The sequence below is a fragment of the Furipterus horrens genome, unplaced genomic scaffold (genome assembly GCF_987537825.1).
Source record: "Furipterus horrens unplaced genomic scaffold, mFurHor1.1.pri manual_scaffold_10, whole genome shotgun sequence".
NCBI lineage: Eukaryota > Metazoa > Chordata > Mammalia > Chiroptera > Furipteridae > Furipterus > Furipterus horrens.
In genome coordinates this window covers 57,522,491-57,662,778 of record NW_028327180.1, presented here as the reverse complement: position 1 = coordinate 57,662,778, position 140,288 = coordinate 57,522,491, and the positions used below count along the sequence as shown (strand labels likewise).

Below are 140,288 nucleotides of genomic sequence, written 5' to 3'. Positions count from 1 at the left end.
CTATTTATCAGATATATACCTAAAATGTAAGCATATAAAAAAGTTCAAAGAAAAAGAACAGGAAAATACAGAAATGGCAAAAGAAAGTTACTGGCAGCTATATTGCCAGTAAACAAAATTGGCTTTGTGGGAAGTTACAACAAAGTTCAGAGGAACAGTGTTAAAACTCCTCAAAAAAAAAAAAAAAAAAGGACAAGCTCCATTCATTTGGACATCAGCTCTGAATAACTCAAGGGCTAGAGAGAGAAAAAAATCACAATGGAAATTTTAAAATACTTAAAACTAAAATGTAACAAAAACACACTGGTCAAACCCATGGGTCCAGCTGAGAGAGAAGTCATGTTAGCAGCTGAGAGGAGAGATCAAAATATACACTATTCATCCAATTTTAGAAGCTAGAGAAACATCAAACCAACACAAAGAAAATATAAGAAATGAAATAAGAACAGAAGTTAGGGAAGTGACGAGTCAACACACACCAGAGAAGACAAATAAATCACGTGTCACTTCCCTGACAAACTGGTGTCCAGACTGACCAAGAGAAAAAGGAGACAGTGCAAACAGTCGTCTTAGGAATTGAAGGCTGCACTGATTAAAGAGGTAAGAGGATTCAACTACATCCCAAGCCTATAGTCAGCAAAGCAGTGTACAACTGGCATTGATGTCCAGATCAATGAGATGGGATCGAGAGCCTGGAGATGAGCACTTACTGCCATGAGCAGCTGTCAGAAGGATGCAGACACCTGCAGGGAAGATGAGGCTCTGCAGCAAGCAGCACTGGGCAACTGGACAGACACATGCCCAAGAATGACACTAGATCACCTTCTGATACTACACACACAATAACTCAGAATGGATGAAAGACTTAAATGTAAGACCTGAAACTATAAAAATTCTCAAAGAAAGCACAGGCAGTAAACCCTGACATGGCTCTAAGTAATACTTCTTTCTTATATATCTCCTTGAACAAGAAAAAATAAACAAATGGGACTACATCAAACTAAAAAGGTTTTGCTCAGCAAAATAAGCCATCAACAAAATGAGAAGACAACCCACTGAATGGGAGAAGATATTCGCCAGTGGAACACCAGGTAATGGGTCAATATCCAAAACTTAGAACTCTTACACTCAACACCAAAAATACCAAACAGATGGATTAAAAATAGTCGAAGGACCCAAAGACATTTATTAAAAAATATATTTTTCAAGTACAGTTGGCATACAATATTATATTCATTTCAGATGTACAACACAGTGATTAGACATTAAACTTAAGTTATTCCCCTAGCACCAACATAGTTATTACAATATTATTGACTCTATTCCCTATGCTGTATTTTACATCCCCATGACTATTCTATAACTTCTAATCTGTACTTCTTAATCCCTTCACTCTTTTCAGTCTTCTCCCCAACCCCCCTCCCATCTGGCAGCCATAAGTCTGTTCTCTGTAGCTGTGAGCCTGTTTCGAAAAGAAAATATACAAATGGCTAACAGGTACCTGAAAAAGATGTTCAACATCACTAATCATCAGGGAACTGCAAAACTACCTCATGCCTGTAGAATGACTATCATTAAAAAGGCAAGAAATAACAAATGCTGGTGAGGATGTGAAGAAAAGGGACTCCTTGTGCGCTGTTGGTGGAAATGTAAATTGGTGCAGCCACTGTGGAAAACAGTATGGAGATCCCTCAAAAAATTAAAAATAAAACGACCCTATGACCCAGGATTTTTCACTTCTAGTTATTTATCCAAAGGATACAAAAACACTAATTTGAAAAATTATCTGCACCCTCATCTTCATTGTAGCATTATTTACAATAGCCAATATATAGAAATAACCTAAGTGTCCATAAACTGATAAGTGAATAAAGAAGATGTGGTGCATATATACAATGGAATACTATTTGGCCATTAAAAAGAAGGAAACCCTGCCTTTTGTGACAAATGGATGGACCCAGAGGGCATGATTCTAGATAAGCCAGACAGAGAAAGACAAATACATAATGCACATTGTCACTCGCATGGGGCTGAGGGGGAAGGGAAGAAAAGGGGAGACACTGGTTAAAGGATATAAACTTCCAGTTATAAGATGAAAAAATTCTGAGGATCTAATGTACAGCATGGTTAAAAAAAATAAGAGGATATGTGCCAAAACTCTTTGGATTATATTGGATTATATACTTTAAATGGATGCAGTTTATAGATTATTTTTAATATTATATTATGAACGATATTATTACAACAAATTTTTGACTTACATATATGGAGAAATTCTTGGAAAACATAATCATCATTTTAGTTCATACCACAAAGAAAGAAAGAAATTTGTCCTGACTGGGTAGCTCATTTGGTTAAAGTGTCATCCCAATATGCCAGGATTGTGGGTTCAATTCCTGGTCAGGGCACCTAGAGGAGGCAACCCATGAATGCATAAATAAGTGGAACAATTAAGTAATGTTTCTCTCCCTCCCAATGTCTCTCTCTCTCTCTAAAAATCAATTTTTAAAAAAGAAAGAAATCAATAAATTTTAACAACTCATGATTTTTTTAAAAGACAACAAAATAGGAACTCCCAATTATGTGAACTTTCTCAACCTGAGAAAGGATATCTACCCAAAAATTACAACAATTGTCAGACCAAGTTGGGAAATTGCCATCAATAGCATCTGCTCCAGGATCAAGAACAGGGCGAGAGAGCCCATCCCTATTTAACTCCACCCACCACAGGAAGGCACAGGGAAAGACAAAGGTCTATGGACTGCAGGAAAGAAACAGAATTGCCCTTCTCTCAGATCTGTGATTACCTACAGTAAAAGCCCCAAGCCACCTACAGAAAGGAATCATTAAGAATTATTTACAGACTTCTGGCCAAGATGGAGGCCTAGATTGACACACTCTGTCTCCCTCCACAACTAAGAAGAAATACAACTACTGAAAAACCAGGAATAACCAGAAGTTCCAGAATGTAAATGGAAGTCCAACGAATGAAGTTATAAAGAAGTGGTGCTCGTCCAGATGGATAGGAGCTGTGAAGCCGGGACAGAGAGGTCAAGCTGTGCTGATGGCAGCAGCTGCGGTGGCAGCAGCAGTATGGCAGTGAGCACAGACAGCTGTATTTAAGGGGAGGCAAGAAGCACCTGGGGAGCATCCCCAGCTGTGGGCCATTGCTTTGGACTGTGAGGCCCGGAGAGCATGGGGATGGAGGAGGAGGCTCCCAGTCTCTCAGTGGACAGTGAACGGCGGGAATCCATCTTGGACCCCCACCCCCATAGAAAACACCAAAGCATGGTGAGGCGGGACGCCAGGCTGTGGCAAGAACACAGGGCTCCTCCCCCTATAGCATAGGAGGTGTGACAGCCCCACCCAGGAAGCAAAGGTAAACACAAAACACTCAGGATGGCACAGATCATGATAGAGATCCCAGTGACGCAGCTGACCAGACAGCAAATATCTAATCTAAAGAAGCAGCAGATAGAAACTCTTTCTGAGGCACAGTTCAGAGCTTTGGTTATAAGAATACTTACATGCCTGACAGCAGATCTTAAACAAGACAGGGAAGGAATGAAAGCTAGTCCTGCTGAAATTAATGAAAACACATATGAAACTAGTGGTGAGGGAAAAAAAATCAGGGATCAGATCAACAAGTCAGAACATAGGAAAGGAACAAACAGTCAACCAGTGCAGAAAGAGGAAACAAAAAGTGAGGAAAATGAGGAGAGGCTCAGAAACCTATGAGACAGTTATAAGCAGGCCAACATCTGAATTATAATGTTGCCAGAAGGTGAAGAAGGAGAACTAGAAATTGAAAAATTATGTGAAAAAATAATGAAGCAGAACTTCTCAAACTTGGGGAAGGAAATAGACTTACATGTCCAGGAAGCACAGAGAGTTCCAGAAAAACTGGACCCAGGGAGAACCACACCAAGACACATTATAATCAAAATGTCAAAAGTTAAGGATAAAAAGAGAATCTTAAAAGCAGTAAGAGAGAAGAAAAAGAATTATGTACAAAGGAGTCCCAATAAGACTATCAGCTGATTTCTCAAAAAAAAAAAACCCTGCAGGCAAGAAGGAACTGGCAAGAAATATTCAAAGTAATGAAAAGCAAAAACCTACAGCCACAATTACTCTATCCAGCAAAGCTGACATTCAGAATAGAAGGGCAGAGAAGGTGCTTCCAGGACAAAGTAAAACTGAAGAGTTCATCAGATCCAAACCACTGTTATATGAAATGTTAAAGGGACTTGTTTGGGAGAAAGAGGATTAAAACTATGAACATTAAAGTGAAAACTGTATCACCACAACGAACAACAGAAGCTAGGGAACCAAAACAAAGGCAAACTAAGTAGGCAACGAGAGTGGGAAAAGAATTATAGGTATGGGGAACATTATGGGGGGAGGTCATCAGGGAGGGGTAAAGGGGGAAAGGTCGGGAGATGGTACAGGAATTAAGAAGCATAGTAGGAGGGAGTGGAGTAGATAGGAAGATGTTGAGGAGAACTATATGCACGACCAATGGGCATGGACTAAGGGGGGGACAATTGAAGGGAGGGGGGTCACTGGGTGGAAGGGAACAAAGGGAAAAGAAATTGGGATAACTGTAACAGCATAATCAATAAAGCATATTATATAAATAAATAAAGCCTAAAACAAAAACATTTTTAAAAAAAGAATTATTTACAGAAGATGAAAGCATAGGTAAACATGGCTTGCTTCCTCACACAACCACAGCAAAAATTACAACTAGACTGCAAAACAACTATCACCCAGAACTGTCAGAAAATCAGGCTGTATGGAAGTCCAACAACCAAGGAATTAAAGAAATCACATTTATCCAGGCAGGTGAAGATGCATGGAGAGGCAAGGAGAGGTATGGAGATGCAAAGTCACTGAAGGGGCAGTCCCACACCCACATGTAGTGGATAAAAATTGGGAGGGGGCCCTGGCTGGTGTGGATCAGCCTGCAAACTGAATGGTCATCAGTTCAATCCACATGCCTGGGTTGCAGGCCAGGTACCCAGTTGGGGTATGCAAGAGGCACCCAACCAATGTTTCCCTCCTTCTCTTTCTCCCTCCCTTCCCCCCTGTCTCAAAATAAATAAATGAAGTCTTTTTAAAATTCGAGAGAAATACCTTTGGAGCGAGGAATCCAAGCTCCACATCAGACCACCCAGCCCAGGATTTCAGTGCCAAGAAAATAAGTCCCCATAACTTCTGGCTGTAAAAACCAGTGGGGGGGGGGTGGAGAAGTGAAAGAAACTGCAGGACTCTCAGGAGTCTCCTCTTAAAGGGCCCATAAGAGACTTAGGACATACATGGACTTACTCCCTCTGGGTTCCAACACAGGGCAACAGCTGAGGTGCACTAGTGGCATAGGGGGAGAAATTGAAGTGTCTGGCATCAGGGTGAGTGCCAAGGGACAGTTTCCCCCTGGACAAAACTCCAGAGGCCAGGTGACAGCACTGCCCCTTTTCTGAGCCCTCTCCCACAGAGAGCCACAGAACGGCAACTCTATATAATATTACCTCACTTATCATGGGTATTATGTTCTAGACCCCCGCGATAGGTGAAAATCTGCAAAGTAGGAACCTTACATTTATTTTAGTATTTATATATTTTTAAGGCTTTATAAATCCTTCCCATACACTTACAAACCATTCCCAGTTCTTTATTAACCTTTCCCACTCCCTTATTAACCTTTTACACACTTTTATAAACACTACTTATGTTCTTAAACATATTCTATGCTCTTAAACCTACGTAACTGTAATTGCATACATACACAGTACTGTAAAATCCCACATATAGCAAAAAATCTGCGATAGATAATTAAATATAATATTTTTAAAAATCCCACAATATAGTGAGGCCACGATAAGTGAACTGAGATATAGAGAGGAACTACTGTATTGGAGACACTCTCCACCTGGTTTACATGGGTTGCCCTGCCCAGGCAGTTGCCTAATGCTCTGACCCATCTAACTTACCAATGTACTTTTCTACAATAGGCTATGCTACTAAGACAGGGAGTCAAAGCAGCCCTACCTAACACACAGAAACAAATGCAAGGAGCCTGCCAAAATTAGAAAAAGAAATATTCAGCAAATGAAAGAATAAATCACAACTCCAGAAAAAGAACTAAACAAAATGAAGATAAGAAATCTATCAGATGCAGAGTTCAAAACGTTGGTTATAAGAATGCTCAAAGAACTTAGTGAGGACCTCAACAGCATAAAAAAAAAAAAAAAAGATACAGTCAGAAACAAAGCATACACTAATTGAAATAAAAAACAATTTACAGGGAAACAACAGTAGCGTGGATAAAACTGAGAATCAAATCAATGATTTGGAAAATAAGGAAGCAAAAAAATAACAATCAGAACAACAAGGAGAAAAAAGAATCCAAAAACACAAGGATGGCTAAGGAGCCTGTGGGAAAACTTCAAACATACCAACATTCAAATCATAGGGGTGCCAGAAAGAGAAGAGGGAGAGCAAGAAATTGAAAACGTATGTGAAAAAATAATGAAAGACAATTTCCCTAATTTGGTAAAGAAAATAGACATACAAGTCCAGGAAGCAAAGAGGGTACCAAACAAGATGGACGCAAAGAGGACCACACCAAGACACCTGATAATTAAAATGACAAAGGTTATTAAAGATAAAGACAGAATCTTAAAAGCAGCAAGAGAAAAGCAGAGAGTTACCTACAAAGAAGTTCCCATAAGACTGTCAGCTGATTTCTCAAAAGAAACTTTGCAAGCAAGAGGGGACTGGCAAGAAGTATTCAAAGTAATGAAAAGCAGGATCCTACAACCAAGATTACTCTATCCAACAAAGCTATGATATAGAATGGAAGGCAGATAAAGTGCTTCCCAGACAAGGTTTAGCTAAAGGAGTTCATCATTGCCAAACCCTTATTATACAAAATGTTAGAGGAACTTATTTAAGAAAGAGAAGATCAAAACTATGAACATTAAAATGGCAATAAGTTCACAACTATCAACAGTTGACTCTAAAAAACAAACTAAGCCCTGGCTGGTGTGACTCAGTGGATTCAATGTCAGCCTGAGAGCCAAAAGATCACCGGTTCAATTCCTGGTTGGGGTACGTGCCTGGGTTGTGGACCAGGTCCCCAAATGGGGATGTGCAAGAGGCAACTGATCAATGTGTCTCTCACACATCAATGTTTCTCTCCCTCTCTTTCTTCCTCCCTTCCCTTATCTCTAAAAATAAACAACAAAAATCTTTTTAAAATTTTTGTCTAAATGAAATGAAAAACAAACTAAGCAAACAAGAAGAACAGGGATAAAATCATAGGTATTAAGATCATTTGGAGGGTTATCAGTTGGGAGGGGAAAGGGGAAGAATGGAAGAAAAGCTCCAGGGATTAAGAAACACAAATTGGTAGGTACAAAATAGACAAGGGAATGTCAAAAATAGTATGGGAAATGGAGAAACCAAAGAATTATGTGCATGACCCATGGACATGAACTAATGGGGGATTGCCAGAGGAAATGGTGGATACTGGATAGAAGGAAGCAAAGGGGGGAAAATTGGGACAACTGTAATGCATTATCAATAAAATATATTTTAAAAAAGAACCACTTACAATTTCACGAATTTTTCTTCTATACAATTGTGGAAAAAAATTAGATAAATGCAATTTCACAAGGGTGCCATTTTCAATAGTATCAAAATTATTTTTTAAGAACACATAGATAAATTTAACAAGTGATGTATAAGCACTTTAGAAAAAGTATGCGCCTGTTGTGAAAAATATTAAAGTCAGATTAAATAAATGGACAGATACATGAAGGTCATAGATTTGAAAATTCAATAACACTAAGATGGCCATTCTCCTAACTGCAAATTCAACCCAATGCTGATCAAAATACTGTTGTGCATGTGCACAGGAGTGCATGTGAACAGATCAGAAACAAGCTGGTTCTGAAATTCACACACATAAGCAAAGTGCCAGGAATAACCAAGATGTTATCTCAAGACCTTGGCTTGCTATAGAGCCATACCAGTTCCTGAGATTGTCCTTGGGAGGTAGTGATCAAGACAATGTGGCACCAGCACAGGGAAGTGCAGATAGGTCACATGCAGTGGAACACAGAGTCCAGAGACAGGCCCACTGAGTGAGTGGGTGAGCTGGCATTGTATGTCCATGGGAAAATATGGATTGTTCGGTGAGCAGAGTTAAAGCAATCAGTTAACAATCAGCATTATCCCCTACCTCACACCATACTTCACCATTAATCCCGGATAGACTAACACCTACATATGAAAAGCTCTGCCCTGAACAGCATGGCTCAGTGGGTTGGGCATCATAATGCAAAATGAAAGGCCACAGGTCTGATTCCCAGTCAGGGCACATGCCTGGATTGCAGGCCAGGTTCCTGGTTGGGGGCATGTGAGAAAGCAACCAATCAGTGTTTCCCTCGCACATCAATGTTTCTCTTCCTCTCTTTCTCCCTCCCTTCCCCTCTCTAAAATTAAATAATAAAATCTTTTTTAAAAAGTTCAACCACAGAAGTTTTAGAAATCAGTGCAGGACAACAGCTCCATGATCTCAGGATGGTGAGGATTTTTAAAACAACATGCCTTAAGAAAAAAAATCTATAAAAGTTAACTGTGTTGAAATTTAACACGTCTATTCTAAAAGACTCTATGAAAGAAAGTGAGAATGTTCTTTCTAGGTCTGTTAGGTCCATCTTGTCTATGGCTCAGTTTAAATCCAGCATTTCCCCATTGGGTTTCTGTCTGGTTGATACCGCATTGCTAACACCCACTGTTATTGTATGTTGTCTGTTTCTCCCTTCAGATGTTAGTATTTGCTTAATATATTTAGGTGCTCTGATGTTGGGTGTATATGTATGTATTTACAACTGCTATAGCCTCTTAATAAACTGACTCCCTTACATTATATAATGATCTCCTAGGCTCCTGGTACAGCTTTTTGGTGTAAAGTCTATTTTGCCTGACACAAGTATAACTACCTTTGCTCTCTATTGATTTCCATTTGCATGGAATATTCTTCTTCCATCCTTCACTTTTCTTCTATCTGTATCCTTAAAGGTGATATGCGTGTCTTGTAGGCAACACATAGTTGGGTTTTGTTTTTATAATACATTCAGCCACTCTGTTCCTTACGACTGTAGAACTCAATCCATTTACATTTAAAGCAATGATTGATGGGTAAGGACTTACTGATGCCATCTTATTGTTTTCCGGCTGTTTTGTAGCTCCTTTCCTCCTCTTTTGCTCTCTTCCTTTGTGAAATGATGACTTTCCCATAATATATGCTTTGATTCCCTTCTTTATCTTTTGTGAATTTGTTGCTGGGTTTTGCTCTGTGCATATGACATCTCAAAGCTAAGTCTACTTTAAGCTGATAACAACTTAACTTCACTCACATACAAAATCTCTTCCCATTACTCTCCCAACACATTTTTTTGTTTTTTTTTATGTCACAGTTTACATCTTTTTATGTGTATCCATTAACAAATTATTCACCTTATAGCTATTTTAATACTCCTGTCCTTTAACCTTTATACTAGAGTTAAGTAGTTAACATACCACATTACAGTATTGTGGTATTCTTAATTTGACTATAAATTTACCTTCACTAGTGTATTCATATTTGCATATGTGTTCATGTTACTAATTAAGAAAGAAAATGAGAGACAAGTTCAGACTGGGAGAAAATATCTATAGATGCATAGCTAAGAATGAACTGTTTGAAATTCACAAATAACTCCTACAAAATCCACAGAAAGATAAAGGCCCCTTGGGAGGGTAAACAAAGGACTTGAGGCACTGGACAGAAAAGAAGCTGGTGACCCACAGGCAGAGTGTACTGCAGATTAAATTAAACCCAGGAAACCAGCTATAGACCCACCAGACCCCTATTCCCTCATGATGGGATGTGCCCACCCCGCCATGAGCTGAAGGAGCAAGAGCTTACATTTTCTCTCACTAAGCAGTTTCTAAACTGCTCCTTACACACACTGCAGACAGACATAGATCAGTACGTGTGTCAGGTCCTCCAGAGCTGATCATTTTCACCTTTCCTGTGGGGGTGATGCTGTGTGGGATTACTTGAAAACCAAATTCCTATTTTGCACACCAGAGCCCATAGCAGCATTAGTCACAACAGCCAAGAAGAGAAAGCAACCCACACAGCCATGGAGTGTGACTGAACACAATGTGGTCCATCCACATGATTAAATAATATTTGGTGTTCAAACGGAAGGAAATTCTGACATACACTACAACATGGATAAACCTTGAGAACATTATATTGAGTAAAATAAGCTAGACAGACACCAAAGAACAAACACTGCATGATTCCACTTATAGGAGTGAGGTCCCTAGAGCTGTCAAACTCCTAGAGAAGAAGGTAGAAGGGTGGGTGGCAGGGGCTGGTGGATGTAGGTAGGAGATAGTTTTAACGGGGACAGAGTTTCAGGTGGTGAAGTTCTGGAGATAGCTGGTGGTGAAGTTTATACAATGTAAATGTTGTGGACCAAAAAGGTGGCCACAAACTAAACCTGAAAGCTCAGGGGAGACCTGAATAGTGGGCCTTACAAACTCAGAAACCACACAGGATGGTCTGAACATAAAAATTCCTAACTAAAAGCAGGTCAAGGCAGGTAGTCACATCCTAGGCCTGTAGCTTCCTTGACAAAGGTCAGTCTTTACCCTAAGCAACCCCGTCTATTGTCATGCTGTATCTAACATAGCACACCTTTGGGATGTCTGAGGAATCTTTTTTAACCACAAGCACAGCTTACCTTGTTACATTGTTGCCCACACACCTTCGCTATGTGCTTTAACTGTTAACTGTCCTATACTCATCGATGTCAAAGAAGTAAAAGTCTCTCCATTTTGCTATTTATTCAATCCGAAAGATCCCTCCTGCTATGCTTTCTCCCACCTCCCTCATCTACCACCAATGGATTTCACGTAACACTCCTTACCTCTTCTCCTTTGATTCTAACAGGACAGCTCCTAGGAAGGATATTGGGATATCACACTACGAGTTCCTATATGGACTCCCTTCCCTAGGAAAGGAGACCAAAGATCAGTTCTTAAAGAAACATATATTGGCTATTTCATCTACCCTTGTCTCTCAAAGTGAAAGGTCTCGTTGTCCAGATACCACCGCTCGAGTTCATGGTTCACCGCTTCCAGCTGGCGACGAGGTCCTGATCAAGTCCTGGAGAGAAGAGAAACATCAGCCCACGTGGGAAGGACCATTCCAGGTGCTCCTGATCACCGAGACTGCCGTGAGAACTGCTGAAAAGGGGTGGACTCATTACACTAGGGTAAAGGAACCCCTAGAAGAAAAGGCAGAGGCTAAGTGGGAAGTAACCTCGGAGCAGGGGAGGGACCCTCTGAAGTTAACTCTCAGGAAAAAGTTATGTCCCCTAGGTGGGGGTGTGGGCCCTTTATAATGCTCTGCTGGATAACAGTCTTCTTCCAGGGCACTCTGGGCTGGGTCAGGCCAATAACCCTAATTATTAATGTAACTGAAAGTACAAATCCCCAAACTCTGAAGTTTGATGCATGCCAAGTTTTGTCTTGTGGGGACCTTACTTATCAACGCTGGCTGTCGTCTCAGGAAAAATATCTCTGTCCCTATCCAGAAAATAATGGAATTCTTACATTTTTAGGGAACAGCCCTTGTCCTACCTGGAAAGATACCTGGTGGACAACAAAACCCAGTGGGCAAACGGCCACGCCCCCTGAGCAAGTAAAACTGCTCCTGCCTAAATAACTTTAAGCAAAGGAGCTCCTCCCCCAAACTGCCAGCCTCTCCAGTGCAACCCTCTTCTTCTAACACTTAACCAGCCACAGGCCTTAAGTCAGGAACCCCATGTGGCCACCAGAGTTTATGACTTAGGAGCTAATGTATCTGGCATAGATCCAGTAGGGTGGCTAGGTCTTTACTTAGTGACAACTACTCCTTCCATAGAAAATCTAACTTCACCCAGCCGGACCCCAGAAACACCTCAGAAAAGACCCCATAATAACCCAGTCAAGGTAAAAGTTTTTGAGGTATTAAATCTCAGACAGACCTTAAAGATAGAGACTGGGTACGGAGACGCAAATGCTTGGGTAGAATGGGTCAAATTTACAGTTAAATCCCTGAATAAAAGCAACTGTTATGCTTGTACCCAGACACAAGTCATACCATTTCCACTAGGCCGGGACTCTGACCCCTCGGGAATGGCCTGTATGCTCGCTCTCTACCAGGATGAGAATGCATGGGGCAATGAGACTTGCAGAAGCTTGTCTCTCCTCTTTCCCTCTAAGGAGTAATGGGACTCAATCCCTCCTTCATACTCAATGGAGCCCATGAATTACTTTTCTTGCCTCACTAGGTGGGAAGCAAATTCTGGTACCCCTGTGGGAGAACTCCTAACATGCACTCATAGCAGAAATGTGAGCCACCTTCACAGTGGGCCAGGCAACTATATTCCCCTCTGAATCCCCAGAGCAGATGTCTGGTGGTATTGTGGGCAGAGGAATCTCTGGAAAATCCTATCTGACAGGTGGAGTGGAACCTGTGCCCTGGTTTAATTGGCTATCCCATTTTCCCTAGCATTTCCAAAACCAGTCCAGACTGCCCCTGCTAGGAAAAAGAGGTCAATGGCGCCTAGTGGATCCTTCGATCCTTGTTATCTATATTGACACCATTGGGGTCCCTAGAGGAGTTCCAAATGAATTTAAAGCTAGAAATCAGATAGTAGCAGGGTTCGAGTCAGTGTTCTTCTGGTGGTCGACCATTAATAAAAATGTTGATTGAATAAATTATATTTATTATAACCAGCAGAGCTTTATCAATTATACTAGGAATGCTATAGAAGAAATTGCTCAACAATTAGATGCCACCAGTCGAGTGGCTTGGGAGAACAGGATGGCACTGGATATGATGTTGGCAGAAAAGGGAGGTGTATGTGTAATGCTCGGGGGCAGTGTTGCACCTTTATCCCTAATAACACAGCCCCTGGTGGATCTATCACTAAGGCTCTGCAGGGACTAACTATCTTAGCAAATGAACTAGCGGAAAATTCATGTATTGACAATCCCATAACAGGATGGTTAGAAAATTGGTTTGGAAACTGGAAGGAATGATCTCATCAGCTCTCATATCCCTTGTAGCGGTAGCAGGCGTCCTCACAGTTTTAGGTTGCTATATTATTCCACGCCTCAGAGGTTTAGTTCAGAGACTAATTGAGACTGCATTAACTAAACAAATGCCAGCAACTTTTCATAATCTCCTCCTCCTAGAGGCCAAAGGGAATCCTAACTATGAGGAAGAAAGTCGAGAAATCCTCCTTAGATTTGAAGGGATAAATAGAATGGTTTGAGTAGTCAATTTCCCAAGAGAAGACAGGGGGAGAATTGTAAGAAACAAGGAAATAGTGACTCCCAAACCAGTAGAAAATCATTAGTAACAAAGGGCAAATGTGATTAGAGGGTCTTAAGGGCTAAAGTAATTAGAGGGTCTCAAGGGCAGTTGACAGCATTAGCATATTTACAAATCACAAAAGGGGCATCCTGTAAGGGGAAAGATAGTCATCACCAGACAAAGGGAAAATGGGAAAAGGTAGTTGACAGTATTAGCATATTTACAAATCACAAAAGGGGCATTTAGATAATCACGTTAGATTGTAACTCTGGAGTATCCAGCATGGAGAAATGGGGAAGGAAAGGGAGAGGGAGGGGGACTTTAGATGCGTTAAGGATAAAAGCAGCCAGCTCCCTCTCTTTGGGCACACATTCTCCTGGCTGAGGGTATGCCAGAATCTGCAGACTCATGAATAAACGCCTCGCTTTGCTGCTCAAGCCCTGTGTCCCGGTTTTTATTGCGAGCATTTCTCACAATTCCCATTCGAAGTTCACATGGGAGGCAACCAATTGATGTTTCTCACATTGATGTCTCTCTCTCTCTCTTCCTCTCTCTCAAATCAATAAATACATGCTGAGGCGAGGATTTAAAAAAAAAAAAAAAGAAAGAACGAAGAACCACGGGCTGGAGCATGAAGATGAATGAGATGGTGTTTGAAACAGGACTCCACCTTTCTTCCAGGTCACATCACCTGAATAAACCTTTTTCCTTTTGCACCAGCACCTGTCTCATGAGTGTGGCTTTTGTTGAGGCCCGCAGCCAAACCTGTGTTTTGATTACAATGAAACAAGCAACAGACTGGGAGAAAACAGTCACAAATCCCAGTGGAACCTCATTACTCGTGGATTCTGTATTTTTAATTCAACTACCACAGTAGTCCTTCCTTGTCCGAGGTTTCACTTTGTGAGGTTTCAGGCATCTGATGGGAATCTTGGATAAGAAGGGATGACTGTATGCTTTGCATCATCTATGGTTTGCAGGCAGTCAGTAATTTGTTGAATGAATGGAGAAAGGAAGGGCAGACCAGAACATGGCACTCTTAAGTTTTCATCAACAGGATACTTGCTATCATTATTTTCCCAAATAAATTTCTCATTTTAAGAGATATCTGACATAAACAAAATTTATTCAGAAATAATTCATTTTTTCATGATCAAATAAAATTTTTAATGCAAATTTAATGGATAAAGTATCAAGATAAACCGAAGCATTTCAATGTTTCTCAATTTCCTGAAGTTCACCAAGGCAATAATGATAAACACATTACAAGAAGTTTTTGCCAATGTGCAAGATATATATTAGAGATAAAGAGGGGGGAAGGAGTAAGCAGCATTTATATTGAAATTCCGTTTATATTTTAAAGAAAAAGTCCATCACTTTTAAAAAATTTGAAGAGCCCTGGCTCAGTGGATTGAGCGTCGGCCTGAGAGCCAAGTGTCGCTGGTTCGATTCCCAGTCAGGGCACATTACTAGGTTGCATGTCAAGTCCCCAGTTGGGGGCGCGAGTGAGAGGCAACCACACAATGACGTTTCTCTCCCTCTCTTTCTCCTTTCCCCTCTCTCTAAAAATAAAAAAATAAAATAAACAAACCAACAAATATATAAATTATTTTTAAAAAATTTGAACACTACTTATCTGTTTTAAGTGTTGGAAGTATGCCTGGCTAGGACACTCGGTTTAGGTAATATTTTTCCTTATGACTACTGAAATTGTATTATTGGATGTCCTAGTTTATAGACTTTCAAATATAAAATACCCAACAACAGGCCTCTAGACTCAAATGAAATAGTTTGCTATTCACTGGACTAGTTTATCTCTAGGTGAAGGGAGAAGTGGGAAATTCAAGGAAAGTTAATCAGAGTATATAGGAATCGGAGGGGAAAGAGAAAAAAATCCAAACAACAAGTGCTGGCAAGGATGAGGAGAAAAGAGAATGCTTGTGCACTATTGGTAGGAATGCAGACTGGTGCAGCCACTGCAGAACACAGTATGGAGATGCCTCAAAAAATTAAAATGGATCTGCCTTTTGACTCAGTGATCCCACTTTTGGGAAAATAGCCAAAGAAACCCAAAACACTAATTCAAAAGAACATAAGCACCGTTATGTTCATTGCAGTGTAATTTGCAATCACCAAGGTATGGAAGCAGCCCACGTGTCCATCAGTAGATGAGTGGGTAAAACAACTATGGGACATTTACATAATGGAATACTAATTGGCTGTAAAAAAGAAAAAAATTTTACCCTTTGCTACAGTATGGATGGACATGAAGAACATTATGTTAAGTGAAATAAGCCAGTCAGAGAAAGACAAATACCATATAATTTCACTAACATGTGAAATTTAATGAACAAACTGAACTAACAAGCAAAACAGAGACAGACTCATAGATGGAGAGCAGATGACAGCTATGGGGGGCAGGTTAGGGGGTGGAGGGACCAAGTGAAAAGAAAAGAGGATTCATGGACATGGACAACAGTATGGTGATTGCTGGGGGGAGGGGGTATAAGGGGACTAAATGGTAATGGGAAAAAATACAATAAAATAATAGTCCTTATATTAAAAAGAAATAAAAAATTTCATTTTTCCTACACACCCTGAAGTGATCAAAGAGAATCAACCTCATTTGAAAAGAAACTGAATATACAGACTTTGAGTAGGTTGAGTGCCCAGACCACAGACTCTTCCAGGGCCACCCCCTCTCCTTCACACACAGCCCGACACCTGCCCAAGGCATTCCAAACGTGGACACCAAGTCTCCACGTGGCAATTAGAACAACTGACAGCACCAAATGCTGGCAAAGCGTGCCATTGGTGGGAGTGTCACTGTGGGAGGACACGGCCGCTCCCCTCTACCTGTGTTGCAGGTCCACCCCCGGGTGTTGACCTGACCTCAAGGAAAGCACGCGTGCGCAAAGGTCTCTTTCCAGGGTGGACACTCAGAGCTTGCTGCAGCAAGGGAGCCAGCCGCTGCGGCACAGAGCCCCTTGGAGCCCAGGGCTCCGGGTGTGCCCTGGTGGGCTGCGGGCGGGCAGCGGGGGCTGACGGAAAGGGGCATCTTGGATGGTCCAGAGACAGCAAGCAGCCTGGCATCCTGCAAGGCTGCCTCACAGAACGTTTGCATGCCGAGTGCTGCTTCCCTCCTAACAGCCCAAACTGCAAACATTTGGGGCCCCAGAAGAGAAGCTGCTAGTTGGGGTCCACCCTTCAACAGCACCACTGGGCAGTCGAGGGCCACAGCGGGGACACACAGTACCAGCAAAGGTCAAAACTGCTGAATGGGCAGCACACGAAGGGCGCAGCCCGACTGCACCCGCACAGAGCTTCGGGGCGGGGTCAGAGCACCTGTGGTGGCTGGAGCACAGCGACCGATGGCGCAGGGACAGGAGAGAACTGCCCTAGATGACATGGAACGTCCCAGACCTTTCTGGGGTTACACAGCTATATGCATTTCTTAGAATCCATCAAACAGCAGGATCTCTGCACTTCACTGTATGGAAGTTTTACTTCCAAGAGGATAAAAAGAATCAAATGATGCTGATGGAAGCGTAAAAGGAGACCAAAGTCTCCACTGGCTTGGTTGGAAATGCATCAAAAAATAAGAAGGGCCAAAGAGGACTAGAGGATGGGGGCACTGACACCTGAGGGAGCCGGGGCAGCAGCTGCAGCTCAGCGTGAATCAGGCATCGTCCACCAGGTGTTCACTGCAGAACTCGCCCTTCCTCTGTTATGTTTTCATAACAAAATGTTGGGGGAAAGTAGCTATAATCAAGCAGCACAGCGAGGGCTCCTACAGCAGGAATTGAGACTCCCACACCCCGTGCTCACCCGCCCCTCAGCCTCCACTCAGCCCTCCATACCTGCCTGGAAATGGGGTCTCCATCCTGCCCAGTTTCCCCAGTTTCAGCCTTCCCCCTTTGTAATTTTTCTCAATCCTATTTATAAATGCCTCTCACACCAGTGCCAAGTAAAGAATGCAACACAAATGGCCAAGTGCCACCTGCTAGGGGCCAGCCTCCTGCTGACCAAGTCCCCTGAAATGTGGGCAGAGTCCTGAGGAAACCACCCCACACGATCTAACTGGAAGGCTTATATCAAAGCAGGATGTAGCTAAAAACAGGGAAGAGAACCATGAAAACCCACCAAATGTCCCTGGCAGCCCAGGTGAGTGCATGGAGCGATAACCAGATACTGGACATCACCAAAAGTATTCCTGGTGAGGACAGAGAGAAAAGCCATCATGTGGGGGGGAAATACAGGACCTGGAACAGTGAGTTGTTACACACAGTATGATCTCAGCTACACAGAGAACAACGCACAAACCTGGAAGAAAATGGGATAAACTGTATTTTTAAATGAGCAAGCAGTTCTGAAAGGTATTCAATGGCTGCGGTGTGGAGAGAACGCAGCAGGCAGGCAAGATGAGAGGCCCCAGGAAAGCCAGTTCGTGTGAGGGCCAGAGCCTCAGCCACCGCCCTGGGCTCCTGCGCCCCTTCCCACATCCATCACCCTACAGATTTCAAAATATTTGGTTTTGTTGCTCCTCTGGGTTTTTCTTTTCTTTTATTCTTTTCTTTTTTTTTAACTTTCTTTCACTCTATTCTGTTATTTTGTTAACTCCTTAAAGGCAAAGCTGATTTTCAGTCTTTTTATACAATGTGACTAAACCTATAGTTACTCTTAATAAATTTACATCAACAACCAAATTTTGTTTTATTTTCATTGTCATTATATCTCTAAGGAGCTTATAATTTGTTAAGGTGTTTTGTTTTGTTTGACTCATGAGGTATTTAGAAACAAGTCTCTTTACTTTCAAGTGTATGAAAGATTTTTTTTCTTTGTTCACATTATATTTTTGTTACAAGAATAAATCTTTTCTTTCTCTTTTTTTTTTTTGGTAGTCATGAATGGTATAAAATAGAGTGCCCTTTGCTGGAGAAAACTCTTTATAGTGTTACTTCAAATTCCCCACTTATATGGGGTCTGTCTGGAAAAAGTCCAGCCATTGTTAATATAAGAGAACAGTTTGCATGACATCAGTGTAAACTGGCAGCCAAGGAGAGTGGACTGGAAAGTACATGTGTGAATAATGATGACTTCACTGTACTGGTCAGTGGGGGTGGTAGACACCACTGAGTGAGCACATGTACTGTGTGACCATCGCATTCAAAATGACTGAGCAAGTAGAGCAACAAATCTGCATCAGATTTTGCGTTAAGCTTGAACATTCCTCCACGGAAACTGTTCCCATGATTCAGAAGGCCGCAGCTATGGGCAACTGGTGATTGGCAGCTTTATCTCAACGCACCTGCTCATGCAACACATCTCGTGCAGTTTTTGGCAAAACATCAAATCACCCAGGTGACTCAGCACCCCTTACAGTCCAGATTTGGCACCCTGTGACCTCTGGCTTTTCCTAAAACTAAAATCACCTTTGAAAGAGAAGAGATTTCAGACTGTCCCGATGAGATTCAGGAAAATACAACAGAGCAGCTCGTGGCAATTGGGAGAACTGTGTGAGGTCCCCAGGTACCTGCTTTGATGGAGACTGAGGTGTCATTGTCCTGTGTACAATGTTTCTTGTGTCTTGTATCTTCTTCAATAAATTTCTATTTTTTAAATATCTTTTATTAATTACACTGTTACAGTTGTTGCAATTTCTTTTCCCTCTGCTCCCCTCCACCCAGTGACCCCCCTCTCTCCAGTTGTCCCCCCCTTTTAGTCCATGTCCATTGGTTGTGCATATAGTTCCTCTCAACATCTCCCTGTCTACTCCACTCCCTCCTACTATGCTTCCTAATTCCTGCATCGTCTCCCTCGCTTTTCCCCTTCCCCTCCCTGCTGACCTCCCCCCAATATGTTCCCCATACCTATAATTCTTTTCCTCCCCTCGTTGCCTATTTAGTTTGTCTTTGTTTCGATTCCCTAGCTTCGGTTGTCCGAAGCAGTTGTGATGCAGTTTTCATTTTAATGTTCATAATTTTGATCCTCCTTCTTCTAAACCAGTCCCTTTAACATCTCATATAACAGTGGTTTGGATCTAATGAACACTTTCAGTTTTACTTTGTCCTGGAAGCACTTTCTCTGCCCTTCTATTCTGAATGATAGCTTCGCTGGATAGAGTATTCGTGGCTGTAGGTTTTTGCTTTTCATTACTTTGAATATTTCTTGCCAGTCCCTTCTTGCCTGCAGGGTCTCCTTTGAGAAATCAGCTGATAGTCTAATTGGGGCCCCTTTGTACATAATTCTTTTTCTTCTTTGTTGCTGCTTTTAAGATTCTCTCTTTATCTTTAACTTTTGACATTTTGATTATAATGTGTCTTGGTGTGGTTCTCCCTGGGTCCAGTTTTTCTGGAACTCTCTGTGCTTCCTGGACCTGTAAGTCTATTTCCTTCCCCAAGTTTGGGAAGTTATGCTTCATTTTTTTTTCACATAGTTTTTCTATTTCTAGTTCTTCTTCTTCGCCCTCTGGCAATCCTATTATTCGAATGTTCGTTGGCTTATTAGCTGTCCCAGGGGTTTCTGAGCCTCTCCTTGTGTTTCTCCCTTTTTGTTTCCTCTTTCTGCACTGGTTGACTGTTCGTTTCTTCCCTATGTTCTGGTTTGTTGATTTGATCTCTGGTTTTCATTTCCTCACCACTTGTATCTGTTTTCATTTGTTTCAGTGTGACTAGCTTTCATTTCTTCCCTGTCTTGTTCCAAATCTTTTGCTAATTCTGTAAGCCACCTTATGACTATAGCTCTGAACTGAGCCTCAGAAAGATTTATTTGTTCATCAGTCAGGTCCCTCATCTGCTGCCTGGTGAGCTGTGCCACCGGGATTTCAATCATGGTCTGTTTCATCCTGTCAGCTTTTCTGTTTACCTTTGTTTCCTGAGCGGGCTGTAGGGGACGGCGCCCTGTGCACTCATCACTACCCTGCGACTGGTGACCTTTTTCACCACTCTGTGGTGCTTTGTGTGGGGGCAGGGGTCCAAGATGGATTCCTGCCATTACTCTCCACTGAGAGACCGGGAGGCTCCTTCCCCACGGCCTCACCATCCAAGGCAATGGGGGGTTCTGCCTTCCCCAGCATTGGAATCGCGAGCTGTCAGGTCGCGACTGCAGCCGGGATTGCTCCTCTGGTGTTTCTCACAGTCCCGTCACTATCCCCGCTGCTACCATGGACAGCCCAGCCTGATCTTTCTGTCCTGATTCTGATTTCGCCCCTCCTACCCATTCAAACGAGCACTGCTGGTTTGTAACTTCATATGTTGGGCTTCCATGTAGTTTTATTTTCTGGAGTTTCTGGTTATCTTTAGTTTTGAGGTAGTTGTATTCCTACTTAGTTGTAGAGGGAGACTGAGCGTGTCAGTCTAAGCGTCCATCTTGGCCGGAATTCATCCATCTCTATTTTTCATATTACATGGCTGGATGCCTTCTGGACAGACTTCATATAATTAATAATTGTTTATCATTATACTTAGTAATTATTATTGAACAATATTAATAATGAGTTGTGTGTTTGTTGTGTTCACTATGTACATATAATGTTTACATTTCTTATATTTCTTATATTAGAAATATGTTTATATTTCTAAGGGTTTTATAAATCTAAGTACACTTAATACTCTCAACAATTGTTTTAAGATTTTATTTACTTTTACAGATGGGGGAAGTGAGGGAGAAAGAAGGAGAAAAACATCAATCCACTGTCTCTCATATGTGCCCAGATGGGAGCCAAACCACAACCCAGGCATGTGCCCTGACCGGGAATTGAACCGGTGACCTGTTTGCTTTCTGGGACAACACCCACCCACTGAGCCACACAGGTCAGGCCCCTCAATAACTTTGTTTGTGGGAATTATTACATCAATTTTACAGAGGAGGAAACTGAAGCCTCAGGAGGTTAAGAAACTCTGCTAGGGTAAATGGGGACTAAATGATGACAAAAGGAAATTAGACTATGGCTGGTCAACACTCAATACAACATACAGATAATGTACTATACAGTTGTACACCTGAAACATTTAATTAACCAATACAATCAATTAAAAATCTCACCTAAGGTCATCATACAGGTAGCCATTTGGGCAGCCCAGATTCAGTTCTAGATCCACCTGACTTCAGTCCATGTTCAAGTATATGAAGGATTTTTAGTCAGCTTTTTGTTATTGTGGTCAATAAGACAGTTGTAGTCAAAGGATATGGTCTCTATGAAACCAATTCTTTGAAATTCATGGAAACTTTAATTTTAATACATATTCCATGTGTTTAAATATTTTTATTTTTCAATTACTGTTGATGTATATATTAGTTTTGAGTGCACAACCCAGTGATTAGACATTTATATAACTTACTAAGTGATCACCCTGATAAGTCTAGTACCCACCTGACACCATACAGTCATTACTATTTTATTGACTATGTTCCCTGTCTGTACCCATGTGTTTTTGATAGGAACACACTTTCCAATGGCTGAATGCAACAATTGATAGCTACCTTAGATCAAAGTTGTCAGTTCTGTTATCATCTTATCTTTACTGACTCTTGTTGACTTGATTTGCCAACTAATGAGATGGGTATCTGTGAGTTTCTTTTCTCTGACACCAAATATGTGGTGTCTTGTCCGACATCAACCAACTCCTCAATTCTCTGACAATGTCCAACAATTCAATTCCAGCACTGAGTTCCTGAGTTAATGTCACACTCCACGAGGTTGAGGACTCAGCCCACAAACTGCCCCCACTTCAGACACAGTCCCAATGGGATGCCCAAGACCACCAACAGTTCTGTCCCACTTGGTTACAAATTCAGGGGATCCCATGACCCCCTCTTCAGATTCTATAATTTACTAGTGAGGCTTACAGAACTCAGAAACATTTTACTCACTAGGTCACTAGTTCACTATAAAAGAATGTACCCAGGAACAGCCAGATGGAAGAGATGCACAGGGCCAGGAATGGGGAAAGGTGAGGGGCTTCCTTCCATGCCCTCAGAGCCCACCACCCTCCCTGCATCCACCAACCTGTCCACACTCCAGGACGGGTGGGGGCGGGACTGGAGCTTTAACCCTCTAATCACAGGGTTGGTTTTCCTGGATTTCCAAAATCACCACATTCACATCAGCTCAGGGGTGGTTGACAGGGGCCTGTTAGGAATAACAAGACACCTTTATGGCTTTCATCACAGAAAATCCCAAGTACTTTAGGAGTTCTGTACCAGAAAGGAGGACCAAGAGCAAATACACATTTCATTACACATCACAATATCACAGACAAAAATATCTTATTTTGCCTCATTCTTTAATAGTACTGCACATATTTTTAATTTTATTTTTCAATTACATTTACGTTCAATATTGTTTCATATTAGTTTCAGGTGCCTGCATAGCAGTTAAGACAATCATATACTTTACAACTGTTCCCCTGGTATTTCCCCCTAGAATCACACATAGTTATTATAATATTATTGACTATATTCCCTATGCTGCACTTTATATCCCTGTGACTATTTTGTAACTGCCATTGTGTACATCTTAATCTTTATCAACCAGCCCTCAACGCCCATCCCTGTCAACCATGTCTGTTTTCTGCATCCATGAGTCTGTTTCTGTTTTGTTTTTTCATTTATTTGGTTTAGATTCCATATATAAGTAAAATCATATGGCATTTGTCTTTCTCTGTCTTATTTCACTGAGTGTAATACCCTCTAGGTCCATCCATGTTGTTGCAAATGGTGATTTCATTATTTTTTTGGCAGTTTTGCTGGGCTGATAGTTGTTCTTCATTGAAGATATTAATTTCCCGTCTTTTGATAAACCAAGATTTTTAAACGATTTTTCTTTCTACCTGTGTTTAAGATTGTCCCTGTCTTTGGGACTCTGCATATTCACTAAGGCATGAGTAGGGAGAGCATTTTCTTTATACTGCTGATGACCTACTGGGCTTCCAGAATCTAAGAATGACTTCCATCAATTCTGGAGAATTCTCAGCCACCACTTCCGTGAACCCTGCCCCACCTGTGTCCTTTCCTCTCTAACACATGCCATCCTGGATCACCACGTTATACTTTCTCTCTCTGTCTACCGCTTCACCTCATCCACATTTCCACCCCTCTGTCTTTCTCTGCTCATTCTTGCACCATGTCTTCATTGTAAGGTCACTTTTTTAAACTGACCATTTTCCAATTCTTTGAAAAATATATCCATGGATTTAAAAAAATATTTTTATTTCTAGAAATTCTCAATTCTTTTTTAATCTCTTGCTTCTTACTAATATTAAATTCCTTATTTTATTTATTTAAATATATTAAATATATATTTTTCATGCTATGTGTCTCGTTATTTTCATATCTGAAAATTTGTGGATTTGTTTTTCCACTGACCTTGTTTCTTTGGAGATTAAATGAGTGTTCCTGGGTTTTCCGGTTTTTCAACAATGAAGATTTACTTTGTTCCTTAGAATCTTCTCTGTGTGAGGCCTGAGGTGGACAAGGGTTTCCACAGGAAGGCTCACACCTACACTTCCAGGCTCCTAGAAACACTACCACCCAGGGCTACTTTTTTTTTTTTAACTATGACCACCTATTTTTCAGAACTTGACACTTTTTATAAAACAATCTAAAGCAGATGTGAAAACTAGCAAAGAGCCTTCTGGGCACCTGCACCAATTCTCCCGGATCAGGGTTCATGAAGTTGGAGACTTGACCCAACTGACCCTGGGCGGCTGCCCCAGAATCACTGGAGGCCAAGTCTTCTGCCAAGTTTCTGTGAAAGCTGGTACAGTTTGCCCATGTGACAGCCTCCTTCTAATAACCAATGAGACTGAATGTGGAGCACATATCTGGATCTGAACCGAATACTGTAAGGCCCCTGTTACCTGGAGAACCCTAAAGACGGTTACAGGAATCCCCCATGCTGAAAACCCTACGGCCAGCCCCTCTCCCCTTTCCTCACTGCTCAGGCTCCTGCCAATGGCTCTGATGTGCCACAAACACTGCTGCCTAGTGAGAAGCCTGGGTGTCTTCAGTACATAGCACAGATATCGGCTGTGGGAGCATACCCAAGAGGGATGACCTGGCCTGCAAGGCTGGGCTCCAGGCTCTGGTCACCAAGGCACAAAGGGACCTGGACTCCTGAGCCAAGTCCTCAGTGTCACTGCTAAGATGAGCCAGCAGGCTAAATTTTCACTAGAAGAAAACAGATGCAAAGAGGGTGTCAGAAGCACAGCTGGGATGGGTGACTGCTCTGGCCATCAGCACAGGGGCTCAAGTCCTTTATTTGTATGTTGTAAGGACCATGCCATTCCTGTCCAGGAGCTGGCACGCCTTAATCTCCTTCGCCTCAGGAGATGTAGGTCAGATGGTCCAGCCCAGTCTGACCACCTGCTCTCATTACTGGGAGGAAGTACTGCCTAAGGAGCAGCCTTCCCTAGGGGGCTGGCTGGGCCCTCATCCCCATCTCCCTCACCTTCAATGTCCCAGTGCCGCTCTGGGGCCCCTTCCCTTCTGGTGCACCCTACCACCCGCACACCCACCATCTCCTCCTGGGGCTACTCCAAAGCTACATTTGGCTGCAAGTTGTCCGCAGGGTCCTTCTAATCTGCCCGCATCAGGCTGCCTCCTTCCCCACTTGGCCCTCCTCCTGGGGCGGGTCTGGCTATCTCCTCACCTGGGCCTCAGACCATAGCTCAGAGCTCACAGAGCTCCTGCCTCTGACCTTCTTGTCAGTCCAGCCAACCAGGAACTCTGCTAAAATGTTTTTCCTGGTGTGCTTGGCTGTTTGAGGGAGACCTTCTCAACACATCTACTTTGCCTAAAACCAAGTCCCAGTGCCTTCCCCCAAAATGAAACCAGAAGTCCACATGAGCCTCTTGTGGGTCAAACTTTAATATTCACTCTGGTGCATCAGCCAGTCACCCGTAGCTACATTCACACTGCTGTGGAGGGATGAACATCAGTGGTTTAAGGGAGAAAAAGAGGGTCCTCTTACCACAAAGGCATGGCTGTATCAGAAAACAGTGGCAATATACCAAGCAGAAACTCCTCTCTGCACATGGGCTCTTGGAGAAGGGGCTTCCCAGGCCACTTAGCACAGAGGTGCACTTGGAGAACCTTTCATGGTGCTGGTGGGCAGCACATACCTCCATCTGAGGACACCACCTCATCACTCGCCCCACGATTTCTGCCCTGAGACATGCCCTAAGCCCACATGGAAGACAATTCCCAGAGCCTCCTGCCCCTTGCCATCCCAAGGCTGCAATGCCTCAGTGCCAGGCCCGCCCTGGAGCAGGCTGAGTGGCGCGGACAGCAGGGGAAGGCCCACAAGCGCAATTCCTCACTCCTGTCCTCAGCTGACAGACAAATGGTCTCTGGACAGACATGGTGTGGAACCTCCTCTGGGGCCTGGTAGAAAATGGGGCTCAGCTCAGCAGAGGCAGGCGTAGGGCTTGCCCCCGCTGCCCCAGCACAGAGCTGCCAGGAGAGACCAATGTCTCTGTGGGAAGCGCACTGGGCCAACAGCCCTGGGAGCCCCATGGATACTCAGGGACCTTCTGAGAAGGTGTGCCTTTCACAGGGCCCACCTGCAGGTGTGCAATGGGACAGAGGCACTCTGTGGGAGCACAGGGACGTCTGGCTACTTGGTGGCTGTGGGCCACCAGTCTGGCACAGAGGCAGCCAGGGCCACCTGGACACTCCCTGCAGTTCTGATGTGGAGAGGGCTCTTGACTTTGTCTGAGTGCAGCAGAGACAGCCCCACATCCCCCTGTCCTGCCCTGTACTTGCCAGCGACCTGTCCAGACTCGGTGAGCACCGTGGCACCAGGGGTGATGCCACCCGCAGGGAGAGGGCCCAAGAGCTGCACCGGGAAGAGGCGCTTGCGGATCACGCCCATGTGGTGGCTGCGGGCTGTGAGCTCCTGGCCAACATAGCAGCCTTTGGTGAAGCTGATGCCATTCATGAAAGCCAGGTTGGATTCCAGGGGCAGGGCCACTCCTGGGGGCAGATCGTGGACCCCCTCAGGAACACCTGTGGAAAGGGAGACTCAGTAAGGGCTGAGGTATCCTCCAGAGCCAGGGCTCAGCCAAGGGAGACCAGGCATAGCTGTCCACATTCTGTAGTACCCCATCCTCTGCCTGCCACCCCCTCTTCCCTGTCCCCTGGTGAGTGACCGTCTGGCCCTCAATCCCAGTGGCTAGAGGACAGGGCTCCTTGCCTGGCTCCAGCCATGCTATCCACTGGCTCCACCTGCCTCCCACTGCTGTCTCTGGCTGGGCCCCCTGGACCGCCCATCCCGCACCCCCATACCTTGCTTGTACCGGTGCTGGTGATAATCCCAGACATCCCCGAGCCGGCCCCTGGGCACCAGGGCAAAGCCCTCATCCTGAGCGAGGAGCCGCCAGCCCATGCAGGCAGTGCGGGGGTCTTGGGTGAGGATGGCGGCACTCTGGGGCTCTGGCAGCGGCGTGGCCTCACCCACCTCCTCAGGGGTGCAGGGCAACACGGCCCAAACATGCAACTCAGGGTGTGGCTCCACCGTGACCTTCCGCCGAATCCTGTGCAGCATCAGGTGCTGCTGCAGCACACCCAGCACTGAACTGTCACACTCCAGGAAGAAGGCGGGCGCTCGGTCAGTGCGCTCCAGGAGCCTGCAGAAAGAGACAGCGGCACGTGCTAGGGTGGTGGTCCGCGGGGCGTTACAATGCAGACAGAGCACACTGAGCCGGGCCACGGCCTCCCCAATTCTCCAGTCCCACTGCACAGTGCGGTGCCCACCAGAGACCCCTCCGCACCTTCCCACCCAGGCCACGGGTCTAGGAACCCTGGCGGTGTCTGCCGTTCAAGGCGAGGCGGAAAAGTGCCGAGGCCCACCCCGAGGCCAAGAGCTGCCTCCTCCACCCCCAAAAGCCTCCAAGAAGCCGGGGTCCTGAAGCTGGGATAGTCCACAGATTTCCAGAGGGGAGGGGCACTCCGGAGTGGTGAGGCCACGCCCACCTCCCACCCAGACTAGCCGGAGAACAGCCCTACGCCACACTCCAGGCAACCCACGTGCACGCAAGTGCCCCCCAAATTCCAATGTGCTGACCAGGTGGACGGCGGGCTCCTTCAGCAACGTAAGCACAGAGAGGCTGGTGCAGCGTTAGACTCAGGTAGGGTGGCCAGGGGCCTAGGCAGAGATGTCCAGGCACATCTGGGGTCTGGGTTGCCTATATGGATCGAACAAGGTCCCATAGCAGTGGCGGCTGAGATAGGGAGTGAGTCAGAACTTCCGGGATCGGGGAGAAGAAATAAAGGCCACCAGCTGCTGTGCCAGGTCCCGGGGACTCACCCTGAGCACGCCCTGCTGTGTCCATGCACTCGTCTCACCTAACCAGGGACCATGGGCCCACTAAGGACGAGTAGCAGTGTGGGGAGGGTAGGAAATGGCAGCTGCCACAACAAGTCAGGCTGGCCCCTCACCTCCTAAATGTCCTCACTGAACATCAAAATGAGAGCAGCCAGAAGAAACAGAAGAGTCCAGAGAAGCAATCCCAAACAAGCAGAGGACAAGAGGTTCCGCATCATTCTTCAGGATGCGATCACAAATCAAAATCAGCAGAGACAGTACTGGAAGACTAAACGAACCCGCGGTTCTCCCCTTATGGAACACCACTCAGCAAGGAATAGGGACTGACCACTGATACCAGATGGATGGAGCTGAAGGGCATGATAGGCCATGACATTTCAGCAAGGCCACACAGTAATGGAGGAGGACAGGCAAGGGGCTGTGGGATGGGGGGGATGGCAAGGGAAAGGGTGCCTACAGAGGACAGAAGGGAGTCAGGGATGATGTTGTAACTCGGCCTCGAGGTCACATGGGTGCACATTTGTGGTCAGATGGCAGACACCCGCATTCGCACATGCTGGAACACACGGAACCTGATCTCTCCATAGGTGGCCCACGTCCACCCCACACACAAGCACAGAGGATGTTGCCACGTGGGGAACTGGGTTCAAGGAATGGGACCTCCCTGCAAAATTTTTTTTCTTTTTTGCAGCTTCTGTGAATCTTTAATTATGTCAGAATAATTATAGATTCACAGAACTTTTTCTTTCTTTTTTTTATTTATTTTTTTTTTAATTTTTTCCAGATTTAATGTGTTTTATTGATTAAAATATTACATTTGTGCCACTTTCCCTTCCCTCTGCTCCCCTCCACCCGGTGGCCCCCTCCTTCCAGTTGTCCCCCCCTTTTAGATTATGTCCATTAGTTGTGCATACAGTTCCTCCCAACCTCTCTCCGTCTATTCCATTCCCTCCTACCATGATCCCCAATTCCTATATCATCTCCCTCCCTCTCCCCACTCCCCCTCCCTGTTGACCTCCCCCCACTATGCTTCCCTTACCCACAGTTCCTTTTCCACTCTCGTTGCCTGTTTCGTTTGCCTTTGTTTCATCTCCCTAGCTTCTGTTTTTTAAACCAGTCCCTTTAACTTCTCATATAACAGTGGTTTGGATCTAATGAACTCTTTCAGTTTTATTTTGTCCTGGAAACACTTTCTCTGTCCTTCTATTCTGAATGACAATTTCGCTGGATAGAATATTCGTGGTTGTAGGTTTTGGATTTTCATTACTTTGAATATTTCTTGCCAGTCCCTTCTTGCTTGTAGGGTTTCCCTTGAGAAGTCAGCTGATAGTCTAATTGGGACCCCTTTGTACATAATTCTTTTCTTCTCTCTTGCTGCTTTTAAGATTCTCTCTTTATCTTTAATTTTTGACATTTTGATTATAATGTGTCTTGGGGTGGTTCTCCCTGGGTCCAGTTTTTTTGGAACTCTCTGTGCTTCCTGGATCTGTAAGTCTATTTCCTTCCCCAAGTCTGGGAAGTTCTCCTTTATTATATTTTCACTCAATTTTTCAAGTTCTAGTTCATCTTCCTCATTCTCTGGCAAACCAATGATTCTTATGTTGGGCCTTTTATAGCTGTCCCAGAGGTTTCTGATCCTCTCATTGTTGCTTCCTATTTCCTCTCGCTGCATTGGTTGACTGCTTGTTCCTTCTCCATATTCCAGTTTGTTGAAATGAACTCTGGATTCCTCACCATCTGTCTCGTACGTGGTTTTGTTCCTTTCGTTATGAAAGTTTTTCGCTTCTTTCATATGTTTTTCCAGATCTTTTGTGAATTCTGTAAGCCACCTGATAACAATGGCCCAGAACTGAGCCTCTGACAGGTTTCTTATCTGTTCATCTGTCAGGTTCTCTATCTGCTGCCTGGTGAGCTGCACCACCGGGATCTCTATATTTGTCTGCCACATTTTGACAGATGCGTTTTGTTTTCCTGGGCTGGCTGTCGGGGGCGGTGCCTGTGTAAGCGTCACAAATCAGCGACCGGCCGGCGCCTGCCTGTCCGCGACCTATTTCGCAGCCCTGTGGTGCTTTCTGTGGGGGCGGGGGTCCAAGATGGATTCACACAGTTATTCAGCTAGGAGACCGGGATCCGTCCTCCCGCCCCCCTGGGCCTCACTGTTCAAGGCGATGCTGCGGCTGCTCCCCAGCGCCGGAGTCGCGCACGCCAGGGGCTTGATTGGAGTCGCGCCAGGGGCTTGATTGCCTCCGGGCTTTTTCGCCGCCCCGCCCCGCCGCTCCGCAAACAACTTTGCCTTCTTTAACTCTTACCTGCCCAAATGGCACCGCTGGTTTATAACTTCATATGTTGGGCTTCCGTGTAGCTTTATTTTCTGGAATTTCTAGTTATCCTTTGTTTTGAAGTAGTTGTATTCCTCTCTGGTTGTAGAGGGAGACCTAGCGTGTCCGTCTAAGCCTCCATCTTGGCCGGAAGTCACAGAACTTTTTCTTAAGGAGCTGCCTCTGGAGAGGGTAGATCCACGTGGGTGAGAAGGGAGGCAGCAGACAGTCATTTTCCACGATATGCCTTTTAACCATGTGCAGGTATATTTTTATTTTTAAAGTTTTGGGTTGAGGTAGAGACAGCATGACTGGAAACAAGGGAAAGGAGGACCATCTGAACCCCAAGAGCATCCCAGGCAAAGCAGCCCCCAGAGACTGGCACACACACATGAGAGCATCCCACCAAAGCCAGCGCAGCCGGAACCAGAACCAGGAGCATGTCCTCAGCAGCCAGCACGTGAGAAGGCCTCCATGAGGAGGTTTGAGGCAGAGGAAACACACACATGGTTGGAATCAGAAAAGACAAAGACCTTCAAAAACTACAGCCTAGTCATAGGAAAGGAGGAGACAGGCCATAAACTGGGAGAAAAGGTTTAAAAAGTCTCCTCTGACAAAGGGCTCCCATCCAAAACACAAAGGCCAGTTAAAATCCAACAATAAGAACACAAACAACTGGCCCTGACTGGTGTGGTTCAGTGGGTTGGGCTTCATCCTGTGAACCAAAAGGTCACCGGTTCGATTCCTGGTCAGGGCACATGCCTGGGTTGCAGGCCAGGTCCCCAGATGGGAACATGCAAGAGGCAACCAATGGATGTTTCTCTCACACATCGATGTCTCTCTTCCCTTTCTCCCTTCCTTGCCCTTTCTCTAAAAATAAATAAAAAGAAAAACCCTGATTAAAAAATGGGCCAAAGAAGATGTACACAGAAGGCAAACGATCCATGAAAAGATGCTCCACATCACAGCTCCTCAGGGGAATGCAAATCAAAGTAACACCTACGGGAACAGCCAACATCAGGAATGCCCACATGAAATGTGGGTGAGGATGGGGGGGCAACAGGAGCTGCTGGGAATGCAAAATGGTGTAGCCCTTTTGGAAGACAGTTTAGCGGTTCCTTACAAAACTGTAAGCAATCATGCTCCTCAGTGTTACGGCTACATAGGCGAGATTGAACACTCTGAAGCGGTGTATAAAGTTAAGCAAAGGATTTTTAATATTGGCCAGGAGTTGGGCAGACCCTGAGCAGGTCTCTAACATGCTCCAACCTACAATGGAGTCTAAACACTGGGTTTTTATACTGGTGCAGTCTCTTTGTTTCTTCTTTGGCGGGAAACAGCCTTAGGAAGAGGGGGCTGGGCAGGACTGCAGGAATGTCTTGGCAGTAACAGGAACAGAAATTCGCAAGGCTAAAGGTTATCTTCGACGGCAGCATAGCTCTTCAGCCAGGGACGAACTCCCTGTGAGGCAATTTATTTTCAAAGGGCTAGACATTCTGCAAAGCACAACCTTCACAAATGCTATAAACCAGACACAAGCAAGCAAATGGGAGGTGATAGAGGCTGAAGTCCTTTTAGCTTGTAAATCACTAATTGCTATAACACTCCTTCTTACATTCCTTTTTCCAAGGCCTTTTAGCAAGTCCTTGCTACTTCTTACAAAGAACATTTAAAGCCCTTACGTACTTACATATTGAAACTTTTTACAGGGACTATTTGGTGCCCCTACATAATCCCCCCTCTAGTCCCTGGACTAAACCTATTAGGGACGTCTAGGGACTATAAGTAGGGTTTTTAAACCCTGGTTTTCAGGAGGGGCTTAGTAGCAAGGATAAGGAGTTGGGTATTTATAATGCTAGCTTTCAGGAGCTGCAAGGAAGAAATTAAGTTTTCAGAAACAAATGACAATGAGTATACAACATCCCAAAACTAAAAGGGACACAGCAAAAGCAGTTTTGAGAGGAAAGTCCATAGCAATACAGGCCTACCCAAAGAGGATAGAAGAACTCCACACAAAAATTTAACCCCACAGCTACAAAAACTAGAAAAACAATAATAAACAAAGCCCAGAGCAAGCAGAAGGAAGGAAATTATTAAGGTTAGAGCAGAATTAAATGACACTGAGACTAAACAAACAACTTAAAAGATTAACAAAAGCAGGGGCTGGTTCTAGGCTTATAAAGAAAAAAAAGAATCCAAATAAACAAAATTAGAAACAAAAGAGGAGATATTATGACCGATAACACAGAAATACAAAAAATTGTAAGAAATTACTATAAACAACTATATGGCAAGAAACTTGACAGCCTAGATGAAATGGACAAATTTCTAGAAACATATAATTTTCCAAAACAGAATTAAGAAGTAGAAAGTCTTAACAGACCAATAACAAAGAAGGAAATTGAAACAGTAATCAAAAATTTCCTGGCACACAAAAGCCCTGGACCGGATGGCTTTACAGGCGAATTTTACAAAATATTTAGGGAAGAACTAACTTCTACCCTTCCCAAACCACTCCAAAAATTCAAGAAAAGGGAAAAATTCCAAACTCCCTCCATGAAGCCAGCACTACCCCAATCCCAAAACCAGGTCAAGACACAACAAAGAAAGAAAACCACAGGCCAATATCTCTAATGAACACAGATGCTAAAATTCTGAACAAAATATTGGCAAACAGGATCCAGCAACACATCAAAAAGATTATACACTACGATCAAGTGGGACTCACCCCAGGGACACAAGGATGGTTCAATATTCGCAAATCAACAAATATAATACATCACCCATCTATGATGAAAACCCCCAGCAAAATGGGAATAGAGGGAGCATACCTCAACACAACCAAGGCTATATATGAGAAACCTGAAGCCAACATTCCACTCAATGGACAAAAACTGAAAACATTCCCCCGAGACCAGGAACAAGACAAGGATGTCCACTTTTTTCCTTTTTTTTTAAACCGTGTTGGAAGTTCTAACTACAGCAATCAGACAGGAAGAAATTAAAGACATTCAAATTGGTAAGGAAGACAAAATTGTTACCACCTGCAGAAGACACGATAGTATACATAGAAAACCTTACAGACTTTACGAAAAAACTACTTGACCTAATAAACGAATTTGACAAAACAGCAGGGTACAAAGTTAATATTCAGAAATTAAAAGCGTTTCTATATACCAACAAAACATTAGAGATAGAAACCAGAAAAAAATTCCATTTACTATAGCAACAAGAAAAACAACAGTATTCAGGGATAAACTTAACCAAAGAGGCAAAAGACCTGCACTCGGAAAGCTACACAACCCTGAAGAAAGAAATCAAGAAAGACACAAATAAATGGAAGCATACACCACATCCACGGATGGGAAGAATTAACATTTCCAAAATGTCCACATTATTCAAAGCAATTCACAGATTCAATGCAATCCCCATTAAAATACCAGCAACATATCTCACAAACCCAAAGCAAACACTTACAATTTAATTTAGCAGACATTTGTTAAGCACTTGCTATGTGCCATGCATTGTAGATTCAATGATTAATAAGAAAAGCAAATGGAATGTTAGCAAGATGATGGAAAACAAATTTCCAGACCCTTATGGAAACATTAAATTAACAACTAGGAACTGACTAAAATAAGTTTTAACAGCTTTGAAAACTAGTCAAAGATTAATAGCAATTAAGGAAATGACCAACAAAGAAAGCACTACATTCAAAATGATAGAAAATTTTATGGCACTGTACTTATTTTTGCCTTACCCTTTTTTTCAATATAGTGCAGTATACTTGGGAGGAATTAGCCTAATTCCCATTTTTTTTTCTTTTCTTATAAGGAATGTCTGAAGCCCCTGTATAATTCCCCTCCTTAGACTTAAGACCTTTTATTTTATAAGAGGACAATGGGCGAAGGTCTCGTGCTCTTCTAGCTGCTTCAAGCTGAACATGGTCGTCGTCCTACCTACCCTTGGGTCTAGGAATTTCTAATAAGAGTGGGGGTGGAGGGGAATGCGGCCCTCCCTTATGGGGAAGGATTTTGCAGAGTCCAGGTCAGTTGGCTGTCCCCGGGCAGCGGCATTCTTGGTTTCCAAGGGCTGGCACTGTTGGACAAATTGACATCCTTGTCATATTCTGGAGGCAACAGATTTGGCAACAGGGTTAAAAGGCATCATTTAATCCACAACCACTAGATGACAAAAGACAGAGATTAATTTTTCAATGTCCTACATTAGGAAAAGAAATGGCTTCTTTGGAGGAAGGTGTGCAGGGCATGTCACACCTGTCCAAAATTCTTTTGCTCACTATACTTAGCTAGGGCTGAGAGAAATATTTTAGGTTTTTCCCCCCTCTCAGACCTTTAGGCCCTTTTTGTCCAAGTCATTAGGATAGATAAGAGAAATAAGTTTTTAAAGTGAAGCTCATAGACTACCCCATACTTTACCAACCCAACCACTTAGTTCAGCCAAACCGTCGAGTCTTAGGAGGCGGCACTGCAGATGGGCTTCTTAAGTGAGGCCTATAAGTACAATTACTCAGGTAATGAGATCATAAGCTTATGCCCTATGAAAACAGAAAGAACACACATGTTAATTCACACAACACAATTCACAAACCAGTCTCCAAATCGGAGAGACTGTCTTATTGGGAAGACATCCAGTTGCAAGGCACTTGACATTCTTCTTGCCTGTAAATTAAGCATCCTTGATAATGTCACAGACCTGGTTTAACTTTTAAGTGAAGACAAACTTTATAGACAGTTAGCTGCACTGAGCATTGCGATTTTCCTTGAGTCACGATTTTTCTCCTTAAGATTACCCTCCTTGTTATTAAAGGAACTGCATTAAATACAGTTTTAATTTAGCCTGTTCATTTGCATAAACACAACAAGAGCAGTGATTGACCACATATGATTTTTAAGTCTACTTTGCTGGAACTTATACAAGGAACCTTCATGCTGACTATTAGTCTGCCCACTAGGGCACAGAAGCTGAGCCACACACCTGCCATTCAGCCTTGCCTGTAAACACCTGCTTTTCCCAAGTCCTTTGGATTTTTCATTGTGCCTTGAGGTTCCTTCTAGCCATTTTTCAGGAAAGCAACCTTCGTTCCTTCCCTGGAAAGACTGCCATGAACCGCACAACCAACCAAGGTGTCAGGCCTTTTTTCTCATGGGCTTTTCTTAGCTTCAAAAGTTAAATCCAGTTCCTTAGGGCTTCCTGGTAACAACCAGAGCCTAAGCATGCCTCTTTCAGGCATATTATTCCAGTCAAAGTCTTGGTTAACAATACCTTTATTAACAACTGGTCTTTTTAGTTTTATGCAAAGAAACCTAATGTCATTACTTACTTCTTTAAATTGCCAAATTCTGGAGGGATCAGGTAGGGAGAAAAATATACAGTGTGAAGGAAAATCCTTGTCCTTCTAATATTTACTAAAACTGCATTTCCATGCCTTATAGTTTCTTTTGTTCACTTTCCTACATGTGAAGTTTTCTTTTTTTTTTTTTTTTCTTCTTAACTCTCTCTGGGAAACCTCAATTTTCCTTTCAGATTATATGGCTAATACCAATACAGAGAATTCTAGACCTTTTCTATGTCCCCAATGGCTAATGTCAATTCCAACACTGGGAATTCCAAATGACCTTTCATAGGTCCCAAGGCTAAATGCCAATACAGAGGTACAGTAACCATACAATTAGACCACAAGTAGTTGAGGTTTCCTTTCCCCAGGTTTAAAAACTTTCACAACCTTTTTATACATTTTTATGACTTTCCACAGACCTTCTGCAACATTCACAAACTTTCCATATATTTACCCATTCAGATTTAACCATAATCCATTTCCAATTCTTGTTCTTTTCCACACTGTAAAGGACTCTACTCAAACTCAGTATTTAGCAGCTAAAATTTCCCTAGATTTGTAGATATTCTGCAGTTTTCTGAAGCTTCCTGCTTCTTCTTCTTCTTCTTTTCTAACATACACTTTTGAGCTTTCCTGAGAAGTTTTTCAATTGTTTTATTTGGCCTATTACTATTCTATTTAGGATTTTATTGGGAACCTTTTGTTTGGCCAGGACAATTCCCTGACCAGGAGGATGCTTGCATTTTTTTATATTCTTATAGCAGCCCACCTGATTATTCCTCTTTCTTTCCTATTGAAGAGGATGTCTAGAATGGACATTAGTTTTATTCATGTGTAACAACACTTTTCCTTAAGATACAGGCACATTCCCCCTGCTGAAGCAGTGAGGAGACTGAAGGCCCTTTAGTTACAGCTTTAGAGGTGTTGCTGATTGGCACCCAAGCAGCTTGCACCAGTTTGAAGAGCGGCCTGAGTTTTAAAAGTGTCACTTTTTTTTTCCTCCATGTTGGAGAGACAGACATTCTGCTGTTTCTGTAACCTGTAGCAAGGGGATTATAGACTTCCGCTTTGCTAGCAAATTTAACATTGCCCCTCCTTGCAGTTCTAGCAGGGAGTATTCAGATGCAAACTGAATTGCTAGAAGTTACCTGGGGTGGAAAGAAATGCTGCAAGCAATTTCTCTGGGGAAATTTTTTAGGAGCCTGATTCCTTTGGCCAGGGCTCCAAGGCAGCAGGAGACAGCACAGAGGGTCCTAGGTTTTTTTCTGTGACACTGTCCATATTGATAGCCTTGGTTTTCCTGTTCCCCACCCCCCTCTCCTTTCTGCTTGTTGCATTTTTGCTTCCCGAGAGACACCATTTTACACTTATAATATTTAGATTTAAAGTACTCCCAAGGGGGGGTGGGGCTATCCGACCCCAAAAGCAGGCCACTCTGACCTACAGAATGTTTCCAGGGTGCCAGAGTTTATGAAGGGATTTTGTCCCCGGAACTTGGGGAAATTCTGGAGCACACAGTCAAGAACTGAGGGTGCAGACTTAGACTGGCGTCCCCTTATGTTGGCTAAGGTGACTGCTACAAACATGCACTTAATTTGGATTACAATTAGGAGCTGGAACACAAGGCACAGGAGCAATTCCCCCCTCACGGCGCAGACAAACACGGGCTGGGAGCTCCCAAAGGAAGCCAAACAAATGCCCGCTTGGCCTCTCCTCCTGCGAGGCTAGAGCCCACTCAGACTCCATACACCGAAGTTTGTGGAGGCACACAAAAAGGAGGAAATAACTTTTTTTTTACTTTAACCTTAACATTCACTCACACATTCACTCAGAGGTTAAACAATCCCACCAAACCCCGCCTAGGCTTCTGAGATTAGATGAACAGCATCGGCTACAGGCAGCAGAACCCCAAAACCAAAAGAGCTCTATACAATCCAAATGAAGCTAGCCAAGCCGGCTTCAACAAATTCCCTGTTCAGGAATATGTACCTCTGCGTCCAGAGGACAAAAGAGACCAAGTCTCAGTGGCAGTGGCCCAAGTCCGCTGCCCAAATGGGTTGCCACTCACCTGTCGCCGAGGCTGTCCTCTGTCCTTTGCTTACTCTAAACTGGGCCGTCAGGGCTTCTAGCAGCTCCCGAGTGTCTCCTGAAGGTGCAGGGAATTGCTCCCAACCGGAGCTTGCGGCCGCTGTCCTGCCACACGTCAGCTAGACACACGGGACCGCACGAAGCCCCGGGGGCTCACCGAAGGCGGCACCGCTTTACAGAGGCATCTCGCTGGGGCCTCCAAAATGTTACGGCTACATAGGCGAGATTGAACACTCTGAAGCGGTGTATAAAGTTAAGCAAAGGATTTTTAATATTGGCCAGGAGTTGGGCAGACCCTGAGCAGGTCTCTAACATGCTCCAACCTACAATGGAGTCTAAACACTGGGTTTTTATACTGGTGCAGTCTCTTTGTTTCTTCTTTGGCGGGAAACAGCCTTAGGAAGAGGGGGCTGGGCAGGACTGCAGGAATGTCTTGGCAGTAACAGGAACAGAAATTCGCAAGGCTAAAGGTTATCTTCGACGGCAGCATAGCTCTTCAGCCAGGGACGAACTCCCTGTGAGGCAATTTATTTTCAAAGGGCTAGACATTCTGCAAAGCACAACCTTCACAAATGCTATAAACCAGACACAAGCAAGCAAATGGGAGGTGATAGAGGCTGAAGTCCTTTTAGCTTGTAAATCACTAATTGCTATAACACTCCTTCTTACATTCCTTTTTCCAAGGCCTTTTAGCAAGTCCTTGCTACTTCTTACAAAGAACATTTAAAGCCCTTACGTACTTACATATTGAAACTTTTTACAGGGACTATTTGGTGCCCCTACATCAGTATTAATTCAAAGGAGTTGCACATTTACAGCTGCTTCATTCATAATTGCCAAAACTTCAGTAGGTGTATGGATAAACTGTGCTACAACCACACGATGGAATATTATTCAGCACTAAAGTCAGCTATCAAGCCATGAAAAGACACGGAGGAACTGAAATGTGTATCACTAAGTGAAAGGAACCAACTGGATGTGACTGCCTACTGTACAATCCAATTATCGGACATTCTGGAAAAGGCAAACTCTACAGAGGCAGTAAAAAGATCAGTGGTTGCCAGGGGTTGGGGGGAGGGGAGAGATGAACTGGTGGAACACAGACCATTTCCTGGGCAGTGAAGGCACTCTGTATGATCCTGCAATGGTGGACGCCACGTCGTTATCCATTTGTGCAAACCCACAGAATCCACAACACCAACGGTGAACCCGGTGTAGACTATGGACTCTGGGTGATAATGTGTCCATGTAGGTTCATCGGCTGCACAGTCTCGGTGGGGGTGCTGATAGTGGGAATTCCCCATTACGATGTATGTATGGGAAATCTCTGTACCTTCCCCTCAATTTTGCTAAAACTTCCCGAAAAGTATGAAAGTGAATAAAGAAAAACCTCACTAAAATCAGGTTGGGAAGCCCTTGAAGGTGGAGTTCTCATGTACTCCACTCACCTCCCTTTGCAGACTCCAGCAGGAAGAAACTTACTTGCTCCCAGAGGGAAGATTTCCTCTTCGCCCAGCAACAACCACCCCAGCTACCTACCACCACCCCAAACTCTCACTCTCCTCCAATGAATCTCTTTTCAAAACAACCCCTCCAGCCCTGGCTGGTGTGGCTCAGTGGATTGAGTGCCAGCCTACAAACCAAAAGGTTGTGGGTTCAATTTCTGATCAGGGCACATGCCTGAGTTGCAAGCCAGGTCACTTGCAGAAGGCAACTAACTGATCGATGTTTCCTTCTCTTTCTCCCTCCCTTCACCTTTCTCTATAAAATGAAATCTTTAAAAACAAAAAAACAAAAAAAACCCCAAAACCCTTCCAACTCCCTCCATTCCTCTATAAACACAGCTCCTCTCTCCGGACTTGCCTCTGATTTCACCATGGTTTACATGTCCCCAGTTGCAATTCCTCTGACATTCCCAAGTACCACTAGCTATTGTATTTGTAAGGTTGGCATAAGTCTACTTCACAAAGAAAAGACTACACCTGAGAGAAGGTGCTGCATCCAGAACACAAGAACAGCAGCAAGGCAATGACATTGCGGACCAGAGGGAAAGTATAAAGAGAAAAACCAAGAACCTACTTTACACGGTAGAGTGACTTAAAAGATCCTACAAAGGCAAAATGATGTAAAGGCAGACTGCAGACATAGCAAGGAAATTTGGGTGTCAAAACAACACCGTTACAACGCTGATAACTTAAAAACACTAATGCCCAAAATAGATGCTACAGAAAATTACTGAGAGGGCTCAAAATAATCAAAGAATACAGGCTCTAAGAAATTTTTTAAAAACTACAAGAATGTAATGAAATGTGTGACAAAGACCATGGCATCTTTTTGTTTTGCTTTGAATTTAACTTTTATTGTATTTTTTTCCATTACTGTTTAGTCCCCTTATGTATCCACCTCCCCTTGTGAGAAATGCTCACAATAAAAACACCGGAACACAGGACTTCAGCAGTAACCGAGGCAGTTGTTTATTCACAGATCTGCAGCTCTGGGTGCAGCCAAATCAAAGATGTGTGCCGACAAACGGAGCAATCTGGTTTTATCCTAACGCCAGTAAACCCCCCTTTCCCTCTCCTCCTCCCTCCTGTTTTTCCATGCTGGATACTCTGGAGTTACAATCTAACGCAATTAACTAAATTAACTGAGGTTGGTAATTAACTCAGGGTGATCTGGTTATAGGTCTGTCTCCAGCTATGCTTTGAAATTTCCCTAACTTGTTTGCTGGACTGTCCAGCTACATTTCCGTGTTTTGGTAATGAATACCTTCTCCATTTGATCTCAGAGACATTTGTGCTGAGCTGCAGAATGTCCCTTCCTGACTTGTAAGTGTGCTGATACCGTTAACTCTGGCTTGGAGACCCCCTAATTCAAAATTACATTTATCCTTTGCTGCTAATTATTTCCTACTGGTTAGAGAGTCACCAGTCTCTTTGCCCCTCACACCCTGACGATGGCATCTCTGAAAGGGAAAAAAGCAGAGATTGCAAATGTTTTGTGTAGAGGGCCAGATAGTAGACAATTTGGGCTTGGGCCACAACCCGTGGATCATAAATTTGCTTTGGGACCAGAGGACACAGCTGCCCTAGGCAGTATGCAAACACGGGGTTGGGCAGCGAAAACAGGTGGCAACAGCCTGAAGGTCGTTAGTTACTGACCTGTTTCACTGCCTCAGCACCCACCAAGCTTCCAGCAACACAGCAAGAAAAAAAGACCCAAAATATAATCAGATGAAGTGCCCCTACGAGCTTTCAGCGCCCAAAAACAAAAAAGCACATTCTCAACAGAAGTACCAGCACAGGAAGACAGGTCATGGCTTCACAATCCCCAGTGACCACCTGGAATTTTATTCCAACCAAGGTATCAGGCAATACCATTTGCAGAGCGATAATGAGTCCGAGTTCCCCTGAAGTGCCCACCTCTCCACAAGCCACTCAAGAGCGGGGTCCTCTGGCTCTGCGAGAGTTCAACGAGAAAGCTGCGGACGCCTCCACACGGGAGAGGGGCGTGGGAGGCCCAGGGCATGACTCCCGACCCCTGGCCCGGAACCGCATTAGAGGGCGGGCCCCGTGACCTTCGCGTAGGTTACGTTAACGTCAACAGACTGAGGTACAACGCCAAAAACGAGTATCACTGGATGGATAAAGGGAGATCTGGGAGGGAAACGCGGGGAAAACCGCAGAGCTCGTCAAGTCGTGGCCCAAGCTGGTCACGCAGAAGCCGCTCCCTGCAGTCGTTCCTCCCTTTTCCGTGCAACGAAGACAGGGCGATCGGGGCGAGACAGAGTGGGAGCGAAGGCCAGGTGCAGCGACGCCCAGCAACACCGCCATCACCAGCACGGAACCGAGTCACTGGCCGGTACCTGAGTGCCCCTCACGCCCACCTACGGAAGCCCTGCCCAGGTGCTCCCGGGTACCCCCATCCTTGGTGCCCTCCCCCGGGGAACCTTTCCCCTCGGTGCCCCCTCCCACGTTCCCACCTGTCCCTTGGTGCCCCGCTCTCGCTGACTCCCCACCTTCCCCCTAGGCGCCCCCTTCCCTGGCTCCCCTTCTAGTATGCGCTCACCCATAGAGGATGACGTCATACAGCGTGCGTCCCTGGACGTTGAGGAAGTGAGCGTAGCCCGCACGTGCTGTTGACAAGGCCACTCCGTCCGCAGGACCCGGAAGCGGCAGGTCATTGGTCAGCAGCCCCAGGAGGAAGGGGGCCGAGTCTGGCCCACGCACGCGCAGCAGGGCGCGCTCGCGTAACGGGAAACAGACCCAGGCCGCGCCGCTAGCGGGGTCGCTTCCGTGACCGCCCGAGCCGTGGGCCAGGCGGTACCGTGAAACCGCGCATAGCCGCCAGCGCCAGTCAGGGCTGCCAGAGCCCAGAGCCGCGCCCCGGAACAGCACTGCGGCCGCCATCTTGGGCACAAGTGAGGCGACAGGGAAGAGCGGCCCGGCGAGGGGGGCGGGACGCGGGCGCGCGCCATAGCGTCCCCTGGCGTCGGGAGGGACACGCGCGGGGGCGTAGTAGAGCCTTGCCTCTTGATCCGTCAGCCCCGCGCCCCATCCCGCCCATCTCGCTCCCTGGGCTGTATCCTGTTTCAGGTTCTGGGCGCACCTGTCCTGGGCTGTCCGTGGGTTTTCAGAACAGAGTTCCTGCTTGCTTACTGCGGTCTCAGGACTTTTGAGATGCACGGTTCAGGAGCACTACGCGTATCCCCACTGTCGTGCAGCTATACCCACCGTCCAGCGCTTGATCATCTTCTCAAATTGAAACATCACACCCATCGAACTGGAGCCCCATCCTCTTCTCAGCCCCTGGCTCACCCCCCCACCCCACTCCACTCCGTATCTGCGAACCTGACTCCTCTGGGGACTCCTGTGAGAGGAGTAGTGTGGTATTATCCTTTTGTGATTGCTGATACCCTGCCAACGCTGTCCTCCAGGCTCTTCCACGGTAGGTCAGTATTTCCTTCCTTTTTCAGGCTAACATCTCCTTACATTTTGTTTATCTGCTCATTCATTGATGGAAACATGGGTTGCTTCCACCCCTTGGCTACTGTGAATGTGCCGCTATAGACACTATGCTGATATCTCTTCAAGACCCTGCTTTGGCATTGTGTAAGGAAACCCAATCCTTGTGGGGGCGGTGCACACACCAAGCAACTGTGACGCAGGCTGGCTATCCCAAAATTTAAGTCAGTTGTGACCCTACCTAACCAGAGATAGCATAGATCCCACAGGTGAAGGGCCTGTGCTTCTGACTGGAGGGTCCCACAATCCTTTCCTCAGTTTCCATTAATTTGCCAGAGCAGCTCACAGAATTCAGAGAAACATTTACTTACTACATCGCCAACTTACTATAAAGAATATAACTCGGGAACATTCATATGGAAGAGACGCACAGGGCCAGGTGTGGGGAAGGGCAAGGTCCATCCACGCTCTCTGAGCCCACTACCCTCCCTGCGTCTCCACCGTCCACCAACCCAGAAGCTCTCCAAACCCCATCCAAGGATGTTAGTGGTGGCTTCATCACACAGGTGCAACGGATTAAATCAGGGGCCATAGGTGATAGATTAAACCTCCAGCACCTCTCCCCTCCCCAAGGTCGGGAGGTGGGGCTTAAAGTTTCAACATTCTTATCACTGATTGGTTCCCCTGGCAACCAGCCCCAAAAGTCACTCCATTAATAGAATGAAAGACACCTTTATGGTTCTCATCACAAGAAGAGTACAAAACCAAATATGTGTTTCTTATTATAAATCACAGTATCACAGGTATATACCCAACGTGGAGTTGCTAGGTCATACGGTAATTCTATATTTAATTTTTCCAGAAATCACCATACTATTTTCCAAACTCTCCTTCAGTTCAGGCTGCATAACAGTCCTCATGGGCTGGGTAGCTTAAGCAACAGGTATTCATTCTCTCACGGCGGGAAAGGAGGCTGGACATCCAAGATCAGGGTGCTGTCAGGGCAGGTTTCTGGTGGGGCCTTTCCATAGTGTGCAGACAGCCCTCTCTCACTGATGGTGGCACTTCTCTTAAGGATGAGAGTCCTGTGGGATCAGGGCCCCACCCATATCACCTCATTGAACCTTAATCACTTCCTAAAAGCCCACCTCCAAGTACAGTCACACTGCGGCTGGGACTCCACACGTGGATATCAGGAAACACAGTTCAGCCCTCTTCCCCCATTAGCTATCATCCCCAGTTGCTTGCTCCCCTTTCAGGAAACTCAGAGCCTGTGTGTTTTCCCTTACCCACTCTCCCTGACACCCACCCCTGGTCTCCCCAGGAAACTGCAGCATGGCAGATGGAAACCAGCCATAATGCCCATAATCCCTCCTGTGCGGCATCCATCTGCTTCCTGCCCTTCCCCCATCCCCCTTGGCTTGCCTGGTCTCTTGTCACTTGCTGTCAATTCCACCCAAGTCCACTGGTCAGAGCCCTTCAGAGCAGTACTGTGCTAACCTGCAGTGGGAAGTTGGGGTGGCCTTGGAGGTCCCTCTGCCTCCTTTCAACCTCACCCACCACCTAATCTAGTGATGTGATTTCATCACGTCCACAAGCCTATGGCTTCCTGCAGTCCAGGTGTTTCCTCCCAAATTCCAGACACCATTGCCTGTTTGGCACTCCCCTAGCACGTCTAATATTCGAACTGTGCGTGTACAGCCTGACCTCCACATCTCCCTAGACTGCCACCACTCCAGCACTCAGCAGCCCACCCTTGCATCCATGAGGTCGCCATGTGGTTCACAGCCCCACATTCCCCTCCAGGTTTGTCAGAGTCAGCTCTGTCCCCTCTCCGGCCTCCCACCCCTGTTCTCTCTCCCAGCAGACCTCCCAAGAGTACATACTTGCCCTCATCTCAAAATTGGGACCAGATACCACCTCCCAACAAAGCTGCTCTAACTATCTATGGATGCATTTCTCTAATTTTCTATTTGAAATATGTAACTTACAGAAATTGTGAAAGAGTAATAAAATAAATTGCTAGTGTTGGTAGCTAGATATTAATTGTAGAGCAATGGGAATCAGACTTTTTTTTTTAAGTGTAATCAACTAGGGAACTGAATCAAACAATAGGACTGCTTCATTAGGAAGCTACAGCTTCAAACATTTCCCAGTGGACCAGTGCATCCTCTGCTCTCAGGACCTAATCCCCTGGCAGGCAGGAAGGTTATTACAGGTCATTACCAAGGCAAAGATAAAATAGCAGAACTGCCTCTGCTGGGTGCATGCCCAGTAGAAGTCAAGATGGCGCAGTAGGAACTAAGATGAAGCCTACAAGGGGCAGAGCCTGGCCTGGGAAAAGACTCCAATTGAATAAGTGACACAGAACCCTGGAAGATCTAGGAAATGGATTGATTATGGAAAGGACCTTCAGAAGCCCATGAAGGATTAGAAGTTGATTGTTTTGAAAGGGTCCCTGGTCCTTTCCAAGCCTAACAAAGCTATCTCTCTCCTCTCTCTCTGTCTCTTTCTCTTGTTCAGTAACATGCACTCACCCCATTCATTCTTGCATTCTCCATAGCAGCCACGCGGTCCAGCAGCTGCATGGGTTCCAAGTGCAGGCTGCAAGCACGAGCCTGGATATGGCGATGCAGCGCCAGCCTGAGAGCAGCCAGGAACACGGACTATGCTAGATGGATTAGGCTTTGGCGTGGCACAGAACTTTGGACACTAGTCTTTGTTCTGGGCTTGATGAAGACAAGGCTGGACTTTTTCCACAGCAGGGTGGAGCTGAACCCAGGACAGCCTTTTGTGTTTACTTCAACCCCAATAAATGTGACCACCATACCTCAATCTCTCATACATAGGTCGCCAGAAATGCTTTTTCTTGTGACTCTGTGAAAGGACCCATTTCTACTGGCAACATATCCATCAATTGTCGACATTTTGCCCTGTCTGTCTTCTTGCTGGTCCTCTGCTTATGCAGCTCCCACGAGCTCCTCCTCCTCAGGGCCATGCTGCCAAAACCCTGCAAGTCTTGATTTCCCAGCTGGGCCAGCTGCATGGTGAGGGGCATGAGCAGCCTGCACGAAGTTCCTTGGTCTCCTAGGCCCTCGGTCCTCCACCCAGCTGTATGTGACTCCCCTGGCTGCTGGCCCTCATGGAGGAGGTCTTCCTTTGCCGGCTGGGCATTCCAAAGGTGATCGACCCAGCACCTCCCTGCCAGCTCCTGAGGACAACACAATGGGGGGCATGTTCCTTCAGCCTCACATCAGCCTGTACCCCAGCCAGCAGAGAAACCAGCTTCCCACTGGCCCTAACACAGGAAGGGACAGCAGGCAACCTGGAGCCACCTGAAACCTTCCTGACCTCCCAATGGAGCCAAGCCCAGCCTGTTTCACCACCATACTATTTAAATGCAAATAAACTCAGATGATGTCAAATGAACCTTCCAGCTCCTCCCCACGTAATGTTGATGTGCCCAGAGACACATGGGGCTAGTGGTTGCCTCAGTGGATGGAGCAGTATGCACCTCCCACCATTCAGGAGTCTGCTGGCCTGCACTACTCCAGGGCCTCTCTCCAGGAAGCCTTCCTGGGTCTCTGTAACAGCCTGGTCAGCCTGACACTAGGGACCCTGGCACATAAGCACCATGCAACTGCTGCCACTTCTCAGTACCTACTGCTGCTTTTCATGCCACAGCTCTTGGGGGAGCTGTGGCCTGGCTTCGGGAGGTTTCCAGGGAACAGCTGGATACAAATATGTGTTCTCTACCCTCTGAGGCCACAGGACTGGAGTCTTGAAGAGTGGGAGCTGAGAGCTGGAAAGTGGTGGGTGCAGGGGCTCAGACCCTGCTTCCCAGATGCTGCTGAGCCGGGAGTGGTTTCCTGTTATTCTCTCCTCCTGGCCTCCTCCCTTTCCAAAGGCAGGATAAGGAAGCTGTCCTGTTCTGGGGGTGTCAGCGCATCCCCTCCCTGAAGGCCTCTGCAGTCTCCCTGGGCAGCCGGGGAGCTGGCTCTGGTCATGGAGACAGATGAGAATGAGATAAGAAGGCCATTACAGTACATGTGATCCTGCCCCAGCCACTCCCTGGGCTGCCCCTGTCCCAGTTTGGACCCAAGCGGGCCCCACACAGCCCAGAGAGCCCACCAGACACCGCGGCTGATCCCACTGGCCTGCTGTGAGCCAGGCCAGAGGACAAGGATGGGCAGGGAGAACGGTTCTGTGCCCAGGTTCAGCCCTTCATCTCCATGGATCTCAGATTGGCAGGAAAACTGAAAGGGTCTTTTTGGCGTTTGGGGTTTTTTTTGTTTGTTTTTTAAGTAGCCAAGTGAGCACAAGGCACAATTCTGAATGGTTGGTCGAACAGACTGGGGCACCTTAGATACCATGTCTGAGTGGGAGCTGGCCACTCATGTTAAGGTCAGCTCAGGCATGAGACGGTTGTATCACAGCGTTAAGGAAGTGGTCTTAGAGATGAGACCATGGATGGCACAGAGGTTGGCTTCCCAGGCTGGGGCAGCCAGTGACAACAGAACCTAAGACACCCCATCCAATGCTCACAGAACTGACAGGCTCCAGGTGGTACATGCAGGCCCTCAATTCCCCGAGACAGGAGGCCTGTGCCTTCTCCCATGCTGAGCGCAGGTGCAGCTGGGCACATACCTCAGGGTGAGGCTCTAATGCCTGGGACTCTGATGGGGCTGTGTTTGGGGATGGAGACTTTAAAAAGGTAACTCGAGTGAAATGAGGCCACAGGGTGGGCCGTCATATTATAAGACTCATGTCCTTATAAGAGGAGGACATCAGGACACAGATGCACACAGAGGAACAAACATGAGGACGCAGGGAGGAGACAGCCAAGGAGAGAGGTCACAAGAGAACCAGCCCTTCCCCCACCTGGATCCTGTATTTTCAGTCTCCAGGACTGTGAGAAATAAATGTCTGTTTAAGCTCCAGCCTGTGGTATTTGTTAACTAACGCAGCCTGAGCTGATGGAGAAACCTCCCAGAATAGATCCTGCATTTGCAGCTTCCCTCTCAGCCAGGATGCACTTTGACCAGCTCTGGCTGATAGGGTGTATATTAGTTAGGGCTCTCCAGAAAAACAGAACCAACTTGTTATATATAAAGGAAGACTTATTATAAGGAATTGGCTCATGCAGTTGTGAGAAAACCAATGTCTGGACATCCTGTTTAGACTGGTTGACTCCAGAATGTTCTTCCCCAAGCACAAATCTGCCCAGCGCCTCTCTCGTCCACTGGGCTTCATGGCTCATTTTCAGATGCATGCAGGGGGGCCCATGCCCCACTTCTCAACCCTCCCACCCCTTGTGGACCCTTCCACCATCAGATATGGGAAACTGACCTTCAGGATACAGACCAGTCTCCAGGCCCTGCTGAGAGTGGATGCCTGCCTTTCTCACTGGCCCTCTCCAGCCACTAGAGCTCTTAGGAGCCTCAGGTCCCACTGTTCCCCACCCAGATGCCCACCCACTTCCCTGAGGTCCTGAGGTTCTCCAGGGCCACTACGGAGAGGAAAGCTGGCTGCAGGAGGCTGATCTTGGGGCATGGAGGAACCACGGACACAGGTGGTCTTTGCAGGTGTCCCTTACTACCAGCTCCACCACTCACTGTGCCCATTCACACCCGTGGGGGCTAGGCATGGCTGGACAGCAGAGCCCACACCCCAGGGACCTAGCCTCCCTGGTGACGATATGGCTGGCAGCACATCCCCCAAGCCCAGGACTGCTGGTTTCGTGCACCTCCACCTCTTGGAGAGGCCAGCTGTATGCCCCTGCTCTGGATCCAGATTGGCATCTCCATCCAGGACTTCCTGAGGCGAGGCTACCCTGGGAGTGGGGCTCGTGTGGGGCAGGGTTCTCCTGGGAGCAGGTCTTCCCTGGAAGTGTGGCTCACTTAGAGGTGAGGTTCCTCTGGGGGCTGGGCTTGCAGGGCTCACCTAGAGGCTCAGCCGGTCTGAGCCCAGACAGAAGAGGACCTCAGCTTGCAGGTAACATCTGACCACAGGTAGGCTGAGGTTGGTGTCAGGATTCAGCCCCAACTTGGGGCAACAAAGAGAGGGTTTGCAGCCAGGAGAGGCTGTCAGGACCTGCCCTGGGCCTGAGGGAGGCTATGAGACAGCTGGGGTCACTGAAATCTAAGCCCTCTCCCTCTTCCACCCCCTATTCCCTCCCCAGCTCTCTCGCTTACTTCTGCCCCTCACCAGAGCCACCACTGCAGGCTCTGGTTGCCATCCAGATCATGCTGGGGCTTCAAACAGCAGAGCCCTTTTGTCCCCTGAGCCACAGGCTGACCTTGGCTCTTGAGTGTTAGGGCCTGGACTGCCCTTTGTTCTTACCATCTGCAAACTTGAAGGTCCCCGCCCAGCCTGCTGCCTGACACCAAGCTGCACCCGCGTCTGAGGAGCCGCTCTCCCGGCTAGCCTGGAGCTTAGTCGTGTCCCTGGAGGCCAGTGATGGACATGTGTGCACACACCACACAAATACCTGTGCTTGCATGTAGTGCATGTACACAGTGTCACGTGTACATTGTGTGTGCATGCGCACACTTCACGCATGCACACATACAGTTGTTAAACGTTAGTTTTTTATTTTACACCTTTTGTTTGGGAGGCTGTGTTTGAATTAGGAGACCAGGACCCCCTTCTCCCACCCTGGCCACCACCCTGCTGGTCTCAGCAGCAAGGCAGACTGACGTCTTTGCAAAACTTCAAGTCTGTCCCAGAGGAAGGGCCCTTGCCAGGCAGCTGCAAAGTTCAAAGGGTGTGACCCCGTCCACCCCCAGCCTTCCAGGGCCTCAGCCCAGATGTCTGGGCGGGGACCCCAGGCAGGACATAAGCCTGCCCCATACTCTCTCTCAGGAGGAGAGTGATCAGCTCATTTGCCCAGGCAGGAGGAGGCACAGCCCAGGGCTGCCTCGGTTTCCCCTACTGTCAGAAGAAGACTGAGAATTGCTTCTGGCTCTGCAGGAAGCAGCACATAGGCTGGGGTCAGGGTGCTGGCAAAGCCCCATTGGCTGCTGCAGAGAGTGGGGATAGCAACTGTACCCCCAATACCCAGGCCAGGCACCCCTGGGCGTCACACCTGGGCTGCTGCAGGGGAGCAAAGAAGAGGCCAGCCAGCACTCTGTCCAGGGCCTTTGTTCTGAGCCGCTGGCTCGGTCCCAAGGGGGCTCTGAGGGAAGGACTGGGCACCCAAGCCAGAGCAGCTCAAGGTGCTTCTGTATGGAGCAGGGGCAGGGCAGTGCCCAAGCCACAGTCCAGCCCACGCGTCGGGGGTTTAGGATCAGAGCTGGGGACCCTTCTTGGTTGCCAGGCCCAATCCGGATAGAGTTCTCAGGTAGAAAGGGGCAGTGATACCGAGCAGAGGACGCCCTTCCCCTTCCCGCCTCTCATGAGGAGGAGGTCTGCCAGCCCAGGAGGAGGAGGAGGGAGAGAAGGAGGAGGAAGGAGAGGGGCAGTAAGAGAGCGGGAGGAGGTGGAAGAGGTGTTCTGCTTCCAGCACGTCCAGTCCCCAGACTTATCCCCGAGTCCCCGCCCAGGGCCTGGCGTGGAGGGAGGACTAAGAGCATTGGCTGCGGGACCTCAGATCCACACGGTGGTCTTTCCCTCCCTGCTGCTGGCACTGCCCTTCTCGGAGTCCACCCTGGGCTTGGCCCCCTGCCGGCTCTGGCCCCCACAGGTGCCCCCCGACGTTGCACTGCCTGACCCGGAAGCGGATGCGTTGGCCCTCGGGGGCCCCCGGGTGGCCTCGGGGAGGCCGGGGCAGGGTGGGTGGTCACGGTCCTCGAGCGCATGTTGGTCCTGCAGGGCCCGCAGCGCCAGGCTGGCCAGATCTTTGTCGTGGGCGTGTGCTGCCGCGCGCACCACAAGGCTGTAGTCGGGCGGGCAGGCCAGGCCGGCGGGCGCGGCAGGGAGCAGGCAGGGTGGCGGACAATGAGCTGGGATGTGAGCCGTGGCCGGGGGACGACGGGCTCGCACAGCGTCCTGCGCACTGCCCAGGCCCAGGTGCGCCATCTCACAGAGGTTGAGGAGCAGGCAGAGGCAGCTGACCACGTACATGATCAGCAGGAAGACCGTCTTCTCCGTGGGCCGCGACACGAAGCAGTCGACCACGTGTGGGCAGGGCTGGCGGCTGCAAGGGAAGAAGGGCGGCACCTCAAAGCCGTACAGGAGATACTGGCCCACCAGGAAGGCCACCTCGAAGGCCGCCCGCGCCACCAGCTGGGCCACATACACGCGCATCAGGCCCTCGCGCTGGATGCGCCGCCGCCCGTCGTGCGGCCCGTTGGGGCCTGGGGTCCCCGCCGCCTTGGCGTCCCCGCCGGCGCCCTTGGCCGCACTCGCATTCTCCGCCTCGTTCTCCTCGCCCAGGCCCTCTGCCGCACCCGGCTCCTCATCTTCCTCTCCCAGGCCCAGCATGGGCTCTTCTTCGCCCAGGTCGACGGGCTGGGACCAACCAGGGTGGGACTGCGGAGACAGTGGTAGGGGTGCGCGGGGCCTGGAGCTGCGGCAGGGAGCGCGGCGGCGCTCATACTGCGTGGCGCGGGCTAGGCGGTGAACTGCGTAGCCAAGGTACATGACGGAAGGTGTGGAGATGACCACGATCTGGAAGACCCAGAAACGCACGTGGGACAGGGGCGCGAAGGCGTCGTAGCAGACGTTGTCGCAGCCTGGCTGCCTGGTGTTACATGTGAACTTAGTCTGCTCGTCGGAGTAGATGGACTCGCCTCCTACAGCCGTGAGCACAATCCGGAAGACCACCAGCACCGTGAGCCACACCTTGCCCACGAACGTGGAGTGGTGGTGGATCTCCTCCAGCAACCGCGTCAGGAAGCTCCAGCTCATGTTGGTCATAGGGGCAGGGTGGGGCGGGAACCTGTGGGTCATAGTAGAGCTCAGCTGGTGGGGAGGAGGGTGGGAGGGGGGTGTGGGGGTCAGAGGATGTGGGGTGATACAGGAGTCCTAACCTTCCTTGGGATGCATGCACAGTGAGCAGAGCCACGCAGGCAGACAGTAGGCTGCCTTGCTCCAGCTGACCACTCACCCCCACAGCCCTCAGACCCAACTCCAGGTCCCAGTGGCCTGGAGCGGAGTCAGCCCGTCCTATCCTCCCCTAGCCCCCAAGGAAAGCCTGGCCCTGTGCAAGCTTCACCCATCCCCCACCTCTGGGGACCCCATCCTAGGCCCTGAGAGCCACAGGGAGTCAACTTCATGGAGTAGACACGAAATTAGAGGCCAGCCCCAGTCAGAGTTGGGCTGCACAGCCTCAGCCCAAGGCACCCCACACACACCCCAGGGGCACCCAGGCAAATAGAGCCCTGTTCCCAGCATGGGAGGGGAGCTCCAGCTTGTCCAGCCCCCAGTGCCTCACCACACCCAGTTGCTCACCTCCCACATGTCCTACAGCCTCATGAGCCTTTAGGCTCCAGTAGTACACCCCTCCCAACTCCACAACCTGCACAAGGGCTCTGGTACCTCTGCCTCTCTGCAAAGGACCCCCAAGCTCCTTCATGCCCTCTGGTCCAGCTGCCACCCAACTCTGGGCTGCTTCTCCCTGTCATGGGCACCCTCATGTCCTCTGCAGTCACAGCCAGGTAGTCCCAGCTGGGGGCAGTGAGGCCAGGCATCTGTCCAGGGTGGAGCCATGTCCACCGAGGCACAGTGACCATAAGGGATCTGGGACCCTCAGAGACAGTCATGGGCCACACACCTCATCCCAAACCAGCTGATCCTTGAGTGGGCCTTTGCCCAAGAGAAGGGGCTGTTCAGGCAGAGCCAAGCAATTCCAGCCCTGTGCCTCCAGAGCTTCACCTCCCAGCACTCACCTTTCCTACTCCACAGCGAAGGCCAGTACCTTCTCCAGGGTAGTTTGGGAAAGGAGATCCTGGGGTGCCTTACTCTTCTGGCTCCCTCCCTCCTGGAGCAGGTCTGGGAGGCAGGGTGGGCAGGTGTGGGATGGAGAAGCAGAGAGGCACACTCATGTTCACTCACATACAGATGTATACCCACTCACACACATGCACCCTTGTGTACACACATATGTACATGCAGTTACCTCAGACATGCATACAGGTGTACAATGAACTCAGACACATGCACATTCAAGTATGCACACACTGGTAAAAACATGCACATGCTCAGATACATTTATAGAGACATGCACAGTCACATGTACACACACACACAGGTACAGACTAGCTCAGGCCCAGTCCTCCAGGGCCGCTCTCTCCCTCACTCAGCCCCAGGCAGGAATCACAGAGGACCCCTCAGGTCTGAGACCTGCTGCTCTCCCTGGGTGCCAGACTCCACTCTTCCAGAACCTTTTCCACCCTGATCGGACACATCACAAGAGGCTGAGGCCCACGCTGCCCCCACAGGAACCCAGAAAGGGGATGGCAGACTAGCCCCCAATTCTTCCCTCTCTCCCAAGACATGGGGGGTTGTCTCAGGGTGCAGGCAGACCTCACTTGTGTCTTGGGGGTATTAACAACCAGTTCTCTGGGGAAATTGTGCCATGTTTGGAAGTTGTGGTGGAACTGCACCACTTACGCCCACGAGATGTGGCTGGGGCTTTTGAGACCAGATCTAGCTTGACACAGACCCTGCCCTGGGGATGAGGGGTGGTGCTCTGCCATGGGGGGCTCATGCACGTGCCATCAGGGTCACCAAGACCAGATGTATGGGGAAGATGGCAGATGAGTGGTCAGCTGGGGAGCCATGCTGGGCAGCAGGCGGGTGTCTGTCTGTTCCCTCAGCACCATGAGCAGAGGCAGGAGCTCTGGCTCTTCAGACCAGGTGCATGTGCTTGTCCACATGTGTGCAGGCTGTGTCCTGCGTGCAGTCAAGGTGCAGTCACCCCACAGTCGGGGGCTGGCACTGCTCCGCTCTGCCTGGAAGACTCCTGCCCTGGGCTGATGTGCACAGAGGCCTCAAATCTACACTTTCAGCTGTGCTGCCTCCTGACCTGGCACACAGGTCCAGAGGCCCAGTCCCAGTACTCCAGGAAATGCTAGCACGAGCCCCCCACCCCCACTCCCCACACACACACTGCCAGGGGCAGGGCAAAGCCATGCCGGAGCTCATGTATGTCTGAAGCTGGATCGAATTGGGCAATAGTGACTATAGAGTGAATAAGGTAGTACTATAGATTGGGTTCTAGATTATTAAGGTATAAAATAAACAAGTCCCCACTCATACAAATACTTGACTAAATAGTACATTCTAAATAGTTTTTGCTGCCACTGTGTCCTCCAGGAGGGGAGTCTGACTCCTCATCCCTCAGCATGGGAGTGTAGAATCTGCAAATGCCCCTTAGGCAGGGCCAGGTGTAGAGCAGGGGCTTGGCTATGATGTGAGGAGGGGCCTGCCCCTGCCACCTTGCTCCCAAAGCCTCAGCCCAGGTGACCGTGAGACAGCAGAGACAAGTTCCAGGAGGGGCTCCTACAACACACCCAACCATCAGCACAGCCAAGAGCAACGGGCACAGGCTCTGAGGGTTCATAGGATCAGAGATATGCATGCCACGTGGGGCCCCAGGGGGACCCGGGAGAAGTGAGGACCACATGCCTCATGGGGGGACCTTGAGCAGCAAAGGTCATTGGGAAACTCAGGAGTCTGAGGGCAAGGTGGGCTCCGTAGGTGACAGCGTTGCCTGTGACAAGCATGCCATGGGGAACGAGCAGGGGCCTACACAGGAGTTCTTCGGGTCTCCACAACGTCTCTGTAATTCAATGTAAAATAAAGCCTCAACAGAAACAGTTCCCGTGCCATCACTCCGAGCTCATCTCCCCATCTTTCCCCCACACCTGCATGTATTTGTCTGTCTGGAGGCTGGAGTAGGGACTGTGGTGGATGGCCTGTCCTCGGCTGCAGGGACCATCAGTGCTGCTGGGTGGCTGCCTCCAGCAAAGGCCCCGCTGGCCCAGCTGGAAGGGGCTGCTGGCCTTTCAGGGATCCAGGCCCTGGGGGTCTGCAGTGAACTTTGTTCACAGGGACTCACCCAGAGTGAAGGAACAGTGCAAGTGTAGGTGAGAGCTGCTCAGGGACCCTGGATAAGGTTTGGGAGGGGACCTTGGTGCCTGGGTCTCGGAGGAGGCAGGCCTCAGATGGTCAGCAAGGGTGTTGGGAGGGAGGGATGACTGCTGGGCCAGTGTGGGCACAAACAGGGGCCCCTGTGACAGTCAGTCCTCCCCACCAAGCACCTGGAGAAAGATGCCTGGCTGGGCTTCAGTGGGCATCAGGATGGCCTGTCCTAGGGAGAGCTGGCCTGCTACCTCCAGTCCAGATCAAGGGGAGTGGCCTCTGCAGGGGTGGGCAGCTGGGCTCTCCTGCCTCAAGTGCCCCCACACCCAGGTCTGAACAAAGGTCCTGCGGGGACAGGCAAGGCTGAGGGCCAGGGGCGGCCCAGAGCAGACCATGACCTAGCAGCCATTTTCTTCCTATCTCTGGCCAGACTTCCTCCCAGTGCCCCTGAGGACCGTGGTGGGTGGGACTTCCTCTGCCGCTGTGCAGCAGGGGACCTGGCCCTGGGAACTGTTGGTCCTGAGAAAGTGGCACATCAGGAAGCTTCTTCCCCTCCCTGAGAACACAAAGACCCTGCAAGTGCCTGGCACTGCAGCCCTCACTCACAGGTGAATGCCTGTGAGCCCATCAAGGCAGCTCTCACCCACAAGGCCAAGGCCTCAGCTGGAGCCCAGAGCCTGTCCCACCCACGCACCTGCTGGGGCCCCTGACCACTCATCCCAGGTCTCCCTTGTCAGCTGTCTTGCCAAGTCCCTCCCTGGAACATGACTCCCGTCCTGGAGGTCCCAGTTGACTAGACTCCCTGGGTGGCCAGGACCCAAACCCCAGGCTGGGACCGTCTGTTGCTTTGGCATTGCAGCCCCTATGCACACCGCAGTTCCCCCATCTCCGCGCCCCAGCAACCCAAGGATTACAAGCCTTCCGACAGGGCCCCAGGGGGCCCAGGTTCTCAGTCAAATCTCTCACCCTCACAGTGCCCTCAGGGCCAGCCTTGTTCATGCTACGAGTGCGCTTAGCAAATGTGGGTGTACACACCACCTCAGCAAATGCAGGGGAGGATGGGTACACCTAAGGTCAAGCCCTGTTTCCTCCCAGGGCTGCGAAGTGAAGGTAGCTGGGTTATGAGAGACCCCAAGGGGGCAGAGAACCCATTGAGGGTCCCGGGGCCCCTCTCCATTGCAGCTGGCACTGGGAAGGGAGTAGAGTTCCTCCTGCAAGGGTGCAGACTGGCCTGGGGAGAGTCGCGGTGACAAGTCCAGACAGCTCCAGCTGCTGGGCCATGGCCCCTCCAGACCTTCCCAGGTACTGCTGGCCTAGGGCAGGATGCAGAGCCCACCACCCAGCCCTGCAGGGTGCCCATGCACTCCACTCTTTATTCCTCCTCCAAAATTGCTCTGGGTAAAGCCACTGCAGCCAGCATGCTGCCATCTCTCAGCAGAACAGAGCACAGCTCACTCCTTTTTCTTTGCATTCCTCCACCCCAGCCATGTCCACCTGGTCCACCACAGCCCAGCACACCACAGGCCCCAGGCAGGTGGAGCTCTGTCCACTCCTGGACCAGTCACTGCCCTGTGCCAAACTCTCCACCCACTCCTGCTCACCATCCTCACCCCGGCAACCGTTAACTCCCTCACCATGTCTGTGACATTGGGGCCCCTCCTGGGTCTGTTCTGCTTTCTGTTGACCTGTGGGACTCAGACCTTAAGACCTGGAACCCACAAAGACTGAAGTAAAGTCCCAGGCTGTGCATAGCTGGCTGACACTGGGTCAGCAGTGCACAGGGCAGAGAAGTGCACCTGCCTGCCTTCACTGCCGTGTGTGGGGTGAAGCTCCCAGATGTCCCCCGCAGCAGCTGCCTGACGTGGGCTGGCCAGTCCTGCACAGTAAGAGGGGTCCCAGCTGCTGGGTGCACACCCCTTCCCTCCCCACTCACCAGCTGGCCTGAGGAGCCCCTAAAGGTCCACCTCTCCCCACCATTGGGTCTTGTGGTCCCAGAAGACCCTACTGGCCAGGACCTACCCACATGGTTGAGACAGACCCTGAGAATGGAGGGACACCTAGTCAGGCCAAGCACATGTTATCTCCCAGGGACAACAATTTCAGGAGACCAGGCCCCAAGGGGAGAGCGACACTGCTCACCCCCAAAGGGAACCCCACACTTGGCCCCCTTGACAGCACCCTACCTTTCTCAGGCCAGAAAATGTAAGTCTCTCTGAGCTCTTCCACCTGCCAGCCGGTCAGACACTGGCTTCCAAGGGTGTGCACCCGGCAGTCCCGTGCCCGACCCAGGGCCACCTCTCACCACCAAGCACAATGCAAGGGGAGGGCCTTCAAGGGCCCCATTGTTCCCCTTGAGGACTGGGGTCTGAATCCCCGATTGTCCCCAGAGCTGCACAGGCCAAGGGAAGGAAGGGGCCTCCCCCAGCTGCACAGTGGGCTGCAGGGAAGCCGGTCTCACCTCCCCTGCCCTAGGCTGCCCAGCACACCTGCCTGCCATCATGGGTCCAGGCCTCCTCTGTGCACCTGGGTGTATGGACAACGCCCAGCCATCCCAATGATTCCCGCCTGTCGTGGTCTCACAAGAGCACAGTATGGGCACAGACTGCCATACCCCAGGCCACCACAACTGCTCTGGCCTGAGACAAGTGGCAAGAGAGGTGTCTTCTCAGACTCCAAGGAGCCTGGAACCCCAACAGAGGCCCCAAGGCTCCCAAGCTGACCTCTCCCAGACCATCAGGACAGCTGGGCTCAGAGGGCTATGTGTAAGGCTGAGGGAGTATGTGGCGCATGCAGGCGTCCAGCTCCGGCAGTCTCAGCCATTCACACAAGTCAGCAGCATGTCCCTCACCAACCCCTCACCTGGCTCAGGGGCCAGGAGGAGCCCCCAAGGCCTTCTCCACCCATCCTCAAGGCACTTTGAAGAGCTAGTGGGAAAGGAGTGTGCTTCCTGGCAGTCCCACCCACCCCATGCTCCCCACTGCACCTCAGGGCAGGAAGCAGCCCGGCCTTGGGAGCCCCCCACTCTGAGTACAGCTCATCAGTCTCTTAGACATGGAGCTGGGAGGGCATCCCTGCTGATCGCTGAGCTGTGGAGCCTGGGCATGCTGGGAAGCAGTGTGCTCCTGGGGAGCATCCCCACTGGCCAGCAGCCCAGAGCAGCAGACATGGGGGAAACCTGCTGCCTGCAGCCGTCCTGGGGCTGGCAATTTAGGAGGGGGCTGCCAGGAGTGGGTGCAGCATGAGGAATGCAGGGCTAGAGCAGCAGTCCATGGGCTCGAAGCCACTCTCACCAGCAGCTCTTTATTAGGACCCTAACCCGGCTCCCACAGGAGAGTGGGCTTGATCAGGGGGCTCCCAGAAATGGGCATTGGGAGCACAGTGAGAGGCAGGCAAAGCCACCTTGCCAGGGACACCCTGGCTGCCTGGGTGGGTGCAGGGTCCTATCCAGGGAGGACACAGCCGTTGACATCCTCAGGAGCAGCCAGTCCCTTGGGCCTTCTTGATTTCCTGCAGGAGAGAGGAAGAAGGGTTTGCCCTGGACTCCAAGCCCTCCATCCCACGTGCTGTCCCAGGCAGAGCCCACCTCTGAGAGTGCCTCTTTCAGGGCCCAGTAGGCCTTGTCCAGGTTGTCGTTGACGATGATCAGGTCAAACAGGCCGGGCTCCTTGCCTGGGGTGGGGAGGGGACCCCCGCAAGGTCAGTGGAGGCTCAGTGAGGGGTGGAGAGCTGTAGCTGACAGTCCCTGCCTCTGTCCTCCCACCTCTGGCAGGGAGCCATCTGCTGTGGGGGGGGGGGGGGGGTCAGGGTCACTGGCTGCCCCATACACTCACTGCTTTCAATGTCTGCCTGGGCAGCGGTCAGTCGCCTGGCCAGGCTCTCTTCTGTCTCCGTGTTCCGCTGTCGCAACCTCTGTTCCTAAGATGACCAGAAGGTCAGAGCCTGCAGGACAGCCCTGGTGCCTCCCCCCTCCCACCCCTGCTGAGATCCCCGCCCCCACCAGGACTTCCAGCGAAGGTGGCTGTACAGAGATGCAAATGGGCCTCAGGTCAGTCTTCTTTATGCTGCGAACACCTTGGAGATCCACGTCCAGCACGCATATTCGGTTCATGGCCTGTACCATGTGCACAGCCGCCTTGCTGAGGAGGCAGGACACGGAGGGCACTCAGCCAGGGCTCCTTGGGCGTTGGCACTCCCACCACCTCCACTGCTGGCTGCTGGGCTCCTGCATTCCCAGGCCCTGCAGGGGTCCCCCCTGACCTCAGCATCTGCTCCCCGTTTCTGGAAGCATTCCCTCAGTAACCCTAGCATACTGGGCTGTCAGCTAGCTTGGGGCAGCAGTACTGAGGACAGGACAGTCTTGGTTGTCACCGCTGGGCCCCGGGCCCCTGGGCACCCACCAGCTGCCCCTGGGTGGAGCACGACAGTCCTGTGGGGTTCAGGTATGAGGCAGCACACAGCAAACCTGGGCCTGCCTGTGCGGTGATGCTGCTCCTGGGTGTGTGTACTGGTGGCAGCGGTGGGTAGCTGTTGCTGGCCCGGGACCCTTCCCAGCTGCCCTACTGGTTCAAGGGAAGGGGAGGGGGACTGCAATACAGCCTGCAGACTTCTGAGACACAGGTCCTCCAAGTCTTCACTGCACACTAGCCCAGTAGACAGCACTCTGTTCCCATGGCAGCCTGGAAAACCCAAACTGCCACCCAGACTCTTGGCCCCTCACCCTGACAGCCAGTAGAGAAGCCCTGGTTTGGGCTGCGTACTCTAGGTCCCTGGGGGTTTCGAGGAAGAGGGTGTGGCCCACCTCGTCCCGTAAAGGTTCCCTGAGAACTCAGCATGCTCGATGAAGTCCCCGGCGGCAATGTCCCGCTGCATCACTTCCCTGGACACAAAGTAGTAATCTGCAAAGAGTAGGAGCTGTGGAAGCTGTCCATAGCTAGGCTACAAGGGTCCGTGCAGTCACATGTGGGCAGCACCAGCTTCTGTCCTGGGCCTGTTCGCCCGTCTGTCAATCCACACAGCCATTCCAGCCACTGGGCAGGGAGATGTCTGAGAAGGAGTCAGATACCACTTCTCACACTGTCCTCACTGAAGAGGGCCTGGAGACTGCCAGTTTCAGTGGGGAGACTGGGGGGACTTTAATGCTCTGTCTTAGGAAGCTATAAACACCCTACGGTTTCAAGATGCTTGTGATATCAGAGCGCCTTCCATGGTGTGCCCAGCGCTGACCCCATCAGCACTGCCGCGCAGTGCAGCACTCACGCCAGGAGCAGTGCCCCAGGCTGCCTGCGCTGGGATCAGAACCCCCACCAGCCGCTCACATGGACAAGTGGTGTCTGCACAAGACCTGATGCCTGTTACCTAACGAGGCCTGGTGGCCCACCAACCCGGGAGGACAGCCCCCATCGGATGGGAAAACGGTAACCTGACAGTTGTGGGGTGGAGGAACTCCAGGCTTGACTGGGGCCCTGAGTGGCAGGGCCAGCTCACCTTTGCCATTCTCTTCTCCGGGCCTTGGGTCCCTCGTGGTGTCTAGGAACAAGCACCTGTGACCCGTCTGGGACACCCAGAGCCCACCCATCCCATCCCCAGGGCCTTCCCGAAGAACCCAGCTCAGCCTGTGTAGGGGCTCCAAGGGGGCCCGCAGTATGGGCATGTCCCATGTGTGAGGGAGGGTTCCTGGCGGCAGGGGGGCAGGTTTAGCAGCGTGGGCATGCCCCTATGTATGTGGGGATATGGGACTCTAGGGGGTAACCAGGGCCCCTGAAACCCCTAGGACCTCACGAGACACGCTGAATCCGAAGACACTGCTGTGCTCCTGCAGGAGTCTCTTGAGCAGGGTGCTCTTCCCGGCCCCAGAAGGTCCGCTCAGGACAATAGGCCTCAGTCCTGACATCCCTGTAGGCAAATGGGAGCAGATGTTGGCAGGCCCACAGGAACTCCGTGTGTGGAGTGGCTGCAGCTGCACCCTCAACTCTCACCAGGAACCAAACAGCTGAGGGCCATACTCAAACCCTGGCTGCACCTCCCCGAGGTGGGGACTGCCTGGTACCACAAACACACGGCCTCCCCAGCTGTGCACTCCCACCTCACCTATGGAGGCTGGACTTCTGCTCCTGGGAGAGGCACATCTGGGTCCCCACTCCTGCAACTCCTGGCACAATGCCCCAGAAGTGGCCAAGGTCAAGGTCAGTGGAGCCCAAGCCCTATTCTGGGAACTTTCATTAGGAAGTGAGGGATCAACAGAGGGACCATAGTTTCCTGATGCCACTCATCCCCATTCATGCTGAGAAGCCAGCAGGAGGGCAGCAGTGGTCCCCTCCCAGCCAACAGCACAGGACTCAGACATCTGCCACAAGTGAGAACAGGTGAGGGGGCGGTTTAGGGAGTCATCAGCCCAGCCAGCTCTGTGCCTGCCTGATACTGCCAACCCCCTCACCAGGACAGGACCTACCTCCTAGGTGGGGTTCAGCCACTTCAGTCAGCCTAGGATATTCAGGAGCAGGGAGGAGCGGGTAATCCCAGCTTGCTCATGCCTCTAAGCACTCACACCCTCCCAGGACAGTCAGTCCCGCCCATTCAGGGCCTTGGAGAAGAGAAGGCTGCCTCTGGTCCTTTAGGAGTGGTCTGCCCACCCATCACCTGAACTTGATGGCCGGAAGGCCAGGTGAAGGTGCCACCTGCCTCAGAAGGAAACCCCCAATGGGTGTCTGGGAGCTGGAGCAGCTCCCTATGCAGGCCTGGTCCTGTAAGCTGTCTGGGGAACCCCCCTAAGGTGCAGTTCAGTAGCCAGCACACTGGCAATGAGGCCCAGGAGGGACTGGCCACTTGGCTCAGGGACGCCCTGTCGTCCATCTCCAGCAGGGCCCCTAATGGGCACAGCTTTCCTAATCTCCACAATGTAGGCCACCTGCTTAATCTTGTGAAAGCACTGCTATTCTGGGGCTATCACACCACCCACACACTCCCTGCAGAGGAAGGTGGGAAACAGGCCCGGGGGAGGGACCCCCAGGGACCTAGCAACCCTTGAGTATCATCTCTGAGGGATTGTCTCTCAGCTCCTGGTCCTCCTGCGAGTCACCCATTGCAAACAAACCTTGTTTCTATGCAGAGATCGTCCCAGGGGACTCCCAGCTACTCGCTGGCACTAGGCTTTCCTACCCAAATACACGTGCTACTTACACACCTGCATGCACATGTATGTGCACGTGGCTCTAAGCCCAAGGCAACTGCCCTCTTGCACGGTGCAGTCCTGTCCCTCCTCCACCCACCGTGAGGCCTGGTGCCTGAGGTTTCTGCCTCCCCCTCACTGGCACCCCTCACCAAGCCCCATTCTCTGCAGGAAGGATGTCATGCGGGCGCCCCAGCCTCCTCTGGGTGACAGGGAAGGAAGTGAAGGAAGAGACCCAGCAGGGTGGAGAGGCTGGTCACCACCAGGTCCTGAGAGGGGCTGAGGCAGCCAGGGTCCAGCCCCCACACTGCCCAGCCTCTGGACAGTGCCGAGTCTCTGCCCCTCGGGCCGGGCAGCCATGGCCACCCACTGACCTAGTTCTCCCAGACCTGGTGGTGTGTTAGGCATCACAGGAACAGTAGTACTTCCAGGGCAGGAGCAGCCCCATGCGGACATACGGTGATGACCACAGTGATGGACCAGGAGTCCTGTCGATTCTGGATCATGGTGGCAAACCCTCAACCAGTGGGCACTCAACCCCAGCACCCAACTTGGGGCATATATCTCCAGGGAGGGGAGAACCCAAAGGCTCCTCTACCTTCCTGTCAGGGACATTGGGAGGTACCCTCCAGGGTGCTGGGGGCACTGAGAAGGGAGGCGATCCATCCCCCTCAGGGATGCTCTGCTTTGTTGTGTGCCTGCCATGGGCAGGCACCCCATCCTCGCACCCTCACATCCCTGTGGGTACCCCCCAGCTGCCAACTGTAACCTGCTCAGCAGGACCCAGTGCTCCTTCTCCAACATGCCTCCCCAGCAGTTCCGGCCACTCCCCACACCTGCAGTCAGGCCACACTTCCTGGCTATGAGATATGACACCTGGAGACTGCAAACCTGCAGAAAGGATCAAACACCACACACAAAGTTCCAGTGCGGAACCCTCATGGGGCATGCGGCATAGGCCCTGCTTGTCATTCACATCCAAATGCTGGTTTCTATCCTGTGCCCTCTACCCTGTGCTGGGAAATGGGGCAGGCAAGCACATCCCACCAAGCTACACCCCCAGCCCCATGCACTGCCTGTACCAGGCCAGTGGTGAACAAGGGGTGCATCTGCACAGGACTGGCTGGCAGCCACAAAACTCCCTCCCTGCCTGGCTACAAATCATTGCCACACCACCCCCAGCCCCTCCACACAGGGTGTCCTTCTGATGAGTCCAAGCTCCAGGCCCCCTGTGCAAGGCCCAGCCTGCTCAGCCTGGCTAAGGGCATGTGTGCTGAGTCTTACCCAGTGGGGCCCACCGAGCCAAGTCCCACTTGGAGGCTGGCTCCTAGGGCACAAGAGCCACACAGGGATGGCCCAGCCCTGCAGAAGTGCCTGGGGAGCCGCTGGGGACAGGGCTGTGTCCAACTACCACACAACAGAGAACTCAACTGTAGCAACCATCCACAGCACACCTAGCATGGGATAGTGCTTTGGCCTCAAGGCCTCAACAACCCAGTACTCAGAGACTGACTTTGGCCCCAGCACCTGCAGAACGAACCGGGGCGTTGTGTTCTCCACTCTGTGACTATACCACAATCCCCAACCCTAGTGGCCTGGCAAGACGTAGAAAAGCTCCCAGTACTGCAATAAAAACCAGGATGCAAGCCCATGCATTCCAGAATGCTCTCCGCTGAAACCCTGCCCGAGGAGCACCCAATGCAGCCACGTAGCCTTCTTCCAGAGCACAAGGAGGAACCTCCTCTTCCCACTCTCATCCTGCTCTGACTCAAGCGCCAGGCCCTATCACCACCACACCTCCCTCCCATGCCTCCACAAGACCCCCAAGATAAAGCATGACCTCTGAGATCTGAGAACATGGAGAGGAAAGGTCAAGTCCTGCCAGCTATCTTGTCAGCCAGGACACCCCCAAACAGGCACGTGGGGCAGGGCTCTGTATAGGGGATATGTCCTGGCCAAGCAGTCTCGACAAACCACTTAGTCTTTGGGAAACTGGCTTGCACTGGGACATACACAAAGCAGCCAGCCATTTCCTTCTCACTTGCCTCACAGTGGCCTAAGGACTATTCCTTCCACAAGAGGAAGCCAGCCCCGCAAAAGCACTGGCCAGAGCCACACCATGCAGAACTTGGGCCTGTCTCAGTGCGGTATGGCAGGTATGTGTCTCTTTCTAGCACCGAATCCCAGTTCTGTACCATGGACAGAGGGCAGAGGAGGCACCCAATGGAAGGGTTCCGGCAAGCAAGTTATGAAGCAGGAGGAGCACAGGCGCTACAGGGAATCAGCTTCACTCTCAAAGGGGAAAACAAGACCCGCAAATGCAGGGTCAGCAGGAACCAGGGGAGACAAAACCAGGGAGACTGAAGGCCAGCATATGTAGTCAGCAGGGACTGGGGGAGACTGAGGGCTGGCAGACACTCAGTCAGCAGGGACCTGGGGAGACCCAGGCTCAGCCCACGAAGGGTCCGCAGACATCTGGAGCCAACGACAGAAGTGCCTGCCTCCATTCCAGTGCTCCCAGTGGCTCACCCCCATTACTGACCTACCCTCCAGGTGGGTTGGAGTCACCTCTTTCCACCCCAAACCACATCACAATACCCCTTCATTTCTGCTCCTCAGATTAACTGATTGTTTTTTTCCGGCTACACTGAATATGCCACAAAAAAGTGAAGTTTACAGTTTAGGAGGGAAAAAAAAAAAGAGAATGTTGTGGCAGAATAGAAAAGTAGTGAGTGTACCACTCTAACTCCCAGAATCTGCTACTCAAGCAAACTGCTGATATCACCAGTCCCAGCCAAAGACCAAAGGCCAGGTCTTTGGGAACCCAGAACTGAAACAAAGCCCAGGCACACTGCACCTGTCACAGCTGTGGCCCCGACCTGGGTATGAGTGAGCCTGGTGTCACAGGCAGCTGTATGGCATTCTATGAGCAGGCACCAGTGGAGACTCATCTGGCAGGAAGTTAAGCTCATCAGTGTAAGACAGGAAACCCCACCCATCCCAGATCCCTCCTGGGAAAGAAGGGGAAGGCTTTCCTGCATCTGTCACAAGTCATGGTCTGAAAGGTGTAAGAGTGATAGCAAAGTCCAGAAAAGCCCACATGTAGACAAGCAAGTTGCCTGGGAAACTCACAAGAGGCTGACCACAGGGGCAAGCATGGTTCCCCTCTTCCTGTCCCTGTGGGCCCCACCCTACGCTGGCCAGCTGGCAGCCCGCTGACAGCTTCCTTCTTCTCCCGTGAAAGATGGCAGTGATGACAGGTGAGGCTCCACTGCTCCTCCCCAAAACAGCAGCTGGATGCCCTGGGCTCATTCCCTCTCGGTGCCCAAAAGAATGTTTGAGAAAAGGAGAGGGGCTCTGGGCCTGAGAGAAGCTGAACGTCTAATTATCACAGCCACAGATCAGGAAGGCCTGCCCACGGCCCTGCTCTTCGGCATCGGCACCTGCCACCTGCCACAAGGAGCCCGGGCAGTCCTGGGCCCAGGGCTGGCGGGGGCTGTAGGGGCCTCTGCTCTTCCAGGGTTTAGGCTCTGCGGTGCGGCCCACCTTGGGGAGGAGCCTCAGGCTGCGCCCCTTCCGAGTCCACAATGGCATCCAGCGTAGTAGGTCCTTAGACTGCAGGGGTTTTAAAAGCTGTATGGAGCTTTCCAAGCCAGAAGAATTTTCTCCAAAGTTTTGAGAACTGGCACAGAGGAACCAGCTTTTAATGTGCCTAAGAAAGAAAAACGGCCACCGAAAGGAACTTGAACACTCACATACAGAGGACCCAACTTCAGAACGAAGTGGAGTCAATTCACCGCCATGGAAAACCGCGCCGCACTGTCCTCGCGTCCCCGCTCCGCTCGCTGAGCCTCTGCAGCAAGCTAGCCCTAGAAACCACCTAGGACTGCGGGGGCTGCCTCACGAGGCCTCCGCGCACGCCGAGGCGCGACGGAAGCGGCGTCCCGGGCGCACGGAGAGCTGAACGCGAACGGCTAGAACACGCGAGGCCGCGGCAGCGCCCAACCAAGTCCTTGGGCCGTGCGCGCCCTGGGGCCACTCACCGTCCGACGGGGCGCGGCCTACGGCGGACGCCGCCAGCCCCGCCAGCGGGCGCCACAACACCCGAAGCCTGGCCGCCACCCTCCGAGACCTACGCCACCGCGCCGCGCACGGCACTTCCGCCCACGGGCCTACGTCACGCCACCTGCCCCGCCCCGTTCCCGAAGGCCGTACGTAAGCAGCGCGCGCCGGGGTAGGCCACGCGGTGACGGCGTGCGCGGCCCCGCCATTCCCAGTCCTAGTCCCGCCTGGCCCATGGCTGCCGGGCCGCGAGTCCTCGAGGCCACCCGAGCTTAGTGGGGGTGACAAGTTGAAGCTGCGGCGTGCGGGCCGGCAGGGCTTCCCCGAGGGAGGGAGGGGCCGGGCCCAGCCGGCACCTGCGCAGGCGGCTAACAGCGTTTCCCTCGCCCGCTGGGTGGCTCCTAAGGAGGAAGGAGGCCTGCAGGCGGCCTGCCCTGACAGGTAGGGGACAGCGGAAGAAGGCCGCCTTTCCGGCCTGGAGGGCTTGGTTCCGTTTCTAGGGGTCGGAATGCGGAGACCGCAGGCGTTTGAAACTTCTGGCTGGTCGCCGCGGGCACCAGCACAGTCCAAGACGCGTCCTTGGGAGTCAGGACTCACCAAGAGTGACCCTGAGCTCGCTGGGTTTCGTGAGAACGCAATGACCTTGGTAAACAAGGAGTGAACCAGCCTCCGTTTCTGTTGCGCTCCGCGCTCAGAGCAACCTCCTGACTCTCAAGTCATCCGAATGGGCCCAGCCTGGGCACCGGCTGTCACAGACCTTCGGCAGGTGATTCTAATGCCAGGTCAGGGCCGAGAGCCTGATAGGTTACTGGGAGAGACTGGCAGCGACTGTCTGCAGATGTGCCTGAGTCTGTGGCTCTTCACCTGGCTAGGATTTGGCGAGGACCAGTTATGTGGAAAAACCGGCCTGTTAAAAAGCCTTATTTTGCTCAGCAGGTCACACACTGGGCCAGTGACTGACCCTCGCCCCCACAGGCCACAGGGGCGCTCAGGAGGAATGGCAGTTGCTGGCAGCATGCTGAGGTAAGCACAAACTTCAGGCTCCTTGGAATTTCTGTCATGGGGCCACCCAAAGGAATGTCAGCGCTGGAGCCTCAGGTCGTGTTGCCTTGGGGAAGCCTCCTGAGCCGGTGTGTTTATCTGGATAATACATACAAGCACACATGCACAGATGCCTTGGCAGGGTGTTGAGGGAGGAATAGAAGCAACATGTGACTTTAGCACCAAACAGTGATGGCCGTCACCTTCCTATTCAAAACCTGCAACCTGCCCTGCTCTGGGTTCCTGGAGACTGCAATGGCCTTCCTGCTTTTCCCACTGGAGCTGCCTCTATTTGCCTGTTCCCTTTGCCCCATTGCCTCCCAATATGGGAAGCATGGCGTGGTTCGTGTTGCCAGGGGAGGATATGAGGGCAGGTTTCTTATTTCTGTGGAATCTGGGGAGACGGATGTCGCACTTGAAGTCTGAGTCAGTGTGAACATGGGAAAGGGATTCTGGCTGCAGCGTTCCCTAGCGGGCCCTTGTCCTGGGAAAGGTTCATGTGGGAACCAATCCTGTAGTGAGAGAATACCTATGTTATCCTCAAGGGTTGGTTCCATCCCCTTCCAGAAGCTTCCTCAACCCACAGACGTCAGGTTCTCAGGAATGGCTGTGACTGGGCTCCCTGATGCTGTGCAGGCATGGGCCTGACCTGACCACAGGCTCCTCTGGTGTTGGATCTCCCCCCCCAGTTTCCTTTTGCCTGCCCTTCACTTCTGAAGGCAGGGGCAGGCTTCCTTGGTGGTCTGGGATTTAGCAGTAAGTTGTGCTTCTTGCAACCAGACTATCAGAGTCTAGCAGAAGAGATGGGCCCTCAGCCCTGGGTGTCAGCTGCGAAGTGTAGGGATGGTTCTGAATCCAAATTTGTATGAACCTCAGGCTGGAGGGGACTTTGGGGGTCACAAGACAAGGCCCCAAGTGGATGAGAGATGGGGCTGGGCAGGGACTTGTTTCCTGTCACCTTGGAACACGTGCTCTGCCCGGTGCAGGAGGTCTTGAGTGTCTGCCACGTCCAGAAGTGAGTGGCCTTCACAGGTCTTTGTGTGATCACGCCCCAGCAGAATGCCATAGACTAGGCACCTTATTTCCCATGGTTCTGGAGATGTTCCTCTTCCTGGTTTATAGATGGCCACCTTCTCCATGTCCTCCCAGGGCAGGGAGAGAGCGAATTTCCACCTTCTCTTACGGGGACACTGTTCCCACTGTAGGGGCCCCACCTGGGTGATGATATGTGACCCTAATTACCTCCCAAAGGCCCTGATCCTAATGCCATCTTATTGGGGGTTAGTGCTTCAACATGTAAATTTGGGGATATAAACATTCAGTTCACAGCATCAGGTCTGTGTTCCCCTAAAAGGCAGCTTGCTGCTCTGTGCTCATGTTCAAGGCTCCAGACACCTAGAGACTGCTTTCCTAAGCCATCTGTCCTTAGCAGTCTGGAAGCCTCATGTGCTCAGCCCCCTTGGCTTCTTCCCAGACGTGGGGTAGGAGCTGCTCTGATCACATTCCAAACCTAGCAGGTTTCTGTGGGCACCCACAGGAGCTGGCCGACCTGGGTGCAGTGGGACTCTGGTCTCAGTGCCTGCCGCTGACCAGCCTGTACCTCTGCAGACTGCTGTGGCAGCATGTGGTGATGGGGGCCGCCCCTGTGGGCCGCGGCCTGCACATGTCCTCCCGTCGGCCTGACAGCAGCAGAGCCTCGCTCACGCGTGTGCACAGACAAGCCTATGCACGCCTCTACCCAGTGCTCCTGGTCAAGCAGGATGGCTCCACCATCCACATCCGCTACCAGGAGCCCAGACAAATGCTAGTGGTAAGCTTCCCTCCCTGGGGTGCATGCAGGTCTGGGCTAGATGGGGAAGGAGGGTGGGCAAGTCATGGAACTCACTTCACGCACCCAGCTGAGACAGCAGCAGTGGGCTGTGTGAAAAAAACACAAAAACAAAACATGGGTAAACAAGCAGAAGAAAGAGAAACAGTGAGAACACCCTTATCCTGTTCGTTGAGCAGGTGCATGCCCTCCCTTCCTCCACAGATGCCCATGGACCTGGATGCCCTGTCACCAGAGGAGAGGCGGGCACGGTTCCGCAAACGTGAGGCCCAGCTCCGAGAAAAGAAGAAGGATCCAGAGCTCCTTGACAACTTTGACTGGGAGCGGTACAAGCAGTTTTGGACCAAGAAGTGACCGTGCCCACAAGCTGCCCTGGCTCAGGATGCTGTAGAGGAGGAGGAACATTCATCTTTAAATTGAGCCTCGGGATTTTAAATCCACCTTTCTTTCTTTCTTTCTCAAACATGTGCTGGAGGGAGCTTTCTGAAACTGAGCCCATTGGAGTTGGGTCAGGCTATCGTTTTAGAAGGAGGCTCAGGGGCCCATGAGCTGTCACAGGTGCTCCTCCCACTGCAGGAGGCGCCTACTGCCGTCTAGCCGCCACTCTGGGCTCTGGAGCCCCTGCTGCAAGCACTGCCTTTGCCTCAGTGCCAGGGGCTCTCCCAGCCAGCACACAGCATGAAGAGTAGGTGGGATCCAAAGATGCTGGCACCTAGTCTGCAGCTGCCCGGGGCTCCCCCAGCCCTTCCTGTCAGCAGTGGGAAGGTGCTTCCTGACAGGGAACAAGGGGAGCAGTCCCATTGCTAACTTTCAGGTCCTAGCTACAAGCTAGGGTGGGCTGCCACCTTCTGGCCAAGGGGTAGGTTTCACACTGATGGGCTTCCTGCAAGACCTAAGGGGGCAATCATTGATCTTTACCCAAGCAGCTGACCCAGCCTTGGCCTGGGGCTGCACCTTGGCCTGGCCCAGGGTTGATCACATGAGATGGTGGGGAGGGCATTCCAGGCATGACCAGGGAGACAGAAGCCTGTGGGATGTGACCCTGCCTCTTGACGGTGGCTCACAGGGAAGGATGCTGGGCAGAATACCCACCTTGGGCTCCTAGCTTACAGCCCCCCCCCACCCTTGGTCTGCTGAGCATGCAGCCAGCCATGTGCAGCTACTATGGACGACAACCTTCCAGGGTCTGCCAGCTCTCTGGCCTGCTCAGGGACATTCCCACCTGGGCAGCCTCTCTGGGTCCCTCATCTCTCCAGCGGCCGCCCAGCTCACTCACCTCTGGAGACACTCAGCATTAGTGTCTGCACTCACTGTTCAGGGCCAAGTTATTCATGACGCCTGTTGAAGATTGCAAGGCAGACCTTACTCAAGGTAGGGCTGTGGCGACGGATGCACTTGAGGCAAGAGGCTGGGTACTGCATGGGAAAGTGGGGATTTGTGCCAGGAGCAGGGTGGGGTCAGTGATGGGAAGTTATTAAGTACTGGTTGGGGGGTGTGTGGGATCTGTCGAAACCCACCTAACAGGATTGCTGCTGAAGGCAGGCAGGCGATCAAACTTCTTTTGGGCATGAGGAGCCTGACTAGATGGGGGAGGGGGCAGGGTGGGGGCAGAGTTCTTCCAAGTACTGGCAGCACAGAGATGGACCTAGAGGCTCAAGGTCTGGCTGGAGAGCTCTGGGCAGCCTGAGAGTAGTCAAGCAGAGTTGTGCCTCCACTCCCTCCATAAGGGGGGGGGGGGGGCGGGCCGAGTTCCCTTGCTTCTGTCCTTCCTTCCCAGTCACCTCGCCCTAAAATGCCATTAACACCGATTACCTCCAGTATCCAGACTACAGTTGGGCCTTGCCCAGGTGATGATGGGGGTTTGGGGGAGCAGGCTGAGCTGACCCTGCTGCTCCCCAGTGCTCCCTCCATACCCCTCTGGATTCATGCCTCCCCACCATGACACGATTCCCTCTGCAGCAAAGCTGGGACCCTGCAGAGGGCGCCCCATGGCTTTGGACTTGCTGTCCCCCCATTGGAGGCCCCTGAGCAGATGTAGGGGCAGATCTGAAGCTCCTGTGTGAGAACTGAGGCTCAAACTTGACTTAGAGGTTGGGGCTCAAACCCTGTTGACTCCAGAGGCAGATTTAACAGCAGGCACACCAGGAGCGCGCCATGGGCCCAAACTTCTGAAGGGCCCTGCAAAACCCCGACTTTACACTTTTTTCTAATGACACCAAGTTTGGTTTCATTATTACGCTGCATAAAATATGGTTAACAAGTATTTTTATTTTCCCTTTTTTTTAAGGGGCCCAATATTTTCTGTGCCTGGGGCCTCAACCAACCTTTATCTGCCTCTGGTTGACTACCACTGTGGAAGCCCCCAAAAAGGTTAGTGAGGGAGTCAGTGGAGCCGAGTCACAAGAACAGGTGGAGGCCTCTTCATTGTCATCCCCGCTGAATACCTACAGGCCATGTAAACGGGGTATGCGCTAGAGCGGTGTCCCGCAAAAGAACCCACAAGTCCTAGGTCTGCAGCCACCCTAGGGGAGTGGGTCCTGCATTCATTAGAGCACTGCCACCGAATCAGGTCTGTGAACCGCGGTGGCAACAGGCAGGGTGCACTTGTCGGACAAGAACGCCGAGCCATCAGCAGTGAGCACCATGTGCCCATGTGAAGCCTCCGCCAGCACCTGGACAGACGTTCTTCGGGGTGTTGCTGCGGACCAGGCATGGTACTGTGTGCATCCACGCCTTTTGCGGGGCCCTTCAGAAGTCGGGGCCCGGGGCGCATGCCCGCCGTTAAATCCGCCTCTGAGCAGGGTCCCAGCGCCGTGGCCGCCACCTGGCTCCCACAGCTGCGGCCATGATGGTGGGAACCTCGGTGCTGCAGGAGAGTCATCTCCCCAGTTGTGCCTGGGGAGCGCCTGTCTGCGGGCCCTCGCCCACAGCACTCATCGGGAAACGGTGACTTTCGGGCGCCGCCCCTGGACCCTGACGTCACCTCATAATGGCTGTCGTGCCAGTCGGGCATTCGAGTTCAGTACCCGCCCTTTTTGAGGCCAGCTTGGGGAGCGACAGTGCTCGAACGCAAGGGGTCAATACCAGAGCCAAGCGGGGCGGACGTGCGCATGGCGACACGGAGTTGGCGCAGGCATGATGTCACTGAGCGCGACGCGGAAGCGAGATGACCCAGGCCACCTGGAAGCGACTGGCGGTACCGCACGCTGTCCGGCTACGCTACTGCGGATGTGGCGTGCGCACAGGGCAGAGTGCAAGAGCAGTTAAGCTGGGAGGACACGAAGACCAACCAGTAGAGGGAGAATGCCCCGGTATCTCAAGGGGAAGGGGGCAGTCTTGGGCGTCGCTTCCCGTTGATAGGGTATGGGGCCGTCTTCCCTCGGAGACCCTCCCAGCTTCCTGGCCCAGGAAACCGGGGCTGGTTCTCCTCAGGCAGGGCACCTTGCACTCCCCTCAAGATTGGCTCCTCGACAGCACTGCGCATGGAGCATCTGGCCACAGGCCTCCCCGCGCGGATGCCAAGGCTGGAGCAAAGGCGGAGTCCGGGCAGGGTTGGCTGAGGGTTCTGGATCCAGGGGCCACAGGACTCAGGAATCTCAGCAGGCCTGCTCTACCTCTTGGGTCAGTAATGTTCCTGGCTTCAGACCTCTTTCTTCTTGGGAGCCTCCCTAGGTTGTGAGCCCAGGGCCATCCCAGAGCTGCCCACTGGAGCTCAGAGGTCAGGTAGCCCCGTGGTGTGATTTAACAGCTACATGGAGCCATCTGTGTGAGGTGCGCGCGCGCGCGCACACACACGCACACCTCCCCCGCCCCACTCCCCGCTCTAGGGGCCTCAGAGGAGCAGTAGCCACTCTGGAGGCCAAGTGAGGGGGGTTGGGGTGCAGGAGAGAGCAATACCTGGCAGCGAGTGTGCTGAAAGGGGCCTTGAGAAGATCCCGTGAATTTTTTGCCTAGATGGGAAGGCCCCTATCTGAGCCATCTGCAGTGCTAGCAGCTGGCCATGTGTGGTACTGAGGAACTTCACCCAGTGAAATAACCATGTTGGTCACTGGCTACTGGGGTAACCCCTGGCACTCTGTGTACCTGCAACTCACAGCCCAGAGGCACAAGAGCAGAAAAAATAAGCAGTAGCACAAAGAGCGAGAAAAGCAGCACAGGACCTGGGCAGCCTCCTTGCTGTCCCTGGCACCTGCCAGGTAAGTGTGGCAAGTCTTCTCTGGGGGGGGGGGGGGGGGTAGGCAAGGTGGTATGTGGCCCCTCATACTGGGCATCCCCTGGTCTCCTCCAGAGTCCCCCACCACAGCGCCAACTCCAATGCCTCCTCACCCTGCTCCAAGAGGAGGCAAGGGCATGACAGTGAAGCCTGGCCCAGCCCACCTCAGGCAGGCCCCATCCTTAGGGAAGCCTTGGAGCATGTGCCATGGCAGGGCCTTGGCAGGCAGGCTTGTGGGGGCCCGACCAAGCCCCTGTGTAAGCAGGAAAGACATCTTAGGTGAGGCCTCAGCCCCAGCTGGCCCCAGGCCCACCAGGGGAGAATCCATGTGACCAGGAGTTCCACCTGCCTTAGGCTCCTAATACTATTTCTGTTTTTCTTTGTGTTCACTCATCCTTTGTACTTAAATCTTAATTTGGCTTGAAGGTCACATATTCCAATACAAAGCAATGTTTAAAAAAATGTGAGTACCTTGGGTTCCAGCAGAGGGTGAAGGAACCACAAATTGCACAATGCAAGGGGAGATGGTGGCCAGGCTGGGTGCTTCTAATTGGTGGGCAGGGGGTGGAGGTGGCCTTGTACCTGGAGACACCCTTATTCCTCAGCCACCCAGGCACCTCCTGCCCCATCCCATGCCTCCCTTTTTATTTGCCTGCCAAGTCTGCTCTGCTTCTTCAAGGCAAGGCAGAGCTCCAGGCACACCTCCCCTCCCCATTCCAGCTCCTTTGCTGGGAAGTGTGCCTGCAGCCATTCCGCACCTTGTCCCGAGAAGAAATGAAAACTTAAAATCACGTTGGAGTAAAGACAAAACCCCGGCTGGATTCATTATTAATATGAAATATATTCAATTTGCTTCTAATTTTTAAATAAATAAAAAGTAGAGATTATTCTGTCTTCAGAGCCCTGTTTCGACTATTATCTCTGGCTAGTCAGGGCAGAGGGTTGGCCACAAAAGGGTTTGATGTCTCTGGGGGAAGGATACCTGGATCTTGGCTTGGTCAGGTAGCAGGGGTGCCCAGAAGGGCTCCAGGTCAGGGGGACAGCCCCTAGGGAACTGGTAGGGAACCCAGGGCACTCAAATGGGCATAGGTGTGCACCATGGCAAAGGCTCCTGAGGTAATGATACAGAACTAGGCCAAGGGTTCCTGTCTCTCCTAGGGGTGCCCCCACACAGGGACCTTGCTGGTCTTCTCTTGGCCTGGTACCACCAAGACTGGACCAGGACTGAGGACTGGACTGCCAGTGTAGAGACACCAATGAGGAAGTTCCCCGAGGGTGTTTGGACACCACCCTAAGTCATTCCTACCCATGTCCCAGGAGGCAGCCTTGGTTAGCAGCACCCATGCACTGGAAAGCCATGAAATAGTTAAGAGATTTTATTCTAATAGCTATAATTACAGTGCTTGTTTGTCGAAATGAAAACTGAAAACAAGTATACAAAAACAGTTGATTACTAATTGTGTATTGAAAGCAGTAAGAGGTTCCACGACACCAGATAAACCAGTTTTGAGGTTTTCCCCCAAGATAAAGTTTAACAGCTCCAGCTTCTTCAGTGTTTATCAAAATACAAAAGAAAAAAGTAGAGGTTGTACATTTTGATGTCAAATCTGACCTTTGCAGGCTGAGGGAGTGAAAGCACATGTGGACGGGGGCTCTGAGGAGCTAGGCTCTAAGATGACCGGTCACCTGTCTGCGTTCCTACTGGTAAGACCCAGACAACCTGGAGCAAGTGAGCGTGCATGGGGACCATGGGGGGAGGAAGTGGGGGACGGCTCCCGCTCTGGCCAGACTGATCCCACCAAAGCACCTATGCCAACCCAAGGGAAGGCTGGGGTTCCTCCAAGGGGTCTGTGAATGGTGGTCGCAGCCTCCAGCTCATCCCCAGGGCACTGGTGTAAGCACAGGTACAAGCAAATGCTATGGGATGCGGAAGACCCAGCAAGACAGCCATTCAGGAACCGTAAGTGACCATGCAGAATGTTTTGTGGCTGGTTCTGCCTACCGCATGCTCCAGACGGGAGAGAGACCACAGGCAGACTGGACTCAAGCCGTTACTGCAGAACCTACACTAGGCACATTTCTCCCTTCTGTGTTCAAGTGTCTAGTATTTGTATCGGTTTTAAAAAATGCACTGAGTTTGGGTTAAAAACCAACCATCAAAATGGATCTCAACACAGATCTAAAGCCCAGAGGAGCAGCATTGGGCTGATCTGACAGCGACTCCTAGAGACCCCGGGTGCCTAAAAATCCCTCCTCAGTACTAAACAGTGGGTTGATTCTCATTTTACAATAAAAAAAGCTGAGTAATATTGCATAGGAGTACCAGAAACTGCCTCATTGGAAACGAGAACTATTTACATTAAATAAAAACCCGGTTGCAGGCTGCATCTGCACATGTACAGCATGGTGAAGCACACTGGGACCGATCATGGAGACAGCTTCTGGCACTCACACCACAGGGGCATGGCTGCCACATGAGAGGAAAGCAAGGGTGAAGGAGGGAGTGGGGGGAAGGGGGAGAGAAGTGCGGCTCACTTCTGGTTCCGGAGCTGATTGGACAGCCAGTCCAGTCCTTCATAGAGCCCGTCCCCGCTGGTGGCACAGGTGGCCTGAATGTACCAGTTCCTATGGCGCAGAGAGTGAAGGCCCAGCTTGTCCGTGATCTCGGCCGCATTCATGGCATTGGGGAGGTCCTGGTGGGAGGGGCAGGGTGGCATGGCAGCCATGAGTCATCAGGAAGACTGGGGAACCCCCCAAACCTGACCTGTGATCCCTTCAGATTTCCAGTCCTTTGGGGTGGCTCAGTCACACACAAGTGCATACCTGCTTGTTTGCGAACACGAGCAGGACAGCATCCCTGAGCTCGTCCTCCGCCAGCATCCGCATGAGCTCCTCTCGGGCCTCATTCACGCGCTCTCGGTCATTGCTGTCAACCACAAAGATGAGACCTGCCGAGGAACAGGCATCAGTGGACGTGCCCAGGATGCCCACCCTCTCCCAAGGCCATGGCACCCAGCCCTCACCTTGTGTGTTCTGGAAGTAGTGGCGCCACAGAGGCCGGATCTTGTCCTGACCACCCACGTCCCACACGGTGAAGCTAATGTTCTTGTACTCCACAGTTTCCACATTGAAACCTGAAGGAACGTGGCCCTGTGTGAGCCAAGCCCCCCAGCAGCCCCCCCAGCCCCCACGGCCCCCCACGGCCTGACCTCCTCACCTATGGTGGGGATGGTGGTCACAATCTCACCCAACTTCAATTTGTACAGGATGGTGGTCTTCCCTGCAGCGTCCAGGCCCACCATGAGAATGCGCATTTCTTTTTTGCCAAAAAGGCCCTTAAAGAGGTTTGCAAAGATATTTCCCATGCTTTCGGCTGGAGAGAGAAACACTGGCCAGGGAAACCTGCAGAGACAAGGAAGGGGTCCCCAGGTCTCTTTCTGTTCTAACCAGGGCTAGCACAGGAGCAGCTCAGAGACCACTCACTCTCCTACCATGGATGGAGGGACAAACACCCTGCTTTCTCCTGAAAACTCACAGGTCAGAAGCTACAGAATAAGTCCTGCCTGCTGGGTCTCTCAATCCCCGCTCTCCCAACCCCCCATAGGAGGGAGCAGCTGGGAATATTAGGAACAGGGCTGACATTTACCGCCCGACATCCATGGCTTTCAAAGAAATGCCAGCTCCACTCCAATCTAACACAGAACTTTTCAGGGGCCCAGAAACAACAGAACCAAGGACCCACAGTATCTCTCAACGGCCCCACCAAACCCCAGTGAAACACGGTCCAAGCTCAAAAAGACAAATGCCCAGGGAGCTAGCCCTCCACCCTCAACAAACCAGAAGACAACCTTTCTCAACAAACCTCACAGGGAGGACATTAGAACCAACAACTCCTGGGCATTGAGTCCAAGCACAGCGAGGGCCCCATGGCAGCACTCTCAGGGGCTCCTTCCCACAGTGGAGGCCACTCTGGTCCCAGAAAGGAGAGGACCCATGTGGTGTGTCAACACACTCATGTGAGAATATGCATGCCATGTCCAGACCACAGTCTCACCCCAAGTTCCCCTCACTCAGCAGAGCAAAATCACTGTGATACTATCCCAAGGTCAGCGAGCAGGCAGGAAGGGGCAGGAAGCCATAGGAGGCCACTGGCTGGGACAATCAGGCTCTCGAGAGCTGCCCAGGTCTGGCCTCTCCAAGCTGCAGCACTTTTACTCTTCACCTTTTATTACAAACAAGGAAAAATGGTCATTTTCTCAAATGACCTGTCCCAGAAGTAACTAACTGCTTCCAGTCTTTGGACTTTGAAGAAATACTGCTGAGTCAGAGGCCAGTGAAGGACATCATATGGGCCTAGTGCAGGCACGCCTACTGTACCCGCCCAGGGGGTGTAATCAGAACCCACCGCCTGGGCACCCTGATGAAAGGCTCAGCTGGAGTCCCCAGGCTCTCCACTGGGGCTCTCCCCACCTGAGCCCTGAACAACAATGTGCACATCCAGCTGCTCCTGAAACATCCACCCTCTCTGGCTTCAGCACCCTGACATTTCCTGTCAAACGGTGCTTTTCTATCTGCTATTCTTTTCTGTTGCTGGCACTCTGCTGTAAGAAACCACCTTTCCTGCTCCAGGTATCAACATGGGCATGAACCCAAACATTTGTGTTTCACTCAAGGGGTCAGAATCAGCTGCCCTGTTGTGGAAATGATGCTCCGACAGTACCAGACATGCCCACTCGAACCCCTTCCAAACTAGCTTCAATGCATTTTTTACATTTTAAATTATTTTTTGTTTTGAACAATATTACATATTCAAAAAAGTAAATTTTAAAATTTAATAAGGTCTTTACTGTAACATTTCCTTCCCTACAAACAGCAAGCTTTCCTAAATACAGAGGGTGAAAAGCTATGGACCACAGACTAAATACACATCTCATTTCACTCCTGAAATCACTACCGATGAACAAACTGATGCCTGACCCACATGGACAAAGAGAAAAGGGAGACAGTGCAGTGTAGTGGGTCTGACTGCATACTCATCCTTGTCCTCAGCCCTGCAGCAGAGTGAAAGGCTCTGACTCCGCTCTCCAGGCAGAGGACAGCGAGTGCTTTCGCACTACTGGAAAGAGGGACGTGATGCCCTCTGTGGCGAGGTATGGGAGACCCAGAGGCCTCAAAGCAACAACCTATGGAGGCGCCCAACACAGCCAGGCCCTATATTCCTTTAAGAAGCTCCCATGGAAGAACAAAACAAACAAGGAATTTTTGAGGAGGCAAGATAGGAGACCAAGACCAAGACTATTTAAAAAGAAAACAAACAAAACCCTTCATCCACACACAGCCCAGTGTCAACAGGTGGGGATGTGGGACCTGAAAAGCAGTAACAGGGTATTAGGACAAAGAGAGCAACAGCACAGAGCTGGCAGTGAAAAATCCACACACATACACACACACAACAGATGGAAAATAAAGGGAAAATTAGGAAAATTTGAAAAAATCAACATATACCTTGGGCATAGTGATGATTTTTTTGATACAAAAGCAAAGACACAACCAGGAAAGAAATAAGTGATAAGCTGCTTTGTTCAAATTGCAAAATTCTACTGTGGGAAAAGACACTGTCAAGAGAAGGAGAAAATATTTGCAAAAGACACATCTACTAAAGGACTTTCATCCAAAACACACAAAGATCAGTTAAAACCCAACAATAACAAAAACCCAATTAAAAAACAGGCCAGACTTCCGGCCAAGATGGAGGCATAGACAGACACGCTGAGTCTCCCTCCACAACTAAGAAGGAATATAACTACCTTAAAACTAGAAACAACCAGAAGTTCCAGAAAATCAAACTACATGGAAGTCCAGCAAACAAAGATATAAAGAAGAAATAACTCATCCACACGGGTAGGAAGGGAGGAACCGGGGCAGAAAGGACGTAGTGTGGTGGCGGCAGCGGTGGCAGCAGTGGCGGGCTGGCAGAAAATGCTTTCACATGTTTTAAAAAGTCAGGAAGGACACCTGGGGAGCGTTCCCAGCTCACCGGACCTCGAGGCTCGTGGTCCCAGCACTGGGGGAGATCAAGACTCATTGCTTCTGACTGTGCAGACCAGTGGGGGTTGGGGTGGAGGCAGTAACTGCCGGTCTCAGCAGAGTCCGCTTGTTTGAAGGGCCCCCAACGTCGTGGAACATCCGCAGACCACCCACTCTCTGAATGACACCAGGGCAGAAGTTAGAGGGGCGCCAGTCCGGTGCAGAGGTGAGAGAGGTGCCTGGAAAGGGGGCAAGTGCTGGGCTGGAGGCATCGTTCCCCCTCGGATCCCCTCCCCCACATGCAGCACCACGATGTGGTGAAACAGGTCGCCCTGTACTGACGAATCCCTAAGGCTCCGCTCCTTATGACGTAACAGGAGTGACAGCTCTACCTGGGACGTGGAGGCAAACACAGGAGCCTGTCAGAATGAGGAAACAGAGAAGTGTGGCCCAAAGGAGGAAACGGATCAAGGTTCCAATGGGAGAACTAAGCGACAAGGAGATAGCCAGCCTAACAGATGAGGAGATAGACAACCTAACAGATGTAGAATTCAAAACACTGGTGATTAAGATGCTGACAAGCTTGACAGATATGCTTGACAATGGCAAATGCATAAAAGAAGTGAAGGCTATGCTAAGTGAAACGGAGGAAAATCCACACAAAACCAATGGTGAAGGGAAGGAAACCAGGGTTCAAATCAATGATATGGAACATAAGGAAGAAAAAACAGTCAACAAGTGCAGAATGAGGCAGCAAGAATTTAAAAGAATGAGGAAAACTTCCCAAATTTTGCGAAGGTGATAAGACATACAGGTCCGGGAAGCACGGAGGGTACTGGGCAAGCTGGACCCAGAGAGGACCACACCAGAACACATCGTGATTGAGCTGCCAAAGGTGAAAGATAAAGAGAGTCCTGGGGGCAGCAAGAGAGAGGCAGAGAGTTGCCTACAGGGGGGTGCCTATAGGACTCTCAGCTGATTTCTCAGAGGACACTCTGCAGGCAGGAAGGGACTGGCAAGCAGTATTCAATGTGATGAAAGGCAACCTACAACCAAAATTACTCTATCCAGCAAAGCTATCATTTGGAATGGAAGGGCAGATGAAGTGCTTCCCAGACAAAATAAAGCTAAAGGAGCTCATCATCACCAAGCCATTATTATATGAAATGTCAAAGGGACTTAAGAAAAAGATCAAAACTATGAACAATAAAATGACAACAAACTCACAACTATCAACTGAATCTAAAAAATAAAAACAAAATCCAACTAAGCAAACCAGAATAGGAACAGAATCATAGGTACGGTGATCATTTGGAGGGTTATCAGCTGGGAGGGGGAAGGGGGGGAATGGGGAGATGGTGCAGGGACTAAGAAGCATAACTGGTTGGTACAAAATAGACAGGGGGGTGTTAAGAATAATATAGGAAAGGGTGAAGCCAAAGAATCTATATATGCATGACCCATGGACATGAACTAAGGGGGGTGGGATTGCTGGAGGGAAAGGGGGTACTGGGGAGGGGAGCAAAGGGAAAAAAAATTGCGACTACTATAACAGCATAATCAATAAAACATAGTCAAAAGAAAAAAAAAAAAAGTGCCAAAGACCTTAACAGAGACTTTAGCAAAGATGCACACAGAGGGCAAACTAGCCATGAAAAGATGCTCCACATCACAGCTCCTCAGGGAAATGCAAATCAAAGTAACACAAGGCGGGGTAAAAAAAAAAAAAAAAAAAAAAAAAAAAAAAAATCAAAGTAACACCTCCAAGGACAGTCAACATCAGGAATGCAACAGGAGCTGGTGGGAATGCAAAATGGTTCAGCCACTTTGTTAGACAGTTTGGCGGTTTATTACACCAAACATACTCTTCCAAGCAGTTGCGCTCTTTGGTATTAACTCAAAGGAGTTGAGTTAAACTCAAAAGGAGTTGAAAACTTACGTCCATACAAAAACCTGCACATGCATGTTTACAGCAGCTTTATTCCTAATTGCCAAAACTTTAGTAGGTGAATGGATAAACTGGTACACCTACATGATGGAATATTATTCAGCACTGAAAAGAAGTCAGCTATCAAGCCATGAAAAGACATGGAGGAACTGAAATGTGTATCGCTAAGTTAAAGGAACCAACTGGATGTGACCACCTACTGTACATTCTGGAAAAGGCAAACTCTACAGAAGCAGTAAAAAGATCAGTGGTTGCCAGGGGTTGGGGGGAGGGGAGAGATGAACTGGTGGAACACAGACCATTTCCTGGGCAGTGAAGGCACTCTGTATGATCCTGCAATGGTGGACGCCACGTCGTTATCCATTTGTGCAAACCCACAGAATCCACAACACCAACGGTGAACCCGGTGTAGACTATGGACTCTGGGTGATAATGTGTCCATGTAGGTTCATCAGCTGCACAGTCTCTGGTGGGGGTGCTGATAGTGGGAATTCCCCATTACGATATATGTATGGGAAATCTCTGTACCTTCCCCTCAGTTTTGCTGTGAACTTCAAACTGCTCCCTCAAAAACTTTTCAAAAATATTATCTAAAAAACAATTAACATCTAAGACTGAAACAGATGCACTCAAGGTAGGCTAAACTCCAGAACACCAAGGGTCAAAAGAACTTTATATATACTTAGGTGTTCAAAGTGATCAAACAGAAGCAGAACTACTGTCAACCAGTAAACCCTACACCAGCCAAAGTATGGATCAGGTGTACCAGCAGAGTACGAATCAGGTGAGAAATGCCAGGCAGCACCAGGCAAGGGGGAGCCCTCAGGGTACTGGGGATATACAAAGGTAGGCCTGAGCAGCAGCCAGCCCACACATCACTACCTATGTGGTTTAAACATGTGGCTCGGCAATTCCAGGGTAACTGGGAAAAGCTGACAGGTAAATAGGGGAAAAATCCAAGGATAAAAGAAGGTCATTTTAGGATTTCCTGTGGGAAAACCTAAGTCTCTGCTCAGGTCAACAGTGAACAATGTTTACTCAGCAATAATACCGTTACTGTCCAAAGCAGGTGGATTTACTCAGAAATACAGAGGCACAGCCAAATGATGACAGGGACTGTCCCTGGGAAGCAGGACAGAGGACTGCTATTTATGCTTGTTTTATTGTTCAAGTATTCTCTTCACAAAAACCTAGGCACCTAGGGATTAAAGGTTATCTGTACTGCCCTGATCAGTTGGTTGATTCCCTATCAGAGCATATGCCTAGGCTGCGTTTCTGGAGGGGGCATGTGCAAGAGGAAACCCATCAATGTTTCTCTCTCACATCCATGTTTCTCTCCCTCTCTCTTTCCCTCTCAAAAAAAAAAAAAAGTTATCAGTACCAAGGGCCTGCCCCATGCCTCATAGTGGCCTCTGCACTTGGTTTTTAGACAGATCAAAGTCATGTAGTTCCATAGGGGGAAGGTGTCACACTTGGTGGCAGAACCAGGATGGAGATCAGAACCAAGGCTTGGACTGAAGAAATTATGATATATGTAGCATTTGGTGTCTCCCTACTACAAGCATCTGTACCCAGCCTGTACTTGGTCCAGAGACCCTGGTGACTTCCTAGCCTGTCCCCTCAGCACCATTTACTGCTTTGTCAGAGGCCCAAAACTAACACAGTATCCATCATAACAGAAAAGTTCAACATTGGTCACTAGAGTTGAGCCATGGCCTCTAGCCCAGGTTCCAACTTGTAGGACGCCCAGCCCAGGTGCTATTTCACCTTTCCCAGCACCAGAATTTTGCACACTCAAGTCAAAACCTGTTTTTCAAGTTTATGGTATTAGTGAGCAGAGGAGACACTGACTTTTTCAGCAGAACCCCTTCCTCCCTACCTGTGAGTCTGCACCTAACCAATTTAGAAGATGCAAGTAACAAGGGTGCTTCTGAGACTAGACACAGCCTCTAGGATGGTCTACTGGCATTGAAGCCAAGAACAGAACACAACTTCCACATGCAAAGAGCTACAGGCCAACCAACAATGGGGCGGGCGTCCCTGAGAAAAACATCCATCCTGCGCCAATAAATGACTGCTTTCCCTGCAAAAGAGAAGTAAGTGTACCCGTGACCTCTACCTGTGCCCTCTGCATCCCCAACAAGCCTCCATGGTTTCAGGAGAAGCAGGGACAGCCCTCATTTGCAATGAGAGTTGAGTAATATGTCTCTGCAGAAGGAAAGTCTGTCAGGTGTTCTGAAACCATTACAGCTGGTGTAAGGGACAGAATCTGTGACAGTGAACACAGAGATTACCTCAACAGTTGGGATCACTGGGAAGAACACACCACCAACATGGAGCATGGCATGGGAAATAAGTGTGACCCTGGGAGGCAGAACGTGAGGACTGGACTCCCCTCTGTGCTGCAGATGTGGTGGACTGTACTGGTCTCCCTTCTGTAAATGGGGGCTCAGACAAATCCCCTACTCAAATGAAAAGCTGGGTGACAGCTTTTTTTCCTTTTTGCCCTTTTAAAAGTCAAAAACTTTATTTTCTCTAAGAGGTTCATGAACGAGCATCTACCTCTGGCAGTCACGTATGTGTTTAGATGATCCATCATCTGAAAGCCCAATTCCTCCCTGGCAGACAGGACTGAAATTTGAAGGTGGATCCTCTACATTCACAGGCAGTATGGTCACATGTTGTTATTGCTGCAAACTGTTTTTTGTGCATCACCTTGGGACTCTAACACACAAGCGAAATGAAGCCTCAAACCATTAAACCCTGTCTGTCAGCACAACACTCACTTTCTGGAGCTTGGACATTTTCCTGACATTGAGTAGCGTATTACATTTTGTCCCTGGTTTTATAAAAATTAGTGTAGGTGGAAAAGCAGGTATCCCTCATAGGCCTAACACAACTGTGACAAAGACATGTATCAACAACAGGCTCAGAACAGTCAGCCAAAGACACTCAATGGCTCTAATTAAGTTGACAGAACTTTCTTTTCTTCCCCTTCAGATGTAATTGATATTATACAGTGTTGGTTTCGGGGTACAACATAATGATTTGATATGTGCATTACTGTAAAATGATCACCACAAGTCTAGTTAACATCCAGCACTTCACATAGTTACAATTTTTTTCTTGCAATGAGAACTTTTACGATCTACTCTCTGAACTACTTTCATATGTAGGCTATACAAACCCCCACTTTACTTAAGTTTGTACCTTTTGACCCCCTCCCCCACCCATTTCCCCCCACCTCAAACTTGCAATAAACAAAAGTGCACCCAACAACATTTTAGAACTGTATCATTCTGGCCTGCATGGTTTCAATGAGACACTGTTTTTCAAAACAAGCTCTTCAGGATGTTTTGCAGGAACCAATCACGAACAAGGGTTGGCCTTTATGTAAGATTCCATACCCCCACACCCACTTGAAGAAGGCCAGCATCCTTACACTGGGGGACACTGGAGGGCAGCACATCCCTTCAGAGTCTCCCACACCTGAAAGAGGGCATTACCTGTCAGGTCCAATTCTTAGGAGGCGCAACAAGTGAAATTCAATTTAGATCACTCTTTGCCAGCTTAGGATTCAAAGTGGAATTCTTAAAATGAAAGCCAGAAATGAATTTCATTCATGGATGTGACTCTTGGGTCTACAGTAACATGAACACCCAAGAGCCACTCTCACTAATTGAACAGGCACGCAGCAACCACAAGGCACGTGTAGGAACCACTTAACTGCAATCAATTCTACTCACCACTAAGTACAAAAACCAAACTATTTAATCGATGAACATATTTATCTTTTGTTCTTCCCTTTTATTCAGTCTTCAAAAGTTTTACTAATTCTTTAACATAACCTTAACTCAAAGCAATTTACAAAACACACTTAAAGTCCTTCTGAAATCTACAGATGGGGGGCAAATAACCAGATGGGCTGTCCCAAATGAAAACAACACCCACATGGAACACTGACCCCAAGTGCCGCAGGGCCTCCACTGGAGCAAAACCTGGATGGAGGAAACACACATCTGAGGCCCTGCTGAAAGATACACTGGAAATGGCTCTGTGCACCTGTCCTTGTGGCAGACACCTGCTTCTCTGTGTTGCCTCCCCCTGATTTGTCCCTGGGCGGGAGGACTTTGAGAATAAACCTACATTCCTGGCCCCCTGCAGCCATGCAGGCCTGAGTATTCTGGCCTGTGGAATGGAGCAGCTCCCAGGTCCTACAGGCCTGATGGTGGGCACATGGCCCCCTACTGAGGAGCCACCAGCACTCTGGACCCTAATGGGCACTTCTACTCTGGCAGTAAGGGTGCAGATACCTTCTGTCTGACCCCAATTGCAGTTAAGTCTGAAGGACCTGTTACTAGAAAAAAAATCAAAGACCAAAAATACAATTTTGTGTTAACCCACACAAATTAAACTGAAAATGGAGGAAACCAAAGTAAATTATGACTAAATTGCAAAGCAGGACCCTGGCTGGGTGTCTCAGTTGGTTGGAGCATCATTCCATAAACCAAAAGGTCATGGGTTTGAATTCCGGTCAGGTTACGGGTACAATCCCTGTTCAGGGCACATATGAGAAGGCAACCAATCAATGCATGTCTCTCTGATCAATGAAAAATGATGACTGAATGAATTTAAAAATGCAAAGGAGGATTTAAGAAACCATGAGCAACTTTAAAGCACCTAGACACCATGCAGAGTGTCCAACCATCACCCCTTACTAATTTTGCCGGTTATTAGAGTTCTTTAGGAAGTCCATTAGATTCTTTCAATCCAACCCAGTGGGAACCAGAGGACCAGCAGTTTGGGATTGTGTTGAAGCACCTCAACAAATTGTTTGGGCATGTTCTGACCCCAGCCTCGTCATACCCGTTTCTCCATGCTGTACCCACCAAGCCCTTTGCTCAGCCTCTGAAGCCAAGTTCAGATGTCACCCCTTTCCACAGGAAGGTCCTTCCCCTCTATTCTCAGTGCACCCCTGACACACTGCTGGGCTAACAGCCACCACACTCAAAGGAGAAGCTGCGCAAGAACAGTGCTGGGCACACAGAGGCCAGCAATCCTCAGTGAATCCAACTGACAGGTGGCAAAGGAGAGTGCAGTAATGACAGGTAGGCTAGTTCTTAAGAGGCCTATGTCAAGCAATGTCAAAAGCTGCTTGTTAGTGACACTGGGGCCCTCTCCATGCAGCTGGCAGCTTCAGCCCCAGAGACGTACAACCCCACACCCCCGAGAGGAGGGAACGGTGGGTACACTGGGCACACCACACAGTCCTGGGTTTCAGTTCTAGTAGTGAGAATATGAGAAAACAGCTCAGGATTCTGATTGCTACTGTGAAGTACAACATATTCTTGTTTTTATCACGCCACTCCTTTAATCATGTGGTTACCACAGACGTGGAGAAGCCTTTGCTGTCTCTGTTCTGGTACCTTTTCAAAGCAGATACCCAGGCCTATCTTGCGGGCACAGGCTCTCTATCTGCACTACAGCAGGGCTGAGACCCCTCCCCATGCCCATGAAGAAAAAGTGAACTGCAACCAGGAGCCCTCAGAACCCACAGTGGTCCCTGAGGCTTTCTTGGCACAGGGGCTTTGGTCAGGGGATAAGCCAATCTCCAAAACTTAGTATTTGTCTTCAGAGAACTTTCATTTTGAAAAAAGAACTAAAAATATTACAGTCACACCTCTTTTTCCGAGGCAAGGGCTTCTGGAACATACAGAAAACGAAAGTGTAGCAAGGGTTGAGAGCGTCTGCTGGATACCCTCCACCTTTGGGACAAGCCCCCCACCAGACCTGCCCCTCCCTCTGTGACCCTTGTCTGGTGACAGCCGGCAGTGACTCAGAGTACTCGGAGACACAGGGGCTCAGTACACCCTTTGCCCCACTCTCCAACAAGATGCTCTTGCCCAAGGGGCCACAGCAGCCTCTCAACAGACCTCTTTCAACCTCTGGTCACATTTCAGACAGGAGCCCTGGTGTCAGGGAAACCTCATTCTCATACCTGCTCATGCCACCTTCTCCTTACCACTTCCAAGATCCCTGCCCTGCCCACCACACTGCGTTGTCTGGCAGGATCACACCTCAGCACTGCCCCTCAGCCAGACTCCCAGGGCAGTGTGATCCCTGAACATGCCCCTCTATTTCTGTTCCCAGTTAGACCTTTTCCTCACCTCCAGCCCCCATTTCTAACAACCCCTCAACACACAGATCTCCCAGTGAAATCTCTCTCCAACAGAAAGGGCCAGTCCTTCCCCACTTGAACACCGAGCAACTTTCTCCCAGTTCCTCAGACCCAAACCCAGGTACACCCACAATCCCTTTCTCTATTCTTTCAATTCCCAGATCTGTCTGCTTTACCAGCAAGTCCTGTCTCTCCCTTGCAAGGTGCACCCCACCACCACTTGCATGTGTCCTGGTGCAACTGCCTCATTTCCCCTACATCACAACAGCCTGTAGCTTCCACTCCACAAGGTGTTCTCAGTGCCTGCGAGAGGGGCCTGTAGGATGTCAGATGACTGAGAACCACATGCTAATTCAGGGGCCTCACACAGGTCACAACAGGCACTTCACAGCGCCCCCTCTACCACCCTGAAGGAATGCCAGCAGATAATACAACAAACACCTGCACTGACTGTAAAACACCCACTATTTTGCCCAACTGTAAAGTTACAAGGAAACGAAGGATGGTGACTCAGAATAAAATACACACTTCAGTTCTGGGCACGACCACACCTTCAACTCTGGGAGGTGTCCAAGAGCCCCCTGAAGCCTGCACCAGCAGTTCAGGCCTTGGGGGACTGCTGTGTCCAGGAAGCAGTAAGAGAGCAATTCTTGGTAAGGTTCTGCAAGGAACAAAGTACAGCCCCTGGTCCCCGATTTACAGAGTAGTTGCTTTCCTGGAAAATTCAGAACATCTATTAAAAATCCATGCAATAAAACCAAAAGAACAAAAACCAAGGTGCTGTCTCCGTACATAAAACAGAATTAGGCCTCAGATAGGGAAGTGACAGAGAACACATTCTTGCTGCTTTCACAAACTCCCCAACACCCCTTCTGGGAAGTAAGCCCTCCCAGGCCCACTGGCACACTCCAGCCGACTCCCTGCTGCTGTTCACCCGCCAGGCACCCTGGGCCTTCGCACTCCCTGTCTCCTGCCCAGGAGCAGCCTCCTGTTTCTCCCTCAGACCCACAGGACCCTGCTCACTCACACCTCCGGTCGACCCTCAAGCTTATTCCCTGTCCTCCTGAGAGGCCAAACTCAGTGCCCACCCCTTTTCTGTGCTGCCTTGGCTGCTTACCTTTCTGCTCACTACAGGACCATGCAGCTCCACCGGACCCCACTCTGCCAGCGGGGCCTCCTCTGCCCAGAACTCACCGTCCTCCCCCACCTCCACCAGGTACCTCACTGGGCACCCCAAGGATTCACCAGCAGAACAGGAAAAAATAACTGTAAAAAGCACTTACCAGGGCCCTTAGAGATTAGCAAACAAAAATAGCAATCATGCATGCCCATAAATATGCTTTCCCTAAAAATGAGTGTGTCAGGAAAAACCTACCAAGTCAACAATGAATCTCATGCTGGTTTACAATTATACCTGAGCGGTGCAGTCTGAACAGTCTTGGATGTTCCAGTGAGGAGCCTGGGGCTGGGGAGACACTGTGAACACGCAGGGCAAAGGCAAGCACCACAGCCATGGCCAGTGCTCAGGAGGGGTGTGTGCGCAACCTGCTTCCTACACCTGCTCCCTGCAGCTGGTGACCCAGAATTCACTTCCTGTGGGCTCCCCAGGAATTGGCAAAATCCTTATTACTCTGACAGAAAAGAAATGCTAAAAGCTATAACTATTTTAAGCACATTTCACCACCCAAATGGGCAAAAAAATGTAGTATTTTAAACACAAATTAATGGATCTGCAGTTAATTAGGAACTGCACACTCATCTACAGAGAGAAATCCTCACAGGAAAAATACACTGTTAACAATTCTTAAGAGACATCCTTTGTTCTGAAACCTGTCATCAAAAACTGGCACATGTAACTTGGCTGTCATTCCTACTCTTTGTGAACAGGTCTAGAAAGAGTCTTAAAACTGTTCTTGGCCATCTGTACCTAAGTCAATCTGACAGAACCCTGCAAACAGTCTGACGTAAAATACAAATGGGAAGATGCTATTTTACACTATGACTTGCTAGCATCCCTTTGAGTAGCATTACCTATTAAACTCTGATTACACATTAATTAATGTTTCCAAAATGCACAACACAGCTTAACTTCTGATAATGTGCATGGATCATACCTGGCTTCCCATTACTTTATGCCCTATACTAAGTCTCCCCTATGGCACCAGAGTGGCAAAAACACTAGCCTCCTAAACAGGATCACTCCCAACTGCTATGTGTATAAAATCTGTTTTTTCCCAGTCTCTTCCTTTTCTATTGGCTGATGACAGGTTGCTAAGCTCTTGCTGCCACTGTGTGCAAAAAAACAGGAAACAAGGGTTATGGACAAGGTTAGGTTCCTGAGTCAGACTGACCACTCCCTCCAACTCTTATAAAGAAGCTGGGGTGACAGTCCTCGGGGTGAGCACCTAGAAGACTTGCCTAGGAATAAAGAGGCTTTGATGTTCTTGCGTTAAATTTTGCCACATTTTCCCCAGCTAATCAGGTCATTGAATCCATGTGAGAATTCTGAACCACCTTCCAGAACAGCGATACAGCTGTAGTTGTAACAGATGCAGTGCAACTACATTTTAAATGGTTTCTAACAAACCTAAGGATGAAGGAAAGGAGCGGAGCTATGTGACCTGAAATCAAACCTTCACCCGCCCCCCAACACACTCACATATCCCCAAGTTGTCCTTCACTTTCCAGTAGGAAGAGTTACACCCCGAAGACCACTTCGGATGGTGGTGCTGAAAGGACATCTCTAACAGCATCCACCCCGTTGAGGTGTAGACAGAGCGCAAGAGATCAGTTCTAATTTTAAGATCCCAAATGAAGTTTTCATTCATGTTTCTCTCTTACCCACCTCTGAGAGCTGTGCATTTTGGTTCCTTTCATTCTCCTAATTCCACAAAGGTTGGAAGGTTGATGGGAAGAATTTCAATGGGACAAGGCACCCAGAGATGGCCATGATGGAACGGCAAGCCCAGGATGGCTGAAGTCTAAACACCTGCTCAGTCAATGATTACCACCCTTATGATCAAGGCAACATTCAATTTGGAAACGCTGAAGAAAATGGATTCAGCTCTCAAACCAAGCTACCATACTATTGATGAACCTACACTGGATTTTTCCCTTGATGAGGTTTATTCCAGTGCCTATCCAACTCTGCTTATCACCCTTGTGGCCGATGGTCCACACCAAATCCTACTGCTATCCACAGATAAGTCACAATGTGCCTTCCCGTACTTTCCAGTCCATCTGGTCTGTGGTAAGAGTCAGCTTAACAGGTCTGAATGTCCTCTTCATATTGTGCAAGAGGCAAAGCAAACAGCTAGACCACGCGATTGAAAAACCAAGTAACTGTGAGAAGCACAGAACCAGTTTCTGCCTTCTACTAACTTTATCTTAACAGTGGACAGCATGTGAGTCAGCTATTAACCAAACCAAATACTTTCAGTCTTTTTGAAGTAGCCATTCTGCATACCTGTATCGGAAGATAGCCCTCCCAGGAAAAAGCATGTTTCTAATGTTACAGGTTTACTTTCAACAGGATGTTTCTGAAGGCAGCGACACGTAAGGAGGCACAGCTTCGTTCTGCCCATTGCAGAGAAAACAGTACACTCTCACAGTGGCCACATTTCTGATCAGCGTGTACACACTCAACTGCTCTTCACTTTGGACCCAGCTAGCCAGTAACACCAGGCATTCAAGTGCTTAGTTTTGGCTCCTCACGGAGGTTGCTCAAAACTTAAGAGAACACCACACTCACAGCCCCATGTCAGGTACTAAGAATTGCCCCAGCAGAGGGCTACCATGCACTCCAGCATCTCAACACTCCTTCAGACACACACAGCCTCAAACGCAAGACCCATCGTGCAAACAGCTGGCAGAGGAAAGTGCTGACCACTAGTCCTGAAATGAGAAATACAGCTGATTACTGAGCACCAACTACAGAGCTCTCAACAGTTACTTCTCAAACCAAGCCAATAACTTCTTGTGCAATTCCGCTCAATTCATTTAAAGCATAAACTTCATGTTTTCAGGAAATAGGAGTGCCACCTAGCTCAGAGGTGCCGTCTGAGTCTCACTAGCGAATATTTTAAGTATTCTGTAATTAATTAGCAAGTGTTGTTTACACGCCATAACTACCTGGATCCTGTAACAGAAGCGCTAGGGTGCTCTGCTAGGGAGGCCGCCTTGACCCCCGGACCAGTCGTTCTATAGGTAAAAGATTCGCTAGCTCAGAAGAGGGTTCTCATCTCTGACAACGGGGCCCGTGAAGCAACCCTGGCGCTGCAGCAATCTTGGATAGAAGGACCCTGACCAGGCGTTCCCATTCATACCCTAGAACCTCACCCCAAAGCACTGCCCAGGAACAGGCGCCCCGCCCCGCCCATCCCCGGAGACAGGAACTGAACTCAAACCCTGGTCATCGCGTGACCTTGGCCACGTCCCGGGCCAGGGGCCGCAGTTTCTTAGTCCTTGAAACCCCGAGGCGGGAGACTAAGAAGGAAGCGGGACTTCTTGGGGAGCCCGCGGTCTGGCCAGACTTCCGGGCGCCCGCCTCGGCGGCTGTGGGAAGCTCGGGGCCGTGACAGGGGACTAAGTGGAAGACTAACCCCCATCCCAGACCGATTTCAACTCAGGCCCAACCTTGACCTCAACTTTATCCCCGGCGGGCGAGTGATCCCGACCCCAACCCCGGCTCAGCCTCGACTAGACCGGCAGTCCAGCCCTACGCTCCCGCCCCGCCGTGCCTCGGTCCCAAACCTGGCCTTAACCTTCACCGGCCTGACTTCATCTCGGTCTCCACCCTGGCCTCACCTCGCTTTAGACTCAGGCTTCACCTCGGCCCCGGGCCAGGCCTCGCCTCGCGTCAGCCTCGGCCCTAACCACGGCTCCCGGCTCGGCTTCGCCTTGCCTCGCCCCGGACCTCACCGTGGCCCTAAAGCCCTGCGCCGATCCTCCCCGCCCGCCCCGCCGCTCCAGACGCGGTAGCAGGGTCTCACGAGGCCCAGACCTGACCCCGGCCCCAGTCCCACCGCCCCGGCCTCCGCCTCCGCCTCACCCTCGGCGTCCGCGACGCTGCTGTTGCTCAGAGCCAGGCGTTGGTTTCGCTCCCACAAGATGGCGGCTCTGATGGCAGCCACGTCAGTGTCTACTACCGCGGGGAACACTGGGTAATGGGGCGGGTCACCCTGGCCCCGTCGCGGCACGCACGCGCAGAATCGGAGAGCGGGAGCACGGTGTGAGGGCAATGCCCCGCCCACCGTTGCGCATGCGTACTCTCCTGGGTTGACGTCCAGCTGCGCCTGCGCTGCGAGTTTCGTAAGAAAGTGGCTTGTGGAACCTACGAACATACTAATATTTCGAGGATACAGGGACTAAGGCTCAAGCATGTCCTGGCTTCCGGAGCGGCAGCGCCACGGTGCCAGACCCACTCCCCGGCCAGGGGCTCCTTGAGGACCGGCTGGATCTCCTGATTGGAAACCATTGCCACTAGCAAGCGGCCACTGAGGGAAGGGAGTTCCTGGGGCGCTTGCTCCCTGGAGACACCCGCTGCGACCCACGCAGACCCGTATGTGCTGGCGGAGCTGCTTCGGGAGAGCTGGCAGCAGATCAAATAAGGAGCTGTCAGTAGTAGGAGCCTAGCGGGGGACAGCACTGCCCTCAGGGAGGCAGTCCAGGTGACAAGAAGAGGGAGCCCCCTCCTCCGGGAAGCCACTGGGATGATCTGAAGGAAGGCGAGGACCGTCGCGGCCCTCTCCGCGTTCTCCAGGCTCGAGGCCTGGCTCTGGGCCCCCACTTGGGACTTTACTCTGACATCCTGCCGACCTTAGTATCTCCCTTGTGCTACCTGGAATCCTCCTTTCCCCCATCCTCGTGCTGCTGCGAAGGGTCTCCCAATCAAAAGGCATTAGGGAGATTGTTGGGGGGGGGCTTTTCAGCCTCGGACGTTGCATGTTGTGGAGGTGCAAAGAAGAGCCATCACCTGAGCTCTGGCCCAGGGGCCTGCTGCAGAGGAAGGCCTGAGGTGTGTTCCTGCCCAGGGTGGGGATGGGGTGTGTGTGTGTGTGTGTAGAGGTGTTATTCCTGCCCCCTCTCTGCCCAACTTCCTCACTTGCTCCGTTTGGGCAGGGCCCCCTCACTGGGCTGGGGCGCGGGGACCCCACCAGCTTCTAGAGGCTGCCTATCCCCCCACTCAGCCCTCCTGCTGCAAACTGATGACCCCTTCCTGAGAGGCTGAGGGCCCTCTGCTCTGTGAGCCCGACCCGTTGGTCCTGGTCGCAGGCCCCAGCCTTCCCCAGATTTAGCCACCTATGTGGTCTGGACCTCAGCTCTGACCCCCCAGTGCCAACGTTGTAAAACACTCCAAGATTGCTCACGCCAAGTGCCTCGAGGGTCTGTTCCTCCAGGGAGGGGTGCAGGATGGTCAGGTGGTGCTGGCTCCCAGCCCTGGAGAACTGACCCATGGCCAGTCTGCAAGTGCTCATGTGTCCTTAGGAATGTCCCTTATACATTTTTTTTTAATTGTGAAGAATATAGACAGGGAGGAGCATATGAAAGATACGGTTTAAAAAAGAACAAGATGGCTCCCTGTGTACCTTCTGGCAGGTTAAGGGATTTACCTTCCTCCTGATCCTGTCCTAGTGTGTTCCCCTTTGTGAAAAGGGGCATCTTCAAGCCAGATATGGGCATCTCAGCCATGACCCTAGCAGGGGATCTGTCAGGCAGCCAAAAAGTGCTAAGCAGTTACCTAGGGAAATAAGCCCAGAGCTTTCCTGAGGTACCTTGGGAGCCAGGACCTCCCAGCCCCTGTTCCTGAGGGTCCGGGGGATGACACCCTGGGGACTCACTGAGTGGGGTGCCTGCCCAGCTTTGGCCAGGAAGGTGCAAGGTGAGCTGCCTAAAGGGGCACCAGCATGAGTTCCTCCACAGTGAAGCTGAAGTCCCAGTGCCCAGATCCTCACTCCAGCCTGGCCATGTGGGGGAAATGAGGCTGGGTTTGAGCTCCTCCCATCTGGGGGTCCCTAGGCCAAGGACAAGGCATACATAGGGATGCTGAATAGTAGGCCCCCAAGGAAGATAGCTGCAAGTTCAGAAGGACACCTGGAGCAAAGGGGCAGGGGATTGTGAGCCCAGACGCCTCCTTTCCCCTCTGGGGCCTTGGCGAGTAGTCTGCCTGCACCCAGTGCAGCCCCTGATGCTGGCCCCACTCTTCACTGTGCTTAGGGCTGGGTCTTTGGGGAGAAAAGAATATCAGTGGGGAAGGGGGAACTGGTTTTGTCACTCAGGCTGTGTGGGTCCCAACCTTCAGCTCATCTCAGCTACCTGGAGAGTCACTAAGCCTTTGGTCCCTTTGCCTGTTTCCCAGTCAGTGGATTTACGAGGGCACACCCAAAAAATTTATTTAAAGAAACCCAAACAGATTTATGTTCTGGAGGGTGGGCCCCTTGTAGTCCAGGCTTCCCCCACTAGGTGAGTGTTCTAGGAACCCATCTGTGTCAGTGTACCAGCCGGTGTTGTTGTGAGAGGCTTCAGTGAAATTTTTTTTCCATAAGACAGTGTGTTTGCCCATTTCATGATGGGTGAGTTACAAGTGCACCTGCTTATACTGTGCAATGTTCAGCAGTTTTTGACGGCACAACCCCATGCCCCACCCTCCCTATTCACCTGATCTTACCCCAAATGACTTTTTTTGTTTCCCCCGTTGAAAAAAGTCCTCAAAGGGAAATGTTTTGCTGATGTGGAAGAAGTGAAGAAAAAAAAACACACACAAAAAAACAGAAGCACTAAAAGGCATAAAAATTGACCAGTTCAAAAACTTTTGAGCAGTGGAAAAAATGTCTCAATAGGTGTATTGCATCAAATGGAGAGTACTTTGAAGGTGACTGAAGTTTAAACATATAAAAATAAATACACAATTTTTTATAAATAAATTAGGAGTTTTTTTGCTCCCTGCCCTCATATTAGGGTTCTCCAGAAAAACCGACAGATAGTGTATGAATACATGGGGATTGGTTCATGTGGTTATGGGGCCAAGAAGTCCCATGACCAGACATTTGCAGGCTGGAGACAGAGGAGAGGGGATGGGTGAGGTAGTCCCAACCTGAAGATGGGAGAACCAGGAGCTCTGAAGTCCGAGGGCAGGCAAGAGAGATGTCTTTGAGACAAATGTCCCGACAGCAAATTCGCCTGTCCTCCACCATTTTTTTGCAGACCCCCCACTGGTGGGATGAGGCCCACCTGCTTTGGTGAAGGCTGTCTTCTTCCCTCAGGCAACCTAGTCAAGTGTTAATCTCATCTGGGGTACCCTCACAGACATCCAGAATTGATGCTTTACCCACCTGCCCCCTCCTCAGCCCAGCCAAGATGACACATAAACTAACCATGTCAGCAGTGCTGGGTGGAGCCTGTGAATCTGCATTTATAACAGGTTCCCTTGTTTCAGATGCTGCTGGCCCAGGGAGCCCTTGGTGACCTGGGGGTGGGGGTGGATGGACAGCTAACCTCTTCTGACCCTGATGCCCTAGGACTGGGGGGCTCTGCTGGCGAGTGTCTGCCCATGCATATGGTGTCTTTGTGGGTTGGGGTACAGGCACTGGCATATTTGAGGAGCCTGCACCTGGGAAGGACAAAGTGTGCCCTGGGAGGAGACGCTGAGCACCTCTAGCCCATCCACACGTAAGCCTGGCTCTGTCACACCCAACCCTGAGATGGAGGGCAGACTGCACCATCAAGAGAGGTCACATCCTGAAGCCTTGTCACCTCCCTCCTTCTCAGGTCTCTGGGCACCTCTTGCTTGGGGCCTAGACCCCCAACCCTGCTTTCCCTGCAAGCCCAGATCCCAGGAGAAACCAGTCTTTGATCCTGTCCTACTAGGGACAGAAGGCCTGACCTAGAGTCTTAGGACCCACCCCCTCCACCTCCCACAGAAAAGGAGATGGAGGCCTGAGGACAGGACAGGCAGCCCTGGTGTCCAGGGTGGGCTCTGGGATGGCTGTGGTGAGTGAGCAGCTGGGGCCTGGCCTCTTTGGGTTTTCCTTTTTCAGACAGGCGTAATTCCTGTGCAGTGGCACACACACATGTTCAGTGAGCTTTGGAAAAGGTGCATCTGTGCAAACCCCATTAAAACCCACACCCTAGCAAAGACAGAACACTTCCCCCTGCAGACCTTCGCGGTGCCATGATGCTCCTGCCGGACGTGCTGGACACTTGGGCAGGTGTGAGTAAGTTGCGGGGCACCCAGGCTGGCTGTGTGCAACACACTTTCACAGCTGTGATGCCTCGAGGGCAGTGGCTGCCTCAAGGGCACAGACCAGGGCTGCTTCTTCCTGAGCTGAAACCTACAATTTTCCCAGCTTCCAGGTCGGCAACTTTCTTCCTCCCTGCTGGGGTCTGCTTCTGCTGCTCAACACAGAAGGAGGCTGGGGTTCAGGGAGCGGGTGAGAACAGGGCAGTGCCCCTTCGTGTCCCTTAATTATCTTGTCAGGGGCAGATGGTTTCAGCCCTCCCTTGTGCCCTGCTCCATCCTCTGCCCTCAGCTCTCACATGCAATAGAGCTGGGAGCCCAGTAGTCTGCCCTCTGTTGGGGGCCCTGGGGAAGGGGAGAGTGGCCCATTTCATCTCCTCCAAGGCCAGATATCTTCTTGAGAAGATCAAAAAAGTCCTCTCTCGAATCCTGCAAAGGAACCAAGTGGAGCCTGGTTGTGTGCTGCCACATCCAGGGACAGGGCAGATGGCGTAGAGCTGCTCTGCCCTGAGGCCTGCTGGAGTAGGAGCTCTCCAGGAATGCCCAGGGCCTGGGGGTGCAGGTAGGTCAGTGGGGGCGAGCACAGAGCAAGGAGCAGCTCCACATATGGGGAAGGCAGTGTGGGTGAACTACCATTGCTGCGCGCATGCAGGATGAGACTAAATGGACTTCCAACACTTTAGGTCTGGCATCAGGTGAGGTTTGTCCAAGGTGAGCCAGAACTCAGATTCCATCATTGCTTGTGTGGGAGAAAGTGACACGGGAGAGACATGTTGATGAGGGCAGCTGAGGTGTGATGGCTTCCTTTTGTCCTTGGAGAATGTCTGTGTGTGCCCTGTTTGGTGAAGGGGCTGTGTAGGCAAAGGGGTAGGGTTCTCTGGATGAGGCCCCATACAGGGATATGGTGAGGGCATGCTGGGGCACAATGCCGTGGAAGTCGGGGACCTGACAGGCAGGAAGAGCCTTAGTGACTTGCAGGCTTGCCCTGGTGGTTCCTGCAGTGTGTCCAGGGAGGGGCTGGAGGACGTGTGGCCATCAGGAGAAAGTTGACCGGGGTGTGGAGCTGTGGCACCCAGTGAGGTGGGGGTGGGGAGAGAGAAAGGGACTTGGACCCATGGGAGAGGGTGACCCAGAATGTGAGGGATGCAGCCATAGGCTCTACCTGGATAAAACTGTCTTCTTGGGACCCACCCCCCAGGTTTGAGTGGGCTGGAGTCTGTGCTGCTTTCGTGGGGCCACTTCCTCTTTCAAGCTCAGACAGAGGACAAGATAGAGGGAGGGACTCTGCCTGGGCTGGGAGGTATTGAACATACTCGGGGTTATGAAAACACCAAGAGAGGGAACAGTTGGTCCCTGTTCTGGGTTCTGTGACCAGGTGACAAGTTCTGCAAACTTTAGTGGCTTAAAACAACAGACCTTATGTATGCTATTTCATGGTTCTGGAGAGGTTAGGACCTGGGGCTTTTGAGTGAAATGTACTGGCCTGAGGTTTTGCAGGAGGTGCAACCAAAACAGCAGCAGTGCCTGACTTTTGACCACAGGCCTTACAGTGAGCAGAGCTGTGTCTCCCAAAAGTCCCGTCTACCCGGAATGCGTTCTAATGTGGAAATGGGATCCTTACAGGTGTAATCAAGGTAAGGATGGAGATGAGATGACCCTGGATTCAGTCAGCCCTCAATGCAATGATGTGTGTGTTTTTTTAAATTTATTTATTTGAGAGAGAGAGAAACATCGACCTCTTGTTCCACTTATTGATGCATTAATTGGTTGATTTTTGTATGTGCCCTCACCAGGGAGGGATCAAACCCACAACCTTGGTGTATTGGGACAATGCTCTAACCAACTGACCTACCTGGCCAGGGCTAGTGACATGTCCTTATAGTGAAAGGAAGGGGAGATTAGAGATACAGACACGGGGAAGTGGCCATGTAATGGCTGTGGCAGAGATGGGGTATTGTAGCCACAAGCCCAGGGATGCCTGGGGTACCAGTAGCTGAAAGAGGTATAAAGGACACTCCCCTAGAGCCTTCTGAGAGAGGGCAGCCCTGCAACACCTCTCTGATTCGTGGCCTCTAGACCTGAGAGAGCACACACCTGTTCTTTTGTGGTCCTTTGTTATGGTGCCCTGAGACCTCGTGCAGGCTTCTGCACTCACTTGGTTGGTGCCTGGGCTGAAAGGTTGCCCCCTCCCCCATAACCCTCTCTCTCCTCTGTGCCTTACCGGTGTTGTCTGCACACAATGGCCTCAGGGAAGCTGACCAGCAGGACCAGGGGAAGGCTGGCAGCAGCTGGTGCTGCTACCAGCGAATATCATCACTCCACCCCACCCCCCCATTGCCCTCGCTGGCACCCACAGCCCTGTGTCTGGAGGAAGCTGGTGTGGAGAACGCCACCACTGCAGTGGCAGTTACTGCAGAACTGCCCTGAAGAGAGACTGCAGCTGGGGAGCAGGGCTCCTGGGCCTACCCCCACCTCCATCAGCCTGGCCAGGTGTGGACTGTCCTCAGAAGCAGGAGGTAGGACATGGACTCTCCCAAGGATCCATGTGACTCTTGCTCGCTGTCCCATAGCACCAGACCAGGTTGACTGGACAACTTGCAGACTGGAGTCCCAGCCACAGAGTGAGGCACCTTGGTATTCCTGGTACCTAGCAAGTGGCCTTGTCAGGAGCCCCGTGGGCCCCAGCCCCGTTCTCCCCAGTGAAAAACTCCCTCCCCATGGTACCCACAACCCTCTGTGGCAGGTCCCAATCTTTCCAGATGGCAGACGCAGGCACACCAGCCCCTAGCTCCTCAGCTCTGCCCAGGCTCCTTCCAAGGCCTCTGCCTGGTTGCCCCTCCAGGGGTGCTCCCCACTTGTAAGGCCTGTCACCACCACCACCCCGCCTCCATCCCCCACTCTCCACCTATCATTGCCCTGCCTGCACTCTCTGCCCTCACCTGCCTCCTCTGTCGCACAGGACACCTGATGCAGTCCTTTGTTTCGGGTATTTGTCTGCCTCCTGCCGCCTGGCCAGGCCTCGGCAGTGGACGCCAGTATGCTCACAGTACCCTGTGGGTTACTCCAGGGCAAGTGACTGGAAGGATAGCAGGGTGAGTCTCAGGGGCCCCGCAGACTGGATGGGAGACTTCAGGCCCTTGAGGGCTGCCGGGCTGTGTCCCAGCCTGGCTCGCTGTTGCCATGGAGGCACCTCTGCCATTCAGAACCAGATGGAGTACAGGTGGTCAGACGGGGGCGCTCCTGTCCAGGTCACCACTGCCTGGCTGGGAACGCTCGCATTTCAATTAAAACTGGCCTCCTGCCTGACCCCATTCTGCCATCACATTCTCCACCTAATGGGGGCCCTTCAGAGTTGCGAGGTTCATCAAAAAGCCCAGCGAAGGCATAGTGGTGTCCTGGCACCTGCTGCGGGCACCCGCCTGCATGTACCCTGCCCCAAGCCCCAGAGGAAGGCCCCTCCCTTGCCTGCCACTCCTCCTGGGCAGGGTCCTCTGTGCCAAGTGCTGTAGGCCACCTCCAGCTCTGGCCTCTCCAAGGGGGCATGTCATTCAGAGCTCACTATCTCCATCAGGGGAGGGCAGGACAGGCACTGTCCCAACTCCAGCTCCCACCCCTTCACCTGCCCACCCATCTGGGTACCCAAAGTTGACTCACCCCCTTTCTCTTGCAGCCTGTCACCTCTACCACTCTGTTAGGACTGTCTGTGAGGGGTGCACAGGGTGCCTGGTAATCCGGGTGCATTCAAGGCTGACAGCAGGGAGAGGGGTGGGGGTGTGCCTGCAGCCCACCAGGTGAGAAGCCAAGGTACTGTGGTCTTTGAGGTGAACCTTCAAAGGCCTCCTTTTCAGGGCCTGGCCACAGAGAGGGATACTCAAGCCAGCCAGAGGGGCCAAGTGCATGACAAAAAGGGGCCTTATTCTGGACTCAGGGCCAGAGCCCAAGCAGGTAGCAAGGCTGCTGAGGAGGCCAGGGCAGCCAGCACTTCTGTTCTGGAAAGAAAGTAACCCTCTTTAACTGGATTACAAAACAATCTAAAAAGACACTCACCGTGAAATAGACTGAAGCTGGATGCCACTGTGTGCTGGGGTCTTGTCAGTTGGGGTGCCGGCCGGTTGCTGCCTGCCCAGCATGTTGGGTACAAGCTGTACGGGGAGCCCAGGGAGGCCTCTGGTCCTGTTCCGGGACCTAGGAGTATCCTCATGCACCTCAACCCAGGGGTCTCACAGGATGGAACATAGGAAGTTGACATGCCCCTCTGGTGGCTGAGGGAGCATATCAGAGTGGATGGTGGCATCTCACATGTCACATGCCACAATCAGCCCAGCTGGGATGTAGACCTAGGGTCAGGATCATGACGCTCTTCTTCCTGCCTATAGCAGGACAGGCCCTGTGACAAGGGAGGCAGAGAGCTGGTCTGAGCCACCTGTAAGTGTGTCTCAACCTGAGGCCTCCCAGCTGTGCTGTGTGCAACCCCACCTGTAGTATGTTCCTTGTACCGTCTCCACCTGCAGCAACCCCACCTGTGTTGTTCCCATCTGCAGTGTCCTACCTGCACTGTCCCCACCTGCAGTGTCCCTACTTGCATTGTTCCAGCCTGTATGGTTTTTACCTGATGTGTTCCCACTTGCATTGTCCCCATTATGTCCTCTCTACCTTCATTGTCCTCACCTGCAATGCATTCACCTGCATCATTCTCATCTGCATTGTCTTCATCTGCAATGTCCCCACCTGTAGTGTCCCCACCTGTGTTGTTCCCATCTGGGTGCTCTCCACCTACAGAGTTATCACCTGCAGTGTTCTCACCTGAGTCCCTACCTGATCTGTTATCGTCATAGCTTTTGTAAGCCAGGCTGTGTATGCCCTTGCTGCTTGGAGAGTAGGTTGAAGTTGTTCCCAGGTGGGTTAAGCTGTCTGCAGGTAGAGGCCACACTGCCCTCCTGGTCTGAGCAGGTAGGTGCTGGGCTTGAGCCCCACTGGTTTCTCTACGTTGGCTGAGGGTAGGGTATCTGCCCCCACCCCCCCATCTCAGGGGCTAGAACTGTCCACACCGCACCCTTTCCTTCCAGGAGTAGTTGTCACACAAGTGCAGGCAAGGCTGTGATCTGCTGGGCAGCTCCCAGGTAACCCAACAGGCACCCAGCACTTGATGGTGGGAAATGCGGAGCTCAGAAGCTCAGATGTGGGCTGGGGCCAGGGAGCTGCAGCTGCACTTCCAGGGGTGTCCAGGAGATTGGGCGGCATCCTTACAGACAAGCCCTCTGAGGGCAGCCAAGGGGCAGGCAAGGGGCAGGTGGCCCTCTGTTCTGCCCCAGACCCACTCCTGACCCCCAGGCTGACCTCTGACCTCAGGCTGCCCCTGCCCCTGTCTCAGGTAGCACCTATCCACCTGTCCTCAATTTGCTATTGACTCAGAGACTGGGGCAAGGCCTGGCCTTCTCCTGGCCTCAGTTTCCCTGTTTGCAACATGACCAGATGCTGTGCTGCCATCCTGAGACCCAGATGCCCTTCCTCACAGCCAGTTCCTGGGGCACCGGGGCATGGCTCCGGGTGGGCACATACACCTGGCATGGCTGCAGGACCAGCCCATGTTTGAGGTCACAGCTTACAGAGTTGGCCCCTCCCAGGTGCCCCAACCTCTCTCAAATCTCCCCATACTAGAGAGTGTTCCTCTGAAGAGCTCTGGGGGCACTAATTTGGCTTGTTCAGCCTCGCCTATACAAGGCCTGGGCTAGGGAGAGTGGATCTACTGGGGGTGGGTCAGGACGTAGGGAGAGAGCCCCTCCCCCATCGTGGCTGTGCACACACACAGCCTCTCCTCTGCTGCCCTGGTGCCCTGTGCAGGCCCCTGAGGTACAGTGGGTACTGGCAGCAAGATGGTAAGAAGGCTGGGGCTACTGGGATGGTGGGAAGGTGAAGGAACACAGGAGTGAACTGCAGGTGGGACCGGAAGGTGTGATGTGAGGTTGCCCTTGGGCAAGTCCTGCTCTGGGGAGGGTCAGTTTCTCCATGTATGCATGGAGGCTCTATGTCATCCCAGAGTGGGACCAGGGTGCCAGGGTCACAGCCTGAGATGCTTCAACTCCATCCTGTGGGCGCTGGGGAACCATGTGAGGTTCTCGAGCAGGGGTGGGGCTGCGCACCCCGTGATCTTAGTCCCTGAGGCTCTGGCTCAGATCTGAATACTCAAAGCACACATGGAAAGAAGCATGTGTGATCGATAGGGGCCCTTCCAAGCAGCCCTGCCCTGGGCTCCCAGCCTCACCTCCCTGGGTGCCGTGAGCGGGTGGGCCGTGCCATGCCAGGTGGGGCAGTGAGATGAGCCCAGTGTACAGTAGGCAGCAGAGGAAGCTGAGGGGCTGCGGCATTCTGCATGAGCCTGCCTGCCTCTCCACGGTGGTTGTCAAGCAAGGGGAAGACAGATGGGGAGTCTCCTTCTCTCCACTGCTCTCTGTCTGTGCCTGGAATTCCACCATTTGCCCTCTGGCATTCCTGTCTTCAGTTCTTCGATTGCCCTGGGGTGCGGAGGGGTGTGTGCAGAGTCCTGACCTCTGCCAGAACTTGGAGCCAGTGAGGTGGTGACACGCGCTGTGGTTAGATGCAGAGCACCCCTGGGAGGGAGATGAGGGCACTGGTGAGCTTCGTGAGCTCCCTCTGCCACAGAAGCCCTCTGGAGTAACTGCAGTGCCACCTCCAATCACACAAGCACCGGGCCGGCAAGATTCTGGCCAAGGCCAGTGCAGTGACTCAGCTGGCCCCTGGACTCAGACTGGGCTGCAGGGAGATCAGCTGCTCTATCAGAGTGGGTGAAGGTTCCCCCGAGAAACGGGCCTTCTTGGGTGGGAGGGTATGCTGTCCCTCCCAGCCAGCCATGTTTGGGTGAACGAGTCCTGGTCTTCATACCGTAAACACCAATTTGCAGGCCCCGAGAGCCAAATGACTGTTTACTGTGCGCTCCAAGGACTCATAAAAAAGAGAGAGAGAGAGAGAGAAGAGAGAGAGAGAGAGAGAGAGAGAGAGAGAGAGAGAGAGAGAGAGAGAGAGAGAGAGAGATGAATGAGGAGCCAGCCTGGAGCTAAATATCAATTAGCACCTTCTGACTAGCTACTGTCCCAGCTGCCAGGCTGGGAGGTGGCGACTCCCAGGCAGGGGCCCTCCCCAGGGCTTCCCGGTGCCCTGGGTACCCTACCTGGGCCTCAAAAGTATAGGAGGGTGTTGGAGCCAGAGAAACAGCACCCCATGCTCATCTCCTTCTGGAAGCCCTTCCAGGTTGACCCAGTAGGTGGCAAAGGGGCCTTTGTCCAACTCTGCAGAATCAAGGTCACCTGCTGGAGTGAGGAGTGGGGCGGGTGGGAGTGTCATTTGTTAGCTGCTCCCCTTTGCCTCACTTTTTGATTTGACAGGGAGGGAGGAAACACAAATGGCCTCACCTTCATGGACCCACACCCTGGAGAGGAACCTCACCTGCAGGCTTCAGTTTACTTGCCTTCCGTGCCTGTGCCCAGGAGGGCTGGCAGTGCCCTGGCCTGTGTATGGGAGGGATGCCATCCTGTTCCCCCAAGAGCCTTCGATGTCTCCCTGGGAGGTCGTGTGCCATCCAGACTGAGGCTGAACTCCTTGCTTCATGAAGAGAGGAGGGGTTCCAATAAGGAAATGGGTGGCAGACAGGAGGGCTGTGGGGCCAGAGCCAGGCATCCACTGTAGGGGAGAGCAGACGGAGTGCAGTCCAACTGCCCCAGCCCATTAGGGCAGACCCCAGAATGGGCTGCGTCTCCCAGACCTCAGAGCAGGGCCATGTCCCCCAAACAGACCCCAGAGCAGGAGCAAAGTTGAGTGCAGTGGGGTCTTGATGCCCACCCATCCACTTAAGGCTCTGCTTTGGGGGACAGGAGCCTTCACCCTTTGGGGCAGGGACGGTGGGCAGAGTCCTCAGTCCTCCACTGGGTGCCCTTGGTTCCCAGCCATAGAGAGGAGGTAGGGGGTGCTCAGAGTGTCCCTGAAGGGAGGAAACTGAGGCTCCATGACCAAGACAGGGGAGGCCAGAGGAGGGACCGGCCACACCCCCCCATGGGACTTCAAAGCTGCGGCTCAGGGAGTGTGAGCTGTGTAGGGGCGGGGCCAGAGGGGCTCCGGAGTGGGACGGGGGCCTCCCACCTCCGGGCCTTTAATATGGTTATTCTTTCCCTATCTCAACTACCTGCGAACAGGCCCACCAGGCCCATTTCCTCCCTCCCAGGGCGGGCAGGCCGGGCTATAAACTCCCTGGAGAGGTGGTTTCAGAGGCCGCCAGGCCACCGGCTCTGCCCTCCCTTTGAGTGGGGGTTAAGGAGCGGGCTGGGGGCTGGGCCAGGGGTTCATGGGGACATGCAGATAGGTCTTGGCAGGTGAGAGGGTAGCCAGCTGGGCTCCACTCGTAGTTCCAAATGAACATCAACATCAACAAAGGCAGAAGAGAGGCCCTGGGGAGACACCCCCTCATCCCATTTCTTCTTGCACTGGAAGGAAACTGAGGCTGGGAAATGGGCAGGGCTTTCTCCAAGCCGGCAGAGAGTTGAGGGTTTCCTCTCCTTATTCACAGAGGCACATCCCAGCCCCCTCAGGGCCTGTCCTGTGGCCCTATGGCCTGGATGCCCACCTTGGCCCTTTTCTGGTGATTTCTGCTTCTCTGCACCCTGGAGCCATGCTGGAAGGGTTGGGAGCATGCCTTCTAGGTCAGCACTGTTCTGCTGCCTCTCATCAAGGAGAACTGAGACCATCTCCACATGGGACCCAGCCAGAGTGGGTCCCTGGCATGCTGTGTCCTCAGGTCAGTGCCACCGCCTCTCTGGGCCCTGGCCAGACATTGTTTGGATGCTGGGGGTTTGCAGTCCTGTGACTCAGAGGTATGGGGACAAGGCAGGCAGGACTGATCTCTTCACTGACCCCCATGTGGTCCCATCTTGTCTCCCTTCCTAGGCCAGCCCCACCCATGCCCAGCCCGACTCTCGGGCCCTTTCATCTGCGGAGCCCCTGCCCCCGGTTCTAACCAGGTGCCAATTAGGGTGGCTCCTGCCCAGTCCGACTCAGGTGGTGCTCATCTGTGCTGTCTGCACTGTGACACGCCCACAAGTGGTTGGAGGGCACACCTGTCACACCCACCTCTGGGGCCAGACCCCTGTGCAATGTCTGTGTAGCTCTGCTGCCTAGGATGGCCTGGCAGGCTGCGAGAGCCAGAGTCTCCAGGGTCAGTGACTCAGACCCGGGGCGGGGGATGGCCTCCAGCGCTCCAGCCCTCTGCCTGGGCACTGAACCACTGGCTCCCTGTTTATAGAGCACCTGCCTGCAGCCCATCTGGCCCTGGATGACCTCTCAGGATCTGAGTCGGGAATCTCAGATGGTCACTGCAGCCCTAGAGCAGCAGGCCACCCAGCCTGGGGTAGGCCTAGGTGGGGAGCAGCAGCCCTGAGCCACTGAGGCTGTGGGCTTCGGGTTGGACGTGGGGCTGCCAGCCCATGACGACCCGGGAGGGATGCCAGGAGTCTGGAGCCATGGGCTTGTCCCCTGTCTTTCTGCCGGGCCCCATCTAGCTCTGTCTTCAGTGGCTTGGCGCCTCCAGCAAGGACCCTGTGGCCATAAGAAATGAGGGGGGCAGGCTGGTGAGGGCACTGCCCAGGTCCTGTCTGGATGATCAAGGCCACCACCACCGCTCACCACCAGGCTTCCTCTTGCCCCCCTCACACTGATGGGAATCCACTCCATCCACCAGCACCTCCCCACATGCTCCCACAGCATTCTTCCAGCACCGGGCTTGGTTGGGAGTAAATATCCTTGCCCTGCCGTGTGTCCTCAGAACCCCACCCAGGACCTCCTGCTCTGCGTCTGCTCACCCCTGTCCAGGACCCCCTGCTTTGCACATCCTCATTCTAGGACCCTCTGCCGAGCCAGCAGTTGTTCTCTGTCAGCAGAGGGTGGCCTTTACTTCCGGGGCCCTTGGTGGCCCTGATGTTCCAGTGGCAGGAGCGTTGTGCTCAAGTGGGCTCTGGTCAAGTGTGTGTTGGGCATAGAGATGACCTGGGGCAGGTGTGGGCTCCTAGGTAGGGGCCAGGTTGGAGTCTGTGCCCAAGGGCAGAGGCAGTAGTGGGCAAAGTTAAAGGGCTAAGGGGGGGTGTCAGTGGGGGTGCATGTCCCCAGAGCATTGGCAAGCCTACCCCAAGATCTAGGGGCTCCCCTGGGAAAAGTTGGAATGCTGGTGAGTGGCATGGGCAGGATCTGCACCCCCAAAGCCACGCAGAGCTCTACTCCCTCTTCACCCTACAAATGGTTGCATTGGGCTCCCTCTCTCCACCCTCAACTGGCAGGTGGTTTCTTGTGAGGCCTCCTTCTGCCTCCACCCACTTCCTTCCAGCGAATGGCCTACATAGGACCTGAGATTTGAGCGGCTGGGGGCTGGGAATCTGTCCTTGGCTTCCTCTTTATGCCCCTCACCCTCCACCTGTCCCAGCCTGTCCACGTACCCTCTTCAGCTTCCTCCTTCCCTTTGAGTCTGCCTGGATACTAGGGCAGGATTCAAGAGGTGGTAATGGGGCTCTCAGGAGGGCAGAGAGAGATGCATGGATCCTGCACTCAGCTTGGAGAAGCACAGGTGTGGCCTTTGGAAAGCCACCACCCTGCTTCCTGGAGCCTCTGTTTCCAGAGGCCCCACTTAGCACTGCCCTGCATAGGCTTGGTGAGGATGGACTTGGGCAACTTCCAGGCCACCCAGACAGGCTGGGCCACTATGGGGACCCCAAACAGAGGCCATGTCCCCAAACACAGAGCCAGCACTGGAGTGTCAGCCAAGTCTCATGTACATTTGAGGTAGTGGCTTTTGGCTGACTTAGTAGATGTCACACAGTTCCATTGACTTCTGTGGAGCCTCCCACCTGCTCACTGCATTACATAACCCCTGTAGCAGGTGGGCTTCCTCCTCCTCCCCGCACTCCCCACCCTCAGCCTCTGCCTGGGTCTAGTTCCCGTACCCCAGACCTCAGCACCACTGGCTGTGCCCTCCTTTCCTTGGCATGTCAGCCCCTCCTCCCTCTCCTGGAGTCCTGGCCTCTGGAGACCACCTCTTAGGCCCCAGGACCCTCTGAGGTGCATGTGGACCACCTCCTCTCCTGGCCCATAGGTGTCTCCTGTCCCAGAGGTCACCGCCAATCCAACTTTCATGCCTTGCCAACCCACCACCAGAAATCCAGCACAATCCAGTGTTGGGTTGTTTCTGTTTTTTTGTTTTTTTTTTTTAATCTTTTACTTCCCCATTGTTTGAAACTCACAGCTATGACTAAAATAACTTCTTTCACAGAAAGAAAAGGGGGAAAAAAAACAAAACACATCTGCTTGTCTAGCTCCAGTGTATGGTGGGTATAGCAGCATCAGAAATTAAAACCAAAAACAAAATTTAAGGCAGGGGAAGTTCTTATCCTGGGAGGTATGCTGGTCTCCTCCCTCAACCTGGAGGGTGGGCGCCTGGGGACTAGGGACGTTTCACAGTGGCAGAGTCTGAGTGAGGAGAGGTCTGGCATAGGCATTGGTGGGAGGCACAGGGGCCTGTCGTTCCTGGACAGGGTGGATGAGTCAGAAGGTAAGGAGAGCTGAGCGGCCAGCCAGGTGCTCCAGGACAGTGGCCAGTGTGGCAAGCCTGGCACACCATCGTTGCACCAGGACCAGGGCTGGGAGGGGAGACCACCCCTCTGGAGGCTGTGGGTCCTCTGCAGCAGCACAGGTGTGGCTGTTCCTGTCAAAACCGTCCACACAACCCCACCCTGCCCTAACGCAAATGAGCCTCCAAGTCAGGATGATGGAGCCAGGGTGGTGCAGGCCAGTAGCTGTGGCAGACTTGGGGTCTGCATTGTGGACTGTGGATGAGAAAGGTGGGGGAGATGCAGAGGCCCAGGGGAAGGCTGGGCAGGGCTGGGACAGGGGGGCTATGCTCCTCTCCTGTAGACGGGATGGGGTGCTGGTGAGAGACCTGAGAAGAAGGGAGGCGGAAGGGTCCCACAGTGGATGGTCTGTCAGCTGAAAAGCAGAGGGAACAGCTGACAAGGCCAAGAGGAGGCCTGGCGGGGGCTTGGGCAACAGCAGGAACACTCACTAGGAAGAGCCCCTGGGTGCCTGACGTCCTGCAATGACAGCCAGGACAGAGCCAGGTTTCAGGGCTCAGCCTCCTGCTTGCTTCCGCCGCCAGAACCCCTCTGCCTGCCAGGCCCAGCTGGTTCTTGGGGTTCTGCACGGCGTGGGCTCTCTCCGTAGAATTCTCGGTCGGGAGCCTGCCTTGGTAGAGGCCAGGCAGAAGGAGAGGTGCCACAGGCCTCTGGGGGCCGGAACCTTCCCAAAGCGCCAGACTTCGAGGGCCCTGGTTCCCAGACTTCAGAGGAACAGCGGGGGACTGGGGTCTCGGCCGCTGGTCTGAAAGGAGAGCTGCTCTATACAGAGGAGGTGGGGTGGATGGCACCTTACAGGTTAGCTGCGCTGGAGGAGGTGGCGGGGCTGAATCCGCAGCATGGGAGCCCCTAGAGAGGGCCCCGCCCCCACCCAAAAGCCTCGCCCCCGGAGCTCCACCCCACCCCAGGAAGAGCTCCGGACCTGTCGGGAGAGCCCGTACCCCCACCCCCTCCCCAGCCTCTGGAGCCTCCTCCCTGCCCTGTCCTGGAGGACCCCGCTCTAGCCAGCGCGCTGCTACTTGCAAGTGTGCACGTCGTAGACGCGCGCGCACTCCTGGCAGCTTACGTAGCAGCACCAGTGGAAGACGCAGAGGCACTTCTCCAGGCGCCGCTCCGCACGCCCGTTGTGCCCGCGGCCGCAACACAGCAGGTCGCAGCCGTCGATGCCGGGCGAGCTCACATTGCAGGTGCGGTCGCGCGTGCCGAAGGAGCCGGTCTCCGGGTTGGGCTCGCAGAAGTTGGGCGAAGCCTCGTAGTATATCAGGTCGCGCTCTGTGGGAACCTTGAAGTAGGTGTAGCGCGGCCGCAGCGTCTCCACCCAGCCGCGCGACTCACGATGTTTCTCTACCACCATCTCGGAGGCACTGTCGTACTTGTCCTTGAGGAAGTCACCGATGGCGCGAAAGTCAGGCTGCGACCACCAGCAGGTCTTCACCTCGCAGCTCCCTGACAGCCCGTGGCATTTGCACTTGAGGTGCATGTGACTGGTAATGGCCTGCGGGAGCATGGGCAGGGGGGCGTCAGGGCCGTGCACGCCTCAGTGAGTCTGTGGGGGCCCGTGTCCCAGGACTGGGCTCCCGGCCTGTCACCCCTCCTGCTCTATAAAGCACCTGGGGCTCCCAGGCAGAACAGGTCCCCTATCCAGGGGCCCGCAGGGCCAGTCGCTTCTGTGTGCCTCCCCTGGCCGACCCGAAGCCCCTGGAGGGGACAGGGCCTGGGAGCCTCCCTGGTCTCCCGTAAGCTGGGTCTAATTCTTAAACGTCTATGACTGAGTGAAGGCAGGCTGGGCTGTAACATTATGATGTCACTATGGTCAGGAAGGAGGAAGGCGCTAATTCTGACCTGGAGAACCCAAGGCCATGGCCCACCGGTGTATGTGGGTTGGTGGCAATTCTGGGGGCTACCTGAGTGTGGGTAATGGGATGGCTTTCACTGGGCACCTTCAGGGCCCAGGACGCTGGGTTCTTGGACTATAGGGGAGTGGGAAGAGGAGTGAGGCAGTGCAGGGGACAAAGCTGTGGGGACCTTGGGGGCCTGAGTATGGACAGAGAGCAGGGCCTGGCTGAGGAGTGTGTGTGTTTCTCCCTGTGGGAAGCAAGGAACTCCAGGTTCTCTTCCCCTTTTCTCTTAGGGGAAAGGGGTGAGGGTGGGTGACTTAATCAGACCTAAGGCTGCCCTGTCCCTGAGATGTGCTGGTCCCAACTGAGAAGTCCCGTGAGTGCAGACCACACACTGGGCTGCTGGAAGTCCCCAGGCTTCGTGCAAGAGGGTGGTATAAAATATCTCATATATGATTTTAACATTGATTGCATGATTGACATGACATGTTGGGTATCGTCGTCGGCAGCCATCCGTCTCGAGAGACGATGGTGTAGCTTCTTAAGTGTCTATCTGCACCGCCGAGAATGGCTGTGCAGTCCGACTCGGGAGTGACACGGCATCTGTCTCCTCCCGTGTTGAATCGACATCTTGCGATGACGCTGGAGTGTCCTCTCCAGTGGAGCTGAAGCTACAGAGCCTGGGCAGGGTGATATGGAGGGTCTGCTGTTGCCCATGCAGCAGACCCCCCCTCTCTTCGCAGCTGAAGGGTCCAAGGGAAAGACGGAGTCGATACAGCTTGGGTTCAGGTGCGCCGCAGGAGTTGCCGGTGTTGACTACAACGTCAAACCGCCTTAGGGACTCCGGCTCCGGATTTTCTGTCGGGGTTTACTCCCTTAGCCTTTCCCCAGAAGAGGTATGCCGCAAGGCAGCGGAGGTTTTTTGGAGTCAGAGTTTTCCTTCTCTGATGTACCCTGACTGGAAGATCGAACCAGCGACACTTAGCTCGCAGGCCGACGCTCAATCCACTGAGCTAAACCAGCCAGGGTGGTTTATGTTGGGTATACAGGGTTAAATAAAATGTAATATTAAAATGAATGTTAGCTGTTTTCTTTAAAAACGTGGCTAATAGAGAAGTTATTATACCTGTGTGGCTTCCATTGCACTCCTATTGGATGGTGCTGGGCTAAGGCTTCAGGTGGGCTCTGCATCCGGACCGTGGTCCCACTCATCCCACTCCCTTTTCCCCACTGTTTCAACCCTTCCCTCTCATACTGGCCCTTTCGTCTGCTAGTTGCCCAACACCCCAGTCCATATATGTCTAATCTATCCTCTTTTCTTCTGTGGCCAAGGTTATCCAAACAGGAGCAGCTGCTTCCCATCTCTGCCTCCTCTGTCTCTTGTTATAGTTTGACTTTATCAAAGATATACATGTACCTATTTTAAAGAGCCCAATAATTCCTAACATCTCTTAAGAACAACAGGAGTTCTGTGCCTGCTCTCACACAGCACTTTCCCGACTTCTCCTGACCAGACAGTGCTTGTGCCTCTCACAGACCTCGAGGCTGGCATCGTCTCTGGACCTCGCAGCACCCAACACACTGATGCATGTGCCCTAACCTTACCCTGCCCTAAGAACTAGAGCAAATGTCCAGTTAGATTGATATTTAATGCTGATGGGATTTGGACTGTTAAATGTCATCCTCAGGTGAGCCGTGTAATATGTTATGATTATTTTTCCTTGCCTACAAAATGTTTTGATGTTGGTTTTTAAGTATACATATCAGGGACTCAGTCTCAAGCTCTCCCTTAATTGTCTAAATATCTTCTTCAAGATACTCAAATACCAGGTATCTTACAGAGTTCATTTTGGAGACATCTTTTTGAGAGGTCTTCTGGTAAATTTTATGAAATGTGCATGTCTGGAAATCTTTGCTACTTGAAAATTTGAAGGAAAAAAAAAAAAACGTCTAGCCTGGCATAAAATTCTTGGCTAAAAAGTTTTCCCCCACAGAATCCTGTAACATTGCTCCATTGTATTCTGGCATTCATATTGTTCTTGGAAACTCTGATGGCAGTCTGTCTCCTGATACTTTGTGTGAGCCTGACTGTCTTCCGGGCAGCTTGGAGGCTGTGTCTCTGCTGTTGGCTGCCTGGGCCTCTCTTTCTTGTGCCATTTGCTTCCTGGGCCTGTGTGGTCTGAAACCTGTGATCTGAAGTACTGAAGCTTCCTGCCTTATTTCTGGCCAACTTCCTCCTCTTTGTGTTCATCATTGTCTCTCTTGGATAGAGCCTCCATATTTTCTATTCTTTCCTATTTTCCATCTCTTTGTCTTTTTTCCTCTGCTTTGTAGAAAAGTATTCCAACTATCTTCTAACCTTTCTACTGAGAGTTTTGCTTCTGCTGTCCTATTTTTCATTTCTAAGCACTCTCCCCCACCCCAAATGAACTTTTAAATTATTATTCTGTTCCAATTTCATGGGTACAGTGTGTCTCTTATGTCTCTGGGGATAGTGATAGTTTCTGAAATTTTCATCTCTTTACAACATCTCTTTCCCATAAGTTTGGATCTTGTTTCTTTGTTTTGGTCTCTACCTTTGTGGTTGTTGAAGGCTTCCTTGGGCATTTGGTGGTCCTTGGCTGTCTGCTTACATTTAAAAGTGGGAAACTGAAAATCTTGCTGGAAGCTCTGTGCCAGGAAGGGATTTGGCAACTTGGGCCTTCACCCCAGAGTGACCTGGCTGCACTGTTTCATTGGAGAAGTTAAGTCTCTTCTCCTGAGTTGGTCTGATTTCCAAGGCAGAACCTTCCATTCTCCTGCCTGGAGGGTGATCAAGCTTCCCTGAAGCATCAGGCGATTAGGACGAGAAATGCGTACTTAGATAGACTGTTTTCACTTGGGTGGCCTCACTCTTAGCTGTGCTTGGAGCTCCAACAGTCCAGACACCCCCTGCTTTACCTTTTTAGAGATTAAGCCTGAAGATTGCTGGTAAAGGAGAGGTGGTGCCTGGGTACAAGGAATTGGGCCAAAGAGCTGGTGGGTTAAAATAGACTTTCAGCCAGCCTTCCTGTTTTCAGCTCCATATTTATCTCTGCTTCTTAGGACACCTGATGCTAGTAATTCCCAGGTTGTTTCTCACATTTTTTCTCTACTGGCTTTAGACTTAGCTTTCTTGGGTCTACTAAGACGTTGAGTACCCTTCTATCTGCTTTTTAGCTTTCAAAATTGTGTTGCCATTGTCACTTCTTCTGTTTCCATGTTCTCAAGAGTCTGTTTATTTGTGTTAAAATTCATTCACTGTCATTTTAGTGGGTGTCTAGGAGGGTGCAGAGGGAAACACTTGTGAACTGGAAGTCCCCATTCATTCTTCAGTTCTATAATTTCTATGTGATTCTTTCCCACATCTATTATATTACTTTTTATAGTTTCCAACTCCCTGCTGAAAGGTTCAGCCTTGCATTTTAGCTTTATGAACATAAGTACGTAAGCATATTTTTTCCCTGATAATCTATCTCTAATCATTCTAGTATTTGGAGTCCTGCTTCTGTTTTTTTGTCTTTGTTTTTTCTGATTATCACTCATTCACTGTGTCAACAGCTCATGTGACAGATTATCTTTGCTTATGTGTTGGACATTGTGTTTGAAAAATTATCTGTAGAAACAATTTTCAGCCTAGCTCAAGTTATCATCCTTCCAGGTGCATGAGGGTACCAGCATTTGGGACCACCTTAATTAAATCTTGTGTCCTGAGATTCAAAAGCTGGTCTACTTCTGGTTTACTCTCTAGGGTGCTGCACTGAGCAGTGCTTTCCCAGAGACACCACCCTGGGTGAGCCCTTTAGCTCTGTGAGGCCACCAGAAGTGCCACTCAGTGCATGTGTTTTCTTTTGCACCAGCAAACAGTCCCTGGACAAAAGCTACCCTAGGTACTAGGCTCTAAGTCTTGTCTTTTGGATTTGGGATTACTAATCCCTCAGTCTATAGTTAGTTATCTGACACTTAAAAATCATTTTATAAAACGTATTTGTCATAAGCCAAACCATGACAAAATTTCACAAATCATCAGCTCCTCAGAAACTCCCATCATGCTCCCTTCCAGTGGTCACCCTCTCCTTTTTCAGGGCACAGGCTCTGACAGCATTTTCTTGATGACTACAATACTGAGCACGTTTCCATATATACATTGGCCATTTCTATATTTTCTTTTGTGAAGTAGCTTTCCATTTCTTAGCCAACTTTTCTATTGAGTTATCTATCTTTTTAAAAATTAATTTCTAGAATTCTTTTTATATTATAACTTTCATATATTTTTGGAGATATATCATCTCCTGTGTGGGCTGTGTTTTCAGTTCCATGGTGGTGTCTTTTATGAAAAGACATTTTTAACTTGAATACAGTTCACGTTATTATATTTTTCTTTGGCCTATTTAATAAATTTTTGCCTAGGAAACATGCTTCCTATGTTTTCTTCTAAGCAGTTTTTTAAAATTTTGTTTTAAGATTTTATTTATTTACTTTTAGAGAGAGGAGAAGGGAGGGAAAAAGAGAGGGAGCGGTACATCAATTGGTTGCCTCTTGTACACCCCCAACTGGGGACCTGGCCTGCAATCCAGGCATGTGCCCGGACTGGGAATTGAACCTGTGACTTTCAGTTCCCAGACCGGTACTCAATCCACTGAGCCACTAAACATTTTTTGTTTGTTTGTTTGTAATTGATTTTTATATATGGTGTAGGGGTCAAGGTAATTTTTTCCCATATTGTGATTCAATTGACTCAGCACCATTTATTGAAAAGCCATTTTCTCCTCTGTGCTGCACTCTCTTCAACTCAGGTGACTATATACAGATGAGCACACTTTACTATTAACAGGGTACTTTTTATATTCCATGCTGCATTTTTACTTGCCTTTAGCAGGAAGATAAGTCTGGCTCACCTAGTGCCTGTGGTTAGAAGTTGAATGTCCATGTTCACTCTTTAGCCCTCTGCAATCCCCTGGTTCTACCGGGCAGACCCAGTGCCATCTTTGTGTTGCCAAATCTACTGGACAACTCTAGGTCCCTACTTCGTCACTTTTATCAGCAGTCAGTCCTCCAGCAGGTTCCCACTGACCTTCTGACCCAGTCTCTTAGCAGGGCTCAGAAAGCCTTCACAGTTGGGTCTCACCAGCCTCTCCATTCCCCAAATTCTTATTCTCCTTCTGTTCTCCATATTCTACTCAAATTAACTCATGTGCAGCCTCACCCCTAGGCTGCTCAGAGGCTCTCCTGGCCTCCCCCCACCCAGATAACTGCCATACTCTGCACTTCTCCACTCACCACCCTTGGCAGTAGAAGTCTTTTCTGAGATGCCAGCCTGGATCTGGACCCTCCACTGTGCCCGGTTCCCTTGTGTGTGTGCATCTCCTCATTACGGAACTTCCCACCCTGCGCTGTGGCCTCCTGGCTGTCTCTCCTTGGCTGTGCAGGAGCTCATGCAAGGCAGGCCTTTATCCCACCCCTCCTTCCTTGTGACCCTAACTTTGGAGGTGGGTCTGCCGTTCTGTGGGAATTCCCTAGACACTTGTGGAGCAGCTGGGTGGTGCTGTGTTTCAGACAGTCCTAGGTGGCAGGTGAGCAGACCCGCCAGCCTGGCCACTGCAGACAGCCCTTCCACAGCCCCCACCAGGCCACACTCCTCAAGGGACCAGGGCACACACCCTACTCAGGAAACCTCCATTTCCTGGATACCTACAGGGGTGTGCTCAGAAGGATCCCTGGAACACCCCCAGGGCACAGAGGGCAGTGGTCAGAGGCTCCCTGACACCCCAGGATGCACAAGGCAGTGGTCAGAGACCCTCCAACACCTCAGGATGCTCACGGCAGTGGTCAGAGGCTCCAGGTACACCCCTAGGATACTCAGAGTTGCAGACTTACTTGGCGTCCAGCCTCGTTGTTGTGGCGGTTCATGGCAGAGCGAGCGTCGGGCCTGTTCTCCCGTGCATCTGCGAACTCCCGAGACACCATCCCGCCGAACTCAATGTCCTCGCTGCAGCCACCCCACTTCCAGCTGTGGCCCGGTGAGCCCAGGTGGTGGCTGCTGCATCCGCAGATGGCAGCTGAGCCCTCAGCGCATGAGCGCGTCACGGCGAAGGCCACGCCAGCCGCGGCGATGGCATGCACAAAGGCAGACTCGCGGGTGGCTGCAGAGAGAAGTGTGTGGTGGGCAGGGCGCAGAGGCAGGGAATGGCTTGGGGGAGAAGGGTGCATGTCCCCAGAGGACCCAAGGAGGAGGGAGAGCTTCCCCAAAGAAAGTCCACTGAGGGCCAAGGAACCCATGAAAAGATGCTGCCCAGCATTTGCGTGGGGAAAAGCCCTGGGAAGGTATATCACAGGAAAGGCTAGCGAGAACCCTGCACACTGCTGGCTAGACAGAAATGGGGGTGCCCCTTGGAAAGAGCATTGGCAGCTTCTAAAAGCATGCACATACCTTACTACCTGACCTGGCGTCATCTCCCAGGTCTTTACCTGGAAGGAAGCCCACATTGACGCAAAGAGCAGGAAGCAAATGTCAAGGCCACTTTATTTGTAACAGCCCCAAACTGGCAGCTTCCCAATGTCTATCAACAGATGAATGGCTAAAAGACTGTGGCATAAGACAAATAAGTCCTAGGATGTAACCTACAGCATGGTGACTGTACTTAACACTGCTGTATTGTACACCTAAAAGTTGCTAAGAGAGTGATCCTAAGTGTTATTATCACACACAAAAATTAGTAACTATGTGAGGTGATTGATGTTAACTATACTTATTGTGGTGATCATTTCACAATATATACATATATCAAATCATGATGTTGTTCACTTGAAACTAATAAATGTATACGTATGCCACTTATATCTTCATTAAAAATTGTGGCGTTTCCATGAAATGGAATTCTGTTTATCAGTAATTGGAGAAAGAGCATGATGCTTCTCAGAATGATCATTCTTAAGGACACCCTGCTGGGCCTGAGGTACAGCCCCCTGCGGACTTCCTGCTTGCAGCTTCCAGCAGTCTGATGACTCACCCAGAGCATGCCTCCAGCTCACATGCTTCCACCTGTGCTGTCATTCTGCCTGCACATCTTCCCCTTCCACACCCCATCCTCCAGGCCCTGCAAGGACCACAGGTGCCCAGTGCACACCACACCCTTTGGCAGTTTCACACGCTCGGGCCTGGGGGTGCCAAGGGCTGCCCGATGCCTGCCCCAGCACGGCTAGTATTGGAGCTGCTTGGGCCCCTGCAAGCAGCCTCTTGCGTCCACACATGGGGAAACTGAGTCAGAGGAGGTGACATTGGTTTTGCCGGGGAGGTGGGGAGTGGAGGAAGGATGGAGCTTGGGAAGAAGAAACCAGTGAGGCAACAGGACCAGACAGAGGTGTGTGTGGGAATCCAGGAAGACCAACCTGGACCCTGTGGGTAGGGGAGGCCAAGCCTGACCCTGGTGGACAGAAGCCTTGAGCAGCTAGTCCTGAAGGACAGGTAGGAGGAGACAGAGGAAAAGCAAGGTGCAGGGGTATTCTGCTGGCTGGCAGAACCACAGGGAAGCACAGAGCATGTGGGCAGCCTGGCACCCCTCAGCAGGACTTTTCCTAACTGATGAATGCGTTGCCTCCTGGGTGTGTGCAAACATTGAGATCGGCTCTGGGTTCAAGAGGAGGGGGTGGGGCTGCCCGGGGTCCCCAGGTGAGCTGATAGAACTCCTGCCTCCTCAGCTCACCATTCCACATGCTTGCATATTGAGCACCTGCTGTTTGCCAACCCCTACTGAAAGAACAAACATCAGGGAGCCAGATGGCCTCCTGGAGCTTACCTGTGACTAGCAGGGACTCACAAACCTAGTGAAAAACCTCTCAGGGCTTTGGAGCCCAGTGGGCCCAGGCTGAGCCCCGGTGTGCCTTAGGTGTCTTTGCTGCCCTTATGTAGGATCCTGCACCCCACCTTTCTTGGTTCTCGCTCCTGTCTCTCCTCAGGCCCTGGCCTGGCAGGAGGGAGGAGGGAGCAGGAGAGATGTGAGAACAGGACTGACCAAGGGCACCCGCGAGTGTCCTGTTTTGCTCCCCCCAAGCTCCTCCTGGGCAGAGGCCCCTAGGCTGCCTGTACCCTGCTAGGCTCCCAGTGGCCATGGGAGAATACTGGGAGAGGGTGCTTCAGTCTCCTCACCCCACCACAATGCCCAGGTGACTTTTGTTCTAGGAGGGGTATGGGTAGGTGGGCTCCACCCTCAGGAGTGAGCAGAGGTTTTGGACTCTGGGTTCTCAGCCGAGCTTGCGTGCCCCAGGCCCATACATGCACACACTCAGACTCACCCACCCAGCTTCATTCCCATCCACACATACCTGTTACCCAGAAGTGCACATTTTCTCTTTCTGTAGATTTTCCAGCACTTTCTGACAGCCCATGAGGGCCCTAGGCACCTCATCCTCTCTGGACTCTGACCAGAGCAGGCCTGGCCTCTCCCTGCTTTCATGAGGCTCTGGGCTACACACCCAGCCATACACCCCAGAAGGCCTCCCACTGCCAGCTTGGGACTCTCCAGACTGAAAGCTGCCCAGGGGCCTGGGCCCACATTTTCCACCCAGCCCTTCCCCAGGAGTCCAGCCCTCAGCATCTCCCTCCAGGACCAGAAGGATCTCCTAGTGGGGACCTGAACCCTAGCCTTCAGGTTCCTCCCTGATTCATATGTGTGTACCACACACACAGACACATTGACACACACAGACAGACACCCATAGACACCCTCTCACACAGGCACACAGACACAGAGACAGACACACACAGATACACATAAATGCATGCATAGATATGTACATATGCATGCACACACAGAGATACTCTCTTAAACACAAAGACACACACAACTGCATGCATACACATGCACACATACCTGTACACAAAGATACATACACTCATAGACATTATCTCACACACAGACACACATGCATTTACTCTCACACACACATAGTGACACTGCCACACACACACCCATATTCTCTTACAGTACATGCACACACCAACAGGTATGGGCACATACACATGTACACAGGCAGACACACAAACATGTATGCACACAGAAACACACCCATAGACATACTCTCTCACACAGAGACACACACCCAAACACACATGCAAATGTACACACACACATGCACAGGCCACTGGCACAGTGCTTTGTCCAGTGCTCATCTGGCTCTGCCTGGCCCCTTCTGGAGCTCTCAACACTGTCTTTGCCTGACTGACGACAGGCCAACTCCTGTCCACACTGCCCTCCCAGTGCTGTGGGTCACTACCTGGCTCCAGTCACCCTCAACTGCTCTGCTTCTCTCAGGGTTCTCTAGCTGTTCCAGTGCTTGTGCAGCACCTGCCGCGTCCCCTCCCCACTCTTTGGGGCATGGGACAGGGTCCTGCGGCCATGAGGTCTAGGCCACTCAGGATCCCAGGCATCATGGGAGGTCCCTCCTTCACCCACTTGATCTGGAAGCCCCCTGAGGCACGGACTGTGTCCTGTCCACCTTCTGTGCCAATTAAGAGCACCCGGGGGTCCTGGCTGCTGTGGCTCAGTGGATTGAGCATCAACCTGTGAACCAATTGTCGCTGGTTCGATTCTCAGTCAGGGCACATGACTAGGTTGCACGCCAGATCCACAGTTGGGGGCACGTGAGAGGCAACTGCACATTAATGTTTCTCTCCCTCTCTTTCTCCTTTGCCCTCTCTCTAAAAAACAGATAAAGTAAAAAATAAAAATAAAAATAAATAAATAAAATAAAGTAACCTTGTTAAAAAAATAAATAAGTAAATAAAAATAAAAAGAGATTTATCTTAAGAGCATCAGTAGGTCACACAGAAGGTGGTTGAGGATCGAGGACCCGATCTGAGAAGAGGATGGGGGCCCTGGGCTGGGGCAGGGAGTCCAACAGGATCTGAGCCCATGAGGCAGGCTCACCCTGTGGGGCCTCAGTCTCTGCCCCTCCCCACTCAGCTTGTCCTTGAGCAGATCCAGGACAGCTCCCTTGTCCCCTTTTTCAAATACCATCCAGGCTCATGAAGCCCCACCTTCTGCTGGCCCAGGACACTTGAGTGAATAATTGCCAGTGTGTGTGAGCTCAGAGCCTGTCCCCTCCTGTCCCCCCGCCCCACCCAATAGAGCTCCCATCCTTTGTGTTCTCAAAGACTCCGGCTGCCTCCTCACCACTTTTCAGATCATTGGCTCTCAACTTGCTTCCTCTCCTCTCTAGGGCCTGGCCTGAGGACTCCTCTCCTGCTGGTGCAGCCTGGGTCAGGGGCTGCTGTTGAGATGGCCTGAGGACTCCTCGGGGGCCCCGCTTCCTGGCCACCCCTCCCGACAGCTAAGGACACAGGGCAGAGCCTGCATGTCCCGAGCCTTCCTTCATGGCGCTCTCTCACTCTGCTGGCTGAGGGCCCTGGTGACCCTTCTCCAGGACCTCCAAGACCTGAATACCCACCAGCTCCAGCAGAGCCTGCCTTCCAGCCCAGGGGCTCAGGGAAGGCCCCTTCAGGGGGACCCTTGCTCTTCCTCTGCCCCTTCCTCCTGCACCAGCCCTCCCCTCCACTGGAGATAAGGGGAGAGCAAGCAGAGGCCTTGTCCCACAGCCCTCAACAAGGGCTTGGAGATCCCTGCTTATTGCCCTCAGGCAAACAGCTCAGGACCTCCATACACACTTGAGGAAAAGGGTGTGAGGGGGGGAGGTCATGGGGACTTCCCCTTGAATTTGGAGGAAAAAGAACTCAATCTTGCCCAGCCCTGTCACCAGCTAGCCATGCAATCCTTCACACATCTCCCCAACTCTGTGGGCCTCGATTTCCCCTTCTGCCAGGTGAGGAGGGACCGCTCCTCAGATGAAGCTGAGGATGTCATGGGGTGGCCTTCAGTTCTCTCACGGAGGAAAGAAGCCTCTGCTTCCTGTTTCAGAAAAATGTGTTATGGTTTGTTCTGGCAAATAAAGTCAATTTTAACACTGAAGACACCAACCTGAGCCGTTCACTGAGATACTGATCCAGCAGCATGAAACAACGTTGACTTTGCACTGGAGAAACCAGGCAGGACCACCTCCCCAGAGAGGCACAAGGTGGCCATTGTCAGCCAGGGGACAGATGCACTGTCCTGGGGTGCTCTGAGGACAGCCCTTTGCCTTCAAGGTATTCTCACCGAAGATTCACAACCTTCATCTAATTATCAGGAGACCCAGAGACCTGAGCAGCTTCCTTCCAGTCTCGAGGGCATGAAAGACAAGGGCCAGCATAAGATCCTGGACAGGAAAGAACACTGATGGAAACACGGGTGAAACCTGGATACAGTCTAGGGTTTAGTTATGGTGATGGAAATCCATTTCGATGGACACAGCTGTGTGTGTGCAATGTCAACCCTGGGGGTGGATCTGGACTCACTCTAGCAATGTTTCCGTTTGTCGACAATTATTTCCAGAGAAAAAGTTAAAGTGTATCCGGGGGCTCTGTGGAAGGAAGACCCCAGAATGCCTGGGTGGCTTTAAGCCAGGGGTGATGTGCAGGCTTCTGGGGGCTCATAACCCTCTGGAAACCGTGAGCAAGAATGACCATGTATGTCTGAAAACTCACATGGTTTCTGGATAGAGGACCCATTGCCTTGATCAGATTTCCTCAGGGGTTTGAACAGTAAGAACCTGACCCATGGGCTGGAATGGCCTCAGTTTACAGAGCAGGAGGACAGGGCTCCCCTGAGGTCATGGGTGGGGAGGGTCTGGAGCCCAGACGTTCTCATCCATAGACAGCAGCTCTTGCAGAGGTTTCTGCTTCTGTTTACACAACACGACAGCTCCTGAAGAGGAGATGGGGAGCTATCGTGCCCTGGGAATGTACTTTCTTCACCAGCAAAATGCTTCCTTCCCAATAGGCTGTGCAAGGTCAAGAGAGGAAGAGACACTGGCTACTGGGGCAGGAGGCTGATTAAGAACCAGTGCTGCCAGCTTGCCACATCTCTGGGGCAGAGCCTGGATAAGCTTCTTGAGCTACCCCAGGCCTGCTCCCTTCAGGCCTAGGACTCTTATCCCCACACTGCAGTCATGCTGGGAAAACGAAGAGGGAATCATGTGATGAAGGCATTCTGTAAGGCAAGCATCCTCCACCAGGAAAACCTCTTCCCAACTTAACATTGTCTCATTACAATTATTTATTGAGTTCATGCAAAATACCAATGATTTATCCTTCCTTCCATCCATCTCCCATCCATCCACCATAGATTCATCTTTGTCTGTCCATCAGTCCTTTCATCCATCCAAGAGCTGAAAGTATGTAACGAGCCATGAACTAAACTCAGAACTAGGAACATGAGATAAGTTAGAGGCAACATGCCCACTCTCAAGAGCCAAAGGAAGAAATCTGAGAGAAAGGCAATTGCTTCCCCACATGACAAAGTCCCAAATAACCCAGGCTTTCAAAGGTTGGAGAGCTCCCTGTCCCGGTGGTAACTAGGCAGCCACTGAATGGCCAACCCAGGCTCAGGTGCAGAAAATCTTTGCCCTGGGCTTGAGGAAGGTGGACCAGAGGAATCCTTTCCTCCCTTTAGTAGTAGGCTCTGTTGCTGCAAGTCAGGGTCTTTGCTTCGGCCTATATGGAGTCATCTGCCTTTGGGAGCTTATAGTTCATGAGGGAGAGAGTAGAAGGAATAAGGACACATAGTAGGCTTGGCAACATGAGCTTTGGGGCAGGCCTGGATGGTGAATGGTGGTGGATGGGGAGAGTTCTGTGTGGGAAGAGCGGGGCATCTGGAGGAGGGTAGGAAGAGCAGCCCCGTGGAGCCGTCACATCCAAGGCCAAGCAACCCTAGGTGTGGGGAGCCAAATATCACCCCTGGGCTGGGCTGTGGTGGCTACTTTGCCTCCCAGAACTTAGAACTAAAGGGATCTTAGCAATTCCCTTCTTCTTGGGGCTTGTCAAGCACCAGAGACCACCTGGGGGCTGAAAGAGGACTGTCAGACATTGACACTTTTTCATGAGAGGGTAAAACATATAAAAAAGACTATCAGAATTTCAGAAAAGGAATTTTAACATCAAGAAACTATATTTCTAAAGTCCTGTATGTTGAAGTAAGTTCCAAAAAAATCATTCCAAGGATCTTGTCTTTCACATTTCACCATAAATCTGGTGAGTTGGCAACTATTTATTGAGCACCAACTGTGGTCTAAGTGGATGAGGAGGTCACCACTTCTGTCCCCAAGGTGGTCTTCTCTCCAGGGGGTCACTCAGGAGGCTGGTTCAGTCACACTGATAGGAAAGCACAGCCTGGAGGCCACCCTGCCCTGCAGCACAAATCCTTTATTGCTGACGAGAGAACCAGCCCAGAAAGGAGAGCTGAACTCTGCTCAGCCCCAGCGCCCTGCGGCATTCCCAGACAGCCAGCCACTGGCCCCAGGCTGCACAGAGGGAGAACAGAGCCCAGACAGAGGTCCCTGGAGAGCCTTCTGCACCACCAGCCAAGGGTCCTGAGACTCCACCAGACTGTTTCCATGACTGAGCCTTGAAGAGGTGGGGGTCCCACCCACCCTGCAGGGCCCCCACCCTACTGCCATGGTGGGTAAGGGACACCCACCTGTCCTCTCCTGGGAGAGGATGGCTGTAGGGTGCTAATACTGGATGAGGAAGACGGGGTCCTGGGATGAGCCCGAGGGCCCAAGGAGACACTGCAGTGGCCTTTCTGAGAGACAAGGGTGACCCAAGCAGTGGAGTTTCTGGGAAGGGAACTGCAGTTCAAAGTGGTCTCTGAGCAGTACGCTGCAGCTCCATGGTCATTCTGTCTGTGGGGCCCATTAGGTGGTCTTCTTGGGAAGCTCTGTAGGGACAAGGTTGCCCAAGCCCTACGTCACTACAGCCCCCACCCCCATGGTCTGGAACCACAGTTCTTGGGGATACCTGTATCTGTGAAATGTCCCAGTGATTCCTGTGCATCCCCAGCTATAGGGCACTAATGCTGGAGGAGGAGGAGGGGCTCCTGGGATGAGCCCCCAGGCTCCATCATGGCCTCAGATTTGTAAGCCCCCACATTTGGACAGTGACAAGACCCAGCAGGTGTGTAGGAGCGAGGAGCTCACAGAGGGTTTCTGACACACTCCCTCCGCCCTGGCTTCCCCTGGTGGGCTGTGTATCTCTGGCCTGGTCCATAGGTGAAGCTGGGCCCTTGGTCACTGACCTCCGGGCCTCAGGGTCCTGGCTATTGTCCCCTGGTGGCATAGCAGAGACTCAGGAAAGACCCATGTGTGTGTGTGTGTGTGTGTATGACCTCCTTGGGAGCTGCAGGACCTGTTTGTCAGTCTCTTGTTGGCTGACCTCCTCCTTCACCTGGGCGCAGCACCCCTCCCCAACAAAAGGCTCCTGGGCTCCCTCTCTTCTCTGGGCAGTGCTGACCTTCGAGCTTCCATGGGGCCCTCCCTGGATCACTTTGCTCCTGCCTGTCTTTCGAGCATCGAGGGTGGATCGTGGAGAGAACTGGAGTGCCTTCCACCAGACTGTACCCCAGCCTTCCTCCCTGGCTTCCCAACCTCCCCAGGTGGCTGAGGGCCTTACAGGGCCCTGCCCCCTGGCAGGTGAGGTGCCCATGGCACCCCTAGGGTTTCAGTGGGTGGCACCTCTCTCCCAATGCCCCACGACTGCGGCCCTGCCTCCCCTCTGGCACTGTCTACCTTCCCTGGTCCCAGAGTGAGGTGGGCAGTGGAGGGGGTGGGGGGAGTTGCGATGGCATCTGATAATCCTGCATCCAGGAGCCACCTGAGAGCGGAATGCGGCTGGCACCCCACTGTGGTCAAGGCCCCTGACACCGCCCCACTGGTTGCATGGCCAGCATCCTCTGATCACCTGCTGGGGCTAATGAATTTGGCTTTGTGAGCCATTGTCACGCTGCCTTAGGCCCACAATGGCCCGCGATATTTTATATGAATTTCCCCCTTGTCAGTGATTAGGCCATAGCAGGCTGGTCATAGCAACCAGGAGGTATGTGTGGGGAGCGCTGTTCACACGCTGAACATGGCCCTTGGGCGTGTGAATCCAGCAGCATTTTCATTTCTCTCTGTGCTTAATCTTGTCATCCTGGTGGGCACATTGTGCTCCAAGCCAGGCCCTGCAGGGTGTCACAGGGTTTCTCTGGAGCCTTCACCCCCTCCCACTGGGGAGAGTTAGTGATATACGAAGGAGCCCCCACCACGGGGCACCAAAAACACTTTCCAATGAGGGTCAGGGGTTGCATCCTGGATTGGGGACTCTGATCCTCTCAAGGGCCTCATCTCAGGGCCCCTCCTGAGCCCTGGGCCCAGCTCATGCCTGCACCCAGCCCTCCCAGGTAGGCAGCAGATCACCACTTGGAGCCTGGCCAGGCAAAGGGCTCCTCCCCAGCCCAGCCCCTAAGGAGAACAGGGAAGATTGGGGGACTGGGCCCACCTGCTGAGAACTTGGTTGACCCTCTGCAGGCCTCATCTGAGGGGCTCAGGGGTTCTGGAGCCCTGCTCGTACCAAGGACACAGAGAGCATTAGGGGCACAGCCTAGAGCCCAGAGTCATTGGAGGATGCAGCTGCAGCTGCCCCTTCTATTTCTCTCAGGTGAAATGCCCCATGTGCTGGTAGCCCAGCTCCCCACAGAGCCACGTGCCACAGGAGAGCCCCCTCTCACTTGCACCCTAAGCTGGCCATGTGTCACTGTGCTCTCCAGGGGCATGGCCTGGCTGGCCCTCCTTCAGTGTGTCTGCTGAGGCTCTGAGCTCAGAGACCGGCCTTCCCTGCCCTGCAGCCTTCCCACTCCTTCACCTCATGGTCAAGGGGGGGTGTTGGCCCACTCTGGGGAAGCAGGCCCTCCAGTGCCCAGAGCCCTGCCTAGGGTGGGGGACAGATAAGCAGCAATCCTGCCTCCATGCACTTGAAAATTCTTCAAATGCTTTCTGCCCCACGATGCAAGTTAAACAGTCCAGCTGCCTTTGAAACAGGAGGGGGCACTTGTCCCTAGCCAGGGCTCATTTTTGTCACCCAACCCCACCTTCCCTGCCAGCACATTCTGTGGGTCCATGCTCAGGCCAGGCAGGTGGCAGGGAGAGTGTGTGTGTGCATGTGTATGTGCTGCAAGCAGAAGCTGTGACCATACACTCTTCCCCTTATGTCCTCATGTACCCTGTGTATGCGCCCACACATGCTTACACACACACTCACACAACGCTCCCATACACATGCATTTACTCATACACGCTCACACCCATGCACACCCACACGCACACTCACACCCATGCACTCATGCGCACACATCCACACGTGCTCACACTGCCATACACAGGCACACACACTCACACATACATGTACACATGCACCCACAAAGCTGGGCCCCTTTCCTCAGCTGGCCTGGTGGTGTTTAGCTCTGTTCAATGAGGCTGCCTCAGTGGGGGGGCGAGGCATTATGTGGACCTTGCCACAAAGCCTGGGTGACCTCTGACTCGACTAGGGTTGCCCTGACCCTAATCCAATCAGATTGATTAAAGCCAGGGGCAGGTGAAGGCCTCATAGGGCCTCCAGGAGTGGGCCCCTCCCTGGGGCACCTGGCTGGCTCCTTCCCCCATTTCTTAGCTCACGGCTAGTGAGGGAGAGCAGGCTTCCTTTGTCCCATTGAGACCAAGTGGTGAGGGGTGCGGCTGTGGCAATTGTCACCCAGCAGAAAAGGGAGGAGGTGGTACATGTGAGAAGGAGGAGGGGAGGTTGTATAGGGGGAGCCTGAGGGAGCAAGGGACAGAGACAGGAGCTCAGATGTGGTGGGAGTGGACATGGGGGAGTAGATGTGGGGTGAGTTGGAGCGGGGAGAGTCAACATGGGAGAGTGGACGTGGGGCTCAGAAATGGGGGAGAGGTTTTGAGGGCATGGAATTGGGGAGGGTAGACATGGAAAGAGTGGATGTGGGGGTACAGGGGACCAGGATGCTGAGGCACAAGAGTGTCTCTATGACCTGCTGGGGTCTAAGAAGAGGATTTTGAGGAAGTTGGGGGATGCAGAAGAGGAGGGCGGCTTCCCAGATCCTGGGCACCTGCAGGACCTGCTCTTACCTGGAGCCCCTGCTAACTCCACATGAGTTGGGGCACCCTCAGGAGTCCTGGACGGGCGCCTCATTTCGCCTTAATTTCCTCACTTGTAACCATAGCTCTGGCTCATCTGATGGGTGTTAAGATTCAATCTGCTGCCTGGTGTAAAACACTGAGAACTCGCCAGAAAGCACTGTATACATGTTGTAAAGGATGAGAGAAAACTCTTTGAGATCCAACTCAAGTGCCACCTCCCCTGAGAGGGATACTGGGACACGTACTGTGCCTTTCAGTCACCCACTCAGAACTTACTTACTAAGTACTGACTACATGTCAGTGCACACAGGCCACTATAGTCCCTTGTGCCTGCTGTGCACCTGCTGGGCGTAGGGTGGGGCTCTTATTCCAGACAGGCATGGTGTTAGTGGGACACAAATGGAACTGGGAAACATGGAGCAGCTCCAGGCGCCTGAAGCCACAGCCCAGGTGGGACCTGTGGGCTGAGAGCTGACGAATAAGAAGAATCCAGACATGCCCTGGCTGTTGTGGCTCAGTGGATTGAGCACCGGCCTGTGAACCAAGTGTCACTGGTTCGATTCTTGGTCAGGGCACATGCCTGGGTCGCACACCAGGTCCCCAGTTGGGGGTGCATGAGAGGCAACCGCAAATTGATGTTTCTTTTCCTCTCTCTAAAAACAAATAAATAAAATCTTTAAAAATAAAAAAAAAAAGAAGCCAGACAGGATGAGGACTTTGATCATGGGGCACAAAGACTGCCCTTGTTTCAGACTGTGGGATGCGGTGATGTGGGTACAGGGGTGACAGCTCTAGGCAGGCAGGTAAGGTCTGTGACAGTGTCATCTGAAGTGAGCAGGAGCAGGACGCACCCTGGGAGAAGGTAGGATGCTGCGATGCTGGGGCAAGAAGCACAGAAGGGAGCGGATGGCTCAGGGGGCAGACGGTCCTCAGGTTCAATGGTCCTGCTGACTGAGATGCTCACAGATCTGAATGTAGGTGCTGGATCGCAGCTCGGAGCTGAGGATGGTGGGAGCTAGTGCACTAATGTGTGAGGAAAGGATGGAGCCTGTACCCAGTGAAGGGGAAGGTGATGCTGTGCTCATGGGAACAGCTGCTCATCTCCGGGTCTCCAGGTGGCATGCCTCTCCCTGGTGCACGGAAACAAGCCAGGCCCCTTAGATGGCACGGGTGGCCTGAGACATCCTCCCTTAGGCTCCTGCCTCCCCTTCCAGGGCCACCCTCTTCCAGTCTTCCCAGGAGGAGGCTCTTGGTCTTCTTGGCATGTGTCCAGCCTGGCATTGGCTGTGACAACCGAGCTACAAAACCCTGTGCAAATCAGATGCTTCCAATTCCTTGTTTTTCACAGAATGAGAGAACCCTACTGAATCATGAGCTGACAGATTTTTAAAACATTTTGGTGACAGATTTCTATGTGATTTTTGGTATACATAACTCAAAAAATGCAAAGAATCAAAAGACACATGATATATGTATATGGTAGTCTCACACCGAGATATGTAAAACCAGCGTTATACTCAGTGGTGAAAGACTAAAAGCTATTCCTCAAGATCAGGATGAAATCAGGGTGCCCACTGCTCTTCAACATTGTCCTGGAAGCTCCAGCCAGGGTAATTGAGCAAGAAGAAGAAATAAAGAGCATCCAGATTGGAAGGAAGAAGGAAAACTGTCTCTATCAGCAAATAACATGAAAACTCTAAGGAATGTACAAAAACTACCAGAACTGATAAACCTTCACCAAGGTTATAAAGTATAAGATCAATATTAAAAATTAGCTGTGTTTCTTTACCCGAACAATAAACAGTCTAAACATGAGATTAAGAAAACAATTCCATCAACCATAGCATCAAAAAGAAAAAAATACTTAGAAATAAATTTAACAAAAGAAGTGCAAGACTTGTACACTGAAAACAAAACATTACTGAAAGAAATTAAAGAAGACCGAAGTAAATGGAAAGACATCTATGTTTGTGACCTGGAGACAATATTGTTAATATAGCCATACTCCCAAAATTGATCTGCAGATTCAACGTAATCCTTAAAAATTCAAGTTTTTTGCAGAGATTGATGAGCTGACTCTAAAATTCACATAGGATAGTAAGGGGCCCCAAACAGCCAAAACAAGCCTGGAAAAGCAGAACAAAGTTGGGGAACTCACACTTCCCAATTTTGAAAGGCACTACAGGTAACCAGGATGTCATGCATGGGCATCAGTGGGATAGACACAGGGACCAACAGGATAGAATAGAGTCCAGAAATAAACCCCCACTCGCCTCCTTGGCTTCCAGATGGGGCCCATCCCCATCTGAGGCAGCCTTCCTCTGCCACCCGATGGCAGCTGCTCCAGGTAGGACAGGCTCTTGCCTTCTTTCCCAAATCCTGCTGCTTCCTTTTGGGGCAGTGGGGACCCTAGGAACCCCCAACTGGGCTCTGGCACCAGGAACCCAGGTGGCACCAGGACCATGTCTGGGCCCCCGGCCATGGTGCAAGTGCTGAACATGCCTCACAACCCCACAACACCACTGACCAAGGCACAGAATGGGATCCACATAGGCAGCAACTGCACCACACACATGTTTCCTCACATGTGCACACACAATGCCTATACACATGCATACACCACACAATGCATGCTTGCACACTCGTGCACATATACAAGGACATGCCACACTAGTATATGCACGCTAAACACATAAATTTATGCACACACCGCACACTATGTATATATGTTCAAACCTGGGCACATGTGTACTCACCCAGTCATAAACACCCATACACGTGCACACAAATCATGCACACATGCACCACACCCTCACATGTACATGTACACATGCATGCACACACGCACACTCACGCACACATGTCTCCACATACCTGGTATGTCGAATTGACCTGTGGACCTAACTCCTCCCATGCACAGCACTGGCCATCCCCGTGAGGAGCTGCTATGTAATTACCCTCACAATAGCTCTGTGAAGTCAGCTGAGTAGCATTATTTTCCCACTTTGTAGATGGGGATGCTGACACTCCAGGAAGAGCAGGCTTGCTGGTCAAGATCACATGGTTTGACCCTCCCTGCCCCAGTCCCCCAGACAAGCTCCAGAGAACATAGGCTCACTTGGGGGGATGCTCATGACCACCTGGCTTTGAGGAGTCCCGGGCCCTTGAACAAACACCATCAGGCCCCACCAGGCCTCCTTGCAGCACTCAGCTGCACTCCCAGGGCCCTCCTTCAGTGGGCCCCTGCTACACATGTGCCAGCAGTCCCAGGACCTGGTGTATCTTCCTCCCAGATGTCTCTTGTTCTTTTCCTCCTCCGCATTCTGAGGGCAGCTGCACCAGTGCACATCCTGTCCTTCATTCTCATCTCTCATGCCATTAAGGGGTGGAGTTTGTGTCTCCTACCCCCGAATCTGGATGGGCCTTTGAAACTGCCTCAACCAATAAACGTGACAATGCATAGCCCCTGAAACTAGGTCTCAAAAGGTGATATGAAGTGACGTCAGTGAAATGGCAGAGTAGGAAGTGCCAAAGGCCTGTTCCTCCACAGAAATATGGAGAAAATCAAGCAAAAACTGTCATAATCAACATTATCAGAACCTGGAAAGGAGCCCAAGACTTTCAGCCACCAAGAAAATTTTGAATCAAGGTGAATCTGATGAGGTCAGAGAGTTTTGTGGTGTTTTTACTTGGCCATGGCCCACCAGGCTCCATGGCACAGCGAAGTCTTGAGATGGCAATCTTTGTTGTTTCCATGCAGGTAGACGGTTCCTAAGGGAGTGTAGAGGGCATTTCCCCTGAGGACTTTGTCTGTTTTGACATGTCTGGGGTTCCCTGAAGGATTAAACTCTCAGTGGATGGTATTCCTTGAAAGCATTGAAAATCAAATGAACAAGCCACTGCCACCTGGAGAAAAAGATTATAATTGGCTGCCTATGAGGAAAAGCTGGGGAAAGAGCCACTTTGGTGAATAAAGGTTTGAAAACCTCCTGTGCATCCTGAGAGAGATAAAGCCCACATGCATATCAAAGGCAGGGTGCATGCTAGGAAGTATCTTAAGCCTTCATCTCCAGCTGATCTCCAGGCTTAGTGGCAGAAAGCAAAGTTATAGCAAGTAATGAGCAGACTAGCTAACAGGGAGAGGGTGTACAGTACACAACTTATTTGCAAACATGAGAAGAGTATTTTTTTCCTTTTTTGCATTATTTTTGCTCCAGGATATTAAGGAAATTTCTACCAAACCACTAGCTGACCACAAACTAAAGAAACAGATACTTCAGAGACCACACATGACAAAGAATACAGTATTAAAACTAGTTTTAAGAAATCACTAAACAAAAAATGAAGTGCAGCTCACAGCAAGCACAACAAACCCTGAGGAGGGGAAAGAATCTGGTTTCCAGAGTTACCATATTATAATATTCAAAAGGTACAGATTTTACCAAAAAGCATGAGGCATGCAAATAAAGAAAATCTAGATGAAATGAAGAAATTCCCAGAAAAGCAAACTACTAAAACTAACTCAAGAAGAAATAGAAAAGCTGAATAGATCTATAACAAGTCAAGATACTGAATCAGTAATTTAATATTTCTCAGTGAAGAAAAGCTTGGAGAATTACACCTAACATTTAAAGAAGAATCAACACAGATCATTCTTAAACTCTAAAAAAATAAATAAAAGAAAAAGAAAAAATAAACCAAAAGAGGGAAGAATCCCAAACACATTCTATGAGGCGATACCAAAACCAAACTACAGATCAATATCCCTTACAGATATTGATGCAGAAATCCTCAACAAAATCCTTACAAACCAAATCATCCAGCAGATTAAAAGGACTGTACATCATGGCCAAAGAGGATTTATCCTAAGAATGAAAGGGTGGTTCAATTTAGAAACATCAACTAGTACTAACACACCACGTTAATAAAATGAAGACGACATATGGCCATTTTAATTTGTGAAGAAAAAGACTTTGATATAATCCAAAACACTTTCATGATAAAAATACTCAACAGACTAAGAATAGAAGGAAATTTCTTCAACCCAATAAAGGGCATAAATGACAAACCCACAACTCACCTCATACTCAATAATGAATGACTGAAAGTTTTCCCCTTAAGATAAAAGGCATAAATAACAAACCCACAGGTAACATCATACTCAAAGTTGAATGACTGAAAGTTTCTCCTTAAGATCAGGAAGAAGACAAGGATGACCACTCTCACCACTTTTATTCAACAGAGTACTGCATGTGCTAGCCAGAGCAATTAGGCAAGAAAAAAAAAAGGCATATATATTGGAAAGGAAGAATTAAAAGTATCTCTATTCACAGAAGACATGATCTCATGTATAAAAAATCCTAAAGACTCCACAAAAATTGCCAGAGCTAATAAAAGAATTAAACAGAGTTGTAGGATACAAGATAAAAACACAAAAATAAGTTGTATTTCTATATATCAGCAATGAACAATTCAAAACAGATATTTAAAAAGATTCCATTTACAATAACATCAAATACAATAATATACTTAGGAATGCATTAACCAAGAATGTACAAGACTTGTTCACTTACAATGATAAAACATTGATGAAAGAAGTTAAGGAAGACCTAAACAAATGGAAGATGCCCCGTATTCATGGACTGGATGACTTAATATCGCTAAGATGGCATACTCCTCAAAGTAATCTACAGATTCAATAAAATCCCCATCAAAAGTTCAATAGCTATTTTTGCAGAAATGGAAAAGTTAATCCTAAAATTCATATGGAATCAAAAGGGACCCCCAAACAACCAAAACAATCTTGTAAAAGAAAAACAAACTTGGAGAACTTACACTTTCCAACTTTAAAACATACTACAAATCTACAGCAATCAAACTCATATGGCATTGGCAGAAGAATAGACATATAGATCAATAGAGTGGAACTGAGAGTCCAAAAGTAAATCCACACACCTATTGCCAATTATTTTTAACAAGAGAGCCAAGGTCATTCAATGAGGGAAAAAGTCCATTCAACAAATGGTGCTGGAATTACTAGATTTCCACTTACAAAAGAATGAAGTTGGACACCCCAACCTTACACTATATACAAAAATTAACAACAGTGATCAAAGATTAAATGTAACAGATAAGACTATGAAACTCTTAGAAGAAAACATAGGTGTAAATTTTTGTGACCTTAGATTAGGCAATGTTTACTTTGATGACGTTTAAATAGATAAATTAGACTTTACCAAAATTAAAAAATTCTGTGCATCAAAGGACACTCTCACAAAAGTTAAAAGACAACCTACAAAGTGGGGAAAATATTTGCAAATTGTGTATCTGGTAAGTGTGTAGTGTCTAGAATTTATGAAAAACTCCAATAACTCAAGGACAAAAACACAACCACATTAAAAACTGGTCAAAGAACTTGAATAAACACTTCTCCAATGAAGACATACAGATGTCCAATAATCCCATAAAAAGATGCTAAGCATCATTAGCCTTCAGGAAATTGCAAAAAAAAATTTCAATGAGATGCCATTTTGCATCTACTGAGATGGCTAAAGAAAGAAGACAGAGAATAACAAGTATTGACAAGGATGTAGAAAAAAGGAACCCTTATGCCTTGCTAGTGGGAATGTAAAATGATGCAGTTGCTGTGGAAAAGTTTGGTGGTTCCTCAAAAACTTAAACATAGAATTATTCTGAGATCAAGCAATTCTCCTCATCTACTCCAAAGGCTTTTAAAACAAGTACAGTATTTAAAAATAGTTGTACATGTGGGAAGGCCACCCTCCCCTCCACACCCCCACTCTTATTAGGGTTTTCTGGACCCAAGGGTAGGTAGGACGACGACCATGTCCAGCTTGAAGCAGCTAGAGGAGCACGAGACCTTCGCCCATTGTCCTTTACAAGATTACAAAGGGTCCTAATATTTGAGGGGGGGGGATAGTTAATTTTTACAAACCAGGGGTATGGACTTGGGGGGGATTTCTGGGGGAGGGGGGTGCTGGGTGGAGGGGAGCAAGGGGGAGAAAATTGGAACTGTTGTAACAATATAATCAATAAAAAACATTCTAAAAAAATAAATAAAAATAAAAATAAAAATAGTTGTACAAAAATGTTCATGACAGTATTATTCACAATGGCCAAAGGTGGAAATAACCCAAATGTCCATTAACGATGAATGGATAATAACATGTGGTATATCCATACAGTGGGATATTATAAAGCCATAAAAGGAATGAAGTGGTGTAACATCTACAGTGTGGATGAATCTTGAAGACATTCTGCTGAGTGAAAGGAGTCTTTCTCTTTCTCCACCTCCATCCCTTCCCACTTGTCCATGAGGCTGACATACCACATGGTAAGGGAGCCCAGGCCACATGCAGAGGCCACTTGTGGTTACTCCTACTGACAGCAACCTTGACCACCAGATATGTGGGAGGACAGGGACCAGCTCAGGGGCATAGACCATCCCTGCCTGTGGGTGCTGCACTCTGACCTGTGGGACGTACGACCCATCATTGTTTAAACCATGATGTTTTGAGAAAATTTGCTGGTCACCAGAAGTTAACCAGCATGTTCCTCCTCTCCTCCCAAAAATCACTGCTGCCTCCAGGAACCTGGATAGCTTCCCCCAAGTGCCTCTTGGCCCCCAATCCTCTCCCTCACCTTTCTTTTTTTTGGGGGGGGTATTTTCTCTCTAAGATCTGCCTGAAGTGTCCCCCTGGAGCCATGTGATTCTCTTGGGAAGAGATGCAGGAGAAACCTGTGTGGTCCTGTGTCCTTCCTGAGCTCCAGGAGCCCCTCAGGGCCAGGAACCGTGGGCAGAAACCACACCAGATGCAGACATCACGAGGTCTTCCCACCTGTTGGAGGTGCTGCTCCCATGCCAGGGCCGGGGGAGACACCAGGGCAGAGCAGGGCAGCTGGCTTGGGCCTGCTGCACCCACAGGCTGCCACTTCCACCTGGAAGGCATACCTCTGTCCAGCACGGGGCCAAAGATGGCCAGGCTGTTGTCGATGGTGGTGCAGTTCCACCGCCGGCCGCGGAACTGGTGCTGGCACTCCTCGATGCTGATTCTGATGCCCTCTGCCACGTTGGGCATGATCTCCACGTAGTTCCGGCAGAAGCGCAGCTGTTTGGGCACTAGGCCTGGGATGCTGGCGCAGAGGATGGGCTGTGTGCCCAGGGATGGGTACTGGGGCCCGACAGCCAGGGACCTGGGGAGAAGGGCAGGTGGCCTGGTGAGTGGGAGAGCTGCCCTGCAGGGACCCCAGGGCCCTTCCCATGGGATGCCCCAGGGTGAGGCGTGTTTGCACCTTGCAGTGACCTGTCCCTACACTGTGCCTGAGATCTAGCACAAAACCTCAAGCTGTGCCTGTGCAGTGGTGAGAAGGATGGGGGCCTCTTGCTGCCCCGAGGAGGAGCTGCTGGTCCAGGGCAGAAGCGGCTGAAGCACACACCTGCCACGCCAGCCCAACAAAAATAAAAATATGTGTCCAAGGAAGATGTACAGATGTACTCAAGAATACTCCCAGGGCCTTGATCATGAGTGCTCACCTGGAACCCACTGCGTGTGCAGCCTGCGCACATGGATGACAGACCAAGCTTCCACAGCTGAGCGCTGCCGGAAGACAGGGTGCAACGCAGTGCAGCATAGAGGCCTGGCACAGGGGCCTGAGGCCCAGCTCTGAGACAAAAATCGACCACGCCATGGATGGGGACAGAAATCAGGGCAGTGGTTATGCACATGGGAGGATGGGCTGACTGGGGCAGAGAGAACATTTCTCAGGCTGCAGAATACTCCCCACTACTCGCAGGCACCTGAATTTAAACTAAGTAAAATGATATCAGAAGAGAGAACTTGGTTTCTCTGTTGTACCAGCCACATGTGGCTCAAGGCTACCATGGTGGAGGGTTAGATATGGGACATTTCGGTCCCTGCAGGGCATTGTATGGGACCACAGGGGCTATGGTGACAGGGTGCTCTGTGTCTGATGGGGAGTTGATTACACATGTCTTTGTGCATCAGAACTGATTGAACCACATCCATTTTAGGGCACAAATCACACCTTGACTTCAAAAAACCACAAGGTCCCCTTGGCAGGAGGAGGGAGAAAGAGCTTCTCCAGTCTGGCAGGTGATGCATGGCCCTGCCGCCCATGGACACGTCCCTGTCCATGGCACGTCCCCACAGGCCCTGATGCTCGTGGACGCATCCCCTTCCAAAGTGGCTGGTGGCACTTGCAGGTAGGGCTCCGTATCTCATCACCTCCTTCACTCCGGGGTAGATGATGTCGGGCTATGTAATCTTCCTTTCCATCAACTGCTGATATCACAGAGGGTCTGCAGGGGCTCTGGGAAAGGACTGCAGAGACCTTCAGGTTCACAGTGGAGGCCTCAGATCCAGGAGGACCACTGGGTGGCTGGTTCTAGGGGACTAGCATTCAAGGCTTCTGAATGCACTGTCACCAGAGATCTGCTGACTCTGGCTCACCCAGGCCATGGGTTGTGCATGCTCTGTCCTCTTCCTCCCAAGGGAGCCCACCCCCTCCTTCCTCTGGATGACGGGGGCGTGGGGCATCCCAAGCCCAGATCCAGAGCAGACCCTGGGCCCTTGCTTCTCTGGGACTTGCTAGCTGGGCCCCAGGTGGAAGGCCAGTTTCTCCTTCCTTGTGTGGTGAGAAGAATGAGGAAATGGCGGCTTTATTAACCCCTCAGCCAGAACTCCTAGTTGCTCTTCTTATTCAGCACCTCCTTTCCCCTGGGAGGGTTGAGCACCCTGAGAAGATAGGAAAAAGGCTTCTATGTCTCTCAGCAACCACATATCCACATTATGATACTGACATTTGGTAAGTCCTACTCTAAGTCTAACTCAGTTCCATCTAGCTTCCAGGAGAGCCATAAGAAACAGAAACAAACCTGCTTTCTGGAAGCACAAGGCAGATCCTATCATCTTTCTTGCTCTGGTCTTCAAAATCTTCATAGGCCAGCTTGCTTTGAGGCACAAAGTCCGAACCCTCCAGCTCCCAAGTGCTGCATCTTTGATGGTTCCAAGAGCATTTCTTTGTTGTACAATCCTGCCAGGATCTGGATTTCCCCAACTCGTTCCGCACGCAGCCTGAAGGCTCGGCATTCCTGCCACCCCAGCCTCCCCACATGCTTCCTCTGTCTCCGGTGCTGGCTTTGTCTCACTCACCCAGCTACTGTGGGGAGCACCCTCTCTGCCCTGCAGACACCTGCTCCTTGCCCTTTGGCAGGCAGCACATATGCAGTTCCACCTCATTTAGCTAGCCAGCTGGAGAGTGGGAGACTTCTTCCTGGAAGTCCTGAGTGTAGGGTCTCCCACGTGTGATGTCCTCTCATCCATGCCCTCCTATCCAAATCCCTCAACAGCCTGTGCATTCCCACTATTCCTGGGTGCCCTCCCTTCCTCCAGATCATGCGCATCTTTGCTGGGAGAGTCAATCCTGTCTCTTGTCTCCAGATGTCCTACTGAAGCCAAACTTCCTTTCTATGGGTGCCTCCCTGTCTCTAGAGAGATCTGGCACTTCGAGACATGACTCCTGGCCTCTTGGGTCTCCAAATGTCCCCACCCTGATATCCCAGAGTGTTCCCCGTCCTGTCCATTACCTGCTTGAATGTCTTGATGGGCCACAAACCAGCCATGGCCTTGTGCTAGACACGGCAGGCCTCCCCTCATCCCATCAAAGTCTGTGTCCCTGGCATGGCAAGCAGTAGCAAGGACTGACTCCCTCCCTCTCTCCCATGGGGTCCTGCGAGTGCCAGGCCAGGCCTCACTTTCCCAGGTTTCTCTTACAACTGCCTCATAGTCCCAGTACCCCAAAGTTTCCAGAGAAGCCAGCTGTCTGCTCTCGCTCAACTCTTTGGTCCTTCCCGTCTTGTAATCTGCACCTGGCTCTCCTGCACCCTGTTTAGCAAGCATGGCTCTGAGTGTGGCCCAGCTGGACTGCCTCAACTGTCTCTAGGGGACCCTGTGCCAGCCTAGTGCCTGGCTCCCTGATGGCCCAGCCAGGCCAAGTGGACAGGTTGCAGGATGAGCAGAGAAGCTGGGCCTGGCCTGGGGCTCCAGCACAGGGTGCGGGTAGGAGGACAAGGCCAGGCAGTGAGGCAGTGGGCAGGCAGTCTGTAGCTGACCTGCATGCCCCCTGTCACTCCTGGCCACTCAGGCACAGAGAACCATAAAGAGAGAAGGCTGGGCTCTGGTTCTCCCCACCACTTCCACTTCCTGTCCAGTCCACTCCAGCCAGTTTTCATGGCACCCACCCACCCACCAGAGGGCCTTGTCTCGGCCCCAGGAACTGCGCAACCTGTGTGGAAACCGTGTGTAGATGGCATCTGTTTCCAAACTGTCCCCAGTGTCTAGGGACTGAAATCTTCATGGTGGCACATCCATTAAGCCTCATGCCACCCATACAGGGCACGAGCGGATCCACCTGGAACCGCAGCACCAGGGGTGGGGTGCACCCCCAGACCCTCCGTGCGTGGAGTGATGCAGGTGCTGCCGCTCTGGGCGCCCTTCGCTACTTGGGTGTCTGGGAGGAGCGATGGGGAGGAGCCCAGAGGTCCCGGCTCCCTCAGCAGCTCTGGTTGTGGCTCCCACAGGGGGCTCATCTCTCACATCTTTGAACATATTTTTTGACTTTGAGACTCAGACAGAAAGAAAAGAAGACTCTATCTCTCTGTCTTTGTCAGTCTCAGGGTGCTGACTCCCTGCTGGATGCACTGTGTGTGTGGGGTACCGGATGGGCGAGGAACCCACCCCAGAACCCCTCAGAGAGCCCAGAGCCTGCACCACCTGGGCGCTCCCCACCTCTCTTCCTGCCTGTGAGCCAGGGCCAGGGCCAGAAGGGTGGGCCCACCCACTCTGCCTCCTCCACACCCCATGCCACTACTCTGGGGATGCAGAGAGGGTCTTCTAGGTTCACAGCCTCTCCCCAGCTCATCCCTGGAGATTCTGAATCAGCTCCCACCTGGCCTCCTCCTGACCCTCCTCCGGGCAACCTGGGCTCATCACCTCTCCGAGCAAGGCCAAGGTGCCAGTGGCCACTGGCCCAGATGCTGCTCCAGCTGCTCCAGCCCCCACCAACCCCAGGTGGGTCTCTTTCCCACTCCTTTAGTTTCTTGAATTGCTTACAGAAAGGTTTCTCTGTCCCAAAGCCAGGTGGCCAAGGGGGCCTGAACAATGCAGACTCTTCCTGAGGAAGGCTGTAAGCAGCAGGGAGAGGTGAGGGGTGTGTTCCTTTCTACAGTGGCTGGGCCAGTGTTGAGCAGGAGAAGGGGCAGGGAAGGGCCAAGGGGAATAACTGGGCCAGAAAATGTTGGCTAGGTCTTGAAGGACAAAAATCATATAAAAAACCCAAACATGTTCACTAACCTTATGTGGTGATCATTTCACATGTACATGTATTGTATCAAATTATCGCATTGTACACCTGAAACTCATATGGTGTCATGTGTCATCGGTAACTCAATAAAGCCAGAAAAGCATCCACACTGCACACACCCAGGACCCAAATTTCTAGCCAAAGGAAAGGTAGGCGTCTCCAGCCAATCATTACTTGGAACCCGTGGTCTGTAACTCCCTCCTCCCACACCTTTCCAGGAGGAAGTAGGGGGGTCTGGTCTAGAGCTGGATGGGAGGGTGGGAAGCAGCTTCTGCCTGCCACAGTGGCTGTAAGGGGCTCGGTCTCCTAGGACTACCATGTACTGGCCTCTCTGAGGGTCTCCCAAGGACTAGAGACAGCACCGACTGGGACGGGGCAAAGGATGGCCACGGAAAGATGGGGGAAGTTGGCTATGTGTGCTGGTGGCACTGCCCAAGATGGGCTCACCACCCTGACCAATGTGCTTTTGCACAAGATGTGAGTGTGAGGGGACACAGCACGGGCATGGTGGGTGGAACTTGTTCTGAACCAAGAGGAGAAGAAGCAACAGAGTGACAAGCAGCTGCAGCCACAGCACAGGGCTGTGACTCAGGAATGAGCGTGTCTCTTTGTTGGGCTGATGCCTGGGCTGAGCATGTATTTTGTAACCTCTGCCCCCACTGTCATCTAAGATGCAAGTATCTGCTTTCTGCTGGTGACACTGGCTCAGGAACTGCCCACACTGCTGCATTTTGCCACCGTGTTCATCAGTGAAGGCGAGCCCAACTGCAGTTGGTGGTGGGTGCAAATACAGATGTTATCCCCTGTCCCCTCTGTCCCAGGGGCTGGCACTGAGGCTGCTCCAAGCATTTGTGGGCAGTTGCAGGCTGTGGGGGAGCAGCACATGGCTCCCCCTGCCCACCAAGCCCAGACTCTGATGTGCTCCTGAGCCCCCACCCTACTGTCCAGGCTGTGACAGACAGCAGATCATGCTTGCTTTGTTGGCAGAACCTATGGCGGATGGGAGGTGTCAATCAGGGCCCCACCCTGAGCAGTTCTCAGAGCACAGCCCCCAGTGGGGGTGAAGTTAGAGCCCTCTGGAGCTGCTGT

At 51.0% G+C, this 140,288-nt stretch overlaps 6 protein-coding genes and 1 long non-coding RNA gene across 18 annotated transcripts in view; 2 read left to right on the top strand and 5 right to left on the bottom strand.

The window, feature by feature from the left end:
* Positions 1-25,279: 25,279 nt before the first annotated feature.
* IBA57 (iron-sulfur cluster assembly factor IBA57) lies at positions 25,280-41,965 on the bottom strand. Of its 2 annotated transcripts, XM_090290364.1 has the most exons (4): positions 41,589-41,637; positions 27,495-27,615; positions 26,717-27,057; positions 25,280-26,437 (listed from the first exon to the last, which is right to left on the bottom strand). In XM_090290364.1, exons 3-4 carry the CDS (start codon positions 26,973-26,975, stop codon positions 26,046-26,048), a joined length of 651 nt encoding a protein of 216 aa, XP_090146490.1. In that variant the 5' UTR covers positions 26,976-27,057; positions 27,495-27,615; positions 41,589-41,637; the 3' UTR covers positions 25,280-26,045. The 2 variants fall into 2 exon arrangements, with proteins under 2 accessions (XP_090146490.1, XP_090146489.1); XM_090290363.1 differs by lacking the exon at positions 27,495-27,615 and having other exon boundaries at positions 41,589-41,965.
* Positions 41,688-45,913, top strand: LOC150000329 (uncharacterized). Its single transcript, XR_016513747.1, has 2 exons — positions 41,688-42,471; positions 45,048-45,913. It is a non-coding gene; the product is annotated as an uncharacterized LOC150000329 (long non-coding RNA).
* Positions 45,914-49,054: 3,141 nt separating this feature from the next.
* On the bottom strand, positions 49,055-57,495 carry GJC2 (gap junction protein gamma 2). Of its 4 annotated transcripts, XM_090290362.1 has the most exons (4): positions 57,371-57,495; positions 52,315-52,417; positions 50,724-51,365; positions 49,055-50,621 (listed from the first exon to the last, which is right to left on the bottom strand). In XM_090290362.1, exons 3-4 carry the CDS (start codon positions 51,341-51,343, stop codon positions 50,072-50,074), a joined length of 1,170 nt encoding a protein of 389 aa, XP_090146488.1. In that variant the 5' UTR covers positions 51,344-51,365; positions 52,315-52,417; positions 57,371-57,495; the 3' UTR covers positions 49,055-50,071. The 4 variants fall into 4 exon arrangements, with proteins under 4 accessions (XP_090146488.1, XP_090146485.1, XP_090146486.1 ...); XM_090290359.1 differs by having other exon boundaries at positions 49,055-51,365; XM_090290360.1 differs by lacking the exon at positions 57,371-57,495 and adding an exon at positions 56,695-56,824 and having other exon boundaries at positions 49,055-51,365.
* Positions 57,496-57,776: 281 nt separating this feature from the next.
* GUK1 (guanylate kinase 1) lies at positions 57,777-65,835 on the bottom strand. 6 transcript variants are annotated; one of them, XM_090290369.1, is made up of 9 exons: positions 65,720-65,783; positions 65,223-65,388; positions 60,290-60,403; positions 59,996-60,037; positions 59,310-59,406; positions 58,509-58,647; positions 58,342-58,426; positions 58,095-58,180; positions 57,777-58,018 (listed from the first exon to the last, which is right to left on the bottom strand). In XM_090290369.1, exons 3-9 carry the CDS (start codon positions 60,399-60,401, stop codon positions 57,983-57,985), a joined length of 597 nt encoding a protein of 198 aa, XP_090146495.1. In that variant the 5' UTR covers positions 60,402-60,403; positions 65,223-65,388; positions 65,720-65,783; the 3' UTR covers positions 57,777-57,982. The 6 variants fall into 6 exon arrangements, with proteins under 6 accessions (XP_090146495.1, XP_090146499.1, XP_090146498.1 ...); XM_090290373.1 differs by lacking the exon at positions 65,223-65,388 and having other exon boundaries at positions 65,720-65,835; XM_090290372.1 differs by lacking the exons at positions 65,223-65,388; positions 65,720-65,783 and adding an exon at positions 65,432-65,495 and having other exon boundaries at positions 59,310-59,387.
* A 68-nt stretch (positions 65,836-65,903) lies between these two features.
* MRPL55 (mitochondrial ribosomal protein L55) lies at positions 65,904-69,043 on the top strand. 2 transcript variants are annotated; one of them, XM_090290377.1, is made up of 4 exons: positions 65,904-66,179; positions 66,675-66,761; positions 68,388-68,589; positions 68,812-69,043. In XM_090290377.1, the coding sequence occupies exons 2-4, from the start codon at positions 66,736-66,738 to the stop codon at positions 68,959-68,961; spliced, it is 378 nt and encodes a 125-aa protein (XP_090146503.1). In that variant the 5' UTR covers positions 65,904-66,179; positions 66,675-66,735; the 3' UTR covers positions 68,962-69,043. The 2 variants fall into 2 exon arrangements, with proteins under 2 accessions (XP_090146503.1, XP_090146502.1); XM_090290376.1 differs by having other exon boundaries at positions 66,672-66,761.
* Positions 69,044-74,266: 5,223 nt separating this feature from the next.
* On the bottom strand, positions 74,267-92,132 carry ARF1 (ARF GTPase 1). 2 transcript variants are annotated; one of them, XM_090290374.1, is made up of 5 exons: positions 92,024-92,132; positions 76,038-76,222; positions 75,844-75,954; positions 75,644-75,768; positions 74,267-75,513 (listed from the first exon to the last, which is right to left on the bottom strand). In XM_090290374.1, the coding sequence occupies exons 2-5, from the start codon at positions 76,183-76,185 to the stop codon at positions 75,352-75,354; spliced, it is 546 nt and encodes a 181-aa protein (XP_090146500.1). In that variant the 5' UTR covers positions 76,186-76,222; positions 92,024-92,132; the 3' UTR covers positions 74,267-75,351. The 2 variants fall into 2 exon arrangements, with proteins under 2 accessions (XP_090146500.1, XP_090146501.1); XM_090290375.1 differs by lacking the exon at positions 92,024-92,132 and adding an exon at positions 91,780-91,841.
* Positions 92,133-108,858: 16,726 nt separating this feature from the next.
* The window catches only part of WNT3A (Wnt family member 3A), a 41,216-nt gene continuing 9,786 nt past the window's right edge, over positions 108,859-140,288 (bottom strand). The window contains exons 2-4 of the mRNA XM_090290365.1: positions 134,770-135,011; positions 115,620-115,885; positions 108,859-109,381 (exon numbers count right to left, since the gene is read on the bottom strand). Of these exons, the coding sequence (XP_090146491.1) occupies positions 108,902-109,381; positions 115,620-115,885; positions 134,770-135,011 (988 nt within the window). The 3' untranslated portion in view covers positions 108,859-108,901. The remainder of the gene's footprint in view (positions 109,382-115,619; positions 115,886-134,769; positions 135,012-140,288) is intronic.

Coding starts and splice junctions, on each gene's coding strand:
- IBA57 (XM_090290363.1), bottom strand. CDS start 41,929: ATGGCGGCCGCAGTGCTGTTCCGGGGCGCGGCTCTGGGCTCTGGCAGC. Junction 27,058..41,588: donor TATGACGTCATCCTCTATGG/GTGAGCGCATAC, acceptor CTCTTTCTGCAG/GCTCCTGGAGCGCACTGACC. Junction 26,438..26,716: donor CCAGCACCGGTACAAGCAAG/GTATGGGGGTGC, acceptor CCCTTTCCACAG/GTGTTCCTGAGGGGGTCCAC.
- GJC2 (XM_090290359.1), bottom strand. CDS start 51,343: ATGACCAACATGAGCTGGAGCTTCCTGACGCGGTTGCTGGAGGAGATC.
- GUK1 (XM_090290368.1), bottom strand. CDS start 64,834: ATGCTTGCCCCTGTGGTCAGCCTCTT. Junction 59,388..59,995: donor CGGAGAAGAGAATGGCAAAG/GTGAGCTGGCCC, acceptor CTTTGTGTCCAG/GGAAGTGATGCAGCGGGACA. Junction 58,648..59,309: donor GGGAACCTTTACGGGACGAG/GTGGGCCACACC, acceptor CTGCCTCCTCAG/CAAGGCGGCTGTGCACATGG.
- MRPL55 (XM_090290377.1), top strand. CDS start 66,736: ATGGCAGTTGCTGGCAGCATGCTGAG. Junction 66,762..68,387: donor GTTGCTGGCAGCATGCTGAG/GTAAGCACAAAC, acceptor GTACCTCTGCAG/ACTGCTGTGGCAGCATGTGG. Junction 68,590..68,811: donor AGCCCAGACAAATGCTAGTG/GTAAGCTTCCCT, acceptor CTTCCTCCACAG/ATGCCCATGGACCTGGATGC.
- ARF1 (XM_090290374.1), bottom strand. CDS start 76,185: ATGGGAAATATCTTTGCAAACCTCTTTAAGGGCCTTTTTGGCAAAAAA. Junction 75,769..75,843: donor CTACTTCCAGAACACACAAG/GTGAGGGCTGGG, acceptor GTTCCTCGGCAG/GTCTCATCTTTGTGGTTGAC. Junction 75,514..75,643: donor TCGTGTTCGCAAACAAGCAG/GTATGCACTTGT, acceptor CCCTCCCACCAG/GACCTCCCCAATGCCATGAA.